This window comes from Acipenser ruthenus, chromosome 26 (genome assembly GCF_902713425.1).
Source record: "Acipenser ruthenus chromosome 26, fAciRut3.2 maternal haplotype, whole genome shotgun sequence".
Classification (NCBI taxonomy): domain Eukaryota; kingdom Metazoa; phylum Chordata; class Actinopteri; order Acipenseriformes; family Acipenseridae; genus Acipenser; species Acipenser ruthenus.
In genome coordinates, this window is record NC_081214.1 from 14097489 (window position 1) to 14208608 (window position 111120).

At 40.1% G+C, this 111120-nt stretch overlaps 2 protein-coding genes across 4 annotated transcripts in view; both read right to left on the reverse strand.

Annotated features, from left to right (window-relative positions):
* Positions 1-1988: 1988 nt before the first annotated feature.
* Positions 1989-67400, reverse strand: LOC117430511 (neuronal migration protein doublecortin-like). 3 transcript variants are annotated; one of them, XM_059001104.1, is made up of 8 exons: positions 67317-67400; positions 58380-58807; positions 52844-53187; positions 23522-23624; positions 20081-20137; positions 19063-19170; positions 11104-11198; positions 1989-9939 (listed from the first exon to the last, which is right to left on the reverse strand). In XM_059001104.1, the coding sequence occupies exons 2-8, from the start codon at positions 58741-58743 to the stop codon at positions 9883-9885; spliced, it is 1128 nt and encodes a 375-aa protein (XP_058857087.1). In that variant the 5' UTR covers positions 58744-58807; positions 67317-67400; the 3' UTR covers positions 1989-9882. The 3 variants fall into 3 exon arrangements, with proteins under 3 accessions (XP_058857087.1, XP_058857088.1, XP_058857089.1); XM_059001105.1 differs by lacking the exon at positions 20081-20137; XM_059001106.1 differs by lacking the exon at positions 11104-11198.
* Positions 67401-104954: 37554 nt separating this feature from the next.
* The window catches only part of LOC117430772 (protein canopy homolog 3), a 10933-nt gene continuing 4767 nt past the window's right edge, over positions 104955-111120 (reverse strand). Inside the window, exons 4-6 of the mRNA XM_034051226.3 lie at positions 110710-110832; positions 109454-109571; positions 104955-108880 (exon numbers count right to left, since the gene is read on the reverse strand). Coding sequence (XP_033907117.2) covers positions 108645-108880; positions 109454-109571; positions 110710-110832 — 477 coding nt within the window. The 3' untranslated portion in view covers positions 104955-108644. The remainder of the gene's footprint in view (positions 108881-109453; positions 109572-110709; positions 110833-111120) is intronic.

Consider the following 111120-nt stretch of genomic DNA (forward strand, 5'->3'; position numbering starts at 1 on the left):
TAGTCACGCCCCCTGCGATAGCTGGTTCAATCACGTCTCCTCCAATCCATGACTGACACATCATGTACCGCTTTAGGGCGATGACGTTGGTCATTGTGACTCCGCCCCCTTCCTGGCTGGCTGGCTTCCGACTGACCTTGGAATGAACTGCCAGGCCAACCAGTATGAGGCATTCTGTTCCTGTTAGACAGCGCCCTCACAGATCGGGAGGGAGATTGTTGACTCGGACTCATTCGATCACTGTCATAGGCTCCCATTCACAGCACAGAACAGAATAACTCATTCTGTTAAAGTCAGACCCAGAGTGGAAGCAGTTCATGCAGTAACTGACTTTTTTAAATTAAAATCCAGGACCTTAAAAAAAGGACAGACCAAACCAAATGTTGAGTTTACCTCAGTAGTCCCAATTTGTCCTATATATTACTGTGCAATAAAAAAAGTATTTTGATACAGCCAATAATATAATTTCTTGTAAAAACAAGAAAAAAGTAGCAATATAATAGATTTCTGTCTCTTTCCTTTAGATTTTATATAAATGTTTTTGATTTTTTTAATGTTATCTTTTTTGTTAGCTTCCAGTGTAACAATAATCTTTGCTTGTGCACCACAGGGAAGCTCATGTGAATCAGCTCCGCTTTCTGGAAATGCATGGTTTAGTCACAGCGCTGTGTATAGCAAATATCTCTAACAATATGAATTAAAGAAGTCTTAAGGGCACTGCATAATAGACTTCATAATCATAAATACAACTGCTATTAAAATGTATTTCCATGCAATTGCCAGACATTAATGTGCCACTTTGAATTGCAATGTATTATTAAGTGGGAGAGGGGGTCTGCTGTACTGAGGGGGATAATGAAGCAGCAAGATGAACCAGGCCAGGGATGAGAGGCTGCTGCACAATTCCAGCCAACAGTGATGGATGAATTTCCCAGACTGGGAGAAGTCCTTTGTGATTTCATTTAGCCTGGATGTTCAGTATAAAATATGTATTAGCCCTCCTTGGAATTGCCTTCGCTTTCCACAGTATGCTTTTTCTGTCCATCTTACTCTCCAAGCCGCCTTAGAAAATGCATGTTCTTCATCACCCTGGAAATTTAATGGCCCAAGTGCCCTTATCTATCTATTCCAGTCACTTTTCCAAATGGGGGGTTTATATTTCTTTGAGAGGTTCATTGTTATTTTAACTATACTTTGTTCATAACCCTGTTTTTACTTGTTCCTGTATCAATTTGCATGGAAATATTGCTTCCCTGTCTCTCTTCCACTTATGCAATATAGTCTGCCAGGAAAGCAGTCCAAGAAAATGTGAATTGATAACCAGTGCATTTTCTTGTTTTATGTGATGTAATGGCTTGACATCTCAGCCCATTGAACTGAACAGAGAAGCCAGGGCTGGATGCAAACCACAAACCATACGGTTCAAAGACGAATTTCTTCCTGTTCAACTAAAGAGCACGCCCTCTAGTGGAAGCATAGTATTATTAAGTCATCAGTCGCTTGGAGGAGATCCATCACAGTGAGACAATCTATTTGGGTTATCCTGCTGTCTGAAGGTTTTATCGTAATAAAAAATAATACAAAGACTTGAAAACATTTCCGGTCCAGGAGTAAAATATCAGCAACCTTTTTAATGGATTGCAGATCATATTTACTTTGTACAGCTACGGCCAAAAGTGTTGCATCACCTACAATTTTAGGATGTAGACAAAAATTATATGAACATAATTTAGAGCAATGAAAAATACCAAATAGAACAAATGTGGTATTTCTTTGTATCTGTATTTAAAAGCCTATATTGAAGAAGATTACCTTTTCTGATGTTCTTTAAAGTGTTCTAGACTGTTGCTTCTTTGTCAAAAGAGTAGAAAAGTTTCAAGAAAATCTAACTTTACTTAATCATTAAATTTTTAATTTTCAATTGGGCAAGTTGATAAAAACAAACACCTCACCCATTAAAAAAAAAAAAAAAAAAACATGGGCCAGCATTATTTGTAACCAAATTTAATGGTTTTGATATTACAACACACATGTTGCAAATATACATTGAATTGAATACAAATCTGAAGTAGAAATGCAAGGTCACACAGATGAAGTGTCTTCTTCATGGGGAGATTGTACACACAGTGGTTCTGTGCTGTTCTGCTTACAGAACATACTTACTAATATATTACATTTGTGTGAAGAGACAGGGCATTTATAAAAGTTTCAGTTTTTCCTTTAAATTATATTTGTTTTCCTTCAATGAACCCACAAAGGGACGGGCATTGACTTGTGATATCAGCATCCATCAATTTAAATGGAGTTAAATGGAGGCACAAACTCCCAAACTCTTATCTGTGTCGTTCATCTAATGTTTGGAAAGCATGCACATTCATCCATGAAAGAAGAACTATCACTCTACTGTGACCACGCCGAGATGAGACATGGACCATGCAATCTGAATTGTTTGGGAAAAAAGAAGCCTTTTTTGTTAGCAAGCAATAAGTTCCTACCTCTAAAAACCACCTACTGTCTAAGTTACAGAAAACTTGCTACGCCTATATACCAGAAGTTTTTTTTTCTTTGTTTAAAAAGTCAATAATAAAATGTTTTATGTACAAATCGAATGGCACAAAGGCAATTTATAAAATAGCAAATTAGTTTTACACTGATGAGAGCAGAGGCTAAAACATGCACTTATACAATCAAGCAAGAAATGGGCGTTCCAAAGCTGCAATATACTGGACTGGAAAATGGCACTAACTTCACTTTTCCTTTTTTTTAATTTGCTGAGAAATGTAGTCTCCTTAAACAAACGGAACAGTGTTCAGTTTAGGTGGAAATAGAAAATGTAGGTTAAAAAGAACATCATTACATGTGTATATATATAACTTATAGAGGCTTTTCTACATGAATGTCAAGGTTTGGACTATTACAGTATTCAAGATAATTAACACAAACTGGAAATCTCTTCAATACAAGGGACCGAGAGAACCACATGGACATTTGTGAATATGGGAATTATTTGCAACCAATGCAAAGATGTATTTATTTTTATTTTTTATTTAGTGCTTACGAAAGGGGAAGGACAGTGGCTCAGCAGGCAGGCACCATGAGAGCTATCTTCACAGAGATAGAGAGAGAACCTCAATCCTGACATGAGCACCCCCTGTCCTGGGCCATCCTCAAGCAATTGTGCCAGAATGTGCCAAATATGTGTGCTGGCTTTGTGATGTAGATTATATTAATGTCCACTGTCCAAACTCTTGAGACATGAGCTTAATTCAGACCTCCAGACCTCCAGGGCATGACGAGTGAGTTAGCCTGCAGCACCACACCCGCGTTCACTTAGTCTACAGGCATTGCTAGGATGCTGTTTTCAGAAGTGGAAATTATATGCAACTTTAGGACCCTTTGGTATACAACACTGCAGTGACAGTTTCCAAGCCTGCAGTACATATACACAGTTCCAAAATAGCACATACTGGGCATTGGAGGGCCCCTGTGTGTTTAGAAGTTTTTCATAGAATATTATTTTTGTCAAATACTGTATAGTGAGAAAACTCTCCTGTTAGCTAAAGCTACTGTTCATATAAATTGCTTTTTAATTGTTATTATTTCCCATGACAACCAAATGCGAGAATATGAAAGCAATTAGCCGGGTGGTAATTAATCACTTGTGGTGAAAAGCAAGAATCACAAAGAATAATGACCAGATAAGGAATGTAGGATACTTACATATTTAAAACAACCCTCTGATACCTTTACTGCATGATTTAAAACCGGTGATCCGCTTGCCAGTGCAATGAAGAGGCATTTAATCTGGCTCACCTGGATTTGCATTCATGCAGAGCTAGCAGGGAAATGATCCCTTAGCCTTGACAGATTGACCAACAGGGTGCCCGCTTTGTAGGTACCTGCTGAGTCCTCGATCCATACTGTATTTTTATCACAAACATCACAAATTATCATCTTTGCATGCCATATACTGCAGCTTTAGACAAGCAATCTCAAATGTATCTTTCTTATCAAAATGGTTTCAGTTCTTGATGGCATTTTACTATTCTCATCATGTATCTGTTCTTTCGCACCATACAAGAAGTATAAAGACCTCCACGCACACGCACACACGTACAACGGGGGCAACGACTTTTTAACTAGTGTTAAAACGTACCTCTAATTATCATTCAGACAGGCTTACATTTTAAAACGGTCTACACGTCAACTCTCATACCCAAATTCTGAAGACTGTGCTTTGCAGGGAATTGTAGCTGAAATCTCCGCTTCATGAACATTGTTTGAAGATCCTTCAGGAAACGTAAAAGCAACGGGATTAACCCTTTGCGGTCCTATGTCGGACCTAGTCCGACATTGCAATTATTCCTATCCGGTCCAATGTCGGACCTTGTCCGACATCATCAAAAAGACGCAAAAAACGGGTTTCTAGTCATATTTCCTCAGGAACAAGCCGAGAAAACCATTCAATGGCCGAGTGGGAGCGACAGGAGCCGAGACAAGCCGGAAAAAAAAAAAAAAAATGGGCGTATCTCATGAATAGTCATATTTGCCCCTGGCATCAGATAACGGCGGCCATAAGGAAACAAGATGACTGTTACTGTATCAGCGCTCAGAGAATATCACAGACATTTGCAGAGCTTTTTTGAGATGTTATAGTAATAAAATAATGATTTGGATCGCATTATTGAGGCGTTTGGTGATAAAACAAGTGATCAGGAGATGATTGATCGGTATGTACGACTATTATTATTATTTATTTATTAGCATATGTGAAAGCTATAGCGAACGAAAGGGTGGGGCGGGGCTGGAGATGCCTAGTGAGTGCTTTGTTGATATGCAGGGCCTTTTAAACCCGTTTGACTGTGGAAAAAAAATACTTTTAAACAGCGCGTCTAAAATTAACTGTGCGTGTGAAAATAAATTGGACCTGACGCGCCTGACACGCACTTAATAAATGGCCTGCAAAGTATGGGATCAGCCCAATGCTTTATTCATACTGCATTTGTATGCTGTAAAAGATAGTCCTGTTGAATTCAAGAAGCAGTCAGTGGTACTCAAATAGGAGCAAGGAACCTGGCAAACCATTAGCTGGCAGGTTTTAAATCCCAGATTTTAACCCTGGCGAAATGTTCATCAAGGGTTGCAGAGCGTGTTACTTTAGCTTTACCAACATAAGGCCGCTGTTTCACAGTAATGCAATATGATATATTGTTAGTGACACCACTGCCCTTGGCACCCTGCTATCTGACCCCAGCCACACCCACACAGTATCAGAGGATGAATCTCAAGGGATCTGATTTTAAAACACTGTTAGTTTTCCACCCTTAGTTGAGTACCACTGATCACAGCATTATAATATTCAGATCCTTAATGTTAGCTGGTTAAAAGAAGACATCAAACAGATGTTCATTCTACAAGTGGGTGTAAACACAACGTATGCCAATCCAAAGTCTAATGCAGTCTGAAGCAGAGATTTCAGTTTGCAATTATCCATACCCTGTTTGTCTTTTTTTTATACATTCAGTGGCGCTGAATCATGAGCTGATGGCCCCCAATTAGCTTACAGTGCAATTAACTCCCTAGACATTCCTTTTATACTAGAGATTATGTTTAGCATTGCAGCAAACGCCATGTTGCCACGGCGATAGGGGCGATAGAAGGACAATGTGCTCATGGTTTGAATAGTAATACCAATCTTATTTTTTCAGCAAATATACTTCACATACCACGGAAATAGCACAGTTAATACTGCCTTTAAGTACCATGACTTAGTATATGAGGAGTGGGGATTTTATTAAATTACCATGGCAACCTACAGGCATTGCTCTCTCCCTGTCTCTCTAAAAAAGATACCGTTCCCTTTTTTAAATGAAAACAGTGGTCAAGGTCATGTATCTTCAAAATTGCGATCTCCATGACAACAGCACATGGGTTTTAGAAATATAGTAGATATTAAAAACCCTTCTCATTTGACTAGGCAGAAACCACTTTGTTAAAGAGGTTTATGCCTTATCAAACGATAGACAGAATCAAACGTAGTATTATTATTATTATTATTATTATTATTATTATTATTATTATTATTATTATTAATAATAATAATTTAAGGTGGTATTTCAGGTAGAAGGATTAAACAGGATTTTGAAATACAGCTACCTAGCAAAGCACTAACGAGATAGTACCATAGATCACAGGTCCCAGGAAGCGTGATTATCATATTTCATAGTGGCATAGCAGACAATAATAATTACATTGGGAGCAAAGTAATCAGTCATATGAATAAATCAGGTTTCTCTCTAGGTGCACCAACCCTGTTAAAAATCCCAGCAAAGACCAGCACTGGTTTTAAGTATGACCTGTAATGGTTTCTAATTGGTCTTGTTCATTCTAGATCCTGTGTGTGAGTTTTAAATAGTTGTAAAATTATATCTAAACTGGTCAATTTAATGTAACATGGGTTTGACCACCTTTTTAATTGTTTTCAGCTCTTAAGCAGTTACAGAGATCAAGTTACTTATAACATTTTATAAGTAACTTGAAATCTGCAACTTGTTAGGAACTGAAAACATTTAAAAAGGTCTAATTAAGTAAATGATCAGTTCAATTAAGGGTCTAGTTAAGTAACTGAGAGCTCAGTTGGAATGCAAACCAGAAGACACATGGGGTCCCCAGGACCAGGGTTGGGAATCACTGCTATAGAGGAATCGAAATATAGTAATGTGATAATCAACCTGACCTGTACTCTGTTTCCATTGAAAAAGGTTTGGGGAGAGACTCCATAACAAAAAAAGGTGCAACTGACAGAATACGACTGCTGTAGCACCCTGGCTTTACCTTGCAGGACACAGCGGGTAAAACACTTCCCTTCCTTACCCAGAACTGCACATTTAAAACTTCACAAAGAGAGTAGTGAAACAACATGGGTTTCTGGTATCACCAACCCACCTAATAAAACAGTATTAAACAAATCCAAACAGACAACAAATACTGTAATTAGTCCAAAAGTTCAGGCATAAAAACATCTAAAAGCAGTATACAAAACAGAGTGCTCACGATTTTTTGTTTGTTTTATATAAAAAGGCACCACTGGAACATTGCTGCTCCGAGCTGCATGGTGCTGCCTGTCTCTCATTAGAACATGACTGTTTTGCTGCTCCTGTAAATAGTTATACAAAGTGTAGAAAAAAACATTATAACAAAAAAAGGTTTCACATAAAAAAAAATCAAAAGTTACTGAACCGTGCTGTTAAAAAGTGTGACTCCCCAGAGCTTAAAAAAGTAACCCTCTGTGTTAAATCATTCCCAGTGACCTGTGCTTATTATAAAAGGTGTAGTTGAAAGACTGATGCTGATTTGTTGTTTGCCTGTTGCTTCAATTACTGGAGGATTTACAGTAATTCTGCTCTGGTTTAAAAGCTATGCCCCCGACTGAAGATTCATTTTTTGCAATGAAGTTAAAATTAAACCTTCCTCATGCTTGCTGTCAATTGCTTTCACGGTTCTTACATTTCAACATTGTTCCTGATGCAAATGAGAGTCTTAAACACCAGCAGGATGATAATCCCAGGCAGATACGGAAAACAATCAAACCAGAGTGATTTCTACCTGTCATTCTAGTCAGAGGGATGGATCTAAATCTAACCCATCACTTCAAATCTTCCACAGTCCTGGTGGTATTTTTCCCAGCCTTGGTGATTTATTAAGAAAACAAAACACAGTGGAAGAAGTCTGAGATTTCAGAATATTGTTACAATTATCATATTGATACTATTTCAATTCCAATTCCTATACTTTGAATTATAATTAATTGGTTATTGACGAGTGAGAATGCTGTGGTATTCCTTAATTGCCTTTGTGTTGTACTTCCAGGATATACAATTCCCAACTAGTTTTTTTTTTAATTCTTTTGAATAAATAAATAAATATGATATAATAATTCAGCTCTATATTAATCTCATTATATCTAATGGGCATGAGTCTGATTTACTGGGAATCTTTTATTTTTGCACACTCCACATATTGGCATATTTAAACAATGTATGTCTGGTAACTTTACATTGTGTCTCTAATTACTGTGTTTTTTTACATAGTAGTTACTTAGTATATACATATGTATTTACATAATTACAATGCTATTATGCATAGTTACAATGTAATTATTGTGTAAATCTTTTTGCATGATATATGTAAGTAGGGTTATATTATACAAAAACATTTACACATTAAGTGCATTGTAACTATGCATAATAACATTGTAATGTGTAAGTACACATGTATTTACTAAGTAACAAGTATGTAAATACACTGTAATTAGAAACACTTAATGTAAAGTGTTACTGTATTTTTAAAGTGTTTTTTGATCGTATACAGTTTAAAAAATACTATGAATAAAAATGGCATATGTTGCATACATGTAAAATGCATATATAGTTGGCTTTGGCATATATTTTAAGTGGTCTCTTTCAGCAATATATATACATTATACTGTATATATATATATATATATATATATATATATATATATATATATATATATATATATATATATGCAACTATATCTGCAACATAAATCAAATATATTTGTCATACTGGGCTCATAGACTGTTACAGTGTGTTGAAACGGTATAATAAAGGGTTAAGGAATTCCAAAACATTATTTAATTTAACTAGACAGGCTTTTTAAAAAGTCTGAATAACTGATTATAAATAAGGACCACAGCACAGCTTCTCCTCTCTCTGCTGTAGAACGAAAGTTGGCAGCCTTAATCAGCAAAGCCAATTTAAATAGAAATCAAAGCACAGTGGTCTTTTTAACAGCACCTTTCACTCGTCATTAAAAACATGGCGTGGCTTTCCTGATTGCTTTGTGAAGACACAACTTGCCCATTCCTAACTATCCCAGCTTTCATCCCCCTGCTGGTTTCAGTCTATCTTCTCTCTCTCTCTCTCTTCTCATTTGGTACATTCCATTATCTCCAAAACGGAAAGCATGAAATTCAATGAGACAGACTCAGGTATAGCATTGTTACCGACCTGTGCAGGCATTTAAAAGTTATTTTTTAAGAGTTCTTCAGAGAAATCCTTGCCCTTTTAAATTAAATTCAAGAAATAAAAGAGTTGCCCAGATATAGAATATGATCTGTGCCTTCATTCGTTTTAATGTCATACAAGCAAAAATAGGAATATGGTATATAGTATTGGCAACAAAACTCACCAAGTCAACCTACTACACCTTTTATATGTTTGCTGCCAAGAATTCATTTTTTATTAATTTGGCAAAATACAGGTTTCTTATTTTTAAAAGGACAACTACGAATAATTAAAACAAAATAAAAATGAAAATGGAATGATAATTTTAGTGGAAGTAGCAATTATATTTTATAAAGTACTTTCAAAATTAATGTTGTTGTTTTTTTGTTTTTTTTAACACATCTGCCTAGTTCAATCTTAATAAAGTTTAAATAACAGTGTGAAATTGAGTGAAGCTCCGATTCCCCTCAGAGCTGAATTAAATGGCACATGAAAGAGTTAGCTGAATCGGCTCAGGGCTCACACAGCACGTGTAAAGCTGCAGCCGGATCCTGTGAAGAACTCCAATTAATGTGAATGAATTCTCAGCAGCTAATTACTTCACAGGCAGCGTTACTGTAGCCAGGCAGTCTCAGTGTGTGACACACAAGGACAAACCACAAAGAAAAATCTGCTTTATACTTCATTTTGGTGTAGTTAAAGCACCACAGAAAATCTGCTTTATACTACATTTTGGTGTTTTCAAAGTTAAAGCACCACAGAACTCTCTGCGATTAGCAGGACAGATCGGAACTTGACTTTATGTTTTTTTTTCTTTTTCTTCTACTTCAGTAGCTTAAGGTCGTTTCTTAATTACATCGAGTCGCCCAGCGAGTCGGAGTCATCCAATGAGAGAGGGAGATACAGGTCCTGTGGCGGGAAAAACAAAACAGCCAATCAGCATGTTTGTACCAGCAAGGTGTAGTAAAGCACAGTAAAAAGCACAGTGGTAAAGCAACAGGAAAGCTCACAGATATGTATGGTGAAGTTTAAGGTGAAAACATTTTGGCAAGCCTTACTTTCCATTAAAAAAATGGTATCTGCTACTACACTAGACTAAATAAATCTGTTTGCAAACCTTACTTTCAGGTAGTGATGCACTTCCTAGAGAGTGAAATGGTCCTCAACCCTTCAACCCTATTTCCTGTCTTTAGCCAACCAGCTGTTTCCTCTTTTGATTGACATGCTTTGCAGCCAGTAACATGCTCTTACTCTAACCCAAGTCTGCTGACGTGAATTTATTTTTCTCTTTTATCATTTATGTTTTAATTTTGCTATAGCGAATGGAAGTGCATAACAGGTAAGATTTATGGAATTATTTTATAAGCTATAACTGCTTTACGTAATTATAGCAAACAAAATCATTACATTTTCACTTCCATTAGCTACATTCATTTCTAATGAGCAGTTTTATAGCATAACAGGGCGGAGGCTGGGTATGAACCGGTGACCCCATGTGCTACAAGCGAGTGTCTTAATCACAATTCGTGGTTATAGAGATTTCAACCTCATCTCATCTCACTGCCTGGGGACAGAATCTGTAATGGCAGTGCAGCACACAGCACTGCCCGTTACACTAGCAAACATGTTTTTATCTGGAACTACTTTAGGGTTAAGGAAGTTCTCGGTTTCGCTGCCTTTTTAATATATAGGGCCATATTTTCAAAGCATTTATTCCAGTCTTTAATGAACTTCTAGTTCCTAAAAGATGAAACAGTAATGCACACAACTGAGAAATAAACAACTTGACAGTGCCCAAGAGACCTAACATTTAATTACTAAGCTATTTGATATTAGGTTTGTAAAATCCAGAGTTCATGAAAGACTGGAGCAAACTCTTTGACAATATGGCCCATAATGTTTTAAAGCACAAAGACATTATTGCCATACGTTTCTTTGAAAACTGCACATCTCTACGTGAGACATATATACGACATGGAGGTGTAGTACAACAGGTTTGATTCGTGGAATTCTTTAGTTAGGTACAATCCCTTTAAGGGACAAGGCTGAGTTCACGACACTGTCACGCAATACCTTGTGCTTGCGAAGGCTGCCGGGGCTGGTGGGTGTTGAGATGGGAGATTGCTTTGAAATGGGGGTGGACAGCTGGCTGCTGGAGGTGCCATTGGCTGTGGAAAGAGAAAAAGACGAGCCAGTTTGATTATAAAGGAGCGGCTGCCTGCAACTGTAAGGCACAGACAAAGAATACGCAAAGCAGCTTGAGAAGATAAACTCTTCTGGTTTTAAAACCTTTTTGTTGTTGTACGAGACTCGAGAGCCGTTGTGGCGTTTCATTATATCTTCCATTCAGAGGTAAACATACTGGCCTTGTTCCACTACATTTGCAAGTTGCTAGGAGACTGACGGAGTTTGTTTACAACACAAGGTGGTGTGATCCAGTGCCTGCCAGCCTCCGTCTGGTCAGTTGTACAAACGTCACGATGTGACCAGTGTGTCTGTACCAATCTGAAGTCAGAACCCCCCCCCCCCCACCCCTCCAAAAAAAAAACGTTTATTTCAACAGTATAGTGTGCCACAAAAGCAACACTTTGAAAAGCTATCCAATACATTGCCAAACGCACACGTTTTGTTTCTTTTTAAATTTAAATTGTTCTAAAGCCAGGACATTGACCATGTGTCATGTTGAATAAACATCCACTTAACGGGCAGTCTATTTTACTGTACAATGGAATATCTCTAGCCTGAGAAAAGGACTGGCCCGACTATACAGAATCATAAGGTTATGTTCAGTCTATCTTCACACAGAGAGTAACTGACAGAGCAATCTGAACCGTGAGCTTGAGGGAGTCGACATCATCAGTGTTGTGAGATAACGACAGGAATGTTAGTCAACTTGACATATGTTCAAAGGTGTTTACTCCTTCATTTATTTTTTTGGAAAGCACAAATCATTTGACAAAGCTGGAACCAAACATATAATATAAACCAAGGTCTCTTATGCATTTATAGTCTGGAGTAAACGCTTTGAAAATGTGATCAATAATACTTTCTTCGAAGGTCTGATTGAGTGTTTCAAATCCATGGGTGATTTCCTCAGGAACATTTGTGCTTCCAGGAGCATCTACACATAAATCTGATCCTGACATTAACTCACAGTTTTACCCCCAAATCTTTAACTCAATCCTAACCTCAAAGTCACCATCAGATAGCAAAATTACTACCCCCCTCAGCGTGATTAAAAATATTATTCTCTATTCAAAGTGTGGCTGCTCCCTAAGCATTCAGTCCTGGATGAGTGGAGGAGGTAGGCGAGCGTTTCCTTGTGCCGTGTGCCACTCGTAAGAGAACTGTGTGGAGGCTCAGAGCAGGATGAATGGTCTTTTTAATACCTTCCTCCCCGATATCTATTGTGGGCTCTTTATTTAATCCCAGAAACGCTGGCATAAGCACATTATATGGAATGGATGTACACTTGTCTTATTCAGACTAAAGTAGAGCCAGTGTGAGCTTGAAGAAAAGATCATCTCAATAAAGCTCAGCCAAAGCTGGCCACTGTCTCCATGAGCTAAGTTAAGCCGGCCAGACACTGCCAACCGCCGCGAATGGCAGCGAAATGGAATCAAATGGTCCTCGACATGTATTTTGTAACATATAAAAGCTGCATCTCCCTGTTAAAAGCCTCAGCTAAGATAGAGTGGGCACTCAATGTGAGTCATTCTTGAGAACAGACTGAGTAGGATGAATAGGAAACAGATGGTCCTGCGCAAATATAATCATTATGCGAGGAACAGTGTAATTGTAGCTTTGTACAATCATGGAAATTGCAAAACTACCAAGCAAATTTCTCAGAACCAAAACAATCCATTCCAAGAATGAAAGAACCTGGGTTCATGCCCTGGAAGATTGTTAGGTTAGGAAAAAAACAAACAAAAAATACCACTGGAGCTCACTCCTAAACTCCTAGTGTGTTCTCTCAGTGACACTTTTTTGTCTGCGGTCCTGCATCTTGACAGACGTAGAAATGATGAACCCTCAATAACACGCAGTGACAGTAGCGCAGTCCCGTGGAAATAGGCCAGGTGGGCATGCACTGGCACCCCATATCCAGATGCCAAGTACAGCTGCTGTCTTTAAAATCAACCCCTTCACTACATTATTGAAAGACCCTTGGGAGCCAGACTGGGGTTCCTCAATTGGAAGTGACTGGATATAAAGGTCTTTTATCTCCAGTGCTGCCACAATGGAGCTCAACAATGACAGGCTAACACCAGACTACTCTTCTTATCAAATCACAGGCCTTGAGTGCCAGATTCAATTAGACTGTAGGGGGGTTGAAATACATTTAAAATGCTCAGCACTCTGATTTGAATTAACGGCCTCTTCCGGATGCATTCTTCTCTAAGTAGGGCTAATCTGGTCTGCATGGCTGGTGCCTGCAGTGCTCAAGGTGACTTTTGGTGGGCACCCAAACACGACACCTCTCAGAAGAACAGATTTGTTTTTCTCTTGCGTGATATTATTCAAGGTTAACTGTGCAAACCACACGCGCACGCTCTCAGAATTGATAAAGCATTACAACTGTTAGAGTACAATGGTTTGAGAGATGGGCCCAATATAAGGAGCAGGGGGCAGCAGTGTGGAGTAGTGGTCAGGGCTCTGGACTCTTGACCGGAGGGTCGTGGGTTCAATCCCCAGTGGGGGACACTGCTGCTGTACCCTTGAGCAAGGTACTTTACCTAGATTGCTCCAGTAAAAACCCAACTGTATAAATGGGTAATTGTATGTAAAAATAATGTGATATCTGTATAATGTGAAATAATGTATAATGTGTTATCTTGTAACAATTGTAAGTCGCCCTGGATAAGGGCGTCTGCTAAGAAATAAATAATAATAATAATAATAAGGAGAACTCCACAATGAAAGAGGCAGGCACAAGCACAGAGAGTGGTTTCAATGGGTTTGAAGTGAATATTTAATTTCTTGTGTTCTTCTTCCTGTGTATATCATTCCTGCATATCATTTTCTGTTTCAGTCATCACATCCTGGTGACTTTTTTTTTTTAATCTCAGGAGTTTTGTAAACTAACCATAGCCTAGCACTCAGTGGATGTAAGAAATGTCACATTTGTTGTATTTTTTTAAAAAGTCACCAGGATGTGATGACCGAAACAGAACATTTTTAGTCCACCCCAGATATTTGTACTGTGTTTAAACCAGGGCACCCCATGCTTCTCCTAGGTTTAAACCATGAACTATAAACACGGTCAGCCCAGGCGTCCCTTGGTTAGCAATTTCAAGACCATGCTTGGCATACGGCACCACAGACTAGCGCAACAAATCTGTTTTCACTGTCAAAACATGAGGTTACCAGTCATTACTAGGCTTAAAAAGCTTAAATGTCATCCTACACAGAACATATATCCCTGCAGAAGCTAGGTGCTGTCCAAAGGAAGTTACCTAAGGCAGTGGTGTACAAACTTTTTATATGACACCCCCTTTTCTTAGCATACATTTTGTTGCGTCCGTCCCCTCCCGCTGACACACATATTAAAATGTTAGAACATAACTTTATATTTTAACAGGTGTTTGTTTTCCGGATTTAATGTAAATCGCGTATTTTTCCTAGATTTAACAACAAAAAGTCTAGATTCAGTTAAATACATAAATGTTAACAAACACATTCTTACAAGTTTTCAAAATTGTACTTTCAGATATAATTTATATACAGTATGTTGAAAACACGTATCGTAAATTCAACATTTAAAATCAGTCTGTAAATCTTTTTTTAAACTTGCCGAGTCAACATTTAGCTGACACGTTAAAGCTGGGTTTCTAACAAATAAATCAGTGAATTGAAATATTTTTTTTACACTTGGCAATTCAACATTTACCTAGCAGATAAATCTGAAAAAATGTTCACAAAATAAATATTTATTTTGCCAGCAGAATCTGAAGCTAAATGAGCCCATTGAAGCGTTTGATTTGGCATTGTGTGCTGCAGCGCTGCCCTTACACTGACAGCCAATCCCTTCGCTTCCCTGCCTCCTCTGCATACTACAATGCCAAAAGAATGTACACATTAAAAAGCTTTTAAGAATGTGTATGTTAAAATGTGTGTATTAAGCTAAACCTTGTTTTGGTTAAATCTAGGACAAAATACACGATTTACATTAAATCCGGGAAAAACACAAGTTTTTATTGCTTTTGTTAACACGGAAGCTGCCATTTTGTCTCGGTTCATTGCATTTTCACTGACACTCGCCACTTCAAACATAATCTCTCCGGTTCCAAAAGCCCTAGAGTGATGGGCAACAGCTCCTTTGAAAGGTAATAACTTGGACTAATTAGCTGTTGTGGCAAAGTGCCCCGCCCCTGTGTGCATTTGTGTGATCTGTGTTGTGTATATGCGTGCGTATGTTAATGTTGGTGTATAGTCATTGGTACACGGGATATAAACGGGTCTGTGTTTCACGTGTATTTAAAAAGTGTATATTTGTATTTAGGCACGGGATTGCACATCACGCACGTGCATTTAAAATATAATATGTGAACACGGGGTTTCACGTAATTAATTCACGTGCTGGGATTCAAGTGAATAATTAATTAGTAATTGAATCCCAGCACAACAGTATATATAGATGCACATTTTCACTCAGTGGTGGTTAGGTGTTCGGAAGAGGAGAACGGGAGAGAGAGAGAGGAGAGTTAAGTTAAAGATCGTAAAAGTGAAGATAAGTGTGTGTACTCACCGTGTTTGTTTGTCTCCGAGCACCGTTTGTGTTTAGTGCGTTTTGTTTGTCTTTTTACTTTGGCGTATAGTGCCGTGTCCCGTGTTTTGTGCTGTTTTCAACCCTTTTATTTGTTAATAAACGCTGAGTGCAGCCATTGCACTCGGCTCATCATCACAACCACCGTCTCTGTGTATTCCTTTTCTGGTCTGACGCCACCCACTCTGGCCGTCTTTGTGACACGTGGTGTCAGAAGTAGGATAACCGCGCCTCCAAGCGTCAGACCAGGAGGGGTTTTGTTTAGAGAAAAAAAAAAAAAAAAAAAAAAAAAAAAGAGGCAATGGCAGAAGACGCCATCAAACTGCGGGGCTGGTTCCTGGAGAATGCTGGGCTGGAGGCCCAGTCTCTGCCCATGGTCGTCCGGGCTCTGTGGATGATGGACTGTGAGAGATGGGAGGCATATCAGGAGGAACACACCCCAAACACCTTGGAGGAAGGTGTGGAGTTTGTCCTCAGCTACCTGGAGGCAACCATAAATGGAACAGCAGCCCAGGTAGCAGGACCACCAGCAGAGGAGTACCTGCTGTCCCCATCTCCACCAGCAGAGGGTGAGTACCTGCTGTCCCCATCTCCACCAGCAGAGGGTGAATGCCTGCTGGTTTTGCCTCCACAGCCCAAGCGGGAGGAGCCTGAGCGTCCACAGCCCAAATGGGAGGAGCCTGAGCGTCCACAGCCCAAAGGGGAGGAGCCTGAGCGTCCACAGACCAAGCGGGAGGAGCCTGAGCGCCCACAGCCCAAATGGGAGGAGCCTGAACGTCCTACGCCTGAGTGGAAGGAGCCCGAACATCCTACGCCTGAGTGGGAGGAGCCCGAACGTCCTACGCCTGAGTGGGAGGAGCCCGAACGTCCTACGCCTGAGTGGGAGGAGCCCGAACGTCCTACGCCTGAGTGGGGGGAGCCCGAACGTCCACAGCCCAAGAGGGGGGAGTCGGTGCGTCCACAGCCCAAAAGGGAGGAGTCGGTGCGTCCACAGCCCAAAAGGGAGGAGTCGGTGCGTCCACAGCCCAAAAGGGAGGAGTCGGTGCGTCCACAGCCCAAAAGGGAGGAGTCGGTGCGTCCACAGCCCAAAGGGAGGCAAGTCGGGGCTTCCACAGCCCTGGGACCCAAGCCACCAGCAGAGGGAAAATGCCTGCTGGTTCAGCCCCAAGGGCCGGAAGGGGAGGAGTTACAGGCCCAACCCCCTGGAAATTTTTGGGGGGGAGAGGGGCAGGAGGCTGGTGTCCCCCAGCAGCCTCTATTCATGCTGCTGAAGGCAGCACGGCGCGCACCAGCCCAGCCGCCACAGCGGAGGGAGCCAGCGCCGCCAGGAGCAGAGGAGCTGCCTCTGCCTCCGCCACCTCCACCGCTTCCTCCACTAGGAGCAGAGGAGCAGGAGCTGCCTCTGCCTCCACCACCACCAGGAGCAGAGGAGCAGGAGCTGCCTCTGCCTCCGCCACCTCCACCGCTTCCTCCACTAGGAGCAGAGGAGCAGGAGCTGCCTCTGCCTCCACCACCGCCAGGAGCAGAGGAGCAGGAGCTGCCTCTGCCTCCACCACTTCCAGGAGCAGAGGAGCAGGAGCTGCCTCTGCCTCCACCACCTCCAGGAGCAGAGGAGCAGGAGCTGCCTCTGCCTCCACCACCTCCAGGAGCAGAGGAGCAGGAGCTGCCTCTGCCTCCACCACCTCCAGGAGCAGAGGAGCTGGAGCTGCCTCTGCCTCCACCACCGCCAGGAGCAGAGGAGCTGGAGCTGCCTCTGCCTCCACCACCTCCAGGAGCAGAGGAGCTGGAGCTGCCTCTGCCTCCACCACCGCCAGGAGCAGAGGAGCTGGAGCTGCCTCTGCCTCCGCCACCGCCCGGAGCAGAGGAGCTGGAGCTGCCTCTGCTGCCCGTACCTCCGCAGGGAGTACGGTGGCCGGAGCCCCAGAAAGGGGAGCTGCCGGCCACGAAGAAGGGGGATGAGGTCTGGAGACCACTTTCCCCAGCAGCAGTTTCGCTGCAGGAGTTCTTGTGGCCGGAGCCCCACAGGAGGGAGCTGCCGGCTACGAAGAAGGGGGAGGTCGGGGGACCACCTGCCCCCGCAGCTTTTTCGCTGCAGGATGGGACCAACAGGCTGTCAGCCGTGCCACTACCGGCAGGGGTGCTGACAGCATTGCCAGCCAAGGGCCCACTGAAGCCTCCCTTCCCAGCCCGAGACTTTGTTCTGGACTGCTGGGTTTTTAAGGGGGGAGGTGGCCGTTGAGGCCATGTGTGCTGCGCACAAGGGGGGGTATATGTGGCAAAGTGCCCCGCCCCTGTGTGCATTTGTGTGATCTGTGTTGTGTATATGCGTGCGTATGTTAATGTTGGTGTATAGTCATTGGTACACGGGATATAAATGGGTCTGTGTTTCACGTGTATTTAAAAAGTGTATATTTGTATTTAGGCACGGGATTGCACATCACGCACGTGCATTTAAAATATAATATGTGAACACGGGGTTTCACGTAATTAATTCACGTGCTGGGATTCAAGTGAATAATTAATTAGTAATTGAATCCCAGCACAACAGTATATATAGATGCACATTTTCACTCAGTGGTGGTTAGGTGTTCGGAAGAGGAGAACGGGAGAGAGAGAGAGGAGAGTTAAGTTAAAGATCGTAAAAGTGAAGATAAGTGTGTGTACTCACCGTGTTTGTTTGTCTCCGAGCACCGTTTGTGTTTAGTGCGTTTTGTTTGTCTTTTTACTTTGGCGTATAGTGCCGTGTCCCGTGTTTTGTGCTGTTTTCAACCCTTTTATTTGTTAATAAACGCTGAGTGCAGCCATTGCACTCGGCTCATCATCACAACCACCGTCTCTGTGTATTCCTTTTCTGGTCTGACGCCACCCACTCTGGCCGTCTTTGTGACACTGTCATTTATGTATTTATTATAAAATAATACTTTTTAATTTTTACAGAACTGTCTATTTAGTCATAGTCGTGTCCCACACTTTGCGCACCACTGACCTAAGGAGTGTCCAATGTGAGAACAGACTGTATGCAGAACGGACTGTGAATTAATAATTCTTTCCAGGAAATATTGGAGGCAGGATAATTAATTCAAATGGCAGTTATACAAAAACTACCTATGACCTTTGGAGATTGTAGACTGCAGATGGAACTGGCGGTAGGTACAGCAGGTATTGGAACTAGATGAGATGAGATTTTACAGACTGGTTGCGTGGTGCAGATGGAAACGTGGCACATGGCAGTTACACACAGTGCAGTTCTGTATGAAGAGTCTTACTGGATTCAGCTGGAGACTTGCTGCGTCGTGTGGGTCCAGGACTCTTAGCTGAGCTTCTCTGGGAGGATGGGCCTCCTTTCGAAGTGCTTCCTTTCATCACTCGGCATTCTGTGAACACAGACCCCACACCCCAGTTACAAAGACTACAGAGACAGGGTGACTGGAACAGCCAAGAAACATCAACTTGGACAAACTGAACGACACACACAAACACGAGAGCTCGCAGACACATGAAACCCTGCCTATCACTGGACACTACCTTATTATCTAGAGAACCAGGTTTCTGAATTTCTACAGAAACCGAATTACTCAGACCTACCAAAGCTTTTAGAAACTGGGATGGATTGTGATGTTGGGGGTTGCTAATGATATTAAGGAGCAGTTCTTCTCACAGAATGTATCTAATTTCTTGGAATGACTGGGGTGTCGGACATGTCTTGCCTATTTAACCCCAATCAGACCCTTACTTGCTAAACTGTGTTGTTTTGCCCGCTAATCAAAACTAGGTAAACCATTTAAAAAGCAACACCTCCCACCAATGAAGTTGTACCTCTCATGTCATTATCAATGCAGAGATTTGTCTCCAAAAATAGGCTTCTGCTACAGTGATTGCCAAGGCTGGTGCTGCATTGAGTGCCGTCTCTAGCTCCACAAACCAGGTCAGAGGATGTAACAGAGCGAAATATGAGTCAGACTCAGTTATTTATATAATGCTACCATTTAGGGAAATCTGTTTCACAGCCCAGAGTGCCAAGGGGTTTTCATGAAGTTAAAATCAGGGACAACAGAAATATGCACGATCAGATTTTGGTTTTATTCCGTCTTTCCGTACAGTAATCTACAAATCCCTATAGGTCAGTGTTGCTGATTTGTGTGCAGGTGAGGTAGGGTTACAGAATTTTGGAAGGAGGGGGTAGATTTTAGCAGATCATTAAAAGCTACTAGAACCCATGACCCCCACTCCTTCCCAAGCAGATTTCTGCATATTGTACCTCAATGTTCACAGATTTCTACTGACCTTGGTTATAACCCCCCTGGGGTGTTTTGGGTTTGGTTCCCCCCGGGGAAAAGTGTGCTGAAAGAAAGGAACCAAATGATTAACCAATGTGTTCTTCTTGCCACCTCTTATTTTCTTCCCAGCAAATGATAGAGCTTAATTTAGGTCAGGCCAACAAACATGTTGGCTAATATCATGTAATCAGTCTCATACATAAAGTTTGTTAACTTGACTTCCTTATAGTTTTAATGGGTCGCCTACAGAATAGGGTGTCTTTTTATTATTAACACATTAGGTTAGAAACTAGAAACTACCCAGCTGAATTACTTCACTGCGGTTTTTTACAAGTTTCATACCGTGTTTTAATGGATGATATATTGCCAATTGACACTGTTCAGGTAAACAGGTGTCTTCAAATTCTTTACTGTGAGCTTTGATGCTGACACACTTCTGTGGTATGGCTCCCACCTGTTGAGGACCTTAGGGCTGGATGACTCACCCTTCAGGTGAAATAAACGTTAACATGAAACAAGAGACTTGTGGTTTTGAGGTGCCCCTGTCAGACTATAAAAAGTGCAGATGTGTCATTTCAGATTTCACGCTAGCATGGACCTCTCTGTGGTAACAAATCAAACCCCTATGGAGAACCGTCGCGTTGGCTAGCGGTGACGCACCAAACGCCCAGCCCCATGTGTCCCTCATCCTGCGTTTCAGCAATGTAGGACTCATGAACCATGGGGGGACTGACAACGCTGGGAGCTAAAGCAAACACAGCAACGGGAACAATGTGTCTGTGTCCCAAACCCAGCCTGGAGGATAAATCAATTGCATTTTCCACAAGCTCATTGTACAGAGAAGTACCAAATGTCCCACTTTGATCTGTATTCGGGGGTTATTTAGGGACAGGGTCGGTGGTGCTATTGTGGTTAAACAAAAGAACAGAAAAGCTTAATCCAGACCTGGGCTTTATTGTTATGGATTGTAACATGTTATTTTCGATTGAGGTTTTCAAGTAGACAGGCATGGCGGACAGGTACATATGCAGTGTTAATGAATGCGTGGCATTGGTGTGAATGTATGTAAGTCATGGGCTCATAGTACAGCAGAGGTCTTCTATGAAGTATCCAGATAGGCCCAAGCCAAGTCAAAAGCATGCTTCAATACTGTACAACAGGTTCCTGTCCAACATGTGTACATGCAGACCATTTTTCATATGATGTGTTTTGATTTTCTCATTGTAGTCCATGAATTATGTGCTTATAACCCTATATACATCATTCTATATCTAAGACATATGAGACAGCAGTGTAAAGCATTGCTTATTAGGTTTTGAAATAATACCAATGTCATTTTCTTACGGTTTAATTTCCCTGTTGTATATCTATTGACTGATTTTTAACATGGAACTGAACTTCATAAAAAAGCTAATTAAATATATTAATTAAATCATTTATGCCAGTCAAAAAAACAAGTGTCGTCGACAGATCGTTACTAGGTTCTCCAGTCTAACACAGTCATGTGCTGCTAGCTTTCCTGTCGGAGTTCACCCGAGGCTGAATTGAAACCCAGACAGCCGTGTGAGAGTCGCGTCCCACAATCTGCTGCAGAGTTCAGAGTCAGGTCAGGTGGTGTGAGGGAAACACTGACAGCAAGCCAACATCTTTCATTCCAAACCTCCCTGCAAACAGAGAATTGCCTCTGACAATCTCCAGAATTGTAATGTGCTCATTATTTCATGAATTTTATAACAACACACAACGATGGAGAGGCATTTGGGTCTGTAGCTGTCTTTCTCTGTATCTAATAGGCCTGTCTAGGGATGTGTGTTCACGCTCTATGGGCAAGCACTTTGTTATATCGTCCGCATAATTATTAGATCAATGCTAAAATAATATCTCATATCAATTATTAATGGAACGATTGCGATTGTTTTTCACATTATGGTTGAATTATTTTATTTAAAAGTAACATGGAGTTCAACTATTTTAATCATTGTTGTATTTGTCTGGTACCCTTTTAGCAACACTTATTTCTGGAATGGTTAAACAAACACTGCTTTATCTTAAAAGGAAAAGATGTCTTCTGCAAAATGTTTGGTACAGTACTGTCAGAAAACCATGTTTACATTTTACGGATCTATTAAAACCAGCCTCTATGTTAAAAATGACAACTGACAATATTTATATTACAAGTCAAATCATGCAGTCACACCTTAATCGATAATCTAGAACAGTTTCATGTTTGTCAAGCTACTTTATTCACAGACTGAAAAAAGACATTAAAGCTTTGTGAATAGAGCCTGACATGGAAAAAATAAATACAAATGAATTCGCCTGACCAGGACCTCTGGCAGAACTGACATCTATTTAATCCTTTCACACAGTTCTACAGCGTTATTACAGCAGAGAAGAAATGCTAGGAACTCATATATTACATTTGGCATGGAATAAATTAATGTGGCTTTGATCTTCCTGTGATGGGATATCGTCAGTGTCAATGCCAAATGCGATTTACTGTATAACACATGTTCAGTTTGTTAGGACTAGGAGCCGGTAAGAGAACTGCATTTAAATGCAAAGTTGGAAGATAGGATACTGAACATACAATCCATATCAATGGAGACTCCGCTGGAATTCGGACAAGCTAAGGGATACTGTAATAGAGGGGGACATAAAAACCAGCCAGCCTGACTGAGGGAGACACTCCTTCAGCTTGTCTGGTAGTGGCTTTGGAGCCAGTAGTTTGGTATCCTGAGCAAGATGAGTAGTTGACCACACACATTTGGTTTTAGAAGTGGGATGGCTAACACAAGACTGCAGGATCTAATGCATATTGGTTATTGTTTTGTACAAGGTAACACTGTTACTGCAGATTACCAATGTGGATTATTTGTCTTGCAACAGTATATCACGGACCACAACACAAATCATCTGATATTTAAATTGCTCAGAAGAACGAGTTCATGAAAGCAAGATGCACAGATGGTATGTTAAGACAGGACCTTTGACAGGACATCAACAGAAACTGAATTCTAAAGTGTAATGAAACTCCCTGAGGCTGTGTTTGGTTTCTATGGTTCTACAGGACTTTATGAGCAAAAGTTACCAAAAATATAATTCATTTGATTTATCCTTGTTAAAATTTACCTAGGCATTTCCAGAATTGTAGAATGCCATTATTTTAATAAATTAAATTCATAATTTTGAGCTTATAGTATGGCCTCTTAAATTCCGCACCTACAGTATATATGTGAAAACCGTACTGCCTTCTTGTGAAGGAAAGGCAGCACTAAGGTAAAACACTTGAATGTACTGGGATTGTCCAATAGTTCTTACACTATATTTGAGTAAAAACACATCATCTGAAATGTGGCAGATCTCAACACAGCTGCCCTTTAACTTCATGTTCATCCTGATGGATAGAAATCCAGTGAAGAGGTTCAAGTCTGGTTTTCTGACTCACCGTTCTCGTCCAGGGAAAAGTCATCTTGGGCGTAACGAAACTTTTCTGGCCCACACGCAATAAAGACATCATCATCCCCGAAGAAGTCTTGAAGGCATGTCACCTGAAACAAAGATGAAGACAAATGAATATACTATAAAATACAATAAAACCTCACGGAACATCTCCGACAGTGAGGTTCAGAGCAGAACAGCTATTATTCCCTCTAAAGCTAACGTGAATCCAATATTAAATAATTCTGTATGATGTTTATGATTACTAAAGCAGTCTCAAAGCTACTTACTCCAAATCATGATAACCTGAATACTTTTCATAAAAGAGAACACAACAATTATAATTCTAAAATGAATAAGTAACAAGTTAATACTATTTACAAGTCCCTAAATGAAATGTCGTAGTTGTTTATTTCTGGCTCTGTAACTTTACTGAGTGCTATTTTAAATACCTTCAATAATCTAGCCCTATATGTTCTATTGAAAAACTGTCAAGCTGATCAATGACCATTTAACTAAGTAACCTCCGTATTTGAGCATGCATTTTCATTCCAGGTTCTGCTTCCCTTTTCAAACTCAATTTCGGTGTGTGTTCTGTGATGCTTAAACCAGTTGAAAAATACTGATTTTCTTTTTCTTAATTATGTAACCGAGACAGCCTTTAAAAATGGCAAAATGTCAGTGAGTCTGTCCATTCACGTGCCAGTCAGTGTGCAGACTCTTCACAATTCCCCAGCTCCTGCACTTCCTCATCCACAGGAATGGGGTGCAAATGCAGATCCCCCAGGCCTTTTTTGTTGTTCTAAGAAATGTAATATTTACCCACCCTCAGATCTGCCTCTAAGCATCTATTTCAGATGCAAATCAGCCTTGCTTGGCCCCCCGGCCAGAGAACATACTGCAGATGTGTTTACAAAGTCCCAATGCATTGCCAACTTGGACAGGTGGAAACAAGTAACTGTGGAGACTTTTGTGATGCTTTTGTCCTTATAAAAAGTTGACCTTAGTAAAAGCAGAGTATAATACAGCACAGTGAAGGCATTGCAAAGCAAAAAGCCCAGATAGGTACAGTACAGCCTATTCAAAAACCACGGCAAATGCATAGTATAACCATGGGAAATGCAGGGCAAAATGCAAAATTACAGTGCAAATGTACTGTGCTAAACTTACTTAAGAGAATCAGATTTTGTAGTCACTCATTAGGCAGTGCTAATGTATAAGATGCATGGTGTATAACACCAGTCTTGCATTGTCAGACCATGGAGTTTCAGAACATAGCTGTACATCACAATCAGTGCTATTCCTGATCCAGGAGTTAATCTGGATTCCAATTCTATACGCTTATTTCAATGCATACCAGAACCAGTTTCACATTTTTGTTGAGGATTGTCACTGACATGACCCACTGAGTCAAAAATCCATGATAACTGAAAACATGTGATACAATCTAAATCGTCAGCTTCATGCCCTCCACAATACTGTACGTTTCATTAAGCATAGAGAATTGTAATCCAGGTGCTAACACTTGGTTCATGGTCACTCATGGAATAACATGGATTTGTATGTACAACCATGTGCTGTATACCAAGCATGGCCTGCCAATGGTTAACCATGGTCAATCAGGGCTGACCATTTGAATAGTTCATCGTTTAACCCTAACTGTTCTAGCTACTGGAACACATCAGAGCTTTGATACAACACCGTTCTTCTGCAATCCACCTCCACCCCCATTAGTGCAGGGGACTCAATCAATGCCACATCACTAATACCCCACATCACATCATGCAGCTTGTCTCTGGGGTTTGCCGTAAATAAATACATGCATATTCAAATTCTGAACCGCCGTAAAGCATCAGAAGTGAACATTTTTGCCAATTAGTTTTTTTTTTTTTTTTATTATTATTTTCTCCCCAATTTTAAATGCCCAATTATTTTTAGGCTCAGCTCACCGCTACCACCCCTGCGCTGACTCGGGAGGGGCGAAGATGAACACACGCTGTCCTCCGAAGCGTGTGCTGTCAGCCGCCCGCTTCTTTACACTCTGCAGACTCACCGTGCAGCCGCCTCAGAGCTACAGCGTCGGAGGACAACGCAGCTCTGGGCAGCTTACAAGCAAGCCCGCAGGCGCCCGGCCAGACTACAGGGGTCGCTGGTGCACGGTGAGCCGAGGACACCCTGGCCGACCTAACCCTCCCCCCCCCCGGACGACGCTCAGCCAATTGAGCGCCGCCCCCTGGGAGCTCCCGTCCACGGTCAGCTGTGGAATAGCCTGGACTCGAACCGGCGACGTCCAGGCTATAGAGCGCATCCTGCACTCTAGCGAGTGCTTTTACTGGATGCACCACTCGGGAGCCCAGAAGTGAACATTTTGACAGCTTGGAATGCTTAGCAATTTAGCAGAATTGTCATCAAAGCAGCCCCTTGAGTTCAATTTGCATGAGTGATGTCTAAGAGTCAAGGTATGTCACCCTTGGTGCTCACGTGGGAATATTTATTTCTGCAGTGTAAGACACCTTCATTTATATTCTATGTGGAAGTGATTCCTCCATACACAAATATTACAAAATACACCAGCAGCAGATGGGAGGAGAAAAGGAAAGCCTCTTTAAGGTTTAAAAATGCAGTGCAAAGCCTATGCTCTGCACAGGCTATATAAACACAGCAGTGTGACCTAATTGAAGCTCAAAACTGGCTGTGTCTGCATGAGTTGTCTGTCCTTTGATCATCCTTCATGACTCTGCCTCAGTGTGTTTGAGGACGGGGAGATGAGGCACTGAAGCAGGGATGCTGGGATGCTAAAACCACAGGACCCACATTTGTACCCCTTCCTCAGCCCAGACCTGAACTCTCCCTGTCTGCCGTTCAGTCCTGCGCTCCTCTCAAACAGACACCGCGGTTCTGTGAATTGTACTGAATCGCGTGGTGTTTGTTGTGTGATGTGGAATTGTGTAGTGCTGGCTCTGTGTCCACTGTAACTATATTGAGAATGACATCCCCCCAAAAACGTCAAATTTCAAACCCAAGCCTCCAGAGGTGTGGCCACTGCAGTAACTTCTTATTAAAACGTCTGTCTAACTTTATAAAGCACTGTAATAGTTCCTTACTAGTACTGTTATACTAATGAGGATAATTAGAGAGGAAAAAATAACCTTGATAATGGTCACTTTATTAGGCATTCTTCTTTAGCTTAGAACAGCGACACTCAATGCTTTGTGCTAGTTCCAAGGTTTCCACAGCAACCCTAGTGCTTCAGCCGTTCACAGTGGTTATCTGATTCAGTTTCCGTCAATGTGACAGAGCCAGTATTAATGTGGATGGTTAAACTAGCCAGAGGACCTGGCAGGTGGGAAATGGTCCAGTGGAATCCACCAGGAGAATGGCAAGGGTTAATTTACATTACATCTATACAAAGGTGTATGTAACGGTCAGGGTACCTCAAAGTCTCATACTGTAACAAGTTACCTCAGTTCGTTCATATTTTATTGTACAGCTCAGCGCATGTTATCAAGCTTCTTGTGCTTCGTGGGTTCCTGGCATCTCAATGGTCAGTTGTGAATATACATGCGGGAGCTAGAGAATGCCGGGACAGTTAACTGTAGCCTGGCTGGGAATTGCCACATGACGCCAAACCTTACCTGGAGCTCTGGTACAGATGATACTGTTTATTAAAAAAAGAAATTATAGCAAGAGAAATATTCTGTAATATAATACGATATAATAATATAGTGATATCTGATAAAGCTTTTCATTGACAAGGCAATAGTAACCAGTAATTAAGATTGTTATAAAATACAAGTATGCAGTGTTTCATTTCATTGCAGTACCCTGACCCCTACTCTTACCTTAACCTAATCATTATAAACAGTTCCTACATGGAAACAAAGATGATGATGATTGCATTATGTATTACTCTATAATATGTTGCCCTCTAAATATACAGTATATGTTGGAGTACTGCACTACATACAAATGAAAACTCAAGACATTTCAAATATGAAACTGTGTTATGTCCCACTGGTGCAATACAGGAATATATGTTGCAGAGCGATGTGCAATGAGCACTGTGCAGTCTTGAGAGCTACCATGCCTATTCCTTGTAGCAACACCTCCATAGGCACAGAAGAACATGAAAGCAGTGTGAAAATGCCAGACTCAGCAAAGAGAGACTATAGCTGCTAGCCTGCACTGCCGCTCTGCACTGATGCACCGAGATACACATCTGATTGAAATTCAGCCCACGCTGGCACTCTGTTCTCGAGCAGGCAAATTATTTTTGGAATAGCTCCCAGATTCAGCTGCATTTCCCAAGGGGTGGCTCGGCATGGTCTGATAAAGGCTGTTTCCTGTAGCATAGTTGTTATGAACTGGATATAGATAAAGAGCGAGGGATGATGTTAATTTATTAGCTTGGTAAATAAGATTTGAATAGTGCTGTATCTCTTTGAAGAATAGGTATGTCTTTTAAGGTTCAAGACTAGTGGGAGTGGCTTCAAGCACCTTCCCAAACGGACTGCTTTGAGTAAGCTCTGCTCTCTATGAAAACAATGCTGCCAGTGCAGACTGTAAACACTGTCCAACAATCTGCCCGGACATGTAAGAGGCTATGCTTATGCGCTCCCTCATTGTAATCCTATTATGGCTAATCCTTTCCTGTCCTGTACTGTTTCATTGTCCTTTTGTGTGTGTGTGTGTGTGTGTGTGTGTGTGTGTGTGTTTATTTGCCATTACCCGCCCCAAGCCTCCTTTTACAATTAAATGCTGTACAAATCAGTACAACAGTCTGGTACAAAAATCCATGTTGCAGTAGTTTATAAATACTGATGGATGTTTTCTTTTTGCACAAGCACTTCCATTATGTTACTGTTTAAACATTAAGGATCATACAAAGCAGATTTTGGCTTTTGTATATCACAACACTATATACAAAACACTAGGGCAGCAGTGTGGAGTAGTGGTGTGGAGTAGTGGTTCAATCCCAGGTGGGGGACACTGCTGTTGTACCCTTGAGCAAGGTATGTTACCTAGATTGCTCCAGTAAAAAAACCCAACTGTATAAATGAGTAATTGTATGTAAAAATAGTGTGTAAAAAATAATGTAATTGTATGTCAAAATAATGTGATATCTTGTAACAATTGTAAGTCACCCTGGATAAGGGTGTCTGCTAAGAAATAAATAATAATAATAATAATAATAACACTAGTATTAAAATTCTACTGGTATATAACACCAGTCTATTACCAGAAAAATCAGCATGATAATACAGTGGATGTGACACACTGACACTACTGTCTTGTGCGATGGATTACCAGCAGTGTGTATTAGGTCATACTGTTGTGATGACATTGCTATGTCAAAGTATGACTATGTTACCTCTGTGGAACCACTCTACAAGCCTCATCCCAACTCCATTAATACTACAATTCCATTAGTGGATTCACAACACCATACAGCAGATGGGAATATTCTTATTCTAACCTTTAATAAATGATACAGACACTTAAGTGAAGAAAGCCTCATCTGAGAGCTGTCTCTTTATTCATGTGCCTCATGACTGGTAACACAGGCTTCCTTCATTACTTGATGCAATGTTGATTTCTTGTGAGTGCAAATACATGCTGGAGCTCTTAGAAAACTGTCAAAGGCAATGGTTACTGGCGGAGAGTCCAGCAGGGTTTATGAAAGCCTCAGTTCAAACAGGGAGGATTCAGAAGATGCCTTGTTGAAAGCAGCCCCACACGGCTGGAGCAACAGACCCCGAGCCCCTGTATCAGCTCATAATGGAACGCAGTGCTGTCTGAGCCAGGACACAGTATAGTCAGCTTGTGTTTATTGAACAGTAAAGGAGAAGACAATAGACATCTAGACACCCATGCCTATAGAGTTCTCTTTTTATATCATGTGGCTGTTCCCAATAAACATCAGTTATTCTGAATCTGAATGTGTCTAATTGTGATTTGCACACTCTGAACACCCACTTTGCTACAGTTTGGTTAATGCGTTTTTCATGTCCTGTTACAAATCACATTGTTATTTCCTGTGGGAAAGCCGCTCTGTTCACCATGTCTCTGGATGACTGCTGAACCAGCTCACGTCCCGCTGGAGCAGCCCACATAGCTAACTCATTCCACACGGAAGACTATTTCTCATCCCTGTGCTGAGCTCACATCAGACCTGAAAAGTGAATTCAGGCTCTTGTATGAACGTCACACTGTAAGACCTTCTTCATTGTATTCTATTAGCGCCAAGCTTAGTTTAGTCTCAGGCTCTTCTTACAATGCAGTTGTGAACAAATAGGAAACAAACAAACCTGTGACCATTTATCTGACTGACTTGTCAAATGCCTGCAAACTTAAATCAATTAGTATTCCAGTAACACCCTTTTCAATGTCCTTGTCCAAGTCAACAGGGGTCTGGAATGTGTTGATCATACCTGCTGTTACCTGTTCAGTATGCCATCATTCATTATACACTTACTGTAGCAGTGGTAGTAATACTGAAGAGGCAGTCAATGAATAGATTATACCAATATTTGAATGTTATTTGTTTTACTGTATTTGTAAAATTATAAAACAATGACTGTACAGTAGCAGAAGCATCCATGGCATTAAATAACCCATTGTTGATTCGTGGTATAGGGATGTCTGGTTGAGATGTAGGACCATGTTCTGAAACCCGACAGTTGAACCTGGTTTGGCTGTGGTGCTTGATTGCAAGACTGCACACACACTGAGCTTCATTCCTTCTCAAGCACTTTCACCTCCAGAGAGGGGTTTTCAGACAGAGGCAGACATTGTACATGCGCATAAACATGGACCCAAACAAATGTGCAACCACCACCTAGCCCCACATGATCTCTATACCGAGCTGGCTGCAAGGACTGAGCTTGTGGTATGAAATAATAATAAAGTAATAAGGATTTACAAAGGAATGACACCGGAGCAATTGAAATGGAATTGACTGCAGCCATCATTTACAGTGCTTCTGAGAAGCCATCTACCCTGCCTGTTGTCGTGTTCCCTCGTTTCTGTGCTCTGGGCCAGGCCCAGTGTTTCCTTGCTCTCAATCCTTCAGAGACAGCCTCCTTATCCCTACCTCTCCAGCTGTCTCTTGTCAGAGCCACATATTTACTATTATCAGACCTTAAAACGTGAAGCTATACGGCTGCCCAGAAGTATCGACCCCCTCTATGAGTTCAGTATCACCTGAGAGGAATGCAATATCTACATTGTGGTATAACAATGGCTGCCTCTGATGTAGGACCATGTTCTGAAGCTTTATGGTTGAACATGATTTGGATGCGTTGCAATATACGATATGGTCTGGCAATGGTTAACCCATACCCAATGGGTAAGCCCATGTTAATAAACATCATGATTCTTGGCCCATGGCCCAGACTTTCTCCAGTTCTTTGCTGGATTGGGTTTCAGAGGAGGGAAAACTGAAGGCAGTATTCAAGAGCTAAGCATTTGATACTGACCTGTTGAAGACCTGTAGCAGTAGTGTCAAAGTATCTTACCACATTTCAATAAAGATACACTGAATTTATATATGTGGGCAGCAGTGGGCAGCAGTCTGGAGTAGTGGTTAGGGCTCTGGACTCTTGACTACAGGGTTGTGGGTTCAATCCCAGGTGGGGGACACCGCTGCTGTACCCTTGAGCAAGGTACTTTACCTAGATTGCTCCAGTAAAAACCCAACTGTATAAATGGGTAATTGTATGTAAAAAATAATATAATTGTATGTAAAAATAATGTGAAATCATGTCAGTGGAAGTCAATGGAACACTGTTGCTTTGTCCACACTGCCAGGACCATCTACACATGAAGCGAGCCCTACTGGATTCTGTTTTACGAGACCCAGCACACCTGAAAAAGCAGAATCAAACAGCGTGAACTCAGCGAAAGCCAAAGCTTGACTCACCCTTCGAGAATCACGTCATTGTGTTTGTCAGGCTGTGTACATTTACTTCTAATTGAATTGAACAGGATGCTTAAAAGCTGTTTAATCTAATACCCATCCCCAACAAAACAAAAATAATCTTTATCTAAACATATGAGGCAGATCGTTATCTTAAAAATGAAAAGACAAGCGAAATTATGTACTTGTAATTAATTCATGGTGTCTCCATATCTTACTGTAATCTTGAGAGATATAAAAAAGATGGAAGGAGCCATTGCCCACAGACAGAGCTCTGTCGGAATATGGATGTTTCTATTATGTTTTTGTAGTTTTCTGTGTAGGAGGCAAAGCTGATGTATATTCATAGGCGCACACACACTTTATGACTAACTGTATGAGAGAAATGTGGGATCAAACATTGCGGTATACACAGAGAATAATGCCTGGGGTAGAGTGTGATATGAGAATGCAATGCCCACCTGAAGGCCCGTGCAGTCGAAGCCAGCGAGAGAAGACAGCAGCTATGTGAGGTACGGCTGGAATTCCTTTCAGTTTGACGAGAGCTCGTGCTGGGGTCGCTCTGTTGCTGGTGTTAATGAGCGTGTGTTTCCTGTATAAAGCGGCCGTTTATTATGGGAAATATCAGCTGGGTGAGCCCACTGAAAAAAATTGCTCACCAGTTATTATTGTACAATAATGTATGAATTCAGAAAAGTTGAAATTAAGACCAAAAATATACCTCTTAAGGAAAACAACATCTGACTTCCCACATCAGGACCCCCAGGTGTGCTTTTCAGAGGCAACAATTGTATTTACAGGAGACTTGCTAAATGTTTCAAAAGCAAGATTACAAAAGAAGCAGAATGTAGGTCATGGTATTCAGGCTATTTAATTAGAAGTCATGACTATAAACAATGCAGACAATACTAGTACACTGCTGAAAATAATTTCATAACTAACTAATCAATTAACAGACTGTGTTCTTGCCTACCATCTGTCTTAAAACTAAACTAACACAATTTAAACAAGAATATCTCACTTGTTTCAAGAAAAATCTTTTTTGGAACCAGGTAAAAACAGTCTAGTACTCTTGCACAAATGACTGTGTGTTGGATGGGGATGGATAGGTGATAAAACTTGGCTGGTTCTATGACATTCACTGTATATATACCAGTATGTGCAACAATGCTAATCTCTGCAGACATGCACCCTAATTGCTGTTTCATTTATTTCACAGGCTCATGTGAGGCATTGGTTATGTATTTTTCATTCACATTTGAATTCAATTAAAAGGTGGGGAATAAATGAACTGAGACCCTGAAACCATGTTCCATGCATAACGTCAGTACTGCTGGATGCCCTACATCTCTCGCACACCACCAAGCACTCTGAGCCTGCCTGGGGTTAACGAGGTAATCAGTCTCCATGCACTGTTAATTACACACAATTACAGCACCGATTACAAGGAGAAATACAGTGGAAACATGCCAAGGATTCAGCTTTTTTATACGAGCCAAGAAAAGATTCTTACCGGTTACTGTCTGATATTTACAACAAACAAGAAGAAAGAGGCAGGCCACCAGTGAATTGAGGAACTCTCTTCCTTTGATTCAGAATATGTGTGTTTGATAGTCTATTACACTCTTGTTTAATTACTGGTCTGAATCATGGCAATCAGCCTCCAAGATAAAAAAGTGTATTTGTAACAGTTTATATTGCTAAACATCCGACCATTTTCATTTAAAGTGTCACAGAACCCCCTGCAGTGTTTACAAGAAACACCTTTCTTTACATTGTCTGTATCCCATGTTGTCCATATTCCTGATAGTTTTTAGTTTTTTTATTCACACATCATAGGTAAATAAACAAGGGAATTACTTTTTTTATCTTTTACTCAAGAACGTTCGCCAGAAGAATGAGCCTTTCTCTTCTAAACAGTGTGTATCCAGTTCACGCTCCCTCCTGCAATAATGCTGTCGCTGTGATTGAAATGAGCAGTGCATTGTGGTATAGAAAACCAGCCTTGTTGCAGGCGAGAGTGTGACCAGGATACACGGCGAGCAGTAGAAGACTTTTCTTTTCTCCTGGAGTTAATGTTGAGAAATGCCTTGTCCAGTTGAGTTTTGACACCTGCTGTGTGATTAAAAGATACAAAAGAGTCGGCAATATGTTTAAAAATATAACGCTGTGCACGGGGCATGGCAGAGGTAACGTTATGAGTTTCTTGTAAACTTTGCTGGGTGTTCTGTAACACTTTTTAAAACACTGTCAAATTCCTTTTATTTATGACACAAGCCTGAAAGCCTATTATATTCATTTTATAGTATCTCATTTGTACTGGATGACATTGTGGGGCATATTTTCAGTCTGTGATGCTACAAAATGAGAAACTACCCATTAGTGCTTCCGAGCTGTTGGATTGCATTACTTAGTTGTTTGTTTCTAGTTTTTATTTAATTTTTTCCATTCCAAAATAAGAGTAAATTACACACTGAAATTGGAACGATCTCACCACCAGATGATCTGAAAATAAATGATTCTGCACCCCATTATATTGTATATCACAATTAAGCAACAGTTCTTTAAATCAAATATTTAAATTCTACAGCAGTACTCCAAGTGCAGGAGCATTCCATTACATTTACCTTAAATCAGCAGAAATGTGAGGAAGGACATTAGGGTAAAATATAAAAAGCATTACAGCAGAGTGGATTCTCTGAAAGCTAGCTCTCAATTTATATAATGCATGACAATATGACACAAGACACAGAAGCAATACATGAAGTAATATTAAATGTTCATCTGTTTGGTATTAGTGCCATGTTTCCAAAACCTCAGATTAGATCATAGCTGTATTAAAACCATGTCAGCTTGTCATTTAACATTTTTGGTAAATGGAATAACAAAATGATCACATAGAAGTGAAAATATTTCACTGCAGAAAAACCTCGCTATGGCTGAGGTGTATGACAAATAGAATGTGTCTACCAATGGGATTCTGAATCATGTTATCCTGCAATACTAGAAACAGTGCAGTATGGATGAACCTTAAAGGAAAGTCCAAAACACATATAATATCTATAACCAGCGGACACATCGAGTGTACTCAGAGTCTCCATTTCATTTTGTAGTCACTCTGAAGACTTATCTACTTGAACGCTTCATCTGCAGGTACCGATTCATTAAAAGGAACATACTGTATATTAAATAAAGAAGGTAACGCATGGTTGGATAATACATTCGCCTTTTACCTCTGGAGGACTGGTCAAGTCTGGCTCTTTGAGACTGTTAACTCTAGTAGTATCATAAGACTAGTGCCAGACCAAGTAGTTTACAAACATTTACCTGAAAATTGAATGTCGTTAAAGGGTCTCTCATTGCTGTTTCTAGGGTTCATTCAGTGTCGTAACTAAGCAATATAGCACGACAGTGTGAGTGTTATTGAGGGATATCACCACACCTCGGGCAAGGGCATGTATACATTCCTTGCCATTGTATATGAATCTTAGATTTTTTGCATTCTATACAGTATCACAGTACTATGGTTTACTATGTGAGAAAATGCATGTGAAATGTTAAATACAGATGAACCCGTTTTATATCACCTCGCTTAATATCATACCCCTTTTATTATCACGCTTTTTGAAAAACCACTCACCACAGGTTCTTTGAGAAATTGCCTCTTAATATCATCTCACAAACCTGCTTATTGTCACGTTTTGTGCCTTTACTAAGTAACCACAGGATATAATTAATTTCCAACACAACTAACAACCAATAATCATCTCAGCTGATAAACTGACATTTTGTGGAGCCTGTCAAATGCTGCGTGGGCGGTCTTAACGGGATACAGTTTAGTCACAAAACACCAACGTCACCAAATGTTAAGTCTTATACAAATACACACAAAAAAAACGTGATAGCACTCACCAATCGACAATTCATGCCTTTTTTAGATAATGACACAAACTGTTTCGTTCCATTAATTTATTTCTTCTGTAGTATATGCCTTTACAGTATGAAAACGCTGCTCGTTAATTCACCGTTAGTTTTTTTTATTTGTTTCTCGCACTCGTAATGTGCTGTCATAGGCAAAAGTGAAACCCGCTTTATATCATGACCCACTTTATATCACAAATTATACCTGCACGGCAATCCTGATATAAAGCGGGTTCATCTGTAATTATAAAAGTAAAATAGAATTACTTAAATCAACAGGCCTTTATTGGAAATAACTGGTAGACAGTTTAACTGGATTGTTTTCACAAATGGTTTTATTAAGTCAATTTATTCAAGTTTAATTTACAGCCAAAAACATTCCAAAACCCCTCATACTTACAATGATGATTCCTGTGTGGGAATTGCATGCAGTAACTGCCTGCTGTAATTAAAGCAGCTTTTCTGGTGATTTTTATGTTAAGCGTTCTTAATGACTCTAAATGTATAGCTGAAAACAGCAATTAAACACTGATTTCCATTGTAAACGTGACCCCAGATACAGTTTCTAATCACAGGGTTCTGGGGTTTTATTTGCATTATCTTCATTTAAATGAATAGTGATTCATCCCTCCAGAGAAAGGAAGGAAAGTTAATTACATTCATATTTTTTCTTCCAGACAGACTAAATATAATTTTTTTCTAATTATAAAAAGGGGTTTGCTGTGTTTAATGAAGCCTTGTTTCCTCCCAAAAGCAGGTGAAAATAATAAGGTTTGCATATTCATAGAATGTTTTAAGTTATTTACAGAAGGTGTCTTGCTATTTAGTATTGAACTGCTCTTGCAAGAATAGCTACATTCTGCAGGGTATTTGAGAGCTGCAGAAGATTGCTTGTAGTAAACGCTGTGGCAGACTAGGGGGAGGAAGAGAAACAAATGTAGTCCAAGAGGGGCTTAAAGACTACATTCCCCAGAATGCCACAGGACGGAGTCAGGATGAGGTACTTTTGGCTCTAAAAGTTAATGAATGTCACCTGCCTATGATTAGCAGGCAGGTATTTAACATGGCAGAAATGTCTGTTCTGGGCAGTCTGCAGTCAGTGTGAATGAAAGTTAACTGTTTGTGTTTGTGTTTGTGTTTGTGTTTGTGTGTAACCTGAAAGAAATGTTTAGTGACTGGTAAACAGCTTAGCTCTCCAGTGTATTAGTTTAAGGACTGTTAGTTTAGTTAGTACTGCAGTTCGGTGTCTGGGTCTGCTGTGTTTAAGGGTGAACACAAACCCGAGCCGTAAGGCTGTGTTACAACACCTAGAGCGGTAGAGATTAAGAAAACCATTTGTTCTAGAGGATTCAGGACAATCTGCATTCAAACTGCTCAAAAAAGTTTAGACATGTACTCACAAAATGAAGCACCACTCAAGTCATTGTGGAGCTAAAGAGACAACTGAACTTTAGATTCTAAGAAACTGGGGTCCATTCAAATGACGCAAACAGTGGCTCATCCGAATACTGCTATAGTTCTTTTTAAAAATGATATCCAGTACTACCTTACGTTAACTACATCTCTGTTTGCAAGCCTTGCTTGCGGGTAGTTGTACATTTCTTTGGTCATTTCATTTAGAGAGTTAACCAACCAACCAACCAACCAGCTGCTTCCCCTAATGACTGACATGTTTTGCAGCCAGTAACATGCTTTAACCCCTAAATGAGAAGAAATGACCTAGGAAGTGAAACAATAACCGACTTCTTATAAGAATGGTAAGCAAACTGAGAACTTTTTTTAAATGTAGTACCAGATGTTTGGAAATGAAAATGTGTGTTTGCTCTAACGAGCATTTCTTTAAAAATGCCTTATTTGAGGGATATCTATCTATCTATCTATCTATCTATCTATCTATCTATCTATCTATCTATCTATCTATCTATATAATCTTGAAAAGGATTGTTTTGTTAGTTACAGTATGACTGATTGAAGCTGTTTTTCAAATGTGTGTCCCAAAGGAGATTTTTTAAATTCCCTTTGATTTGTTTTATTTCATGTATTAGTTACTGAGAAGCAGTTTTGTTTAGTTATTTTGGTGCACATATTCCCTCTGGATGTGATTAAAAATGTAATCAATTGCAGTATCTGAACACAAATCTATTAAAACCTTCCCCAAGGAAGCAGTACGTGCAGGCATCTGGAACTCATATTTTTAAAGGTTTGTTGTATTGAAATACTTTCAACTTTATTAACTTGATTTTTTTATTAAAAAAAAAAAAAACACTTTACATAATATTTGGCACAATAAAAGTTAAACGATTTATTCAGGATACATGATGAAGTGGACAATCTCCCTTATAAAAATTTAGTATAATAGTGTAATAAAGTACGGTAAAGCATGGTAAGCATTGTAATGCCAGCTGTTTGTACACAGAGGTATGGTAAAGCATATTAAAAATGGCAAACCATTGTAAACTATTGCAAATGAATAGTATAACATGGAAAAACTGGCAAATCACAGTGCAGAATTTACCATGGTAAACTTTTCTAAAGGCAACGGTGACAGCATTTGGTATTTTTAAATTGTCCACAGAAAACCAGCACACTATCCTTCTTGAAAATGAATACACATGTTTAAAATGCAGTGGTCATTCTAAAGATACTATGCAATGCAGTATCATTGTACACAAACAGTTTAAACTCTGCTTGGTTGGCGTGTGTTATTCTCATCAGCACATGTGCTGTAAGATAACGAAGCCGCAATTTAATATTTCAAAAAGGAGCTTATAAGGGGGCTACTACAAACAAAAACAATAAATCAAAGAGTTTTTTGGCTCCTTTTATATTAGAACCAAACGATGCAGCAATTTAGAAAAGCATCTACATGTGTATGCCAGGTTTCCTTTTTTTACACTTTTGCAATTATATTTTTTATTGTTTTTATGCAAGCCTTTCATGTTCAAAATGTATTGCACAAAGATAAAAGTCACTCACATATGTTATCCAGAATTCATTCATGGTTCTCTGTGTGGGAAGGGAGGCGTCACTGGAAGTATGTTTCGGCATATTACAGGAAGAAATATTGAAGAAAAAGGGAATTGGAAAATCAAATAGGAATAACTGTTCAGATCAGGCACAGAATAGAGTCTAAATCCTAAGTTCAACCTGCTTAAAAATGATCGCTCAAGTCTGAACAGTAAATGGGATTTTAAGTTACATAATAATGCTGAACCATTTCACACAATCTCGGTCTGCCGTCATAACCCCCATCTTACAGGAATATTGCCAGGAGTGAACTCATTATTTTGTTAATGCCTACTACAGGCACAATTGGGGGGAGGAGGGGACTGGATGACTATAGAAACAACACCAAAAAATAAGACAGATGAAATAAACAAGTCAGTGGGAACAGACAGCTGCTTAGTCCCACAGAACAGACTAATACGACACCCATCACTACAAATGCAACTTCAAATCTACAGTCATTTCTGTGGGTCTGAAAAATGAATCTGCCTTCATGTTGTCCTCAGAGGCAGTGTATGTGTGTTTTGATGGGGGTGGGTGAAGCTGACAAAGCAGACTGCGTGGTACTGCTAAGCTGAGGATGAAGGGCTGGCAAGGCCAAGGTGGGGCAAGGATGAAGTTAAAGGGGGTTTCCTCAAAACTGCTCCAGTCCATTAAGGATGCTGACCAAAATAAAACTGCAAACACCTTTAATACGTAGCAAATACTTTGGTGTAAATAGTCTGATGAAGGCACTGGTCCAGTGGTCCTCAATTCTGTCCCTCGTGAGCCAGTCCAGTCCAGGTCCTGCTTAGAGTAAAAACCTGGAGTGGACTTGATCTCAAGGGCCAGAATTGAGGACCACTGCACTGCACTCAATTTGCATAAAGGTGCTCAGTTGGCTACATGAAGATCAGTCTCCGCCTTGTGTTTTCACTGCAATAATACCAGAAAAAAATGTTTAAAATGCAATACTAAGGAGACTATCTCTCAACAGCGTGATTAAACCATGGCTTTCTGCTCAGTGAGCCATCAGATGTGAGGAATGTTAGTTCTTGAATAATACATTTCCTGGCGAGACACTTCTGCTGGTTTATTAACAATCCGGCAATGGCAATCTCAGTTCAGCCACGGCTAATTTGAATACATCTGCACGGGTGCTGATGCCGACACCCTTCCGTTAGCCAAAGCCACGTGGATAAGTAAATACAGGGCGCGTTGCAGATTTACAGTACGATATATTGGCATTGCTCAGAAGTGGATTCAGTCAATACAAAGACGTATCTCTACCCCTGTAACAGCAGAAGTAAGGAACACCACATTGGTTCTTTATTAGAATAATGTCTGTGAGTGTTAATGGTTACACACTGATGTACCAGCTGAACTTGGAGAGTTGACATGAAATAGGATTTGAATAGAAGCTGCAGTGACCAGCTGCACATAGCATTGAGAAGTGACTGCTCTGTAGATGAGGATATCTTCTCAGCTCAACACTCTGGAAATTGACATTCCAGCAGCATGTGGAAAACCCTGTGGAATATTATAGTGATGAGTCCGCTCTGATCATAGTTACTGTTTTTTTTTTTTTTAACCAGGTTGTTAAAAACATTTTTCTGCTTTTTACTCACAGTTTTGCTATGCTTGTTCTTCCTCGACTGAACTCAAACCTGCTTTGACTTTGAGATATTTAAGAACAAAAAACAGGTGGGTTCAAAGACTCCTACTGCCTTAGGTATGAAATCACGTATGGAAAATCTGATCTTCATAGGAGGATAAACAATACAAAATCATTAGTGTCTAGAGATAGGTCATCAATTAATTGCCCCACCTTGACCTTGCCAGCCCTTCATCAATTGATCGCCATGGTTTTAATTTTGCATCAACTAAACATTAATTGATCGATTAATTGCCCTGATGACTTATTTGGCAATATTAAAATGCAGTGCACAGACTGCAAAGTGTTAAGAAACAACACATCCACATGAAGAGCATATTTATTAACGTTGTTTTTTAGTGGCGACTCGTCGGCCTTTTCGACTATTTTTACCTCGCAGCCTTGTCTACCAGTACCTACGCATATATCACAGGTTTTCGCTTCCAGTGCGTGCTTGAAATGGCAATTTTGTGAAATGGCAATTAAGCACCGGTTTCAGCCATTCAAACCCCCTGTTCCATCACGGTAAGAGGATCCCTTGGGTGAACTCTCTCGCACACCAGTAAGGGATGGCTGTTCACTGCTATTCCAGCTCATTCTTCATTCGCTCTAATGGGATGTTCTACTGGCTTTACCGTGGGCTCTTCCACCACGCACTGGATTCATTGCCATTTTGTTAACGAGCGCCAGAGCCGTGCTGCTTAATCAGGGATCATTGCAAAGCAGTGCAGAGAATACAAGGGGGGGGGGGGGGGGTTCTAACTGAAGCATGTATGCTAGTGCTTTTTCTTTCAATTTTTCTCAATAAAACAAGAAGCCATTGCAGCAGTGCATTCTAGAAGCACTTCCACACGCCACACATACAGTGCCGTTGCACACATTGCTTAAGGAGTAAGTAGCTCATAATGTCATCTTCTTGGTTTTCTTTACCAGCCCGTTGCCTTTTATGATGTCTGTGACTGTTCTGAGTGGTTCTAATTGCATTTATTAAAATATTGTGATTTTTTATTTGATATGCTTTATCACACTTTAAATATTACAGTATTCAGGACCTCTTATACCTACAGTTGTGCTGTATTTCCATGTCACCCTGAATGCTGTACACAAGCCTTCCCTGTACAGACTCCCTGTTTCTTACACTAGCTCTGATGTTACAGTAACTGCCATGATGTTCGTCTGTGGTGAGCTGCTGCTTTAGCCTGCAGTTTATCAGTAGGGTTGGTTTTTCATCTTCATAAGACTCATTCTAGTGTTGGGGACTGGCAAGGCTTTCTATTTGAATCCCAGCCCAGGATGATGTCATCCCATGGCTTGTGCCCACTTTACTGAACTACCAATACAGCTGGCACTAATTGGCACCTCCGGCAGTTTTTCCCAGGCAATGGATTGACTGGTGAGCAGTGAGCTACTCAGCAGACACTGCTTGCTCTTGGGTGGAATCAGGGTTTCACTCCCTGGAGCTGTCAGTCTAGCACCTTTCACATGAGAAACACACATGGTAAACACGTGAGGAAACAGTAAGAAAATCAAATTTGAAGCTATTACTCTTTAATATGGGCACTGTTAGTCTTGAAGGCAGGAGCTATCATCTAGATCAGTGGTTCTCAATCCTGGTCCTGGGGGACCATTGCCCTGCTGGTTTGTGTTCCAACCAAGCTCTCAATTACTTAATTAAACCCTTAATTGAACTAATAATTAGCTTAATTTGACTTTTTAAATAGTGTAGCTTATAAAAAAGTTTTAAGTTCATTTTACAATTTTATACCTACATTGAAATCTCCATCTGTTTAAAATAATTAAAAAGCTCAGATAAAGCAAATTATTAGTTCAATTATGTAATTGAGAGCTTGGTTGGAACACAAACCAGCAGGGCAGTGGTCCCCCAGTACCAGGAGTGAAACCCTGATTCCACCCAGGACCAAGGGCTGTCTGCTGAGTAGGAAGAGGTCCTGAATACTGGAATATTTAAAGGGTGATAAAGCAGATGTAAGAATCTGCGCTGTTAGAAAAACTATACAAACAGTATTTGAGTAATTGCAATAAAACCCAATCATAATCACTCTGTGCTACAAATAATTTCACAGGCCTGTTCTATAATTGCATCTATAGAACTATATAACATGACGTTATCCATTTGTCCATCTGTGACAAATGAGACAATAAATGATGGAAGAAACCTACTCCTTGTCGAAGGAACACAAATCTAATACGTAGGAGTTGCAAAACGTATTGTTTAGCCTGCCCACAGTACATCGAATTTAATCGGATTTGGGATCTATACATAAACCACACTGGATAAATATATGACTAATGTAAGCCTTGAAAGAAAACACAGTGAGACAAATTGAATCTTTTTCTCATTTCCTCCTGTTAGCGAGCCCAGAGGAACAGACTGGCAGAAGGGCTGGAAGAGACTGAGCTCCATGGACAGCTCCCATGGCTGGCTCTCAAGTTCAGAGGCTCCTGGAGGGCAATGAGCTGGGCTTTGCTGCCATGTCAACAAGGAACAAACTGTTAACTCTCTCACCGTCTTTTCAAGTTATACATGTGGAAGACGCTGCAAAAGAAGTGGTCAATGCTATCGTACACTTCTACTGTTCAGCACCTTGCAGCCCTGCATGCCATTTGAATGTTACATTTCTCTCATGCGTCTGCAATCATTCTGTGTGGTTCGCTGTTCTACTGCACAAGTGTTTATTATTTTCTGTACACTCGCCTGGATAACACAGTTTGTTTGGAGAAGTCTTTGTGTTTTTTAAACAGTTGAAAATTTAGTCCACTAGATGCTATTTTGTGGAAATGTGTTCTTGAGTTTTATTTAGATTTACAATCAAGGGACTGGTTTTGAATTTAGTGCAAAGAAGTAGAAAAGACAAGCCACATTTTACAAAACCGTCAATAAACTATTTAATTGAATGTAGGATCAATATTAAAACATGTTATGATGTTAAAATGGTTTTATGAATTTTAAAATAGGCTTCAAATGGCCCAGTGCGTTTCAACAGCTTTAGGTAATAACAATTAGACGCTAAAATAAAGTTAACAGGATTTTGTGAATTACCATTTCCATATTTTCAATTTACAGAGGGGACACAAATTACAGTTGCACCCCTCTAGTGGCCATTTCTAAAACAATTTCAGAAGCAGGGTTGACATAAGAGCAGCACGTTGAACCTGATAAATAATGATCTTAATGGAAACAGCAACCGAGAATTATACAAACCTCCCACAGCATATTAAACAGGTAAGAAAAATCCTTTTAATATTCTGTGCATATCACTGAAGTCAGCCTGCATGATGTCATACCCTTTAGGGGAGAGGAGGGAGACCTGCATTGAGTACACAGCCAAGTGACCTCAGAAGAGACACATCAGCCGGGAAAACGGGCATTGCAGCAGTATTGCGAAGATGACTTAAGAAATGGTTTATCTACTGAGACCAGACTTCTTGTGGGATGTGAGCGATGCACAGCATCCCTATCCTCTAATCCTCTGATTCGCCGTTCTGCACGCTGTGCTTATTCAAATATACTGAGACTTCAGGCTGACAGACTGCAGTGTTACAAGATTCCTGTCCTTACTTTTCTGACACATCGCTGCTGTAAAAGGGCTTCATGCTTCACTTCAAAAGCAATAATATCATCATGAAATTAGTTCATTTAAGGCGATAAGAGTAAGCTTTAGGGCCGACTCAGTATACAGACACCTCACAATTAGGGACACTTTTTTTACATCCCCGATGTGCTCCTGTTGACGGCAATGGAAAGTCATCTTCAATATTAAGGCTGCCCCCTCTATTCACTATTAACATATCAAACCTCAGTTACCTCTATAGTAAGACCAACATGCTGTAAATTACCCAACCATTTTCTACAACTTGCATGCAGCATAATGTCACATTATTAGAAACTAAAGCATTTACAACAGTTTGCACATAAGAAAACTAAAATATACAGTAATCTAGAATGGTTAACGTGTTCAATACAGTGGCTAAACAAATAACTTCTTAAATAACCAGAAGCATATTAATTTGTTACAAATAAATGTAATGTACCTTCAGTAGCATCGCATGCCACTGAAGCTAGTGCAACACTGATATGACTTGCTTCCCAGCTTACTTTCCACAATCAGCATGAAGAGCTTTTCAGAAGCAATTTGTTAGTTAGTAAGCATGGCAATTATCTAACAGCAGAGAAGAACACGTGTAACAGGAGAGTAAACAGGTATGAAATGAATTAGTATCCTTTCTTAATTGGGTGACATGGGAATGATGAGACGGACAAGCCGTATAGCATCTTTTATTTTTCTGGCAGGACTTCAATAATCTATTCTTATTTGTCCATCAATGTGACTGTATGGCTCCTGGAATCTCTTAAAGCCAATTCCTACAGCCCCACTTGTGGATTTAGAAGGAGCTGCTGCTACCTGATGTGGAAACAGGCTGCAGGCCTGGTGTGTAGAGCTGATGTCATACAAATCGTTTGAATTGTCTGGGGCTCCATTAAGCAAGTTCCTGTTGCTATGGAAACACCCTGTCTCCGGTAGTGAAGCTGATAGATGCTATTCTAATTCTAGTCTTTTCCTTATAGGCTTATATCGCAGGCCGGCGGGGGGGGGGGGGGGGGTTGGGGGGGGGTTTGCTGTATTCTGCTTTAAGTCTTTTTGTCAGTTTTATTTATAGCCGGTATCTAATGACCCTGCGTATTGTAAAGGGCATATTCCTCCTGGGTTGGACCATTCTGCCTTTTTATAAGTATCCATGATATACTGTACAGCACAGATTTTGGTGTAAATTGGTGACTGGTTTACTTGGTACAGCATGACAGATTTGACTGCAGATTTCCACCCCTTAATTTCATGGAATTAGAGACAACATTAAGCGATATTGATGTATACTTTCAAAATATGGTAAGACCATTGCTGACTGGTGACATGCTTGCTGGCTGTACCTTATTACACGGAAAATGGCACAGTTGAGCTGAGGTTGTAGGCGCTGCTACAGGTCAGTCTTGGCAGACAGTTCTACACTCTAAGCACCTGATTTAGAAATGTGCTGGACAATTACTGACAGTTATAGATATAACCGTGTCAATACCAGAAACGATATCCAGTTTGAGCTACTTCTGTTACCTGTCTGAATCACTGACTTTGTAACTAATGTCACGCTTTGATATATCAGGACAAAATGTGTTATTGCCCCATTCGAAATCTAGACCCTTATGCACGGATTCTGTCTGTCTGCCTGTCACACTCTACAAGGTGAGCACTGCCTTGAATTCTCTAAACTTCTGTCATAGACTCGAAGCCTCCTATAGACCTTTATAGTTGCATTTGGGTATAAGACCATGAACTGTGGATTTTATACAATGTTTTAACCTATAGATAAAGGTGCTCTGATATTATGAGGGACCTCTGTGTGTGTGTGTGCACTGTATTATGTATACATTCCCTTACAGAAAGTGCCATTACCAGTGAATTACCTGAACCCTTAGCAAACCACAGCATTACTAGCAATGGCAACACAACATATTGGAACTAATATTGCAAGACTGTGGTCCTCATATGATAGCACACTGTCTGGCTCTGTTACAGTGTGTATTCATGCCACTGGCATACCATTGACATGTCAAAATCTGATAATCGCCTAGCTCTGGTACCATTATTCCATCATTGCTTGCTGCCCTTGTGCTATCATTGTCCTTGGCGGAGAACCATTGTTTTGTCATTGTAGTGCTACACACGACACTGGGTTTCTCAAAGATATTACTATTGCATGCTGTAAAAAAAAATATGTGATAGTTAAAATATTCAAACAAATGTTTCTTAAAATGTATCTCGAAGAAATAAACACATTATTCTCGGTTTCTTTTCTTGGTTAAGGTCATTTGCTTTCATTTGACTTAATTTTATTTAGCAGATGAAAAAGAAATGTAATAGTATGAATGTTCAGAACATGTAGAATACTTATCCAGCATTAATATACAAGAAGCACTATTAATAATGAATTCTGGGGAGCAAGAGAACTTCAGTCCTAGTGCTGCCAAGTAGTTTGAAAATAGATGTCATTTGGAGGGTAATTAAAAATAACGGCTTGTGTCAAATCCTTTCACAGCAGCACTGAATAAAAGGAAGGCAAGTAAAAAGATGGCATACATGCACTCACACACGTACAGGGCCGTCGAGCCTGACAGACCAGCCCCCTCCAGCTGGGCTCTTTGTGCTGTGGATGCGGTTTCCTAGCAACCGGTTCCACCAGCTGTCAGAACGGAATGGGAGGGGTGGGGGAAGCACAACGAGCAGCAGAGTCTGGGAGGCGTGGCACTGCATCAAACTCGCTCGACAAGAACATGGAAGAAACTGGAGGATGGCTACAACAAAGAGCTGCAACACAGGGAGGACAGTAAACCCAGGAACTAGGAAAGCACACACACTCCCGGAGTTAAAGGCGACGTTCCCATTGAAAACAAGCTCCTTCAACAATTACGCAGGTGAGGGCAGGTAGAGGGGAAAGAAGGGTCAAGTCTAGTTGACGTTTTAGCACATGCAGAAGATGTAGCAAATTCATGGGCTCACAATGATGGATGGCAATTCATTTTCTCTTGGGGAACATTTCACATGTAGTTGCTGCAGTGTGCTCAATTTGTTTATCAGTACATGGTAAACCCCATGAAAATAAGGTTCTTTACAGGTCTGTGTGTCTAATCCCAGTGCAGCAAGGCTCAATATTTGAATGTACATCAGTAAATGAGGTCTGTGAAAGATCACTGGTGTGGCGGTACTAAGATCAGGTTAGATCATTAAAATAGACACCAAGGAAAGTGTCTTTCTTTTTCTTTTTTTAAACAGTGCTGAAAGAAGTCTAAACTAGCAACGTGGATAATTGTGACCCCAGACTACCCACATGTCTGTAATTACTTTAAGGGTTCCCTGATAAATCCATTAATGGAAAATATTGAGATTAAGATAAAAACATATAATGAGTTATATAATCCTAGTTTCCCCAAATCAGATATTTTCAGTTGCACAAGAAAGCGAAACAATATTAAAACAATATGCACCGCCTCTATGTACTGTATAAAGATATAACTAAGATGTTACCATGGCACTACAGAACTTGACTTGTTTAATTTAAGATTGTGAGATCCTCAGTAGAAATGATGCATTGCATTATAGTAAAAAGCATAAACTCTGGGTCTCTAAACAGTCAACTCTGACACCTGCTCTCTGTAATGGCAAGTGTTGTTTCTTTCCCCTCTATTCATGTATTATAGGCATAACTGTGCCTAATTGTGCATGAATGCTTCCAAACGCGTTTCCTACCCTTCCAGGATTTCCCCCAAGACGGTTCTGTTTCTTTACACTTTATTCAAGTATTTCTTCCTAAATAAAAGAAATGTGTTTTGCTGTTGATAAAAACAAAGTGCTAGCCTTGGGTAGTAGAGTAAACCAGTGTAAAGGGAGTGTACTTGTACTGGGCTGATATTACACACATTGCACGATTAATCCAGTCTGCTGGACAGCAGTCCCCAGGCTATGCAAGGCAGGGAGATATGTTCCCCGGGGTGTTTAGGAAACCTGGAGATTGACATTTTCTGAAAGTGGAGAGGAGGGTGGGGTGGAGATCCTGCGGACAGGGGAGGGGACTTGGTCTAAGAATCCCAGAGAACACTAATATCTTTTATAACAGGTGCGAGTCACGTCAATGTGAAGCTAGGCACAGTCAAACACAACTCACATGTGCTATGCTGGTACTGTAAAAAACAAGCTGTGGTTTATCCCGTCGGGTTATAAATTGATCAAATCAACACCATAGTTAGGTTCAAATCTAGAAATGGATGCATACATACTGTAAACCATAAGGGCAAACTGCCTGTGAATCGACCCTGTACAGTGACTCTGTTAACCAGGTAATTGCCTCGAAGGGATTCTCCGCCCCTCTGAACCCAATGAAAGTGATAGATTACATTATACTGCAATGGTGTGCATTTCAGTTAAGTTAAAGCCCTCGGCGTAATTAGTTTACTAATGATTTTTTTTTTGTATTTGCTTTATTAGTTTAAATATGAGAAGGCTTGTAGCTTTGAGTTTGCCCTGGAGAAATCGTTCCACATGAACCAGCAGCAATGACGATTGTGATATGCTAGCACTGTTTGGTACCACATTGATGCCATGGTACTCCAATGCAAAACATGAAATATGTCCCACTGTGGTAACACTCACCACAGCCACATCCCAGTTTAGCTGGCTATCATTGCCAATAAATCTATTCACAAGCCATGCTTTCTGTGCTGCACTTGCTTGGTCATTTCACCTGGATTGTGAAATTGTCTCCACCCCTCCAGGGGCTTCTTTCCTGTCACAGCTGCTTCCCCTACTGACTGACATGCTTCCAGCCAGTAACATGCTTTGACCCAGAATACACTGCTTAGGTGAAATGACCCAGGAACAGGAAGTGTTACAGATATCCTGAGAGTAGGGCATCGAAAATGTCTTTCTTTTAACAGAAAGTAGTACCAGATAGTGGGCAGGATTTTCAAAAGCAGTGTTATTGTATCGAACTCGTGGTGTAGTAACGAGAGCTTTAGTAGCAAGTGATTTTCAAATGAAATGTGCTAATTATCATTTACGACCTTTTCAAATGTAGTTTTAAAATGAAAATACACGTTTAAGACCTATGTGGCTTACAGAAGTGCAAAACAGGTAAGATTTATGAAAATATGTTTTTTGTGTCCATGAAGACAGCTTACCTGTTTATTCATACTGTATCCACCAGTTTAATAAGCACAATGTGTTATTTCATATAGGTATGCCATCTAAACTGTAGGAATAAAGCTGACTACATTTATTGTATTTATTTTCTTCAATAATCAGTAAATAGCTTTTTTACACACTTGTATGGTAAATAGATACATGGATATAAACTTCTACGACTGTCTGAGTATTTTTTTGTGTAGCTATATTTCCAGAGCAGCTACAGTGCATTATGGATATTGTGCTGATGGTGCTTTGTGCTAAATAATGCATGCATGATGAACCGTGAATATAGGGAGAGCGTCTGGCTGTATTATAAACATGCCATTTGCTTACGATTGTAAGTCGCCCTGGATAAGGGCGTCTGCTAAGAAATAAATAATAATAATAATAATAATAATGCCACCCCCTCCCCCCTTGAAAAACCTGCTTACCCATGCAGTAATTAGATTGCCTGTATTAACCTCATACCCCCAGATTAATATTTATCAGGGGGTGTTATCAGAGGCTGGCAGAAAAAAGATTCAACTGAAATGAACTGTATCAAAGATAAATGTGCCTCTCTATACTGCTGTTCCAGCAAAGTACAGCTTGGCAGGATTCTCCCTGGCGAAGCTGTATGATCGCAGCCCTCTAACCTGGCACAATAAGCTTGGGTGGTCGATTTTCCAGTTGTAACGCTGATTTAGCAGAGAAAAACACTATGGATTTGGATTTCAATATGAAAGCAGGCTTTTCCACCCACCTATCTTTACATAAGCAAGCTTACTGGCTGGCGTCCACTAGGGTGACGCATTGCACCACAACAGACACTTCAGAATAGCTGGGATCACTGAATATACAGCTGATACATCCAACAAGCACTAGCTGGTGCACACATGAAATGAACAATGGAGTCGGCAGAGTGGAAGTGATATACTGTATTCATTTGAAGCTCATCTACAATGCTGCATTACCTCACAGCACTGGGTTACACAGTTTGGACCGACACCTTGAGATTTTAATTAACAATCATCCTTTAACTGCTTCCCTAGAAGCAAATCCTCACAGATTTCTAGTTATATTATGGATTGCAAATAAAACAGAGGTCAGACTCTATGCTGATTTACAGGAAAGAAAATGTACAGTAGGATGGAACAGCTAGTGAGTGGGTTGGTCTAAAATAAAGTGAGTGTGCTTCTTTGGTCTGGGTAGGACGCTGGTATTAAAATGGTATTCCAATGGTATTTGTTATATTTCTGTAAGGGTGCGGTACAATGCTGCCACAAAAAGATTGAGACAAAAGGGTAGAGAGGCTGTGAAAAACACTCAACAGCTTTAAACTATATTACCAGCAAGGCTGAGGGTGACAATGAAACTGTATGCATTTGACCTTTTAACAAAATTGTCCACAAACACCAAAAATGAAATTACGAAAGTGCTGCCATATAGCTCCCAAATACCGGGTCAGGATTGGTACACGTCTAGGTAACTGGCCTTGGTAACCTCATCACACGATCCATTAACCTCCGTGCTGTCTCCAGGGATGTTTTTATTTATCTGTTCAATACATTATGTTTCACAGCTCAACCACCGTATATCCTCTTATATCAAGCATTTTGGGGCCTTCAGATTCTATTTACAGTTGCTCAAATTGCCTTAAAGCCTGAAGGTCTTTTGCTGGCTGGAATTGCTGTTCTCCACAGGGAACCCACTATACAGCAGAACCACACAGAACACACCCCAAGTCTGTCTGTAAACCATGTAGATATTAAAATAGCATCCAGGTATGTAATGAGTATTATTACATAACAAAAAATAGTTTATTGCAACTATTATATTACTATTAAAATATTTGTATACAGTACCTACTGTACTGTACATAGATAATCATCTGCTATTTAAATACTGAATATATAAGCAGTGAAAAAAATAATAAATGCTGCAACGTTCTTATGTTTTTACTAAGCGGAACCCCCAAATGTTCTCCATATTCTAGGAATGGCAGGGTCCTGGGAATAGGTCATGTTTTGCACTTGTTTGATCTTGGTATCTCTGAATTGATGATTCCTCCCTCTTCAAACACATTTGAATAAATATTCCACCCCATAAGTGCAGTAGTACCCCGTACAGTATCCATTTACTACCCCTGCATAACAACAGGGTGGGACATTTGTTCTTCATTTTACCACCAAAATAGGTCCTGCAATAGAGACTGATTATAAAAAGACAAGAGACTATTTCTATTGTGAATGGCGTGGGCTTGTATTAATTGGCATGGTGTAAATGTAACATGGTTATTTCCATAAGCTGCTACAGCTGTAATCCCAGTTGGGCATATTTGTAAAGGTCTTGCAGAGAGATTTCCCTGTAGAAATATTTCAAGGTAAATAAATGGAATTAATGACGTCTGTGCAGGATGAGGCTGCAGCTGTGGGTTAGTTATGGGGAGGGGGGTTGAGCTAATGGTGGCTCCTGACATATTGATTGGTGGGCTATTCAATAGGGCCACTCCCTTTCATATTAGTAGAAACCACAAGGAGAGAACATCTGTCTGGCTTTATTAATGATTGCAGTGCCACTGATTTCATTACCAGCCTGTACAAACCGGTGTAGTTAATATATATGATAATAGGTGGATTTCAAAACCTGATACACGCTTCACTCCAGCAGAAGAAACCCCACAATGCATTAACAATTCAAATAAAGCAGAAATAAGATGCATATATTCATTGACATACTGTACTGAATAATAGTGATACCACCCTCTGCATCAGGAATGAACAGAATTGCTAGAATGAACCGGTTCAGCAAATAAAGACAAGCAGGTGGAGTATGGAAAGAGAGTTTGAATATTGCACAGTTATAGAGCTTGGAATCAGCACTGATATAGGCCTATAATTCACTGGGCTCCGAAGTCGCTCTCTCTCACAGTAGAAGGGATGTTTTTAGCAAATGATTAGACACCAAGGTGTCTGTTTTTGCGTAATTATAGTGTGTATTACTGCCATTATACAAATGTAAGAAAACATTTAACTAACAGCAGCACTGCCTGTAGCCAATCTCTGTTCATCTGAGACATATAATACAATACGGATACAACAAGCCCAGCACATTTATAGATATGTAAATCAAGGAGAAGTTCATTAACTTTATAACTGGGTCAGATTTAAAATCAAAAGGATGGAACAGATGAAATACTGTATTTTAAAGCCACACGCAATACCATTACCAGAATCAAAGGAAAAGCTCTCTGCATTGCAACGCCAGTAAAACAATGCGCTATTGTGCTGTGAAGTGATTTTACATACTCATTTCCATGGTTTTCCATGTTGGCAGTAATGGTTACTTTACTTCCCTTAAACACCCCGAAATAACTCAGAGGCAGTACATTATCACACGGTCTGTTATCTGTTTGACTATCTTTCCAAAATTGGGTTCTTATCCTGTTTCCCATGAAACAAAGATAATCTCTCCGGTACTGCATTCTAGTTATGAAAAGTTTTGTATTAGAAGAATTCGCTTTTTTTGCACAGAAATAAAACCTTTAGTTAATATAGCTGTATTTTGAAGTGTATCTGACTATTCCAATGTTCATCTGAATATTTGAATATAAAGAATATTCAAACATTTCATTTCAGCACATATATGGAGAATTGAAATACATGTTTCAAATCAAGAACCCTGAAATCAGCCCCTTTCATATGAGCTCATATAAAATATATGACACCTATACAAATCCTATACTAGAGGTCCCTAGACTAAGGCGTCACCTGCTCTTTCCAGCCAATACACTCAATACAGATGAATGACAGAGACACTTTGAATAAGCTGTCTTTGAACAACAACAAGCGTCCCCTCCCTTCAGTGAACGGTAATTTGTGTTAAACTGCAGGCATGTTACATATCTGCAACAGAAATTGGTTTTCCACCTAGGTGTCCCCCTGGCAGCAGCACATCAGCATACATGCTTAAACTGCGGCTCTAGCTCTTCAGTTGAACTCTAAGAGGTCTATAAGCCACAGGGTCTACGGTTCACATCCAAGACCTGCTTTCCATGTAATAGAATGGGGCTGAGATGACAATCCACTGAATAAAACAGCTGTGACAATAAACTGGTACCTGTTTGCCATCGAGCGTGTAGATCCTCTTGACCACTCCGCTCTCCAGCTTGATGGCCTCTGTAATGTCTGTGAGGACCTGCTCGAAGGAGTGAGCCGTCTTCTTGTTGAGAAGCACCCGCACGGCCTTGCGCGGCTTCACCCCGCTCCGCATCACCGTCACCAGCTTGGGCCTCACAAAGTCCTTGCTCTCCTTCATCTCGCTGCCCTTCCCGCTGGCCAGTGACTGCAGGCCTTTCTGAGTTGCGGCCGAGGCCTTGACGTTCACCGACCAGTTGGGGTTGACATTCCTGGTGTAGTCAACCTTTTTGAAGTAGTTCTCGGACGCACACACGTAACTCTCCCCTGCAAAAACAGAACCAAAAGCAGATTAAACAAATCAAAAGCTTGATAACAGAGCTCTCTGAACCTCGTTTTCTAAATAGAACATTCTGGCAAGTGTAACAGGGTGGAAACTGGCCGCGCTCAGCAAGCGAGCGTCTTAACCATAATGCAAAAGAGCCGGGCTTGTATGCATTCCTGATTTTAGAGCTTTTAACCTCATCTCATCTCCCCAATGGGACATTCATATGACTAATAATTTCCAGTTGTTTGTAGAGGTATACAAAAGGCTCAAATAAAAGAAGAATAAAAGAAGAAGGAATTCCATCAAATTTGTAATTATAAAGTTTTATAAACAAGCCTAGAATTCCAAACTTTTAACTAAAGATAACGAAACACCAGGAAGCAATTGCAGCTGTCTCCGTAGCACTTCTCTTATTTATAGTCCATACTTACCAGATCACTTTGTGCAGTGTTTACAGCTGAGTACGTTAATACAGAGAAATGGAACATGTAACCGAGACACACAGTGCTTAATGGAGGGTTCATGGTTTCCAGGGACAGTTTAATGTGTGGTTTAGTAAAAATCCCTGCTGAAAGTGAGCAGAAAGTGGAGTGATATTGAGGTCTGGAGCAAGGAAACATAGAGCCATTTGAATTTATAACTCTTGTTTAAAAAAAAAAATAATCACAAGCACTCACTCACTAACCTCCCCTTTCACCCTCCTGATAATTTGTGTTTTTCCATTACTACTGGTTGAGCGATTGCTTTGAATATTACACAAGTCAGAGCATTCAGTTCAGCCCCCTGATCAGACAGCCCAGCCCTGCATGGTAGCAGAAGCAGGGGAAGATAATGATTCAAGAAGGTTAGTGCATTCATCTGCTGAAAAAGATTCCAGCCAAGCCTAGATTCACATGGGAGCATACTGAAGGTAAGTGAACCAATGCCATGCATTAAAGTGAATGTACTGTAGCAAACAAAACTATTCCAGAAATCTGACCTGTTGTGAAATGCCATTTGTTTTATTGGTACCTAATGTGCAGCTTACAAAGAAACACATGATATAGCAAACCTACTTTAACATGATATCTAGTACTATCATGATATCTAGTAATTTCAACTTCCATTTGAAATGATTGAGGAAGTGCAACACAATCTGAAAGTGGTAAGAAGTCTGTTTTATAGTCTAAAAATAGGGCCTGCACATTGAAAGACCTCATATTTCAAGAGGCTGTATTCCTGCCAGAACCGCACAGGGCATTTTATTTAATAATCCCATCAAAGGCTTTTCATTTTGTAGCTTCTGTTTAATCCAACCCACACACTGTCACTTAAACTTGTGACTCTTGGTAGAATATTAAAGCAAATTTGTTCTCCTTTTTAAAAGCAGTTTACTCTGATAGTGCATTAAAACTGGCACGTGACCCTGGTCTTTATATAGCTAACAAAATAATTCCTGTAAATCTTACCTAATACTAATTACTATCATTTGGCAGCTCTGTTTTTTTCTTCATTTCATTAAAGGTATTTCAAGCTACTAATGAACTAAATCTATCAAGAGCTCCCTCCAGATGTTCTATTGCTGCACGTCCATCGCATCACCGCATTCTACTTCATGAGGTCACAGGAAGGAGAGACTTCTCAAGGAGACTTTTTAAAAAAAAAAGTATAGGTGTTCTTTTTTTTTAATAAGTGTATTAAATAGAAATATAATTCAAATGTGAAGCTTCTGTTCTGTTTTATTAAATATATGTGTATGTGAAAAACTAAGACAGATTTAACCCAAGTTAAAAAAAGAAACTAAAAACAGATCCCATACATATAATATGCAGTATATTAGAAATTCCAGGAAAGATGTTTTTTTCTATCCCTTCTCACATGACTGCACTGTTACTGTGTGTCCTCATGGAGGCTAATTCTGAGTGAAAGGGGAGGCCGTGGATATAACAGGGTTTACAGAACACAGGGTCATCTTCAATGATAGAGCAACATTGTGTGAGTTAATACATGACAAAGGGAATTCACTTAGAAGTCATTAATCAAGCAGAGGCACAGTTTAGATAAAGCACTTTGAATTGAGCCTGAAGTTAATTGAAGCTGAAAGCAGATCAGCTGAAGTGAATCCTCTCCCTCCGCTTCTCAGCCACTTTACTTGCGGCTCAGCTGGAAGAGATGATCAGCTCATTCCGATCAACTGGAAGAGATGATCAGCTCATTCCGATCAACTGGAAGAGATGATCAGCTCATTCCGATCAACCGGAAGAGATGATCAACTCATTCCGATCAACCGGAAGAGATGATCAGCTCATTCCGATCACCTGGAAGAGATGATCAGCTCATTCCAATCAACTGGGAGAGATGATCAGCTCATTCCGGTCACCTGGAAGAGATGATCAGCTCATTCCGATCAACTGGAAGAGATGATCAGCTCATTCCGATCACCTGGAAGAGATGATCAGCTCATTCCGATCACCTGGAAGAGATGATCAGCTCATTCCGATCACCTGGAAGAGATGATCAGCTCATTCCGATCAACCGGAAGAGATGATCAACTCATTCCGATCAACCAGAAGAGATGATCAGCTCATTCCGATCACCTGGAAGAGATGATCAGCTCATTCCGATCAACTGGAAGAGATGATCAGCTCATTCCGATCACCTGGAAGAGATGATCAGCTCATTCCGATCACCTGGAAGAGATGATCAACTCATTCCGATCAACCGGAAGAGATGATCAGATCATTCCGATCACCTGGAAGAGATGATCAGCTCATTCCGATCAACTGGAAGAGATGATCAGCTCATTCCGATCACCTGGAAGAGATGATCAGCTCATTCCGATCTCCTGGAAGAGATGATCAGCTCATTCCGATCAACCGGAAGAGATGATCAGCTCATTCCGATCAACCGGAAGAGATGATCAGCTCATTCCGATCAACCGGAAGAGATGATCAGCTCATTCAACTCTATTTGCAGCATTTACATAATCGTACCCCGTGGTATGACGGGTGGGGAAGAACTGCCCCAATATGCAGGGGGCCGAGGGGTGACAATGACTGCAGAGAGGAAGGAGTCCCATGGAACTGAGAAGGGTTAGAGTCATCAGTGAGGTGATAAGACACTGAGGGTAATGCCCTTATACACATGGTAAAACCATAGCAAAGTGTAATAAAGCATCAAAAATACTTCTGGAAACTCATGATTGAGGTAATATGAAGGACAAGTGTCCCATCTCCAGTCACTCTGCATGCATCTGTCTCTCCTGATAACAATATGCACAAGCACTCCAATCAAGGACGCTAAAGAATCTACAGCGCTCAGATGCTCTTGATATAGACCCGGTGTCAAGCAGCAGCATTCATATTTTTATTAAGCATCAGATAATCACTGCAATCATTTCCAAAGACTAGAACAAAACAGTGAATGTTCTCATGAGACGGCTCTTTGTAAGTTCTTGCCTTGTAAGCATGAAGTAACATAAATTAACCCAGCATCTCAAAGGTCTCCTGCTGGTTAGCATCAATATTGCAGAGTTCCTCAAAATAAATGGGTGGGCTCAATCGTAATCAAAGAGCATTTCTGAAATCCGGATTGCAATGTTTGCCTCTAAGGAGATGATAGAGAACGATTAAGCAATGTGTTGGAGTTCTTGTCTAAGATCGGTGTCTTCATATTAATCTGCTCCAGTTCCGACTAAGATAACTGTAATTATTACAATGTGACATGTGTATAATGACTGAGCTGTCGTGAGTTACATCCCTTTTATAATATATACCCCTTTCCTATCAGAAACATCATAGTTTACCATACACTATTACTCAAGCAAACTGCGCAACTTGTATATAATACACACACTGTATATGAACACAGATATTCCTCTAGAATTTGCAAAGGGGTGAGCTGATAGAATCATTTTGCCATAATTCAATCAATTCAACTTTTAAAAGCTAAATGAAATGAAAGAATGCTGTGTAGTGTGAGCAGTCCGGTCTGGGGAGTATATGAGGTAATCCTGCACTAATGTTCTGAGGTTACATATTTGTCCCCACAAATGTCTTTAAAATGATTACACTTTAAAGAGATGCGTTGGGCCAGATTTAAAAGTAAAGCTTCTCTTTTGTCATTAAAATATGATGTAAACTCTCCAATAGAAAATGTGTTATATTAAGACTTCTTAATGTCTTCATTAACAATCTCTTTGACATGCGATACCTCATGAATCACCAGATGACACGCAGCCTTCTTTTGCAAGTGGGATGGTGGTTTGGTGTTCAGGACACCTGTTGATTTTGGGAGTGAAAAAATGTGATTCTAAACTTGCAGTAATTATTAAATCTACAGTAAATTCAAGTCAGTAGGCAGTGCTTTGCTACTATGCTGTGGTACTAACAATTGCTTTATAAATACTTAAAATACTTTACAAATAAATACTTTTTAAAAAAGGATCATTTTTGGGGGTAACATTTGATCAAATTTACAGTGGGGTTCAAATTTTACTGTGGGGCTAATTGAACCTCACAACCCAACACTAGAAAGGCTGCTGGAATAAAGCGGTTGTTTTCTGCAGTTTTCATTTGTAATCAACATGTGAGGCTGTGGTCCAATACCAGAGAATGGAAAATGATCAACTCTCCTGCCATCCCACTAATCAGGGATGGCAGGATGGCCAAACCACTGACTGCCAACACTGGCACATAGAGCCAGCCCAGTCTGAAAGGCACCCCAGACTTACAGCTTCCCATAACAAGCTCTGCACGCTTTGGCATGGAAATTAAAAACCGGCAGCTGCTATAGTGCTAAACGTGACGACTAATTAAATCAGCTATTTCATTGTTTAAAAAAGGTTGTGTGTAAATTTCCTGCTTAATTGCTACTAACGAGTAACAGTGCTGATTTGATCTCTGTTTTAACGCACGGTTCACAGTTGTAAAAGTCTTTCTCCACACGAGGGTTGTCAGCTCTGAGATACAATGTTGGCAGACAGTCAGTGGTTTGACAATTGTGTTATAAAGGAAATTTGTTATTGAAAAGGTTATGCAAGTCATAAGGGTGTATTTTATCTCTCGCCCCTAACTGTACAATGTACTTCATCTACGTTGTGGAGATGGGACTACACCTCAGTGGAGTGCAGGATGAGTCATGCTTGGACAGCTTGAAAGATCTCCTGATTAAGAATGCTGATGAATCTCTGTCCTAGTGATGCATCACTAACCTTCCTCCAGCTCGTCCATGGAAGCGATCTTGGTGGTGCCGTCGATGCTGAAGATGAAGCGGACGCCCTGCGGCAGGTTGATGTGGTCGGACAGGGAGCGGGTCAGGTCAGCCAGCAGCCCATCGAAGGTGCGGAAGCGGTCAGTAGCCACAGCGTACACGATGCCCTTGAAGTAGCGGTCCCCGTTGCGGTAGAAGCGCACCTTCTTGGCTTTCTTCTCGTTGCTGAGGGTCTGCAGGGTGCGCGTGCGGTAGAAGCTGCAGTGGGCGCTGTGGGTGGGGCTCGGCAGCCCGTTCATTCTGGATCCTCTGGAGGTTCGGGAGCTTTTGTCCCGTTCATCGAAGTGTCCAAAGTCCAGCTCCATGGTTACAAACTCAGAAACAGGATGGTGCGGAGTGACTGGGGGGCTGTTGGATTGTTGTAGATATCTGAACAGAAAGAAGAGAAGATGTAGTCACGTGATAGAACAGAAACTCATGGGTAATAAAGAGTAATCTATTTAATGTAGTTCATGGAACATAGACATTTATCCTGATTCATCCAACTGCTTATATCCAACTGATTATAGAAGGCATGACTTCTATAATCATTACATCAGTTTCCTATATCTATTAACTATTAACCCTCACGACTGAGTATGGAACCTGCGAGCAGGTGTAACAGGGATCCTTGAGACCATAGGTTGGGATTACTTTAGGGGATTTAGTAATCCTACCAAAGTTTATTATGTAGAGAGAAGGTTCCTGAAGCCTCCCTTTTAGTGGGAGTAGCGCTTGGTCCGAGCTTGGCTACCTTTTATTTTCTAGTTGTTTTTTGTAGTGTTTTTGTTTTTGCATTTTGTTATTCATGTACTGCACTTGGATATATTGCCTCCGCACTAGGACTACCATTGCAGGTGCCCTAGTGGCAGCCATCAACAACTGCACCCATTGTAATTAATAAAACCTGTATGCCTGAGCGGCGTTCCGACTTCACTCTCTGTGTCTCTCTTGTTCTCTCAGCGGATACCCACACAATAACAGCACACCCCTGTTACAGGGACAAACAGGGATTTGTAAAAAAATATTTGGATATTCTTTTAAATCTTTTGTTTTGAATCTGCTGGAAAACAAAGACATTATTTGTACTAAATTGCAATAAACTAAATTTCTCCAGAGTAAAATAACCCTGGTATCCCACCAAATGACCTATAGAAATGAAAGAAGGACTCTTCTCCACAGTATAAAGTGTTATTTATTTCAGACATCATTTATGCATTGGTTTCCTTATGCATGACTTCTTTCTCAAACGGTCATTTATCAATTCTGTTATATGAACGAATATGATGAGCATGGTCATTTTTGCCACCGAATACATTTCACGCAGCGTCCATTTGAATATTTGTCCCAGCATTTTTGTTTCACTCTTAAATTACATTTACTTTCATGTCACAAACTCTAGCCCAATAAGTTTATGTCACAACATTATTTAAAGTTGAAAAAAGCCCATTAAATTACCATGATATACAGTAAATGTGCCCAGTTTATGCAATGCTGTAAACAGGAATTAATGGAGAATATAATCTGGGTTCTGTAAAAACCTTTTACCTCCTGAACTGGCTGTTCTGAGGACATTCACTTCTGCCTAAAGGAGTTGAACTCATCAGAACACTACTTCATTTCCTGCTTGTGCAGAATGAATTGTTCCTCAACTATAATTGACCATAAAAACACATTTGAATGCGTCTTAAATTTAATGAAGCATCAACAATACATTAATGTAACAACCTTATTAACACATTTCAGTAACACAGCAGGCTACATAGTGTTTGAGCCCCCTCAGTAGACATTAGTCAAACATCAAAAAACCAACACAAATAAACAACACATGGAGGTGAGTTCATTAAAGTGGAGCTGGTGTTCATAAGCTGTAATGTGATAGACAGTGAAACCTAGCTTTTATGGTCAATGGAATGGTCCCATAATAGTTGAAACATACATCAACGTTTTTTTTTCTTCTTTTAATTGTATTTGGTTTTTCTTCTGTGCAAACTGTTCAAATACATTTGGGACTCCAGTAAAAGTGAGCTAAGTATTCAGGATCGACTGAGTAGATCAGTGAGTGTGCCACAAAACCTCCAACAGCCCACCACAAACACCTGCTGCTTTTGAAAGAACTATTCCTAAATTGCAAAGCAAACCCTTTTCTCCCTGTACAGAAGAGTCCAGTAGAATGCTGTGCTGTGCATTGTCTGCAGTGCTGCTCGCCATTGTACCATGCACTGGGGTTTGAATAATCACAGGATTAGCCTAAAAGTTTGAATACACACGTAAACCGTTTTCTAATCCTGCTGTTTACAATGATGAATTCTTGGTCTCACTGTCAAACTGTCATCAGTTGGAGGATTGTTGCCAGTGCCAGGATGGGATTGTAAAAATGATGCAAATTGGCTATTAAGTGGCACAAAAAGCCTCTCTGTGTGCTCTTCTCCTTATTACTATTTACCATTTCTTTCCCTGTCTTTAACTGACAAGAATCTATGGCTGGCACCAACCAAAAAATGCCCACAAGCAGAGTGGGGTCCATTCCAATTCCTTTTAAAATCAATTCCAATTCTAATTCCCATTCCCTTTGAAGCAATTCATTCCAATTCATTTTACGACATAGGCTTTATCGAGCAAACCTATACACAACCTATAGTCAAATACATGTACAACTTGTCAACAACACCTGCAATTACACAGGAATTGGAAATGGAATTGGAATTGAAAAAAGGCCCCAACCATGCCCGCAAGCATTATTATTGTATATCTTTGTATCATTACTGAGGAGCAGATTTTTTTATAGCTCCTATTTCTTGGTACCATTAAAAAAAAACAGCACCATAATTAAAATGTAATCCTAGGATTAGCGACCCATATGGTTTGCCTTCTTGTGGGTTTTCTTTTCACTGGGTTAGTAAAGCAGCATGTTCCATTGCTTTGCAAATGGAATTTGGGCAGCAATAACTAAAAATGTCGTGAGTGAATACAATCTGAGACAGAGTCAAGGCCTTTATACTAGCCAGTAGTCCACTAGGTGGCTGTTATACCGAGTTAAAGTACTAAAATGCTGCAGCGTGAGTGGTTGAAATATGAGCTATACTAGGGTGTAGGTTAACCCAATAGAAAGCCGTATCCCATATTTCACATTTAAAAGCTACTGGGTTAAAAGGACAAGTTGGTATTATAAAACCTCCTACAGTGCAAAGCAGGAATCTGTTTCTCCACACCTCTTAACATGACCCTTCTGCTGCCTGTTGAATTATTAATAAATGCACAATGGCTTTAAGTACCAGTGCAGTATATAAGGAGAGAGTGAACTGATGGGATTGCTACTGAATGCTTCTTAACATCTTCTGAAGCAACCACTGATTCTGGTCACGAGTAATTCCAATAACAATCTACACGAGTAATTCCAATAACAATCTACACCACTGTCAAGAAACCCAATGGAGATCAATCTACACCACTGTCCAGAAACCCAATGGAGCTCAATCTACATTGCTGTCCAGAAACCCAATGGATATGCGAACAATCAAATAATCCCATTAAATACACGCCATTTAAGTTTGGACTTTCTATTCTCCATTTGTGTTTACTTTATTATATTTAAAACCTCAGCCAGATTTAGTGGGGCTCCCGAGTGGCACATCCATTAAAGGCGCTCCGTGTGGAGTGCAGGATGTGCCCTATAGTCTGGACGTCGCGAGTTCGAGTCCAGGCTATTCCTTTGCAGACCGAGGATGGGAGCTTCCAGGAGGCAGCGCTCAATTGGCTGAGCGCCGCCCAGGGGGAGGGAGGGTTAGGTCGGCCTGGGTGTCCTTGGCTCACCGCACACCAGCGACCCCTGTAGTCTGGCCGGGCGCCTGCGGGCTTGCCTGTAAGCTGCCCGAGAGCTGCTTTGTCCTCCGATGCTGTAGCTCTTGGGTGGCTACATGGTGAGTCCACAGTGTGAGAAAATAATAAAAATAATTGGCAACGACTAAATTTAAAAAAAAAAAATAAAATAAAAAAAAACACTCAGCCAGATTTGATTAATTATTTGTAATTATGTAACCTTTAATTCGGCCACCACAGTATAAACCCACTTCCTGTGCAGCAAGTTTTAGGACCATACGTGTTGCCCCTTATACTCCTAGTCTTGGACTCTATGTGAGGCGAATGGGGGTCCTAATACCTGGTGCACAGGATTTGGGTTTAAGTCAAGGGGAATGCTCAGTCCAGAATGTGTGTTGCCAGTTTCTTCTTGTTGCTCAAGGCTGGTAGTTTGAGAATTGTCTCCATTCTCAAGCAGAGATGTATTTCTTCTGCAAAGTCCTGTGGCTGTTTGCGAAGTGGAGTGAAGAAAGCGCTTAACAAAAGCGCCAGGATTTATGGAATGATGTCTGTTTGTGAAGTGCAGTGAAGAAAGCTAGGATTCAATAGAACTACTGTATGATACAACTGAAAATGTGAATATTGCTTAAGGGCATTGCAACATTTCGGTATGCTTTATACTGTCCTCAAATGAGCATGTGCTTAAAAACAGAAAATGGGGTTCTATATATATTAGATCAAACATGCTCATTTCAGGTGGGGCTAGAAGAGTTGAAAGGTCACATCATATGATTTCTTTAGAATCAGGAAGTACTCAAAAGGTGCTGGCAACTAGGATTCTATAGTTTCAAAGGGCAAACAGATTCTGATACAGACGAAAATGATTACAATGCAAAACTGGAGCTAGAGAACTCTCTCGTTGTAAACTAAAATAATTCAACTTGAATGCATGTTTATGATCTCAAGATATCACTTACACACACTGTCCTGCAAGTACAGGAACAGATAAGGGCAGAATGACTTGGGTTTGGGCATTAGGTCTTGGCTGGTAGTAAATGGATAATATTTTAGGTAACACTGCACCTGAGGGACACACTGCTCATTAAAATATTTTGCATGCATTTGATGAGGAGACTCAATCTCCCGACAAGTCGCTCTGTATTTATTCATCACCTTGGAATGTCCTTTGACAAAGGTTATGCTTCATCCCTGTGCCCTATCAAAGCCAAGCATGTGGGCACAAAGGGCACTTTTCCATTGCAGTCCATATTATTCATACTGTGGCAGAATAGCAGAAGCACAGCACTAGAGAATAAGCCATTCACCCTGAAAGCATTAATGTAACAGGCTGTGACAATCTAACTTCTAAACTGCACCTCAATTCCACACTGTGCTACTGCGCAGGGTTTTGTAAACCTGAGACCTTGCAATGTATTATACGGTATCTTGGCTGCTATAAAGTTAATATAGAAACCTGAGTGGAGTCCTCATCCGGTGGGGAGGAACACTGGTTCAGACATTCCTCAGCACAAGATACAGGGGCCGGTACATCTGTCTTTACCTGTAGTATGTACGAACATCACCCCTCCTTTTTTAATAAATATATGTAGAGAACAGCTTGTCAGATTTCAATGAAATGATGCTAAGGTATTCTTTAACAGATGATACTGTGAAATATATGGAGGAACCTGTCCTTCAGTCTGTATGTATGTCACACTGCCCCTTTCACACTGGCATGCTCTACCCAGGTCATAACCTACCTGGGTCAGGACCCGGTGTCATGTGGGTCGGGTGCGTGATTTCACATTGCTTTTGATAAAGCAGGGTTGACCTGGGTGACAGAAACAAATGCACAATGTGCGTATTGATGCCCCGGAAGCAGCTTGTTACGGAGCTTCCATCCAAGCTTCTCTGGATTGAATTGTCGACCCAAATGTTTCTACATCCCTGCTGCAATATAGCTCAATCAACAAAAATATGGCTAAACAGAATATACAGAAATGTTCCTTGCGGAAGTGGCTCTTAGTCATGCATTATGTCTCGCTCAACCCGGGTCAAAGCGCGTCAACCCACATCCTGAGGTGGGTCTCTGGGACCCGGGTCTACCCGGGTACAACCCAGGTACATGGTTTCACACTACACGGGGGTAGCCAGAGCCTGGGCCCGGACCCGGGTAGGAGTGCCAGTGTGAAAGGGGCTTTATAGTGCCATCTCTTGTCATCTCAATGCTCAGTTTTCTTCAGGTTAATACTAGTATTATACTGGGATCCCAATGGGAAACTTCTTTGCAATGAGTCACGATCAATGCATTGACAGCACAAGAGCATAGCTACCCAGGGTTCCAGTGACAGACTGCTTCAGAAGCTCTTGCTTATGGGGGCTGGGTGGCGTATACAGACAGCAGGCCAATTCACAAGCATCTCCTACCTTTTACATTTGGGTTGTAATCAACTGAAATTAGTCTGATCTCAAGCTAGCCCCCTTGTGGAGAGGATCATAATCTTCACCACAAAATCAACACTGTGCATTTCAGAACAATTCAACACCACTGGCAGTCAGGATTGCCCTTATAATGGCCCTGTACATTTGTATTGGGATTCATTTAAAGAGGCTTTTTTTCCATGTTAATACAATGCATGTACTAATTTAACCCTGCTTGTCTGGGCTTTACCTTAAACTCTCCCTTGGGTATATCAAGCCGAAGTATACACCCATTCTATATAGTGGTTATGGATTTGGCTCTCTTTTAAACACAATAGCCTGTTGGTTTTGCTTGCATCATTAGCCCAGAGGACAGTAGTAATAAGTACAAGTACAGTATGATGAGTTGCTTACAGTACTTTGTTTCACACCTGCATACAGTATATTGTTTAGTAGCCTAATTACTACAGTACAGGTCACTTGTGATTTACAGTTTGGTAAGTGTATATATATATATATATATATATATATATATATATATATATATATATATATATATATATATATATACATTCTACAGTATCTGTTTGCTGACTTTTGTCTGTGTCTCAATATAGTCCAGCCCTGGGTATATTTTCATTAGCCATGACACCAGCTATATTCATGGGGTTTGGTGTACTTCACTGTGATTATACTTTACTATCCTTTTAACAGGTTTGCTGTATTTAACTTTCAAAAGGGTGGGCTAGCATTCAGGCTGTGACTGACTGTAGTATGTGTCGTTGTCCCCTACCTAAATACACAACAAAAAGACATCCTTTTTAGTTGCATAAAAAAAACCCACTACCAATAAATGATAAACCATTGATCTGATGTTGATGCCGATCCCAGCTGCTTTTCAGTACAGTCTCATGACATCATCCCTGTCCCTCCCAAGGTGGGGGGTGGGGGCTGTCAGAGCTGGAGACGATGACAATGGATTTCCAGCAGGAATCAAATCAGTGCTCAGTTAGGGTGACCTGATTGTGTTCCTTTAACACTGCACTCGCTCACACTCCACAATGACACTGCAAGGAAGCTATGAAATGCTGATAGAAGAAATACTGTTAAATTCTATATTTAGAGTACCGCTGGCTTCCCGGGTGTAAGAAGTTTTTGTCAGCTTAATTCAAACATACACATAAACACACACACACACACACACACACACACACACACACACACAGTCAAATACAAAAGACACATGCATGCACACATGCAGCCCTTCTTTTATATGACTTTTGTAAGCTTGCACAATGAGGTTCGTTCCAGTGCTAATCATTTCTTCTTTTCATGATCAGAAACATTGAGGGACAATAACACAAAGCCCATTTCAGGACCCGAACAACTACCCCTCCCTGCCATTAAGTCCTGGTTCTCCCTTAAACAAAGACTAGCAAATGTAATCAAATTGTGTGGGCGGTGGTTCTGTCCATAGCCCACTGACTTCATTCATTTCATTTAGTATATGAACCCATTGCATGGTTTTGATGTCATCAACTTTTAAACAATGCTGTTATAAGTAATTGCTGAGCACATCTGCCCCCTCACTTTCCACCTCATTCCTATCAGACACTGCAGTGACAGCGCTCTATTAAAGGGAGCATGCTTTGCAACGAGCGCTAGCTTTACACTCTCCAGATTGCTTCAAACACATCCACATGCAGATCACGCTTTAGACCTTTTCTAGTTTCCATTCTGAATACCTACAGTAGCTGCGCCCCAGCCCCACAGTGCTAACGCTGGTATTGATTGTTAACTGCAGCAGCAGGGTTCACAAGGATTGCTGTACACTGCTTTCGAGGCAGCGGAAGGGTTTAGAAGAGAATAGGGTTCTTGCGGGTGTAACGTCCATCTGCTCCAGAGTTAAATCACTTTGCCGTGAGCCCAGGGCTCGTGCGTCCGATTGTTTCCTGCTGCCTCCCGCTGAGGTGCCTCTCGTTATTAGTCTGAATATTCTAACCCGATAGAAAGGATTACAGAATTCTCTATAAATAAACGAAGAAGCTTGGGTGTTGATACAGAACTGCTACTTGGTGTACACCGGCAGCATGTTCTTCTTTGTATCAAACAGACACCCAGGCTATTACAATGTGAGAGACAGTGGCAGGCATTCAAGCACAAAGAAACCACCTTTCCCATGTATCTAGCAGCTATTGAGTAGCTATCAGTTTAAATTCACTACAGTGAATACATGTACAACTTTGCTTTTCAAATATTAATGCTGCAATTTTTTTATTCACATTCAAATTATGGATATTTTAAAATAAAAAAAAACTATTTTTTTTACATTAATGTCTAATGTCTGAGCTAATTATTATTATTATTATTATTATTATTATTATTATTATTATTATTATTATTATTATTATTACTGCTTTATTTTATTTGTGTTTCTTTTTTTAACGTTGGTGCTACCAGCAGATTTTCTTCAACACCTGCTTACATTGTTAATGTGATTGATCCATTCATTCGTGCATAATGTCATTTCTGTGCAGTTTCAAAAAAAGACAGAACATGTAACCTTGCTAAAGCACAAAAAAACATCAAGCCCTTGAAAAGCCATTTCACGCACATAGCTGTTCCTGATTTCTAAGCTATTCCCGTTCATCTTATTCCGTTTGCACAGAGCTGTACTCACCAGAGTGCCTAGTGCTGCCGAGAGGGTGTGGATGTTGTAGGATAGAGAGACAAGCTCGCACTGCCTTTGTCTCGGCTTCAGACTGAAGAGTTCTGCTAGGGCGAGAGCGCTGCCTCCTGGGTCCTAGTGCCGACCCACAGACCATGGGTAATCAATAAAAGTGATTAAGCGTGTTCTCTGCACATTTGACAAGGTGATAAACTCCCTTTAATTGAAATAGTAATGCATAACATCGTGCATGTAGTATACCAGAAATTAAAAAAATGACAATACAGTTTATTCTAGCAGTAAAAAAAGGCATCCCCTTTGTATCTACATACTGTATGAAACAGACCCTATAGCTGTATGAAAAAAGCTACATATATATTTAGGGTATCAATTATGTATTACAATAATATTTTTTCAGGGATAATGGAAGCACCTGCAATATGTATGTCTCACACATGACTTATTCATTTGTTTTGCAAATAGAATCCTGGACATGTGTTCTATAACATATAAAAGCAGTTATGACAGGGTGTGTAGTGGGCTGCAAGTAGGCGCTCGGTTGGCAGATGAATCACTGATGTGTCCCGAGGGACAGTCTTAAGGATGATCACTCTGTACAACAGATTCTGCTGCAGATGTCCACATCACAAAGAAAAAATATGGCAGATGCACATTTATTCAGATTTCTGAAGATGAGCTTCACATCAAATTCTAAACCAGAAACCCAATGGATATCAATCTACACCACTGTCAAGAAACCCAATGGAGATCAATCTACACCACTGTTCAGAAACCCAATGGAGCTCAATCTACATTGCTGTCCAGAAACCCAATGGATATCAATCTACACTGCCTTACATAAACCCAATGGAGATCAATCTACACTACTATCCAGACACCCAATGTTGATCAATCTACACCACCATCTAGAAACCCAATGTTGATCAATCTACACCACCATCCAGAAACCCAATGTTGACCAATCTACACCACCGTCCAGAAACCCCAATGGAGATCAATCTACACTGCCATCCAGAAACCCAATGGAGATCAATCTGCACACTGTCCAGAAACCCCAATGGAGATCAATCTACACTGCCATCCAGAAACTCAATGGAGATCAATCTACATACACACTGTCCAGAAACCCAATGGAGATCAATCTACACACTGTCCAGAAACCCAATTGAGATCAATCTACACCCCCATCCAGAAACCCAATGGAGATCAATCTACACTGCCATCCAGAAACTCAATGGAGATCAATCTACACACTGTCCAGAAACCCAATGGAGATCAATCTACACACTGTCCAGAAACCCAATGGAGATCAATCTACACACTACCCAGAAACCCAATGGAGATCAATCTACACCTCCATCCAGAAACCCAATGGAGATCAATCTACACACTGTCCAGAAAGCCAATGGAGATCAATCTACACACTGTCCAGAAACCCAATGTAGATCAATCTACAGATTCTACACCACAGTCCAGAAACCCAATGGAGATCGATCTGTCTCCAAGGTTTCATAAAACATACATGGACTGGATATTTCTGGTATCATGGAAAACTATTGTCCCCTTGTGCTTATATAGTGTTCTCCACAAATCGGGCGACATAATCCCCTGTAAGACACTATTTCCCCCTTGGAGACAATAGCTTTCCACATTACATCTCTGTATAATAGTTATATATTAGACCATTTTTTATATATTTCATGTTTAAAGAACACCAGAAATAGGGAAATCAATGACCTGACGTCATATCCTGTGTGCCATATGAGAGACCCAATGCATAGAAGCTTAACATTGTTTTAATGCGTTTCTTTCGTGAATTGGCCAAGCAGGTGCTTTAAATTGTGTTAAAAGTTTTCAGCCACATGTTTTCTATTGAAATGATTCTATATTCACTACCACTATAGGTACCCTTTAAATAAGGTTTGAAATTCAACAAAAACTTGTATCAGCTGTTTCTACCATAGTTTAGAGTTCATCCTGCAGTTGCAATAAAAGAAAGCCAGGCCAAAAGTATGGCCGAACTACGAACTGATTAAATGAAATGAAACTGAATAGAATGAAGTTGTACTCCTTTATAGAGTTGTATCGTTACATTGGTAAAAGTTTTCTGATTTTATTGATTTGATACATTGACATATTTTTGCAGTGCAGGATTGAATTTCAAAGGAACATTGATGTGACTAGACTAGATGTGAGACTTTTGTGAACTGATATAGACGTCATCATCTTGTAAGGCACTCTATCTCTATTTGCAATGCTTGCTAAAGTTTAATGTGTGTAACAAAAGGGAATTCAAAAGATACCGAAGATTTTTACAGAAGTAAAAGTCTTTAGAAACAATGCAGAATTTCAACAACAATTAAAACATGTATGTGTAGGTAAATCATTCAAAAAGCAATCCCAGAGCCTTGCACCTTGCGCAGAGTGATAGTTTATAACACAGGGTTCAAAGCATACATCTGCCAGTACTGCGTGCCTAAACAGATATTTCCATTGCCTGTAAATTGTTTGGATTAACTGTAAACAGTTGAAACATACCAGTTCTTACTTCAGAATAAATCAGCAGCCTGGTACTTCAAATAACAAATAAGGACTGAGTTAAGGCAAAATTGAATTGGGGTTAACAGACTGCAGCCAGGTGAACTACAATTCTACCTCTTTGGGCTTAGGTTACATTTTAAATTATGCATGCTAAATGAGTTTTTCGCTCTCTGGTTAGTTTTCAAATCACAAAACCACCACAAAATTCAACTCCGTTAAGCCTCTACTTGATAAAGGCCCAGGTGGGAATGACAGGGTGTGTTCAGGGCAGGATTGAGGTATAGCTTGCAGGTAATGCTCACACAGCTGTAGTCATAGTCATTCACCATCTAGAATTTGTCTTGGGCATTGTTGCCCATTTTACTCCTTCTCAGACCCCCTCAAGGGGCATGTTTTTTTAAAGCGTTTCATAGTCTCCTGGAATGCTCACATTTTAGTAAGTCTGTCTTCGTTATATGCAGGTTGTGTAGTAGTACCACTCTGTATATTATACACTGGTGTTTCTGATGGAGTAATACAGGTATAAAGGTACAGTACACAAGAGGTGCGCTTTATACAGAGGATGTAACCCAAGACAGCTCAGTCATACGCTTTATACACAGGGTGCGTATTATAATCTGATAATTACTGCACATCTGGCCATTGGGCATTTATTCTTCTGTCCCAATACTTATTGGATAGGAGTTTGTCTCAGACTACAGATATGATTCTGCACTTCTGGTAAACTCTGAATTGCCACAGGCAGCAGAAATCAGTTCAACTACTCCCAACTAGAAACAACAGACAATGAGACGAATAATCGCAAAATTCAGTATTCTTATGGGGAATATAAACCTTTTGAAATATCAGTTCTCACAAGATCCTTCCAAATTCCTAATGTAGTCTTGCTTATATTTGAGTAACTGCACCGTGGTCGAGAGGGTGGGGATGAGGGTGGGGGTTGGGGTGGGGGTGGAGGTGGGGGTGGGAGGGGGCAGAGCCACACAGCAGATGTAGAAGGTCAATAGAACAACAAAAGAAAGGAGTAAGCTACTGTTTCCCTGCTGTGTCTAACAGGTCTAGTCATTATGCAATAAAAACACCACACAGCTCACTGCAAGACTGGAACATGTTGTAGTGTATAACATCTGGTTTCTATGTAATATTTGCATCATATGTCAATTTTTCAAAAACAAACTGGATTCTTGTTCAGAATATGAGACTGTTGGTTATTTTCAAGTTCGCCTTCAAAGATTTTCCTCTGTCCATTTGTTGTACACTAATATGCTCCTCACTTGCTCTCATGCAGAAGTGTCTATTTTCAATGGATACCTGCCTGGTCTTGCTCTGGAGCACACAGAGCTTGTATGAAAGACACGCCCTTTTAAATGATCTCTGCTCTGCCAAATAGGAGCAAACAATACTCTTCATGAAAATAGGCTGAAAAAAAATAAAATTACGGGGAATGAAAAATGCTTCAATTAATTCACCTTTTGAAAAAGGTCGCCCTCTAATACTTAGTGCAAGTCCCAGTTTGTGTTTGAATCTTCTTTATGCTTGCTTCATTCATATAGTTCTTTAACACCAACAAAAGCCATGGCCTCTCCTTGTTATTACTGCCATCATGTTTGTAGTACTGCATCTTTCCATGTCGGAAGGAATTCCACCATAACTTCAAGAACACTTAGGTACAACTTTCACAGCATAGAGGCACATTTTGACAGTAAGCACCATTATTATTATTATTATTATTATTATTATTATTATTATTATTATTATTATTATTATAACTGATTTACGTTATATGTTTACAACATAGAGGTAGCATGCTATGATAGTAATGTTATTACTCCTGAAATAAAATAATAATAAAAAAGCAGGTTTCCGATGCTATGAACTCAAGGCCCACAAGCTAGGTTTATATTGATTGAGCTGCACAGAGAATTGCATTTCTGTCTCATTAAGATGACGATTCTTCAATTTTCCCCTTGAATTGCACACCTTTTGACCCATAGAACAATGTTAATAATACCAAAGTGGCAGTGGCCTACCCCCTCCAGGAGCTCTTTGCTTGGAAAATGCATTTCCAAAATCTAGAAAAGTACAATAGAATAACGGTATGATGACATAACAATTCTGCCAAAAGGTATTGTAAACCTAGCCATTGGTAATACTGCGTTTTAAAGCTTGTTCCTCATTTTACACCACCCTGAACTAGGTGTTTAATAATGGAGCTCAGTGGACTCTGCTACAGGTGCACCAAGATAATGAGACGTCCATGAGCAACAGGACTAGTGGAGCAAGGGATTGCTCTGAGTTAAAAAAAAAAAAAAAAAGGCTTTTTAAAATAAATTGGAGCAAAACTTTGAAAAGTGCAGCAGTGCAAAATTAGTTCACGAGCAAAGCAATTGAAAACCGTCCTTTAGTTAGTTTGTTGATATGCTGCATGCTGAGTTGCAGATTCGTGGTTTGGAGTTTGGAAGATGCAGTTGCATTATTTTGGGATGCGTCAGGGGCTACCTGACCTCTTATAAGCAGTAGTAACATCATCATTGCCCAATTAACATTAAGAGTTACTGATCATTTCTCCCTGTCACAAAGACGGCCAGAGTGGGTGGCGTCAGACCGGAAGCAGGAAGGAATACAGAGACAGTGGTTGTGATGAGCTGAGTGCAATGGCTGCACTCAGCGTTTATTAACAAATAAAAGGGTTGTAAACAGACAAAAACACTGGACACGGCACTTGACGCCAAAATAAACAGACAGACAAAACGACTGACACTTAACAAACGGTGCACGGAGACAAACAAACACGGTGAGAACAAACACTTATCTTTACTATCTTTCTAATGATTTTAACTCTCCTCTCTCTCTCACCCGTTCTCCTCTTCCGAACACCCAACCCCCGACTGAATGAAAATGTGCATCTATATATACTGTTGTGCTGGGATTCAATTACTAATTAATTCTTCACTTGAATCCCAGCACGTGAATTAATTCTGTGCAACCCCGTGCTCGCATATTACATTTTAAATGCACGTGCGTGATGTGCCATCCCGTGCCTAAATACAAATATACACTTTTTAAATACACGTGAAACACAGACCCGTTTATATCCCGTGTACCAATCTATACACCAACATTAACACACGCAACATACACACAAATGCACACAGGGACGGGGCACATTGCCACACTCCCATATCTAGAAGCTGAATAAATAACATATTTACAGAGTCATTCCTCACCTGTTTGACTGTATGTCCACTTACGATTATTACCATTGCCCAGTTATTCTACTCCTGTTTACTCCCCAATCTAGAATGTCCAATTACGTTCCTTCACCACAGCAATTCCCAACATTGTCTCAGGAGATCTGAAGGATAGTGAGCATCAACTTGGCACAGCCAGGAACCTGCACTCCCCTGACTGCATGACTCACCCTGCACACTACACAGCCATGCCTTTAACATGTAGGCCACTCGGGGATCCCACGGTTGAATGCTGATCTACAGTATTTGATCAGACATCTCTGTCCATTACTCACACTTACATTGTTATTTGCACATGTACGGCATTGTGGATGTTGGTCTGGAGATCTGCTTTTTCAGTATATTGACTGATCGCTATCATTCTGTGTGGGTGCACGTTACTGTTGGGCAAGGTTTCAGTGACCATGAAAAGCCTTTCAAGACTCCAATAATTCCTGCAAGTTAACACTGACCCTGCAGTTGATTACAGTAGCAGGACACATTACACCGTGTAACAATTTTTTTTTTTTTTTTTTGGTTCCTGGGTAGTAAGTGTTATTTCCTAATTGCTTATGCCTCAAAAGTATAGAAAATGGCTATTATTCCCCACAGACTTTGCTTTTGTGACCAGGACAGTGATATTTTGAAATTGACCTATTTTCCAGAACATTCCAGATAGATTCAGTGCTGAGTAAACTTGGAGTAACTTCTAGAACTTTCTAGAACTTTCCAGTAATATAAATAGTAGTATAAATACAGGGGCCTTAAGCCCACCAGTTCAGTTTAGTTCCAGCTGCCTGCCTAAAAGTGGATACATATCTGCATTTTTCTGAGATGGCATCAAGGTCATAGGAGACTTCAAAATGGTGGCATTCCTGATGGGTCTCCAAGGCGGTTTTACCAAGTTTCCCTGCTATCTTTGCCTTTGGGACAGCAGGGACACCAAGGTGCACTACCACAGGCGGGACTGGCCACAGCGGACCGAGTTCTCTGTTGGGAGGAACAACGTCAAGTAGGAGCCATTAGTGGACCCCTGGAAGGTGCTGATGCCACCACTGCACATCAAATTGGGCCTTATGAAACAATTTGTCAGAGCTCTAGATAAGGAGTCGGCAGCCTTCAAGTACCTTCAAGACTTCTTCCCTAAGCTGTCTGAGGCAAAGATCAAAGCCGGTGTCTTCGTCGGACCACAGATAAAGAAGATCCTGGAGTGCAATGAATTCCCCAAGAAGCTCACTAGTAAGGAGAAAGCAGCTTGGAACAGCTTTGTCGCAGTGGTTCGGGGCTTCCTGGGCAATCACAAGGCCGAAAACTATGTGGAGCTGGTTGAGACTCTGGTGAAGAACTACGGCACAATGGGCGTAGGATGTCCCTCAAAGTCCATATCCTTGATGCTCATCTTGATAAATTTAAGGAGAACATGGGAGCGTACTCGGAGGAGCAAGGCGAGCGCTTCCACCAGGATATACTGGACTTTGAACGCCGCTACCAAGGACAGTATAACGAGAACATGATGGGAGACTACATTTGGGGGCTGATTCGTGAAAGTGATTTACAGTATAATCGTAAATCTCGAAAAACTACTCACTTCTAAATCTTTTGTAGTCATTTTTGTATTACTTTAGTATAAATACATGTTAATTTGGATTCATATGTTGTTTTTTTCTGACTTTATGTGAACGAAAAGACACAAATTCGCCCGTTTTCTCATTGGAAATAGGTACATTTCAAAATATCACTGTCTGGTCACAAAAGCAAAGTTTGTGGGGAATAATAGCCATTTTCTATACTTTTGAGGCATAAGCAATTAGGAAATAACACTTACTACCCAGGAACAAAAATTGTGTTACATAGTGTTATCGGTGTGGCCACTCACACCAGTGGCTGGCAATCAGGGCACCTCCTTCCCAGCGCTGCGCTCTTCACACAACACCGTCCCTCCCAAGCTTTGTTTGCTGTAATCAAAGTCAACTGCAGGCCTTCAGAGACTAATCGTTTCCAATTAGGATGTGATCCCTCCTCCTGGAGCTGAGATGAAAGGGCTTACAGTGCAGCTCTACTACTCTATCACAGGGCTCCATTTGAACTCGTTTAGTCTCTTCAGCAAACTGGTTTATACATATTTATAGTATTACCACCATGTTACAGTAACTTCAGTATATGTAGTATTACGAAGTGGGAATGCTGTTTTGACATTGATAACAAAGGATTTGCATTTATAACATTGTACAAGTAGCACCATACTGAACTGATATTTTGTATGACATCTCTCTTATTACTGTTTTTTTATTATTATTTATTTAGTATGCCCAATTATTTTACCCCCGATTTTCTCCCCAGTTTGGAATGTCCAATAATTATTTCCCCAAAGCAATTTCCCACACAGCTCAGGAGAACTGAAGGTTCAGTTGGCATCTTCCGATCCCACGACCAAGCCAACTTCCTCTTCTACACCCAGGAACTCAAGAGCGTATGTCAGCGAGCTAGCGGAATCTGGTGGACAAAGCTCTGCAGGTGTCTGCCTGAGCTCATTAGGCGCCTGGCCGATAGGGTCCGTTGTAGCGTGAGGAGGAGAAACAGTCCCTTCCGGTTTTGCCTCCCTAATTCGTGGGCGCGCCAAAGTCAATGCAACGCTCCCTACAGAATCCTCAACAAAGACCGGCGACTTCGCACAACCAGGACCTGCACTCCCCTGGCTGTGTGACTCACCCTGCACACCATGCGGCCGTGCTTTTACCAGGGGAGCCAGTCGGGGGCACCCTTATTATTGTTTGGATTCAGCTCCGACCGTGTTCTGGAAAACAGCCCCTCAGAATGGGCTTTCAGGCTGCTCTGAAACACTGCAAATATCCCGTCACAATGGGCTTTTAGGCTGCTCTGACACACTGCACCTCCTTCTCAGTATGTGCTACTTCAATGAATCAATTAACATAACAGAACTTCAACATCTGCTAAAAAAAAATCAATACCTTTGGGGAGTACATGATCACATTTCCATTAAAGAGGGCAGTCCCTGAGGGAGACACATTGAAACAGCAGTGCTGTGTAAAAGCTGGATTTAGTTTTTTGTTAGTACCACTATCAAACTGTTACCACGAGTTGATTCGTTAAAAAGAATGAAGCTTGCAGTAACTGTATTTATATCACTGTGACTGAAGAGGAGAATTTGTACTGTGTAGGGAGGAGGTGGTTTCCTCTAGGACCCAGCAGAAATTGAGATACTGGTCGGGTGCCAAGCTCTGTACTCACACAGTGTGGTGTGTTGGTTGGATTTTGCCTGAGTTCAGCTGTTGTGGCGACTCTGGTCTCTGCAGTACATATTACACATAATTCTAATTCACTCTGACCACTTTCTCCAGGCCAGCCCCTCAGCTGTCAGCCCCAGAAGCTTCAGAGGCCTGACTATGAAACCCGAAACAAGACTACAACCTGGGGGGAGGCTAGTGCATACAGTATATATAGAACTGAGAGAGAGGCTGCTTCCTTGTCTATCTGTGTGTCTGTGAACAAACTTGTTTGTGTTTGTGTGCATAGTGTGTACAAGGTCATGTCCCCATAGGGTTTTTAAAATCTGACAAAACGTCCCTATAGGGTTTAAACATCTATTTTTACTTTAGCCCCTACTTACATTATTGTGTCAATCCATGGCCCCAGTATGGAATAGTAATGTAAATGTCCACTATGTGGGAGTCAATAAACCTTATAATAAACCGACAGTGTGAGTGTTTGTTTTGGATGTGTGTGCGTGTGTGCTTGTGTGTTAATATGTGATTAGCAAGGGTGGGCAAACTTGGCTCTTCTTGTCTAAAATATTCCATTTATATTTAAGATACCATGATGAGATTATAAAGCTGGATTTGAATGTACATAAACAAAAGTAGTTGCTATGCTGTCCCTTCAATGTTTGTTTTCAAACACATCCTGCCCTGAGAAAAGTACAAACCATTCAGAAATGTTAAAATATGAAATATATAAAAACAGTATAAAACTAGCAAGAAACTACAGCGTTACCCTGTTACAATGGTTTTATTCTTTCTTGAAAACTAGCTTTTGCTTCAAAATATAGTCTTAGGTCTTTGTTCCGGTCCTGTTCAAAATTGTTTAATTGAATCAATTAAACCTCCATCCAGGTAATCGATTATTTCATTATACCTGTTGAAGCCTGGAATTAAATGGCTCTCCTGGAATTAGTGAGAATGTGTGATTGTGTGTGTGTGTGTGTCTGTGTGCATGTGTGCCTGTGTGTGAGTGTGCATGTGCATGTGTGTGTGTGAGTTTGTTTGTGTGTGTGTCAGTATGTGTGTGTGGTGAGTGTGTGTGTGGTGAGTGTGCGTGTGTGTGTATGTGTGTGTGTGCATATGTGTGTATGTGTGTGTGTGTGTGTGAGTGTGCGTGTGGGTGTTTGTGTATGTGTGTGTGTGTGTGTGTCTGTGTGTATGTGTGTGAGTGTGCATGTGTGTGGTGAGTGTGTGTGTATGTGTGTGTGTGTATGTGTGTGTGAGTATGTGTGTGTGTAGTGAGTGTGCGTGTGTGTGTGTGTGTATGTACGTGTGTGTGTGGGTGTTTGTGTAATTGTGTGTGTGTGAGTGTGTGTGTATGTGTCTTCATGTTGTCTGCAGCGGTCTCAATAATAAAATGTGCGTGCTGTAAACCTGGAGAAGCACGTCAACCTAAAGACTTCCATGATCATGCTACATCTGCACTGTTATAAATCAATGTCAGAAAATAATTACCAAGGCATGCTCAGTGAAATACTGCAGCTTTGACTTTGTGTACAATCAAGAAGCACATGTCAAAACATCTTGCAGAGAGTCAGGAGTGCACAGGCATCCCTTTTATGGATGCTGTTGTTTTTTTGCATAGGGAGGGAGGGAAGAATGTATTAGGGCAACACTCAGAGACAATTCCAATAGGACATGTAATGTAGACCATTTCTCCAAAAGCTAACACAACACAACACTCTAGTGATAATGTAGTTTCCTAATAGAAAATATTGTATTAGTAAGAAGATATTGAAATGTAACTTTTAAGGGGGTCCAACATTGAGAACCACTGTGCTATACAAAGTTAGGGCTGAAATGATTCATTATCTGTCTGTGAATCACAATACTTACTTACATGACGGGTGGTATCGGGATGGATGACCTAAAGCACTGCATAAAAAGCTTCTTGAATGACGTATAAATGTGATTTATAGTTGGAATGAATACACAATCCCTCTTTCTCATTGAAGTTTTTCCTTTTAACAAAACAGTCCATCAATAACGGTCATTTGATCTCATTACACATCATACAACGTAGACCATCACAAGCCAGACTATATGCACCATCATAAAAACACAGATTGAGCTCTGTATTGCTAATGAAATGTGATATGCCTGCCCCTTCATGAGGGGATTTTGTGCTTAGGCATGGAAGGCGTGACTCAATTAGCAGGGAACTGTTTTCAGGGAAGTATAATCCCCTTAATATTTCACAGTCTTAATTATCACCCAAGCAAGCCGGTCAGGAGGGGTCTCTCCACTGGCAACTGTCTTTAGACTCTTACCCACACAAGGTGTCAGTATCCATTTTCTTAATTAGCATTAGCAACATCATTCGTATGAAACATGTATCACTGCCCACCCCACGCCACCTTGGTTCTGTGCTTGTGTTTTTAAGACTATGTAGATTTTTTTTAACTGTACTTACATTTTTATTGAGGTTTAATACATATAATACATTACTAAAATGAGTTTGTTTAGCTTCATTAAACTATCTAATATATTTTCCTAAATACAGCACTATTATATTCTTGATACCTATGCTGTAGGTCACATTGCCCGTTGCAGTTATACCATTGGGGCAAATTTGACCTACAACACAGGAAGTGATAAGGTAACTGCATATATGCATTAAGGTAATACAAAAGTAAAAAATACATTAAAGAGTGCATGTCTATAAAAAAAAAAAAAGAAAAACAGTCACAGAAGGAGCAAAAATGACAGCAATACACCTCAAGTGGTCATTTTTCAAGATGGACATATTAAACAGGTGATGTACAGGAGATGATATGCAGTGCCCCTTTAACTCCAATTTGACCAAATAAATAGAATTGTGCCAATCCAAACACTGCCTCTGTTCTACTAAATAAGATCATCCGAGTTTAAAACAAGGCAAACATGAGCACCGCCCGAGAGCAGCATTGCTATCGCTTTGGACTATAAGGGGGTAATACAATCTAACTGCCAGAGGCCAGGATGGGCTCAGATGAGATGACAGTCTGGCCCTGAATCTCAAGCTGCCTCTTGGGAAGGCTGGTAAACACACTGCTGTGGTTTTTAAAAACTAGAGAGCTTTCTGTTTGATCCCTGCAATGCCATAACAATGCCACTCTGTACTTTACAGTAAAACCCCTTACTCACACATGACTTGCTAAACACAGATGACATAATGGGCCTCTCTCAAACAGAGACTAACGATTGTGTGGGTTCAAACCCAAGCCTTCACAGGTGAAGGACATAAACTTAGAGATGGCACAGCATTACAATTTTAGTATGTTAGAAAACAATTCAGTACCATCAGCCAATCAGCTTCCAGCTCTAGCTTCTATCAGATGGTGAATCAACTGTGAATCAAATTTAAAATCATTCCGCAAAAGTGCCGGCTTTTTCATTTTGACTTGCTGTAATGAAAGCTCAGTTCACATCTATTGGACAGCAAATACCACAGAATTGGTCCAAAATTATTTTATTATCCATCAAAACCAGCCAATCAAAATGTGCAACTATGAGGAAAACCAGCCCTGTACCAGTACAAATCACAGCTTGTAGGCTCGACTGCAGCTCAGACAGCATCTTTCAACAACAACAAAGCGAGACACGGACAATTCAGTAATATTACACAATTCAGATATCTGGCATTGTCCAGATAAACAATAAGGCAGAAAAAACAAAAAAATCGATGAAGGCTGCACCGGGCAGTAGTTGACTCTCGATGAAGACTACATCGGGCAGTAGTGCCCTCTCGATGAAGGCTACACTGAGCAGTAGTTGACTCTCGATGAAGGCTGCACCGGGCAGTAGTTGACTCTCGATGAAGGCTACACCGGGCAGTGAGTGTTTAAAGTTCTGGGAATATAGGAGGACTGTAAAGGTCAAGGGCTGGTAAGGGTTGGTTTCATTTCATTTTCAATTTTTTTCTTTTTTTTTTTTGGCCTGAAATTGCATTTGACTCTCCTTACCACAAAATGATTCCTTCTAAATGTATTCTTAAATCTATATTTCTTTATCTTATTTTTATTTTATCTTCACTTAACTCATATCAACAAATCTGTGTAAATGATGTTTAAACAAAGTGTTTACTATGCTGCACGTCGCCAGCTTGTTGAAAAGAGGATGCAGGTTTGACAGTGTGGCTCATTCTCCTCTCTAGTGGGGACAAGCAGTCGAGCAGTTTGACTCTAATAAACAAGTCTGATCAAAACAGGTCCTTAAATCTTCCCACTTCTCATTGTCAGCTCTCTCTGAACCTCAGTGGGCAGGTTCCGGTGATGACAGGCTTTTTTCAATTTTTTTTTTTTTTTAAATTTAGTAACTGGCAATTGATTGTACACAGTTTTTCTCCCAATTTGAAATGTCCAATTGTATTTTTAGGCTCAGCTCACCGCTACTACCCCTGTGCTGACTCAGGAGTGGCGAAGACGAACACACGCTGTTCCCCGAAGCGTGTACTGTCAGCCGACCGCTTCTTTTCACTCTGTCGAAGGACAACTCATCTCTGGGCAGATACAGGCAAGTCCACAGGCGCCCGGCCAGTCTACAGGGGTCGCTGTTGTGCGGTAAGCTGAGGACACCCTGACCTAAGGCCCCCCCCCCCCCCCCCACTCGGGGCGGTGGACGGCCAGTTGTGCACTGCCCCCTGGGAGCTCCCGTCCATGGTTGGCAGTGGAATAGCCTGGACGAACCGGGGACCTCCAGGCTATAGGGCACATCCTGCACTCCAACCGGAGCTTCCCTCACTTCGTCTCCCATTGACAGTTCATGACAGATTACAAAGCTGCCCTGCTGGAGGCTTCTGATGGTTCTTATTTATTGAACGGTAAACAGCTGTTGTCTCTAATGTGGAGGTAGGGCTCTTATTGATGTTGCAGTTGCTACGGGAGACAACGGGGGTGGGAGTATCCTTGTAAACTGCACAGCTTGCTGGGCTGTTACACAAATCTAGGCCTAGGCCTCAGGGCAGCATGTGGTCACCTGTAGGCCTCCTCTTACTCTTTGGCTTCTAAATCTCAAGACAGAGATTTGTTTTGGGTGGGGGAACAAACAAAAAACAAAAAAGAAGGTATTGATTTTGGGTTCCTGTTAAAATTGACAACCAACATTACCCCATGAGATATACTATGTTAGTAGCCTGCATCCCCCATCACAGCAGTAATTAAAGATCCTATGAGAGTCTATGAGAGTCTATGTACAGAGTGTGAAGGTGCACCTATGAACAGGAACCTCCCTCCATTCTGAGATGCTGATACTCTCAATCATTTATGATGAACAATGATGTCACCAAGTTTTAGAACAACTGGATGAGCACTTCTCTGCTTGTGCAGCATGGCACCATGTAATAATGTGCAATGCATATGGCATCCCTGGCATATATCAGTAATATATAAAATGAACAAATGTATGCAGGAACGCCCATAATTACATATTCATCTATGGCTGAACCGCAAAGAAAAACTGCTGCTGCAAAGCATTCCCCAAAAAGTCGCTAACAGCATTGCGCATTTTCAGTACATTTCACCCTAATCGTTTGACTCATTTGCAGCTGGTTTGGGACTGTTGCGATAGCCACAGTACATCCAGCCCTCAGTATTTCAAGACTGTTTAAATGTACTAACGTTTCACAAGGGTCTATATTATGGAATGGACGTACTGGATAGCAGAGTTTCCACCTCTAACTTTCCTGGAGGTATTAAAGGCAGTATCACTGGGAAATGATTTATTTTACCATGGTTAACTACTGTATGTTTTGTTCCATGCTTTACCAGTGATTCATCCTGCCTCCATGGGGCTTTTTAATGCTTTCTACACTATTGTTTACAGTGGTTAATAGAGTAAATGTTGAGATACATTATTTCAGGTTTCATCCTTATAAAGATCTCCCATCACTTTCAGGTCTCTACGACAGGGTCCCTTTAAAAGCTGTCCTGAACCCCCCACACATCGCTATGGTTACCGCAGCCGGTTAGCTTTTGTGTATAAGTAGTCAGCAGCAGGCATTTCTAATGAAGCTGGTCTGTATGGATGACAGCACACACAAAGGTATAAAACAGACTACCAACGAGAAAGAATTAGGGGAGCATTGATTGGAGCAAGCAACATGTTTTCAACTGATTTGTTTTATGTCTATTATTAATTTAGTGCTGAAACAAGCAGGAAGGCCTTCATTTACTGAGCGCTGATTTCAGATTGAAGTATCTGCAAAGCAGAAACATTAGCATTAGATGTTAAAGGTGATCTTGTAGCAATATTGAAATGAGTTCATTGTATGTTCATTGAGCTTGCAGGGCTGTGAGGCGAAGCTCTCATGATGCCTGCCTTTCCTGATTGCAGCCTGTTACAGTCTCCCTCCCGACCTGTGAGGGCGCTGTGTAAAGGGAACAGAGTACCCTGGACTGGGTGGCCAGACAATTCATTCCCAGGGTTAGGCGGAAGTCAGCCATCTAGAAAGGGGGCAGAACTACGGTACACTAAATCATCGATCCGGAAGGGAAATGATGTGGCAGTCGTGGATTGGAGGAGCTAACCAAGGGGTCGTGGTTGACGGTATATAAGGGGACTTAGCGAGGTGATCTGTTCCTCATTATGGTTACGCTGAAACCGGAAGGACTGACTGTGAAACGACCGTGAGTGTTTTGTTTGTTTTGTCTGTCTCCTCTTTAATATAACTGTTTGTTTGTTATTAGATTAGACGGCTAACACGATCCGGAGCTGTCATTTAAGGCCATGACAAAACACAGACAACACTGGACTTTGTATCACAGATAACTTGTACTTCACCACAAGCACTACAGCACTCACTTTGGACTTGTGACTGTGTTTGTGTTTGTGTATATGTACTGAATTATCGTTTATTATTTACAGGACTGCAAGCCATAGTTATTCCCTGCGCAATACACTGTGTATTGTCAGTCCTCCTTTAGTTTACTGTTTGGTCATCAGATCCTTTTTGGATTACTACACCTGTGCACTAATTACCACTTTGCCACACTGTTCCCTTTTATGTTTGTTTTTATTGCAGTTTCTCAAATAATGTGTTTTCTTATTTTCTTCATAATGTGTTGTTAAGGCAATGCTTTTGAGTTTTAGTTGCCTGCCACAGAGCCATGCAACACAGGCTAGATCAGTCAAAAGTGTCTTTATAGCAGTAAGAACCAGCGCCACCTAGTGAGCTGCTCTTTGGATGAAGTTTATTTCTGTTTTGCTGGCAATGCACTAGATGGCAGTACGTTAGGTGGTGCTGGCACTTACTCATGTAAAGACACTTTGGATGATCTAGCCTACATTATATAAGTCTGTGGCAGACAACTAGATATGAAGAGCAGTTCCTGAACTCAAAGCACCTTAACAGACTTAAACAAAGTTTAAAAAAAAAGTTTTAAATAATTGCAATGAGAACCATGCAGAATGAGATCATGCATCATAAAAAGATAAATGGACAGTAAAAAAAAAAATGAACAAAATGTCATTTTCTTTAAACTTCCAGTTGTATCTGCCTTACGAGTGAAGGTGTATAGTACTTACTGGATGTATAGTAAGAAATCCTTTGGCTTTTTTTGGTTGTAAATTGTGGTGGTCATTAACAAGGGGTTTTGGGTGATGCTGGAAGTTCATTGAGAACTTTACTGGAAAGCAAGCAAGGTTAACGCTACAATTCATGGTGTTCAGAACGCTTTCTTCGAAGGTTTGCATAATTGAAACCATATGCAAATAAAAATGTTTTCTTGCTTTGATTCCTAGTGCAGGGGTGGGTACGGTAGCTGTGAGCTGCATTGTGTAGCGTTTGCATAAGGTATTGGTGTCAGACCAGATAGGAAAAGATATACTTTGAACTGCTGCACTGTGACAGGCAGCAGCCTGTTTCCTGGTAGCACCTATTCTTCAAAGCACAACTCTTTCTTACTTTTCCTTACCTTTTGTGATATTTGCAATCATACGAGAAGTTGATTCATTTTATTTCGTATGACCCTGGGGCCTTTGAACTGTTTTGAAATTAACCAATTTCTCTTACATTTCTTCATTTGGGTTAGTGAATTTCCATGGCTACAAGTTGCATCCCCTCTGGAGAACAAATGCCTTCCCTGGAGTTGCTCACTAGGCGTCTGGCCAGTAGGGTCTGCTGTAGCACCATGGGAAAAAAAAATGCATGCAGGCACCAGGGCGATTCATCGATCAATGAATGTGTAATTGACACACGCTAAATAAAAACTACAGCGATTCATTATCAATGAATAGAATGATTTTTACATTTACATTTTTTTAAATGTACAGTAGTCCTGACTGCACTGTATTATTTACTTTCCTTTCTATTCTATCTTCTCCAGTAAACTTTTTAAATTTTGATTCTTTAGAATGACCTTATTAACAAAGTACACATCATCCCTAATTCCGCAGTCACGGTGCAAGGTGCATCTCCTCTGTGATTAGGTAAGTCATGACACATGGAAGGGTCTTCTGTCATCAGGAGCGAATGCTAGAACTGACGTCAGCTGGGGCACAGATTGTGATACTGTGGTGATTTCCTGAAGCGTCCCTGGCTAGCTGTAGGAAACCTCACCACAACTTGAAAGCAGCATTTTGTTTATTTAAGCAAACACAGTAGAGCAGAGTGGCATACAATTCCCTTAAAAGACGTTGCAATATTTGTGTGAATATGGTGTAGAGGGTTTGATTATGTGTGAGCCTGTACCCAGCTCAGGTCCAGACGAGCTCATACTTCTCACACCTGTCGTCTGGCACTCTGGGTAAGAGACCAACCGTTACAACCAGAGCTGCGAGGCACCGCTTCTTATTAATAAACTCTTAAAAGAACAGAGTCCTGTCTAAAGGATATTTACAATACATGCGCAACATTATGCTTTTGGGTTGGACCTGCCATGTTTAGCACTCTGCTTTGTCTCAAAAAGGCCCTCCCTCTCTGATAGAGGCTGATAGAAGGTTGTCGGTTTTCAGGTGCTTTCACACCCAAGTCAGAATCTTAATGTTTCACCAGGAACCGACACAACAGGGCCCCTGTGCAGAACAGACTCAGCCAGTGCGGCTCATCCTGCTTCTAGGAATTATGGATTTAAGCCCTTCTACAGTAACTCGTTTAGCACAGTGCTTCATCAGATAACACCAAATAACAGTATTGTGAGATTAGAAACATTCAGTAAAGCATGGCCCCATCGATGACCCTGGTTGCTCCATGGTCTCGAACAGATGAACCAGTCAAAGCTCTAGCATCTGTATAGTCAGGGATCTTCAATTCATCCTGAGGGTCTAGCTCCATAGCTGAGAATAAATCTGAAGCGTTATATCCACTCTTTTGAAAAGCCCATCATTATTCTTGCATGAGGTTTTCCTTTTATCCTATTTCTACTGAAGGTTTCATGCTGCTCTCTAGTACTAAATGTTTGTAAGCCCTGTAATGCAGTCAACCGTTATGTCTAGGATACTGTAATACACACTACTGTTAATCTTTTATGCAAACATGGGTTTCGAAATGTACACTTGGGCATTGTGTTGCCTTTAACATCTACAAATGATGCATATTCAGCATAGTTTGGGAGGTTGTATGTACTAAGAGAAAATATGTTAATGAAAAGAGCCACAATATACTAATTTAAATATTTGTTGCATCTTCTTAGCAAGATCTCTAGCATTGCGAGAGTCGTGCAACATTGTGCATATAAATGGCAGGAGTTGAGTTGTGGTTTGTTGCAGCAGAGGGTGCCCGAAGGATAATGTCTATACATGCAAGGGTGCAAGAATCAAAATAACACTGTTTTTGTTAGCCCCTCTCTAAACCAGACATGTTTATCTGACATAAAGAGGTGTCGGGATTAAAAACAATAAAATTGCACACACATACATTTATAGTGCTAAATGTAAATCGTTGTAAATCATTGCGCTGAAATAACACTAATGTGTTTTGGGTAGGCTACACATTACATTATGTAAAAATATAAATCTGTAAATTAGGTACTTGGGTATTCGCCTCAAAAATGCATTGTGCACAACTGGAATGCATGAGAAAAAGCAGACTGGGAAATTCCAGCAACAATTGAGACTGTTTAAAACATGCTTTCAAAAGTTCTTAACAAATTGATGCAATTATAAGTGTTGCAATTGCCAGCAGCTTTAGTACAGCTCATTATATTATTATTATTTATTTCTTAGCAGACGCCCTTATCCAGGGCGACTTACAATTGTTACAAGATATCACATTATTTTACATACAATTACCCATTTATACAGTTGGGTTTTTACTGGAGCAATTTAGGTAAAGTACCTTGCTCAAGGGTACAACAGCAGTGTCCCCACCGGGGATTGACCCCACAATCCTCCAGTCAAGAGTCCAGAGCCCTAACCACTACTCCACACTGCTGCTTATAATAGTTAAGAACCCTCATTTGCATTATCTGTCCCCTTTTTGCAAATCTATGCAGGAACACCCATAATTACATATTAATCTAAGGCTGAACCGCAAAGAAAAACTGCTGCTAAAGAAAACTGTTGCTAAAAAGTCGCTAAGGGCATTGCGCATGTTTAATACATTCCACCCAGACTTCCGACTCCTTTGCAACTGGTTTGTGACTATTGCGACTATTAGCCCTTTGTTTTTTATGAAATAGTAAAACACCAGCAAGTTACACAACTGGAAATAATAATGTAAGAATAATTAAATAATTAGCAATTACATTCCAGAGTTATGTATTTTGAATTGTGTATCTTTAACAGGCGTTTTTTCTCCTTTAAGAAAAAAATGATACTCCTGACACACTGGAGTAAATGGTTTTGTAGGGCCCCCTGCAGAACAGGCTTTGCTACGCTGTCCCACTCTTAATACTTCCTGGACCGCAGAGGCAGTAATCATCCTGTGGGCAAGATTCTCAAAGCTCATTAATAAAATCGGCATTAGCACATGTTTTTAAGAAAAGAAAAAACACAACCATTAAGTCACTAAACCGAAATAAACAACTCAGACATGTAAAGTATGGGGCTGGTAAGCAGTCCTCATTTTTTTCTTTATGTTTTTTTCTTAAAAGAAACTAATTTGCTAATAACAAGTGGGAGTAAATCTGGCCCTGTATGTCTACTCCAAATTGTATTTAGTGCATTTCTTCTGAATAGAAAAAAAAAACCAATTACAATTCTAAAACTAATACAGAGTTCAAATTGCATTCCCTGTCTCATGCAACTCAGTCTTTCAGGAAAGGTTCAGGAAATCCAAGCTCATTTACTATATGATGTGTTTGCTATTTCATCCCCAAGTATAAGAAGCCTGTATTTTGCAGAGATCTACTGTGCTACTGTATGCTGCCTTAGGTAATAGATCTTCATAGACGGACACTGCCTTGAACAACAGTACATCATGCACTGCTCTGATGGCAAAGCTGTTGAAACGCAGATAAAAAAGACACAAACCCCTTTAAACTGAACTCCAGTTGTGACCTGTCCCTCCTCATCCAGTATTAATGATACATTCCGCTGGATTCTATTGTATGTATGGTAAGACCCTGTTCACTAGAATTATGGTCTTGTGGTGGTAACTTTGTGATGACATTATACATTCTTTAGTTAGAATTTGAGTATATTGAAGGAATCGTGTCTTTTTTTTTTACCACACTGTAATGGAGTGGAAACGCTGATATGCACTTTAAAACCATGTGATTCCATCGTCACAGCCTGGTCTTGCTGTTTTGGTCCTGTTGTGTTTCTTAGTGCGGTACTACAGCTGATCCCCAGCAGGAGATGAAATCCCCAGCAATGTATTGTGTATAGCAATATAGTGGAGGCCATCGCTAGACTCATGGTACTTCTAGCAAGTTAGGGTATGCTCACAACTAACTAGGGTATGACCACAATTATCCCAATTGTTTAATTGACATTCTACTGCCATTTTCTGTATAGATCTAGACATTCTTACAGCACATGTATTGATAAATTTAACATACCTGTTGATAGATTAGACAAAATTGTGGTAAAAAGAAGCAAATCATATAGTAAACGAGCTTGGATTTCCTGAAACTTGGCATGCTTGTAAAGATTGAGATTTACTAGGGAATGCAATTAGAACATATTATTGGAATGTTTTCTCCTGCTTTGCATTTGGATGTTTAATTGGTATCATGACCACTAGAACATTATGCAGTGGCAATATCCAAATGAGTCACTGAAGCCAAGTCTGGGTACAATAAAACAGAAAGCTGAGAAGAAGATTAATGGGACAAAAGCACCTGAGTCATTACTGGAGGCATGGCTTAAAATCCCAGGATATCTGACCCAAAACATGTAATGTACAAACACTGAAAGACTGATATCTTTAAAAGGGGGGGGGGGTGTTGTTAGATAGTTAATATAAATGTGTGTGTGTGTGTGTGTGTGTGTGTGTGTGTGTGTGTGTGTGTGTGTGTGTGTGTGTGTGTGTTAAATGAACAGTTTTATTTTTCATTTTGCAAATTGTACAGCTCCCTGAGGTAAAAAAAAAAAAAAAAAAAACCTTGATGAATGGGACCCAAAGAGGAATACAAACACAGAAGACGAAACAGTTTGTTAGATTCTAGGCGAATGGTGCCATCTTATGGTCATCTTGTGTGAGGTATTCTGCATGAACTCAAAGAACCCACATAACCCACTTGGCTCTAAGTTGTCCACTATAACAGACTGACTTCAGGTTTATCAGGGCCAGTGAAGTGAACACACCGTTGTGACGATGGCTGGCAGTCACTATCACAGACTGACTTCAGGTTTATCAGGGGCAGTGATGTGAACACACCATTGTGACGATGGCTGCCAGTCACTATCACAGACTGACTTTAGGTTTATCAGGGCCAGTGAAGTGAACACACCATTGTGACGATGGCTGGCAGTCACTATGACAGACTGACTTCAGGTTTATCAGGGGCAGTGATGTGAACACACCATTGTGACGATGCCTGGCAGTCACTATGACAGACTGACTTCAGGTTTATCAGGGCCAGTGAAGTGAACACACCATTGTGACGATGGCTGGAAGTCACTATGACAGACTGACTTCAGGTTTATCAGGGCCAGTGAAGTGAACACACCATTGTGACGATGGCTGGCAGTCACTATGACAGACTGACTTCAGGTTTATCAGGGGCAGTGATGTGAACACACCATTGTGACGATGGCTGGAAGTCACTATGACAGACTGACTTCAGGTTTATCAGGGCATTGATGTGAACACACCATTGTGACGATGGCTGGAAGTCACTATGACAGACTGACTTCAGGTTTATCAGGGCCAGTGAAGTGAACACACCATTGTGACGATGGCTGGCAGTCACTATGACAGACTGACTTCAGGTTTATCAGGGCATTGATGTGAACACACCGTTGTGACGATGGCTGGCAGTCACTATCACAGACTGACTTCAGGTTTATCAGGGGCAGTGATGTGAACACACCATTGTGACGATGGCTGGCAGTCACTATGACAGACTGACTTCAGGTTTATCAGGGCCAGTGAAGTGAACACACCATTGTGACGATGGCTGGCAGTCACTATCACAGACTGACTTCAGGTTTATCAGGGACAGTGATGTGAACACACCATTGTGACGATGGCTGGAAGTCATTATCACAGACTGACTTCAGGTTGACTGTAGCTAAAGCTTTAGGTAATGTACACAAACTGGTAAGCCAACTTTCTGATGAGACAGCTTGCACAGAATCATATTTTGGGGTACAGTTGAATATCATTGTGTTAATAATGTAAACCAGTAAAAAAAAAAAAATAATAATAATAATAATAATAATAATAATAATAATAATAATAATAATAATAATAATAATAATAATAATAATAATAATAATAATAATAAACAAAAGGCCAATGGATTCCCTCCAAAAGTAACATGGGTGTGGGACTGTTTTAAATAAAGGATGGTCTATGGCAGCATGTTTCTATATACTGATCCCTGTGGTGAACAGTGGACCTGTCTTCTTTATACCAAAAGGTTTCATGAAAACCAAAGCTTATATTTACTATAAACAAGCTTCCAATAAAGTAAACCCATTGTAACAAACACAGTCCCTATTTTATATAAAGTACAAGTTAAGACACTGTATTTTTCTGTGGTTTTGCCATTTCATTTTATGAATTGTGGTCTGACCAAATGACTGGTGTCAATAATGTATGCTGACTTCAACCCGCTGGCACGCTTGTGGCCACAAATGGAAAAGCAAATCTAAACAAAACTACCAAAGCTTTCAGCTGCGTGTGCACTTTTAAATTATTTTCTTGACATCCTCGTTCGCATCTGATATCCAAATGCTTCTGTTATTAAGACTTTTAAAAAGCCACACTCTGCCTGTCGTACACTATGCTGGGGGTAAAGACATGAGCTTATTAGATTCCTGAGTGACAGCTGACTATATCCTTCCAGAGTTTACCCCACTGTATGTGCACTGGACATCATCTTAAGCCAGACCTTGTTGGCTTTCCAGTTAGTTTATATTACCTAAGGTAGTTGTAGCTGCAGGGGCACAAGCTTCCTCCCTCCTTGAAGCTTTTATCAGTCAGTCTGTCAAACCAGTCAGCCCGTAAAAAACTGGCTTGCTCTTATTGGTTCTATCTGCAGCAGTAGGTGGTTATAATTGCAACCTGCAAGCTCTGCTTTAGCTCAAGGAAGCAAAACAAAGGAAATGTGATTATTAGAATATTTGGGGGGGGGGGGGGGGGTAATTTTTTTATACTGTCTAAAAAGTCAATTGACCCGGTTCTTTCTGGTATAACCCAAAAGTACTGTCCGGGAGTTTTGATGAGGAGGCATTCTGAGAACTGCTGAAATCAGATAACAGCCCAGATGGGAATCCGTCTGAGAGCTGTACCTCTAATGCAACAATTACAATATGCTATAGTACAATATACTGTTTTTACCAAACAATACATATTACATTTCGCCTTGGGTGATTTTCAATGAATTACAGATGAAAACAAGTTGTTCATAACGAACACTAAACTTGATGGCTAGTGCACACGCATCACTTCAGTCATCCTGCCCGATCCTAGTATTTCTATAAACATTGTTGGCTTGAGAAACTGTACAGCGCTTTATTTAAATCCAAGTGAGGTTTGGCAAACATATAAAGCAGACACTGCTCTGCAGAGCACAATCTAACCACCAGAAGGCGATCTACACCACTAGTCCCCAAGTCATTTTACAAGCACCCTGTGTTTTGCAGCGATCTTGGTGCTACTGTATACTCCCTTAGGTAATAGATTGCAATTGTATTGTACAATTGTTTCATTAGTGTAACAGAGTAGCGTGCAAATGCAATGAAATGTATTTACTTTGGGCTCTAAAAGATTCAACAGACTGTAGTACATTACATTCTTTGCTGATTATAATCATTTCTCATGCTACGCTGCAAACGACATATTGCACAATGCCATGTGCAGGTTCATTTTGTCTGTGAATCAGTAACCCACCATTTGGTCTATGTAGGAGTCTTTCTTGGCTTTGTGAGGCACACAGAAGGATGGTAAACGACTGCACTAATTGTTTTTGGCAGAGGCCACGTTGTCTGTAAAAGTGTTGAAATATTACCCTGAAACACCCTGTTGGAATGCCATCCCCTCAGGATTGGTTCCTGCACTTTAACAGAACATGTGATCTGTAACCTCCCTCTGTTGCAAGTATAGCAGGCTCTTATTTGACTCTGGAATAAAATAGGGTTTCTGTCTGAGCACCGTTGCTCTTATATTGAGTTACATTCTTTTATAGAAGCCTGTGCAAGAATCCTTAATGAATTCACAGATTTTCCCATCCTACCACCAAGTCAATTACTGTACCTCTTTACTCCAAGAGCTCAACAGCGGATGTCAGAGAGCTACTGCACTCTGAAGATCAAAGGTCAGCCCTGCAGGTGTCTGCTTGAGCTCTCCTGGCCAGTAGAGGTCGCTGCAGCTCAGTGAGGTGAAACAGATGATTTGTCCTCAGTGAAGATGTTGCATTCTAACTTCCATGGTCTTTGACTTCCTTCTTCCAAATAGAGCTGCTGTTCCTCAAACCAACCTATGACATAGAGGTGCTAATAGGAAGCCTGTTTCTCTATATATTAAACAGTGGCTTTGTTTGCAAGTGATTTATTTAATCATTATCACAGCTAAATCTTCGCTTAGAAGGATCATGATCACAGTGCAAGCTTTGTTTTGTCACTATGTTTTGTGTAACTGGGTGAGCTCTCACACTATACGGCTCTGTCACGCTGTCTTGAACTTTACCTTTAAAGGCTAAAGATTAGGGGAGCCTCAGAAAGAATTCATGACAGCAAGTATAAAATGAATGTATAAAACACATTCTGGAAAGCAGCTTTGGGATTTGTACACGTGTGGGATTTGACAGCACTATTTGTGATATCCTGTCCAAAACCTCCATCTATTCACTGAGAAATCATTTAAAGTGAAAACGCATTCCATACATCTTTCCTGTAGTGCATTTCTATTTAGTATATAGGGTTCAAATTTGAACAGAACGCAGACACAGGGCAGTGAAGACATACAGTGACTTTCATCATGTATTAAAACAAGTCAGCTTTAATTAAGTAGGGTTGATAGCTCAAAAAAGCAGACCCCAGTGTTGGCTGAGTAGATCTCTGCTCTTGGTGTGCATTGCTTCATTTCCAATGGGAGCTGTATTGAATTGTGTCTGACAGTAAAGTTATTTACTGCCCAAGGCATTGATTTCCATTGCATTTATTTCCTATTTGTTCTGATCTTTGTCTGTTGGTTTGCTTCACAGCTTTATAAAATATGTATTGGCTATGTATACAGAAGCAATATAGCATTGACCTCATATTTGGATCTGTCTAATGCGACACACCAAAAGAGAGAGAATGATTTGGAGGGAGAGAAGAGAGCTTGAGTTAGGGTTAGGGCATTTTTATTTTCTCTTATCACATTATTGCACCCATTTTACCTCTCTAACCTGCGGGAGTGCCATAGCAACCACAACACTCCCTCTGGAATTGCTGTTCCTTTCCTAAAGAAGCTAAAATGACCGCGTGGACAAACACAGATGGAATCTGGGCACTGGATAAGGAAGCACCTGGCAACTGTGTGCCCACTATCAACCTTAATCAAATCCTGTCAAACCTGCTGCCCTGCCCATTGTTCCTGAAAATGATGCGCATGGAGATTACTCTGTCTATTGCAAGATGCATGTCTGGAGACACCACAGACCCACAAAAGTATGTGCTACATATAGCTGGTGTAATCACTCTGGGAACAGTAAAGAGTACAGTGCATGCACCGAGCCTTTAACAAGCCCAAGCACAGAGGGGCACTCGGAAGAACTCTCCGTTATTAAATTAGCTTTCATCTGCGCACAGCACGGAGGCAGTGTCCATTAGAGACCACTTGTTCTGAATCAGAAGTGGCACAAACCTCTTTTTATTATCAAAACAAGTACCCTGCTGGTTAATTAAACATTTAATTATAATACAGGGCCCTCAGGCTTTGTGAGCAGGAACACAGAGCTGGAGTAGTTCTAAATCTTCAGACAGGACGTATGTTTGCATTTTCAAGAGCTGAATTATTGTGCAGAATTATTGTATACTCTTGCTTTCAGTCCCCCTTAGTAGAATGAACACTGCTAAAGAATGCCTCATATTGTTGGCTATATAAATAAGGTGACCATATAGCTCCATTTTCACCAGGACAGTTTATATATAAAGCCACCTCTAATATAAAATCCACCACTCTGTTCAGTAGTAGGACCACCAGCTGTTCGGAACATATCAAAACCCTAATAAAACCAATATGCTGCAAAGCCTGCAACATTATTTAAATTTTAAAAATATGTATAAATAAAACAGTTAGCATTGCAAGAAATACTATAATATGTTTCGGCAATGCACCATCAGTAGAAAGGCCACCAGACTAGAAGGCTCCATTGTGTTGCTCCTGTGACTGCCCTTTATAGCGGTGTTTCACTGTATGTACAAATGCATCCATTTCATAGCATGCGTATGCAGTATTAGCCTCCTCCACAGAGTATTGGAACAGTAAGTAATTCCATCCTTACACTGTTGCAAAGTACCTTTCCGTTCAAAGTGTGTGCTTTGTAATCAACACTGATTTTTAACGTTTGTATTTCATAGGCAATCAAGTTGGCGACACCACTACATCCCCATTCACTCGGGTGAAGATCATGAAGGCTGCGTGGCTACAGTAAACGCATGTGAGGCTAAGCCAATCAGAATCTCACGGAAGAGCATTTCAGAGGTACCTGCTGGATTGTATTCGTTACACATTTAAAGAAAAGCTTCCAAAACCAACAAAATAACACATGTTGTGTTTCTTTGAAAAGGGAGATCATCATTAAAAATCTGAGCCAGGCTATTCACATACATGTTTGAGAAGACAATGTTTTTTTTCAAAGTATTGATTTTTAAATGTTTCTCACACTGTTACTGCACAGAGTAATACATTTAATAAAGTAGTGTATTGATTTGTGAAGCAGCCACAACCCTCTTAGTGAAGTGATGTGCTCTACATATCACTGCACTGGGATTTAGTTTGAATTTCCCTTGGAAAAAGTCCAGGCAGAGATATAATTCAATTTAAATGACAGGGAGAACGATTTATATGAGCCTGGTCATGACAATGAGGACAATATTGAACATTTTCTTTTTCTTTGTTTATTTGAACAATTTCTAGCCAGCAAAGTAAGGATCGCAGAACTAATAGGTGCAGATCAGAGGGGAGGGCTGCCTCTTATTGAAGTTCAAGTCATTTTGCACTTTTCCCATGCTTTCCCATGGCTATGCTATGCAATTACCATAGTTTACCTTGGTTTGCCATGTTTTTAATATGCTTACTGTACCATACCTCTCTGGGCTCTATGATGCTTGCCTTATGCTTTCACTATGCTTTGTTACACTTGGCTATGCTTTTACTATGAGCAACGTTTAAGTGCTGGACCTTTAGACATTAGTGAAAATGGTATGTAAAACAAACATGTCAGTGAAATTCATCCTCTACCATAGCTTTAAATATACAATTACCAATAACATGAAAGAGATCCCTGTGACCTACATGCACTGCATATGCACATGCAAGATGCTTCCATATACCCCAGATTCTGACACTATTAACAGTTGAATAAGTGCTTCTCTGTTATGTAAAAACGTGACATACAATAGGCTGTATTTAAATGTTAGCGAAGTGCTGAATATGTTGAGTCATCTTCATACAACCTCTTTAAAGGTATTTATGGGGATTCTATACTGTATATCCCCTCACATGTATTACCTGTCCATGTACCCCCACACTCTGACATTCCTAATATAAGGGTTTTCTTGGACAACGGTTCTGTAGATATGCGTAATAATGTAAGTGTGACAGACAGACAGACAATCGGACTGACAGACAGCCTCTATGTATCCCCACATTCTGATAATACCAATATCCAGGAATGTCCTTCACAAGTTACATCACAGTTGCGTAAGCGTGTCTCTAGTTATACCACCCTGTAAAAGTCATTGCAGACATGCATCCCCAATGGAGGGTGAGGGAAGGACAGGCCCATGGGTTTAAAAACATCAGGGGCTACATGTTTTGTTTTATTTCAATAGCTTTTAAAACACGTACAGGCAGCAGCAAATGATCACGATGGCAAATGTTGAGAAGATCTCAGACTCACTGAGGCTAAACATCTCCTTCACACCAGTCTCCAGAGGGCGAGCAGTCTTTGTGATCTGTTTACTTCTGCTTGACTTAAAAGCTGAAGTCCTGAAGGTTTTAAAATCAATTTCCTTGACAATAATGCGCTTTCCCTGGCCCTCTTATAATGGTTTAGAATGTGTATTGAACAAGTGCGAACCAAGCTTTTCAAATCTATTGTCTTACCACTTTCTTACCACTGTGGAACAGTTACCACTGCCCCCATCCTTTTCAGCTGAAGATCATCAAGCAAAGTGGTGGTTCTGGCAGGTAACTCACTCTAACCATAGATTAAACCATATGTCCAATGATCGGCATGGATTTATATCTTATCTCAATCCATTACGTCCCTGCTGTGCTCCAGCGTTTGCCTCCTCTTCCCCAACCTGCTTTTTTGTTTGGGGTCAGTCGTAAAGTTAAGACGTATGTCAGCAACTAATAAACATGTTTAATGCCAAGTTAAATGACAATTGAATAAGTGGTTCTCCAGATATGTGCAACAATGTGCGAATAGTGTCACATGTACTTCATCACCTATATCTAAATCTTATAAGAGGTTAGAAAATGCATTTTGGTTATCACGCCTTTAAATGGAAGTATAATAAAAAATGTGGGTAATACCTTGATTGCATAACTGTAACACATATTACAGATAATGGATATTTAAATGGGTGAAATGGCAGAGTAAATGTTGGTGCCACTGTACTCTTGAAGGATGTTCAAAGAAATGTACAGTATATCCAGTCTTGTCCCTATGAAGAACTCCAACGTAGTTCTTTGCTAGAAATATGTATAAATGTTCTATTAAATAATCAAATTCATATTTACATGTGAAAAACAGTAAGTTATTTAGCAGCTCATGGATTAAGCAATTGGTTCCACCCTCAACTCTATTTATAACACTAATTACAGGTTACATTACAACAGACTGGTAACTACTCCTGTATAACTCAGCAGTTCATATGCACATCTCAGTTTGTTTTCTACAGTGCCACAGACATGTCAGAGTTCAACACCCTATGCTGGATACCGTATGACAGTTCATTGAAAGGGATCGGAGATCATCACATAGGAAAGTATACAGCTGTTATTACCCAAGTGTTACTTGACTTTTTCAGTATTTAGTCGCAGTTTGTAAGAGCTTGTATCAGATACCAAAGCAAACACATTCCAATCTTCCAATGCACATTTACATTAAAGTATTCATATACATAATGTGTAAAGCTCTATTGTGATTGTACAGTATGGCCTGCTGAAAAATGAGTTCTTATGATTGAAATACCTTTAAATGTCGGCATGGTCACAAGTACAGCATACAGCTCTGGCCAGAGGTTTAGCATCACCCTATAGAATGAACTCATTGTGTTTCATAAAGTCAAATGAAACCTGCTGAATAATGTTACGTTAACATATTGAATTACATACCACTTTGTAGTTTTCCATATACTTAATGAAAAACTGACAAAATTTGAAAAAGTGACATTTCAAAATATACTGTAACATGAAATACGTACTACTATTGAAATGTATTTGCTTACGATTGTAAGTCGCTTTGGATAAGGGCGTCTGCTAAGAAATAAATAATAATAATAATAATAATAATAATAATACTATTATGGCTTCCGGTAGATGTTTGCAATATAATTTTGTAGCTTCTTTGATTACATGATGTTAAATAAAAGATCTAAAGTATATATATCCTAAACTTTTGGCCATAGCTGTATGAGTAACCTTATCTCATTAAATATATGCTTATTTGATAGTTTTTCAGTAAATATAGAACGAAATAATGTAAACACAATAAATGCATATTTATAAATGAAATGGGAAATGGGAAAGTGAAAATAAAATAAATAAAAAAGGTGTGTTTCAGCACAATTTAGACACGTCAGAGGATATGCAGTACTGTACTGGCTTGGAACCCTATAGAAGCAGTCCATTCAACAGTCAGTTAGTGTAGGATATACCAACTTGAAATCCCTTTAGATGTAGTAGAGGCCACCAGTTCCACTGGTGTATATAGTGAATATTCAGCACATTCCCTCCAGCAAGTATCGGGGACACCCTGTACTTTTTTGTCTGCATTATGAACAATTCCACACTGGGTTTTTCCCTTTCTTTCTTAGCAATCCAAAGGCTAATTAGCAGCTGCTGTTCTACTGACTCTTAAAATCAGTGCAGTGTAACTTCATGCTGGCTCTTTCCTGTCATTGTGCTGCTAGCATGGAAACCACGCAGGCTGTCCGTGGAGCTGGCAATGACTATGAAGAATAGAAATAGAATTCTCTGAAATCATCAAAGGAAAAACAACATTAAGTGGTGGTGTTTTTTTAATCTATATATGACTTTTTTTCTGATGTACCCAATTTCAGACAAAAGCCCTTCACTGTGTTTACTTTTCTTTCTACACAATTGAAGAAGGGCTTTTGTCTGTAACCTCCTCAAATAAGTGATGTTTTAATCATTTAAACCTTTTGTGTACATCCAAAAAAAAACTTTTCATTTTTGTACACTGGTTATACCTCCTTGCAAACCTATATACAGTAGATAGATAGATAGATAGATAGATAGATAGATAGATAGATAGATAGATAGATAGATAGATAGATAGATAGATAGATAGATAGATTCATGCAATTGTCAATAAGTGTCTTTAAATTAGTGAGCACCAGCGCCATCTCAAGCAATGCAAATGGAAACTTGATCCACATTAGCTGCTCACTGGCTCACACTCCTATAACACGGCTTGGCTGATCTCATCTATGCTACACATGTCTATGCAAGGCAAGGCAAACAGAACTGAAAAGCAGTCTCTAACACAGACTTGATAAAAGAATTTTAAAAATACGCAATATTGAAGTGTTGGAACCACTCGGACTGATTGCAAACATCATAGCAAGGTAAAGAGAGAAGAAGCTGTCATTAGAAGCTTCTTGCTCTTCACAGTGCAAAGGCTGGAGAAATTAAACAGGATTGGTCATCCTGAATGCCAGTGAAGCTGAGACAGTAGCTCTGTAAAGACCAGTCCTGCCAATTAGTTTAGGCCCAGGGAATAATCTGCTCACTATGAGCCACATTTGCAATCAGTAGTTTCTCTGTACGAAAATGCAGGTGGTTGAGTTTGAATAAGACAGCCAATTACATCCACACACATAGTCAGCCCTTAGATCTAACCCAAGCACTGCATTAATATAAAACAGTCCTGTCAAATGATGAAATAGTACTTAAATATGTGTGTTATCAGAAAATTCTAGTGACATGAAAACATTCAAATAATATAAATAAATAATACATAAATAAAGAAATGATCATACAATTAAAATTTTAATTCGTAAATAAATAAATAAAGTTTAAAATCTGGTCTGGTTTGTGTTTCCAAAGCAACGGGTAAATGGGGGGATGCAGCGTTCTTCTTTTAAGTCTTTTTAGACACAACTCCTCCATTCAGTGCTTGCTTCAAAAGCACTCCGCTGATCGAGATTCACTCGCTGTCTTCTTGCTGATTTCTTTGTTCAGCTGGTAATTGTCAGTGTAAGGTCCTTCAAGTCTGTGCTCAGTTGTTGTATTGGTTTCCCAATCTAGTGTGTCCCCCATTCAATAGCTTACTGGCTGCTCTTGATGGATGACAAGTCTGGCTTCAGTATGAGCCTGAGTCTGCATTAGACTATAATAAGCTGATTTTACTCAGGCAGTAAACCTGTGTTTAATCTACATTGAAAACGTTGTTGTAAATGGTTTACTTTGAACTACAGTAAAATCTGGATTATTCAAATCCTGATTATCCGAACACCACTGTTATCTGAACTGCACCCCTGGTAACCTATATTGTTGTGTACAGAGCTCTTGGGCTCTGTTGTCATAGAAATGCACAAACCAGAACAGAACAGTATTATGCTATATATTTAATTGAGGGCTTCAATGTCTCTTTAGGTGGTTTCTTCTCATTGAGAAGGTCATATAAACAATTCCACAGCTGTAATTTAATTATCTGAGCAATTCAGTTATCTAAACACCCCTTTGTCTTGATTAGTTCATAAAATAGAGGTTTTCTCCATAACAAACATTTTCAAAGTACACTGTTGATTTAGTAGTACCATATTTATATGTGTTGCTATATTTCAAAAACCATTAACATACACTGACATACAATGCACCAAGATACTATATTAATGATAACATACATTTTACAGAATTTTTTGTATACAATAAAAGCACAAAATAAAACAAACAAATATTAAGGGACTCTACTTCGCTGCCAAATTTTGAAAAGTGAAGCTGACAAAACCTGGAAGTATCCTGTCACTACTCACCTGACCCCACAAGGACTGTGAGGCTGCGGTGGGGACCTAATATCTGCTGCACAGGAAGTGTATTCATAGTGTGATGCCAGGGTAGAACACAGGGAATCAGGTGAATTTATAAGTCAATGTGTCCTGCGTATGTCATCTTGTTCAGTTCTGGTCACTGAAACTGTGATTTATAATAACAGACGCCTTCATTTACAAAGGTTTGATATGTTTGGATCTGCAAACGATGCCCTTAATATTGAATTCAGAGGTGATATTGAAGGTGCCTTTATATTACCACCAATAGGAGCAAATCTTGTCTGTAAAAAAAGTGTCCTTGTAATACATACTGCAAGTCAGTCACAACTATCAAGAGACCCTTGCTTTAAAGTGGGATGATAGTAGGTGCTTGGTTGGCAGGGGCTTCCTATCCATGACTGCTCAAATTACTCTTAAGTGCTGGCTCAGGGTGCTATTCCCTCAGTTATTTGTATTCTGAGTGGGGCTGCTGAACAAAGACTCGTACATTAAGATATTTAAAACTATGCAGAGTAGAGACACTAACAGCAGGGTTAATTAAACATCTCATTTTAATAGTGCACTAATTGAGATGAGGCACAGGCTGAATTTGTATCCTCAATGACAGCATGTTAAGCACCTGAGAGACCAACGCTACTCTGAGGTCCCATTATGCTAATGTTAGCAAGAGACAGGGATACTGTACAGCCAAACACAGTGTGTATCCTAAAGACATTATTTCCAATAGGGATACATTCACAATGCACACTTTGGGATAAGAAACCACATGGCTTTCAGACGTCATCTAGACCAGTCTGCTTTTTAGAAGGAGCTCACTAAAATGCCATTGGACCCCTTTGAAAATACACAGAGTGACTACTTTTCAATTTGGCATGATTATGAATACAAAACTTCAGTGAGCAAAACAGAACATTGAATGTATTTAAAGACAACGAAAGCAGGTTTACATTTTAGGAATAGGTGAGTACATCTACTCAAAACAGCATTCAAAGTGATTCAATTAATAACACCAGCTTTTAAAACCTTGCTGCCTAGTTAATGCTAATGCTGTAGACACTGTTAGTTGAGAACATAACCCGTTCTGAACTGTCCTGACTCTAGAACAGTTCAGGTATACCCATCTAGAACTATTCAGAATATGTGAACCATTCTAGAAGACTCGTTTATGAATGTTAATGTATGGGATAACTGGTTAATAATTATAGCATGCATGTCATCACCCCATTCATCATTTTGTGTGACTAAAAAAGGCCAAACACAAATAAAAGCTCAAAGTTAATAATGAAATATGTCATTAACAAATAACGGTATACTTTATGTTGTTTAGCTGAAGTTTAGCGCTGCACAATTTAAGAATCGCGTGTGCGTTATGGGACTCCTTCCAGCTCAAAATGGCTCGGTTCAAAGTCAGTGAATTCCTCCACTCGAGAAGCGCTTTCCACATTTGCTGGCAGTGGGGCAATGGTATGTTTCAGTCTGTAGAGCATCACAACTATTAAAACTAACAGAAACAGTAGCAGGCAGACGAAGAGACCGATGTATGTGGAGAAATTGGGCATTTTACTGCTCGGGGTATAAACTTGCGTAACCAAGGTAGGTGCCAGGATGTTAAGTTCGGCAGTGGTGAGGTTATCTGGGAACACTGAATAGTTCGGTTCGGTCGTAGCTTTAAACATATCCATCAAAATGGTATTCATTTTAATCAACATTATTGAACAATATATTTAAAAAGCACTGAAAATGAGAATTGAATACTACACACACGCTGCAGCACTAGCTGTTTATAAAAACAAGTGTATTAATAATAATAATAATAATAATAATAATAATAATAATAATAATAATAATAATAATAATAATAATAATAATGTCTAACATAAAGAAAAAACGATTAAAATGTTTTTTACAGTATATAAAGTTATTTATAAATTAAACAAAAATGTAATATATTTGTAGCATAGATTTTTTTTTTCCGTTTTCTGCATCAGTTTCTTGTGACGACAGTTTCCTTGGTCTTGAATCCAACATCAATCAATCCAACAACTTTCTGACAGGTTTTGAAGATCAGTTAATATCCAGCAATGTGGTCTGCAGGTCGGATATCGTTTGTGGAGTGGATTCTGTACGATTATCTTTCCATTGTAAAGACTAATGATCCCAATAGAAAAAGTAGAGAACACACACTCTCAATCTGGATTGATTTATTTCCAGGGTCTTCATTTAATGTTACATCCAACTTTTAAGAGTTTAAACGTATTATAGCTCAATAAATTAAAACTGTTATTAAATATATATATACAAGTTCACATGAGTAGTCTTGATAGCCGACAGCACTGTTATTGAATAAACAGTTTAGCCGTTTATTTTTTGTTCAGAGAAAAAGTAAACGAGACGTCTTCATATTCCAACAATAAGAATTCCATCAAATATTGCCCTCGTGCATCCTGTTTGTAAAGATCATTGGCAAACCAGCGAGCCTCCAGCCAGACACGAATTAAACTATATTCACCCTTCACCACGACACAAAAACAGCTCCCCCAAGGACAGCTACAAACAAGCACGCAGCAGCGCCCTTCAACTGGATTTGTGATTCTAGAGGCGGGCGGAAAAGGCTTTTAACACACTAGTCTACAGTACCAGTATTCTCTATCTTTCTTGCAAAATAAATACATATATCTATTTCGACATGCATTGCTGTTGTTGCAGAAGAAATGTAGGTCACAATATGTATTTTGACTTTTAAACTTGTCTTTCTTTCCCAGTATGATGTTCTTTGTATTTTTGTATTTTTTTTTTGAAAGGATCACGCTAGCGTTTCATCACAGTAGGCTATCCTACTCCCTTGCTCCTACAGTCGTCGCCGCTTTCTACTAGAAGTGAACACCACTAGCAGCTCCGGGAAGCCACGGAAAAACAGAACAGTTGATGTGGGTTTTGAAAAACTGTACTTTATTCGTTCTTTCCCCTAACGTTCCTGGTCTTGTGTCAATGCTTATTTAACCATTAATCTTTGAACATTCACAGATTTGGGCCGCAGTATGGGTGTTTTGCAGCCGCAAATCACTTTGCACATATCTTTACATCAGCCCTTAAATGTACTAAAGAAAAAATATTGTTTGCCGATATAAAGGAGTCATTTCAGTACAAACAGAGAAAAAAGCTACAACTGAATCGTCAAATGTTTACAGTAGAAGATCCAGTCCAGTAAACTGTGCCATGTCTTTTACAAGAGGTATTGTCATCGTATTGTCCTAATGTGTCCGACATTTATAAATGTATGACATCAGCTCTTGTGGGGTCCTGTTTTGATGTCATTGATAAGTGATCTTGAGAGATGTTGCAACAAATGGCAGAAAAAGGACTGCAATCTTCAGTGATATGCGTCAGAAAACATGTATGACAGCAAGCAGAACCCTTATAAAGGTATAAAACACAGTTTAGAAATGCTCTTTCTTACAGTAGAACTTGTCATGCACCCGCAGCATGTACCCTAAGCCAAGTAGCTTCATGTATGTAAACTAGTGTGACGTACGCCTCCACTCAGCCACCGGGGATAACAGGAAATATGACAGATGCATGAACTACAAAAAACACTGAACCAATCTTAATCCTGCATGGTGCTGTTCTAAACTTGAATCAGGCCCGTTACTTCAGGAGCTTTTCACAAAGCAATCAGATGCCAGGTCTACCCATGTTCTATCTAGATCTGAAAAGCAGGGTTTTTTTTTCGACTTGCTGTATCTATTTACTTCCCTTCCCTGAAATGGAAAATACATTGAAACTTTGGTGAGAAAAAAATCAATCCAACTCAGTTTTTATGAGAAATGAGCACCAGCTCCCTCTAGTGTTGAAAGAGGGGTATAGATGACACAGGATGTGTAAACTGCATGTAATCAGTTAAACATTTTTATAAAACTATAAAAACAACATCTTCTGGTTAAAAAAACAAACAAAACAAAACTAAAAAAAAACACAACAAAGGTCTATTGAGTAAGTTTTAATATCATAATAAAGTCAGATATTCACTTCTCATTTCTACAAGAACACTTTGACTGAGCTAGCCTACAGCACACATGACAGTCAAGAGGAAGTGAAGTGCAGCTGAAGAGTACTAGAAATAGTAGCCTCGGAATGAGGGCAGAATCAGAACTAATCATGCATCTAGATGAGTGCAGAATCAGAACCGCCTCTGCACTGAGTCCTGATCATGCTTCTAGATGAGTGCAGTCAGAACTGCCTCTCCACTGAGTCCTGATCATGCATCTAGATGAGCGCAGAGTCAGAACTGCCTCTCCACTGAGTCCTGATCATGCATCTAGATGAGCGCAGAGTCAGAACTGTCTCTCCACTGAGTCCTGATCATGCATCTAGATGAGAGCAGAGACAGAACTGCCTCTCCACTGAGTCCTGATCATGCATCTAGATGAGTGCAGAGTCAGAACTGTCTCTCCACTGAGTCCTGATCATGCATCTAGATGAGTGCAGAGTCAGAACTGCCTCTCCACTGAGTCCTGATCATGCATCTAGATGCATGTTGGGTTTTACCTGCTTAATTCAGGTACATTGTGTGTGAAAAATAAAACTACACAAATGACCTGTTCTTTACAAAGTGTACTTTAATTGATGAACCCGTTTCTTGAAGCCATCCTTGTACCGTTATGGGTTCAAAAAGAAAGAAACTAAAACATTTGCAATTACTGCATTACAAGTATACTTAAAACCCTGTGTGGAACAGTATAAGATGGGAAAGGCACAGCAAAATGTAGTAAAGCACAGTGAAAGCATTGGTAAATAGCAATACTGTAGGGCAATGTTGTGACTAACGTTAACCACGGAAAGGAGCAGCAAATATTTAGCATACACAAGCAAAACACTTAGGAAACTGAAATATATAGTGAAAAACTTCTAGAATAAAAAAAAAAAAACCAGAAAAACTCACTAAACTAAAAAAAAGGACAAATTATTTTAAGTTTTTCTTAATAATTACTACACATTGACAGAAATTACAGGAGACTGTGTGTTTATAAATGATGTAAAGAAATTAGCAAATATTACAAAGAATCACTTAAAATCAGCATCAGCTTCAATCTCCTCTTACGAAAACTACCGTACTTCTGTTTAAAATGACCATGAATTACTTTGCATTCACTTACAATAGCATGGTACAGTATGGATTATGGAACAGTTATGACTAGCAGCATTTGGATTAGCAAGAGTCTACTGTACTATTAATGAGATGAAACACATTATTTTGCATGTAGACAGTACTGTTTAAACATGCAATACCACTAAAGTATCCCACCTTAAAGCAATATGTTACATTTCAAAGTAAACGGGGTGTGATGTGAATATTTGTCACTGCATTGTAAATAAAATCTCTTTATAAAAATACTGCTTCACAGGGCATATATACAGGGCCAGTGCAAGATCTAATAATGCAAATACATTTGTACCACTGTAATCAAAGCGAACAACCGTCTAGACAAGTTTCATGAATATTAAACTTCAGCTAATGAAATAAAACAAACTTTAAATACATGCACTAATAATAATATGTTGGAAGATTTCATACGGTTTAATAGATTAATTCTGATGGAAAGAGTATTTATGTAATGGGCGTGGCTACAAAACGTACCATCGGGCGAGTTTGTTAATATAAATAAGTTTATGTCGTTTACGCAAGTCATGAGTTTTCATGATATATCTTGTTTATGCCACGAATGCTTACAGCACAGAATAAGAATCTATTTGTGTATAACAATATATAACAATGTTTGTTTGAAATCATACGCAGTAGCAATAGAATGTATTTGTGGTGCAGGATGTCATAATGACAAAGAAGATCCTGCCACTAACTTTTCATGACGTAACATAAAAATAACTAATGGTAATTCAGCCACATGAGTGGTATGAACATTTAAATCACAGATAATCTAATAAACAGGATCAAATCTTCAATACAGTAACACAACTGGGTACAGGCCTGGAAAAGACTTATCTAACATTCATCTTGCTGTTTAGAATCACACCAGTGTTGGGTGGAATTCCTTAATGACTGATGATTAATGATTTATCCACCGAGGGCAGTGTTGCAGAGGTTCCAGGTTACTGGTTAAACTCTGCTTGACTAGCAGTACTTACATGTACACATGATTGAGAACTCTATTGAGGCCATGGGATGCTTTTAACTTCAGGGTTTTAAAAAGCATCGGGATGTGATGACTGAAACACTATACTAGAAATAAATTTAAAGCAAGAAGGATGTACTCAGATGACCGTGGCATTTCATGCCTACACCCAGTTGCTATATTTTAACAAACCCAAATTCACACGTTAACATAGAAAAAAGTAAAAATCCGAAAACATCCATCCGTCAAAACCAAATTCACACAGAAGCAAAAAGAGCCTAATAAACGCTTCCTACAGACAATTAAAAAAAAAATTGAATTTGCAGACAGTAGCGGTTTGTCTATTACCAGCCTGATAAAACAGAATATGTAAATGTAATTTGATATAGCACAAAATATATAAATTTAAAGACATTTTAGAATCCTGAATCGTGCAATGCTGGGACACATATTTCAGTAATGGGTAGCAGATCACATATTTTAATTAACTGGGGAAATCAAGCCTGCCATTCATCAGCTGTTTTTGGAATTCTCGTTACACTGAATGCTACAATCCGTAACCCCCCTAGCAGAGAGATGAGAAATTCTTAACCTTCATTTGTCAGAAGGAATACAATACTTCTCCTTGCCCTGATGATAAACTCAAACCAGCTTGCTTCACTTCTCACCTCAAGAGTACACTCTGTGGTCTCAAAGGCGAACGGTTTTATGTCCGGATTCAGCTGATCCTATTTAAAGGTATCGCCTAAAAACTCTTTTGTTGTCCAACATATTTACACACATTCATTTTAGAGTTCCTCAAAAATGTGTCAAACTGCATCAAGCTTATTCTACTTATATTGATACCCTGAGCCCCGTTTCACCAGTGTACCCTGATAATCATGACCTGAACATCTGTGTGCCACATTGCGTGGTAGCTTTGTGAGTCAGACTAAGTTAAACCCATCAACCAGATTTGATTTGTGAGCCGAGCTGGATTCAAACCTTCAAGCCCCCAGAGGTGAAAGGCTATTGCATTAACCCACAGCACCCCCTAGTGGTACTGGCCATGCCTGTGCAGTTTGACACATTACTGGTCGATATCAATTTTCATGCCTTTTACAAGAAATATCAATATTATGACTAGTTCCAATTTATTTCTGATGAAAATCGACAGGTTCTTTGCTTATGCAGATTTGTCAAAGATAACACTAAGAAGTAAAAGTTGCTGCTATTTCCTGGTGCACAACAACTTCCTGTGTTGTAGTTCAGTTTCACTCCAAGGCCGAGTTGCAATCAGGTCATGTGATGTACTGCACAGGAAGTGATTAGACAGCAAGAAGAAACAGTTAAAAAAATGTTTTAAATGAGTGGAACTACAGCTTGTACTTGTAAAATCTGTATATTGCCTTGATGTACAGGGGACACAAAAACAAACTGTCCCACAGGCTAACAATTAGAAAAGTGAAACAGGCTAAAGATGAATAACATTTATTTAAAATAAACCCTTCTTTTGGCTGCCTCGTAAAATCGTGGCTCCATAACCTCAAACACTGAATCATAAACCCAAGGAGAACTCCAAGGAAATGACGTTAGCCAACGTCTTCTTATACTTCACTCACCTGAGAAGACAATTTGAATTTAAATGATAGGAGAGGGCACCGTCATTTAAATGTAATCAGAGGGTTAGTTTGACTTCCACTGACATGCAAAAGGTTTTATTCTCCAATGCCAAACACACTTATGAGTTGTTAATGTCTAGTTTTGATACCTGTACAGCAGTTTATGCCAAAACATTGTGGGATCAATTTGTTATATAGCTTTACATCTCAAATGCACACAGACCGCTGTACAGATAAGATAATCAATTCCCTCCAATTGTATTGAGTGGCACTCAGAGTGGACTATGGAAACTGATAAAAAACACAGAAAATTTCAATCCTTCCTTACACTTACAGAGATTCCAGTGTTCCAAATGAAGTATGTCAGCCACATTCATTTTTTAAAGTATTTTCCTACAGTAAAAATGTGCATCACTTTTCCTGAAAGCAATGCCAAACTTTTTGGGGCCTGAATCACACGGATTAAGTGGTCTTCATTCCATTGTGAAAAGTGGTGCACATTTTGCCTGGTACTGTATTAAGGAGCCAGTCCACAGCACATTGGATCCTTGCGTCTCTCTCATAGATCACTTTTATCATGGGTGAGGGGGACCTTTTTCTGGATGTCTTCGTCAGATGTAAAATCCTCTGCTCTGTCCCTTCTCTCAGTCTCCAGTTCACTCGTCTTCTTTTTCCTTCCCTTGCTCTTCTTTTTGTTGTTCTCCTTGTCATTATTTGTTCCTTTCTTCTTTTTCTTCTTTTCATCAATAGCTGCTGTTTCGCCCTTTTTTGGAGTCCAAACTTCTTTCAAGCACTCTGAAATGTGAAAATAAGTCAATCATTTGAACCTGGTTAATCAGACATTAAATAATAGCAATTTCATATTTGTCCAAAGAGTGACCTATACTGAAACTTGTCTCAGAGGATCATATTCAAAAAAAGTTGGTGGGCATTTTAAACAATTTAAAAAAATGATAGCAAGTTTCTTAAACTTTAATAATAATTAAATAGTTTAGTCGTAAAAGGTTGGTTCTTATTAATTTAGTGTTCAAGAGGTGCAGGACAAAGGCACTGGATACAGTGTTACACCAACATTTTGCATGTGTTCTGTAACTGAGAAGCTTACAACAGGTGCGCCCATTTGTTCTTACTATCTTCAGAAAAATCTTAAATAAGGTATCTGCAAGTGAGAGAGCACACCTGAATTCTGACCTGAACCCCACCTGCCTGCCACTCAGTCCTGGGCCTCTCTACAAATTGTGTGCCAGTTTCTTTTAGAAATGACCACTGGAGGTGTGCAACAAATTCCTGTCTCTTACACACTTCACAAAGTGACCTAATATTGCACAAACCCACTGTGAAGCCAAGGAGCTCTTTCAGTCCCCTTACCTTGGTTTTCCCCCTTCAGTACATGCTTTTCACACAGGTAAGTGGTGAGATCCTCATCCTGATGTTTCCTATACCAGTCTTCAATGACATCTTCATACTTCTCCACCATCACATCACACTGCAGCAAAAATTAGGCAAACAGTTACTGTGTTCATGGTGCAAGCAGGCAGGCATGCTCTACAAGAGCATCCCCTCACAGCTCTGCAAGCGAAACACAGAGCACCTTAATCCTGCCATTGTAAAAAAATGGTGTTTCTGGAAATGCACACGATGTCTAAACACACAATAAACACCTGGCAAATGTTTCCGCCACCATTAATATCGTAAGCACGTTGCTTACTAGAACAGAGAAGTGAAAGAAGTGCATAGGAAGGCCTGCACTTGAGCAGATTTGATAAAAGACACGACTGCAGTTCTTTTAAAAAGTGAAGGTCAGGAGCTCAAAGAGGAAGTGAAACCGGCTTTCATATTCTAACTGCATATTATAAATATCACGGCTCATATCAGCCAGTCAGGTTCCACTTCCAACTAGACCATTCATTATCTCGGCTTTAAACAGCCACACTCTTATACATGTTTCCCATAGCAAACACATTGCAAAGTGTTAAAAAAAGCACAGAGAGGTATGGTAGAGCACAGGCAAGCATTGTAAACCACAGAGAGGTATGGTAGAGCACAGGCAAGCATTGTAAACCACAGAGAGGTATGGTAGAGCACAAGCGAGCATTGTAAACCACAGAGAGGTATGGTAGAGCACAGGCAAGCATTGTAAACCACTGAGAGGTATGGTAAAAAATATCTGAGTTTATAGTAGCATTAAAAAGATTCTACAATTCCAAACATTCTTATAGCAAAAATGATATTTATTATTATTATTTTTTTAACGATATAAAGATTTTAAATTATAAATCTATGAGTTTTCATGCCTTACTTTCAGGAAGTCATTCATACCTCCACTTCCTAGGTCACTGGAAGGTGAAATTCTCTCCACCACTTCAACATCCAAGTTCTAGAATTGTGGTGTCAGCTCAGCAGCATTTGCTTTACAAGGAAGACAGCAAACAGCCTGGGAGCTGCAGTTCAGTGTAGATTCGCTGAATCTCAAAAGGTTAACTAGTATAAGCATGCAAAATCCCGTAGCTCCCAGGGAGCCGCATGTCAAACCTAAAATGTTAATCTAGAACTCACTAGGGGAAAGTGAGCCATGCTTCTTCCTCACTAGTATAAGCACCTGGCCCTGAAGGAATGGCACTCACCTGCTTCTTCAGGTCTGCTACCTCCGCAGACGTCTCGTTCCACAGTTCATACGGGATGTCCATCACCACCTTCACTCCCTTGTGCACTAAATTGTGTAACGTCTGGAACGTCTCCGCCATTCCCTGCAAACAAATGAGAGAATGTGGCAGTCAGTTAAGAGCTATGTATTAAACCTGAGCGCTTTGACAATACGTCCCAGATGTGCTTGCGCTGGAACCCAATGACAGCTGGAGATCCTTGATCCCAAAACTACTTCAAGCACAACTGAAGCATGCACAGTAATTATCACATATATTCAGAGCTCCAGATAAGGTTTTGGGTCATTGAGTAATTTACTCTCCAATTTAGACACTATGGTGTAGATGTACCAATCGTTGCAAACCACATGCAAACCAGAAGGAAGTGTAGCG

What these genes read in the sequence shown, in the direction of transcription:
- LOC117430511 (XM_059001104.1), bottom strand. Translation starts at nt 58,743, where the DNA reads ATGGAGCTGGACTTTGGACACTTCGATGAACGGGACAAAAGCTCCCGA. An exon ending in CTTTTCCCTGGACGAGAACG is followed by an intron (nt 20,138 to 23,521) that starts GTGAGTCAGAAA and finishes CCTTTCTTTCAG; the next exon opens with CACACTTTTCCCCGGGGGGA. An exon ending in CAAGTCTCCAGCTGAATCCA is followed by an intron (nt 11,199 to 19,062) that starts GTAAGACTCTTC and finishes CTCTTTCCACAG; the next exon opens with CCAATGGCACCTCCAGCAGC.